Genomic DNA, 139,214 nt, shown 5'->3' with positions numbered 1-139,214 from the left:
TATTTGCGCCAAAAACAGAGCTATTTCATTGAGTCAAAACAGAGTATTTTTTTGGAGACGGCCAAATCAGAGCAGGAAATTTTGGCATCCTGCTTTTTTTTCCCCACGATCCAAGGTACAGCAGCCCAGTTAACGACCACACAAGCAGCTGGACAACGACAGGTTTTAATTTCGTCGTCGTGTTCACTGTATAAGCCTTGGCCCGATGTGGAATACCACACGACGACCACATATTATGCGTGGTCGCTAATTTCTGGTCGTTGTAGGTGGTTTCTCTTGTAGTGAGATACGAGGGCGGTGTGGTTGCGAGGACTGTCGCAACTGCCGCAGCGGCCGATACCTCTTGCGAGACGCCCGATGATTCGACCAGTAGGGGATAGGTAAGTCACTTTTGATGGTCAGCATTTATTTTTCAATTCATATGTTGAGAACGACAAGACACTAATACTTTATGTTATACACTTTTGCAGGTACTGGGTGCGTGTGCAGGAGTTTGACCACAATAGGAAGCCCAACGGCATCCTGGGAGCCCTATGCAGGGAGCTCTTTCCTGGGCTCGTGATGCATGCCGGGGTCTTGCAACCGGCATACACGTGGGATCACTACATCGCCGTCCCAGATGCAGAAGATCGGGAAGGGAGGTCATTCGGCAACAAGGCGAGGCGGGTGCTGGGATAATTCTGGGTAAGTCCTCACACTACATTGGTCAATAGTTACCATATATTTGAAACTCTTGGAATATTGACTGCAAATATCGAGTCTATATGCAGGATTACTACAGGTGCGAGCCAGGATATGAGGCCATGGCGGCTCAGGTGGCTGACACATCATGTCGCAAACTAGTGAAGGACATGCACTACGAGGCAAGTGTTCAGGACGTAATTACCTACTACGCCAATGTGAAAAAAAGGAAGGTCGGCAAAGACGTAGCAAGGAATATGTTCCTCACGAGGGAACAATACTTGAGGGTAATTGACAAAATCACTACTCATTTCTTTTGAATTTGATTTTTTGGAATGTCATCCACTTTGCTACCATTACGTGTAGGTGCCTCCGAACTGGTGCGCCGGCAAGGGCGCGTGCTGGGAGATGGTGGTGGACAAGTGGCTCAGCTAGGAGTGGATTCAGAGGCACAACTTATGCCGGGAGCGCCGCTTGTTGATGCAAGGTGCACCACACCATCAAGGCAGCCGAGGCCTTCCCGAGTACAAGGAGGTTTGGGTAAGTCATTACACTTTTTCATACTTTCAAACTCAATGTTCTGCATTTCTCACTAATCATTGTATTCTTTCACTTTGCTTGCAGTCGTCATCACATGAAGACCAGGAATGCAACGAGTTCATGGCATACTGCATGGCTCACAAGGGCAAGGCGACGTCCGACGTCTCCAACAACCCGGCAGATCCACCCGAGGCCTATAGCAACCCGAGCATCCACACGTGCATCACTGAGTACATGGAGATGGGAAAGGTGCTCCATGGGGACACATGAGATCCAGCCACCCAGCCCCTTTCTGGAGAAGCCATCATGAGGGCAGGAGGAGGGAAGAAGCACGGCCATTACTGGCTCGCCAACAGCCTAGTCGACACAGCCAGTACGCTGACTCTCTCCCAGCTTCGGGCAAGGACCACCGACTCGACCCCGCCAATACGCCCAAGGCCTGAGACTTCAGTGGCCAGCGTGCGTGCAATCCAGGTTATTTTTGCTCCATTTGCCATTCGTTGCTTTTAGTTATCTTTTGTTCGCTGACGGAGGTACATCCGGCTACCTCTCAGCCAAGTAGTTATCTCCCGACTGGGTACCTACTCGATTAGGACCACTCTGCACGACTACATGGCGGACAGGCACTCGGCTGGACGTCGGAAGGTTCCTCTGAGGACCAGGATCAAGGCGCGGATATATATTCTGGATATTTAGGGATCTCAACCGACCTGATTCCGTGTAACAACCCGAGTAGATATCTTCCCTTACTTGTAACCCACGGCACCTGGCCTATAAAGGCGCCGTGAGGGGACCCATAGAAGATATCTCTCATCTTCCATCATCAAGCTCATACAATACACACAACGCAGGACGTAGGATAGCCCGAATCTGTCTAAACCCTAGCGTCATCTCGCGACCATCTAGTTCTTGGCTCCGGAATGCCCCTTCACCTACAAATCTATCGCCGAGCATACCCCTGGTGGACTTGCCGGATAAGCAATCTGACATTCGCATTGTAACATTTGGGTGAAATCTTATAGGCCTGGATAGACGAAGAGGCGAAGAAGCGGGAGGAGATCGAGGCGAGGCTGGAGGAGGAGCGGATGCTAAGGTAGGAGCAAGAGCGCAGGTGGCAGGAAGAGTGGATGCAGGAGCGGCAGAGGATGGAGCAGGCGCTTCTCGCTGAGCGACAGACCGCGCAATAACAGATGCAGATGATGTTCTCCTACCTCCAAGGTCTTGGCGTGTCGATCAACTATCAACCGCCGCCAACAGTGCCCTGGCCTCCACCACCGCGGCCACAGATAGGCTTTCCTTCTATCTTTCCTCCACCTGGCGCTACAGGCACTCCTGTCAGTATGAATCTATTTACTTTGCTAGTGCATACATATTGACTTAGAAATGTAATCCTATGTCAATTTCTTTTTGCAGAATCAATCGATTGGGGGGGTCAAATGAGCCTTCGAACAAGCATTCACCGGCACCGGCGGCGTCGCAGTGGCCACCTACCTGATGTAGAGTTGTTTATGGTATTTGCTCTACAGACTTGTGCTTGTTGGACTAGGCTTATTTAATTTGTTGGACTTGTGCTTGTTGAACGTTGCACTTAGGGCATCGATGTTGGAATTGTGCTATTTGTGATATTCGTGCGATGTACCGTGAGTTATTTGTGCTATTATGCGATATTTGTGATGGATGTGCCTTATATATGCTATATAAACTGCCTGGAATGTATATATGCTATATTTGTGATGGATGTGGCTGTTACAAAAATAAGCAGAAAATAAAAAAATAGCAAGCTTTGCCGAGTGTTATTACCCAGACACTCGGCAAAGCGACCATTTTCCTATTTTCTGAAAAACGGCTTTGCCGAGTGCTATAACTTAGACACTCTGCCGAGTGCCAGTCGTGTGGCACTCGGCAAAGTTACCAATTTCGCAGAGTGCCGACCTGGCAGCACTCGGCAAAAGTGTGAAACTTCACCGAGTGCCAACCTGGCAGCACTCGGCAAACTTTGAATCTTTGCCGAGTGCCACGCGTCTGGCACTCGGCAAAGTCCCTGCCCCCGTCCCGTTCGGCCGTCCCGTTCGCCCATCCCGTTTCCACTTTTTTTGCCGAGTGCGATTTGGCACACGGCAAAAGTTTGCCGAGTGCTCGAGATAAGGCACTCGGCAAAGCCGGCTTCGCCAGGAGATGAAATGCCGTGTGCACTTCGCCGTGAGCTACACTAGGCAAAGTTGTTGCCGAGTGTTTTCCGGACTTTGCGGAGTGTCTGTGGCACTCGGCAAAGTAGCCGAGTCCGGTAGTGTGTGTTCCTCACATTTGAACCGTTGAACACCGATTAGGCGCTAATCAATGCCCGATTAATACCATAATCCTTAGTTTAATGAGCAGTAGTAATTAGATGATTATAATGCCATTATGTGGTGTTTTATAGCACAATTGGTCAGCTGAGAGCAGCCCTCTTGCCTATAAAAAGACTTGGAGACGTCCAGGTAAAACACACATGAAAACCATCCACATTCTCTTCTTTCTTTTTCTCTGTGCTCTGGCGTTGCGCTGCTGGATCTCGCCGGCTCTTCTCCTTGGCGTGCACCGAGGTGAAAGGTGAGCAGTGTATCTCCGAGCCATTGCTGTCGTGAAGCCTGCACGAGGAACGACAATAAGGTTTCTGGGCAGCGCAACTGCGTGACCGCTTGAGGCCGATCGACTACGTTCTACGCTGCCTCAACTATGATCTTCACTGCATCGATTCTTCACGGGGATGGAGCGCTGATTCGTAAGTAAAATGAAATTTTACTTGAGTTTGTTTCAGCTTGTTTTGCTGTGTCGTTTCTTCAGAGCAGTAGCATTGTTATTTGATTTTTGCCTCGAATTGAAATTTGGTTCTTTTAAACGCATATATTTCTAACATATAGCTCCGGCACATGCACACCGTACCCTCACACACTCATTCATCGCACGTGCTTTATTGTTTCCTTGACCTTCCTTCAGGCCCGTCCATGGCCTCGGGCGAGCTGGGCGACGGCACAGGCCCCCAAACGGAGGGCCCCCCAAGTAGTTAATGTTGTTATTATTGCATTATTGTATATAGAATTTTGTTAACCATTCTTGTTACTGTTGCATCTTCGGAAAGATATTTTTCTAAACTTAAGTTATTGAAATCCTATTTGCGTTCTACTATGACGCAAGAAAGTCTCAATGGATTGGTGACAATAGCAATTGAAAATGATGTCCTGGAGATCAACTATGAAGATATAATTGAAGATTTCATTTCTAAGAATACGAGAAGGATGCTGCTCTTTAGTAGAACACGAGGTTAGTTGTATTTTTATAGTTTTACAATTCTAGTTTGATATATTTCAAAATAGTGTTCGAAATAATACGTACTAAAGTTACATAATTGTATGAAAAAAAATATTAGTTATATTCGATATATTATTCTTATATATTTTAGGGCCCCACTTTACATTTCGTCCTAGGGCCTCGAATTCCTGGAGACGGCCCTGTCTTCCTTGTGATTACTTCCAATGCAATACCTCCATGCATTACACTGTCGAATCACAATCACACAGCGGTGTCTGCCTGTGTGTCTGTGATCGGAGTGAGAGTGCCGGATCCAAGTTGGACTGTGACAGTATTGTGCACATGGTTCATGCACGCGCATGCCATCGCCTCAGCTCATTCGAAAATGACATCATAGCCAAGCTAAGATTTTAGCTTGATACTTTAACCAGCCAGCTTGGCTCGCGAGCCGAAACAATAAAAGGCTAAAATCCAAGTCCAAGAGCTGCCCAACAACATTCGGGCCATGTTCTCAGCACACCCCTCAACTAAAATACACTACCCTCACAAAAAAAATACTTCTAAAATCTAAAAAAAATATTAGGAATAACATATGTGACTGACAGTCAAACTATCATATAAAATCCGGTGCTCTTTGCAAGGTACATTAGTGTTGCAATGATACTTGGGTAAGGGTATTCTGGACCCAGTATCTCTTTTTCTTCCTCCCGTGGTTGGAAAGCATCTTTCTCAAGTACAAGGACTGAACAACCATGGGGTTTTAGTTGGATATGATTTATCCATATTGATTTTTCTAATATCTTTTGTACATAGATAGATTGATGCACTAGCATTCTAGATGGAAGGTGCTCGATTTGCAAACCTACACAAAATTTGGTTTTACCTAAATCGTTCACCTCAAATTCCATCTTCTGATGACTGCAGGAATTATCAATATCTTGAGTGCTGCTAATCATATTTTTGTAGGAGATCTTTTGATGAAGATGCACGGACAATCATCATTGTTGGAATAACCTTTCTGTATAAGGTACTCACTCAGCTCATTGTACCACATTCTTCCCGACTATTTAAGATCGTATAATGATCTTTTAAGCTTTACACAATACATGTTGCTCTTTGCGATCGAATTCGGTATAGAGACTCCATGGGGAACCTTCATGTACATATCTGGATCAAGTGGCCAATAAAAGGTATGTAGTCACAACATCCATGAACTGCATAGAAAGATGGTTTTATATCAGAGATATTAAATATTGGAAAGTAATTTCACTCATTACTAGAGAATAAATTTCATTGAAATCAATGCCGAGCCTCTACGTGAACTCTTATGCTATGAGCCTGCTTTGTATCTCATCGCCTCAATATTCTCATTCCACTTCCAGGTAAAAACCAATTTGAAACACATATAAAAGGTTTTCGGATGTGTAGGTATTATTGATGAGAGAATACATCTCTTTTTGTGAGGGAGGCCAATTCCGCCTTGACTGCCTCCTTCCATTTGTTCTAGTTCAAGCGCTTCTTGCACTCTCTCATGGATTTAGGATCTGGATCATTTTAAAGGTTGTCGGCAATTGATGTCATGAAATATGCTTCTACAATTGTAGTCATTCTATTATATGATTCTCCAGAATCAATATAATTAGTGCAAATTCCTTATACCCCTTTTGACTATTCACTATTTTTCAATACAACACTGTTAAGGTGTTCCGATGTCTCATCATCAGGATTTGGGTGCATTGTTGTTGTGGGAGTAGGATTTGGGTGCACAATTGATGTGGGAGGTGAATTTAGTATGTCCACTTGGTGTCTCTCAACTTGAGGTTGAGCTGGATTTACCTATTCATAGGAGTTAGTTCCTCTGTTTCCTGGTGCGCTTACGAGAAGTCACAATTTTAGAAATAGTCGTACTTTTTTTTTGAGATGGTAGATGAATAATTTTATTTGGTACCTCTATTCTCTTTAGCACATTTATTGCGACAGGTAATGATTTTGTGACACCTTTGATGTTGGTAAATGCGTCTGGCAATTTGCATGCAATATTTTTAAATTCAATAATTTTTTGAACATGTTGTTCAGTTTCTTTGGCACGTGGATCCTCCTTTAGGATGTCAGTGGCAACCCAATTGATTTTCTAGCATTCAGTATAGTACTTCAATTCTCCCCCTAACGCTAGAAAATGATCTTCAGTGATGATACAATCTGTGTGCCGGGCAGTGAGCAGGTACCCTTTTCTTGTGAGGGCTCATAGAGGTACGCTTTGGTTGGAGGATCACTATTTGTATTTCTTAATATCATAGATAAATCTGCCAGCGCATGGGATACCACTGCAGCATTTTACTCATGTGTAATCTCGATGTCGTATTTATATTTCTGCAAGGAAGACGGCAGTTAAAGAATTGATAAGTTAATGATTCATTATTGCTTGGATATCCAATGTACAAACATGGGTATATAGATATGGAGGTAGTGTCACACACAAATTACTCAAACTGCACCCACATGTAGCGGCATGTCGTTTCGTTACTCATTTCCAGGCCAAAACCCTCCCCTTCCACTAGGATAAAATCAATTTTGGCGTTTGGGTAGTGGGATATGGATGATGGGAATGGGAAATGAGGTGGGATGGAAATCTTATCTATCATTTGTTAGTATTATTGTGCTTGTAAATATGGCTGGTTGACATCGGAGAGATTTTAATGATCTCCTTACACATTGCTTTCTTGCTCAGATTTAAATGAAAAAACAAACAATTTACCATGAACTTTATGTGAACTTTGTAAAAGTTCTTGTCTCTGAAATAAACAGGCTCCGCGGAGCAAAGAAAGCTTGCCGAAAACCAGCATGTAAAAACCTCTTTCATCCGTGGAGCTTCTCTCATTAGCTCCATCCATCAGTTGCTGTATAGTCTACCCTTTTGCAGGTAGGGTATCTTTCATTCTATGATCCCTTTCCAGATTTCAGAATGAAAAACAAACAAATACTTTAGAGTGGCTGTATTCTACTGCTACGCATGGTCGAAATTCTACAAGGTTTGGACCCTACGGCTATGTGAATCAACTTGCAAGTCGCCCACTTGGCTATGGATTGTGGGATGTTCATTGACAAAGTTTCCAACCTGGAGTAGCGCCTGAAATGCAGAATGGTTTCAGATTAGGGCAAAAATACATGAACTGTGACCACGTTGTAGTGTGTCAATTGAAGAATGATGGTACAATACCTCGATGGCGATATCAGTTGGTGTCAGCTTAGAAACATCACCATGGCCCTGCTTAGCTGCGATCTCTGCACAGGTATACATAGTGTGATGAGATACTTAGTATATGTCATAGAACAAGATCATGAAGGGGGCAAAAATTGATAGAACGAGAATAGTACCTTCAAGAGACACTCTTGCATCGGCGTTCGCATAAGCCTCACCTCTTTGCTCCGCAAGCATGCTCAGTTTCGTGAAAGCCTGAAGCAAACTTAGTTCAGCTCTTTGTGCACTTTAACCATTGTAGACAATAGGACACGTAGTAAGATACAAGTAAATGGAATGCTAAGGGTATTTTCATTGCAAGTCTTTGCAGGAAGCCTGAGTGCCTGACTAACCTTACAGTTGGGATCTGTCTTATGGAAAAACTAAAACATAATAGTTTTAAGGATGAAAATAAATACCGCTGTGTATGGATCGTCAGATGGTTGGTCTAGGAGAGGACGAGAAGCAGTCCCCACTTGAGCAATACGTTTTGCAAGTGCGTCCAAAGGTACATCCAACCAAACAGATAGACCTTTCTTCATGTAATTCCTGTTTTTTTTTAAAAAAAGGAAAGCAATCATAATTACTATTTTTCTGAGAACAAACAACAAGTTCAATTCACAAGACCAGAAAAACCTAAGTTATTCTAGTACCAGTTGATTGGCCTAATAACAGCACCACCTCCAGTTGCAACAACTAATTGCTGCATTGAGGACAAATCCCTCAAGACATTACTCTGCAACATGGGAAAGCAGAGGAACATGGAAGTGTCATTCCATAAGGCTTTCGGTTTTCATTAGTAAAAGGAGAATAACAGTTCAATGAATTACATAAGAAAATGTATAGAAACTCAGCGAGCATTTACCTCATTCTCTCTGAAAAACGCTTCACTATGAACCTTAAATATTTGAGCAACGGAAGGCATGCCAACTGCTTGTTCTACCAACTTATCACTGTCAAAGAATGAATAGCCCAGAACTTCAGCCAATATCTTTCCCACCGTGCTCTTTCCAGAGCCCATCATTCCTGCAGTAAGAACTCACTCATTAATTCCTGATGAGGCGAAGAGGACAGATCAATATATAAATTGGTCAAGACTCAATAGAGAAGTATCAGAAGTTCAGAACTAACCCACTAGGTAAATGCACCGCCCATTCAATTGGAACATAACTTCTTCGGATTTCCTCTGCAGTTACAGTGGAATATACATCACAATTCACAAACATGGCCTAAAAGCAAGGAAATTACGGTGGCACATTTGATTTAATTCATACTAGGACTTTGTTTACCTTTAACAAGAGGGCCTCGTCAACTGAGTTATGCAAGCTCTCACTGCCTACATGAGATGAGGAATAACGAAAGTCAATTTGAGTCTCCAGGTTGTGGATTTGACCCAGCCAAAGCCAACCATCACCAACCTACAACGTTTATTCCAACTGATGATCAACAACCCAAAATGACTCTTTTCTAAACGAAATCAAATGCCATACGCACGCCCACCACCTCCTAAATCGCACAAAACCAAACCCTGAACGGACATGGAACCATCGATCCAGTCCTTAAATTCACATCAATTCGACGGAAGAAATTAAAGCTCACCTCGAGATGCCCTGACGCAGCGCAGCGGGGCGACGGGGTTGGTCCCGCGAGCCCGCACAGCGACGGCCGCCGCTCCGGCACTTCCAGCTCCAACCCGCAGGCTCCCCACCCGGGCCTGCTTCTCGCGGCCGAGGAACGCGCTTCGGCGCCCGCCGGCGGCCCCGGCACCGACGCGAGGCGCGCGTGACTGCATCGCCATGCTAGCGCCCACCTCCATTGCTCTCGACTGGCTCTTGCGGCACGGGTGCAGGCAACCTGCGACGCTGGAAGGAGTCAGGGAGGAGGGGGCACGAGACGAGAGGGAGGATGATCGGGCGAGGAGCGAAGTGGTGGTGGTGGTGGCTGCCTCTTGAGTCTTGACGGCGAACACAGACAGGGGGCTTGCTTTAAATAGCGCGATGCGATGGGTCAAGGCGGCCAGCGAGGGGCGCTGACGTGGCGTACACTCGCTTCGGCGTCGGAAAAGGGTGCGCACTTTCATGTTGATCGGGATCGGGCCGGTGAGCATCCCTGCCACCGCCAGAGCGTGGCATGCAGCTCGGAATTTATCATTTGCCCCCGCATGAGAAACGAGATTCGCGGAGGGGTGACTGATGACTTCTGCTGACTGCTGCTCTGCACCGCGAGTGAGCGAGCTGCTGTTCCCTGTCAGCAGCAAACACACCTTTCACGTTTGCTTTGGGTTTTCATGTTATTATTATTTTCCCAGATGCATGCTTACGAGCTTTCATTTTACAATATGTGTATCCTTCTAATTGTTCCCTCGTTTTCAAAGCATGTTATTGATTATTGAATGAAAAATGATTATCAATTATCATATGTGGAGGAGGGAGGGAGATGGGAAGGGAAAAAACATAATTGACTCTTCTCTATTTCCCAATTCTTTAGTGGCCCATCATTTTATATTAAGAGAATTATTTCCTTGGCCCTAAAAATTGTTATGTTTTGTTTCTTTTTGACCTTTTTCTCATAAACTTAGCTATTTGGCTCCAAAATGAGTTTCATTTACTTTTTTGGCCCTTCCATCACCTGTAGTTAGGTCTAAAGTCTAATTATATTCAAAAGCATCAATTTAGGTTTTAACCAAGAAAGCGACAACATAAAGTAATTTTTCGTGAATTTTTGGTATTTTTCCGATTAGTAAAATAATTTCTAGACATTTACAAATTTATTTTCAGTTTTTAAATCATATAAAGTCACATAAAATCTTTTAGGTGAGAGATGCTCGTCAAATGAGCTTTTCGCCACGGGCCCTCAAGTCACTCCTCCAGAGGTGACACGGGCGGCTAAAAATCTAGCGCCACTACCCTTATCTCCCATTTCACCCAATCACGCCGCGCATAGGACCTGGCCACTGGAAGGTCGCGCCGCAGCGAGGATGGTGGCAGCGGGACTAAAGGAGTTTCACGGGTTTGTGCTACCAACCAGGACTAAAGGACCCTCCCTGATTTTTGTTACCAATCGGGACTAAAGGGGGTTCCACGGTTTTTTTTTAAACGGTAGCATCCTAACTAGTGTCGTAGAGCTATATAGGTGGGATGGTAAGGAACCTATACACGAGACAAGAGGTCACGAGTTTGACTCCTGGACGGGGAGTAAATATTTTTGTTTTACCGCCCAGACCCTTTGGTCCCAGTTGTGGGAATCGGGACTAAAGATTCGGGTCTTTAGTCCCGAATTCATTGTCTCGGGGAAAACAGGGATGCAAGGGGGGTTTGAAACCGGGACAAAAGGGCATTTGTGTACTAGTGCAACTCAATTAAAGTGTACTCGAACATCACTACGGGAGATGCCTTGTTTGCCGTGTGCCCACAGCACACGGCAAAGCCCGAGAAACCCATGGCAAAGGCTTTGCCGTGTGTCGCACACGGCAAAGGGCACATGGCAAACAGCCGTCGGCAAAGGCAGCCTTTGCCGTGTGCAATATTTCGAGCACACGGCAAAGCCTTTGCCGTATGCCAAACCTGACCCACGGCAAACTTTTGGGCACGACCGTTAGGATGACAGGGCAAGATCCTTTGCCGTGTGCTTTCCCAGCCCGGCACACGGCAAAGGCTGCCTCTTTGCCGTGTGCCCTTGGCACACGGCAAAGGCTGCCTCTTTGCCGTGTGCCCTTGGCACACGACAAAGAATGGTAACTTTGCCATGTGCCATGGTCACTGCACACGGCAAAGGGCCCAGATTCTACATATTTTTTTGGTGGATTACGTATATGGTACCCCAAACAATACAAGCATTTCATATATATCACAATTATCATCGCATGCAATTTCAAATAAGCATAGCAGGCATTTTATATTATCCAAAAATCCACAGATGCAAATAAACTCTAGTATCGTTTCGACAACCACAAGTAGTACGTATAAGTCCATACAAGTTCATATCCCTACTAATCAAGTCCATACAACTCACGGGGCCGACGGCGGCGGCGGGTGCTGCGGCCACATCGGCGGGGACGGCCATGTAGGCGTCTGCGACCAACCTTGCTGTGGTGGTGACGGCTGTTGCTGCTGCTGAATCCAAGCCACCCATTGAGGCGGTGGCCACACAAACTGCTGAGGCTGCTGCACTGGAGGCGAGAAGTCAGGATTTACTAGCCCATCATTGGATGCCGCCGACTGATTCTGCACATAAGCGAATATATATATTGCATGTGTTACATAAGAATTGAGTTACCGGCATTCAAACTTAGGCATAAGAATTGAGTTACATAAGAATGAAACTACAAGCATTAGTTTAAGTTATAAGTCATTGTACATGTATCATAAAGCATTATTTCTAAGTCATTCTAGATTACTGCTAAGTCACTAAGACGAATGAAACTCGATAGGAATCAAAGCCACTTACGGTAGGAGGAGTTTCTGCCCGATGAGCATGTGGGGCCGGAGGGAATTGTGGAGGCGAAACACCCATCGACGAGCCTAGGCTTTGCATAAATGTCAGAGCTTGATCCAATTTTTGCTGCATGTCGTCCCGCTCAGCCCACCACCTCTCCTCTGCCTCCTCCTACCGTGCTTGAAAGGCTGCTTCCATCTCAGCCTAAAGGATTTGATCCCAGGGTTAGAATTCAAAGCAAACGTATGTAAAAATGGAGGAACGATGAATGAAACATAAATAACCTTGACAGCCTCAATCTTAGCATGTTGGTCGTATGGCCGGGCTTGAGCTAGTACTCCTGGCTCGAATCTGTGAGAGAGTGGGAGTAGTCGCCGTGTCGACAAAGCTGTCGCCAAACCAGTACCGTCCATGCTTCTTGCCTCCTCCCGCCCTCATGACGACTTCTCCATCAATGGGCTCATTGATCGCATCAAACTCCGGCCCATGAACTTCTTGTGCCATCGAGGTGTACGCACTGAGGCAGCTGTGGATGCTTGCGTTGCTGTACGCTTCGGGAGGATCCTGCGGGTTGAAGGTGACATCGGACGTCGCCTTCTCTTTGTGGGCCAAACAGTATGCCTGGACTTGGGTGCAAGGCACACCACCATGTGCCGCTGACTGCGAAAAAAAGGAAAATGATTAGAAATTATGTAGGATTGAGCGTTAGAATAAAGAAATTAATTAACATACATATCTAGCTGCGTACGCCTTGAGGTTATGGTTGCCCTAATGGTGCGATGCACCTGGCATCAGCAAACGCTGCTGCCGGGCAGCCTCGTGCATCTCCAGCCATTCTTGCGAGCACCACCAGTCCACTATCGTTACCCAGCACGGATAATCATTGGCAATCCACCACGGAGGCACCTGCACATCATCAATATCTAATACATTTAAGAAGAACAAATGGAGCATAGTTGATAACTCCTTAAGATTGAGTATTTACCTGCAAGTATTGTTCCCGGGTGAGTCTGATGTCTCTCGCAGGTCCTTTGTAGATCCTCACTTTTTCGATCCTGGCCTTGTAGTCGATGACGGCCTGGATGCGCGCCTCGTAAAGCATATCTGCCACCAGCTTGTTACATGCTTTGCTAGCCATCTGCATCGCCCTGGGCATCATTCCCTCCTGCATCTGTAGAAATCCTGCACAAAAACGTGAACAAAGTCATTATTTCAAAACCCGGTGCAATGAATATGATGTATTCGTAAATGTAGTGCCATGAAGACTTACCCATAGTTCGCTCAACACCCGGTGCGCCTTGTTGTCGAATGCCCTGCCTTCCTCATCTGGTCCATCCGGTGCGGCGATGTAGTGCTCCCATGAAGACGCTGGCCACTACTAGATTTTAGGCCTATTGCAACGGTCTCAAAATAGTAGCAATAGGGCAAAAATAGATGCAATAGGTTGAACATACAACTAAATCAGTTTGGTTGCAAGCCGTTGCAAGTAGCTTTGTGGTAATAGGTGCTTTGCAACTACTTTTTGGTCATGTTGCAATACTAGTAAATGCCACCGAATAAACCACTGCTTTAGAGAGAAGTGGCAACGGCTGATGTCATGGCATTAGCATGTATTGCCACACCATTAAACGTTGCCATAACATATAGTTGCAATGCACTAACATTGTGGCATTTTTTTTTGGCCAGGACCAATATTGCGGCAATAGAGAATGTAGCCACAAAAATTGTTGGTGGCAACAATAAGTTGTGCAACGAAAATAATTTTGAAGCGAGAAATAATATTGCAACAAGTTATTGTTCGTGGTTAGTCAAGATTGTAGCATCAGCACCAAGTGGTTGCAAGAATAAGTGGTGCAACATAAAATTTGTAGAAGCAAGAAGCGAAATCGCATCAAGGTATGGTTCAAGGTTAGTAACTATTATAGCATCACTAAATAGTGGTGGCAAAAAGAAGTGTTGCAACAGAAAATAGTTGTGGGCAACAAATGATATTGCCGCAAGGTGTAGTTTGAGGCTATTAACTATTTTAGCAACAGTCATTATAGGTGGCAACAATATAGTTGTTGCAATCAATTATAGCATCGAAGAACCATTGCATTTTTGTTATTGCAACCAGCATATCCCTGTCGCTATGGATATTGCATTTTATTTTTTGGATCATAATTTATCGTAAACAATAAACGATAAATACCCAAAATCACGTTTCAAATCACCATGAAACTGAAAGGAATCCAACATTAACTCTGCAAATGAGTAGATAATAAAATGACAAGTGCCAAATTGCAGTACAATTTCATAATTGAGAATAGTTCATAGATAGCTAGCTAGCTACTGTTGGGTCAACAACACAACTACATCTGTCTTATGTAGGATCCAAGAAACATTGTTTGACATTGATGCAGACTATCTTTGTGTTGATCATGGAAGGCATCAGTGTGCGATTGATCCATTTAGCAAGTTCAAATATCCTGTTGAAGGAAAAAAGTAAATGCATGCATCACCAGACAGCATTGAAGCAAGCAACATGTGACTAAATTAGATTTACTATTTCTTCATTGAAGCAAAAGAATCGTGCTGCAGTACCACTAAACAAAGCTTTAGGAAAAGATTAAATTAGCACTTGCCATTAAGAGACATATGGATAAGGAGCAACACGACTAGCCACACATATCTCTACTCCTAAAAAGTTTGAATGGGTGACTCGTCCGTCGCCGACCCTCGCCCTCCCGCTTTGTCATTCTGCAAGTGCGAACCAGCAGCCGTTCGATGCACGGCATCCACCTAAATAACGGTGCCCCGTAACGCTGATCACGTCCCACCTCCCGCTATTCGTTATTCTGCCTGGTCTCAACGCAAGACGTCCATTTTAGTTGTCAAAGCAACCAACGATGCACATTAGCCGCCCATCCTTTACTCACGACCCATGACTTTGACCGCATCTTCTCCCATCCTCGATCCGCTGTTCCGCGTGCTCGGCGGATCGCGCCGCTGTCCGGTGCACTCGGAGACCTGACGGCTATGACGACCGGCCGTTGCCGTCCCGCTGCAGCAACGTCGACCCGCCCCATCCTGTCCCTCGCCGTCGATCCGCTCTATCTCTCGCCGAGCTCTGCCGTCGCCATCAGCGCTCCGGCCTTGCCCCAATTTCACCCACGCCAACCCACTCTCCTTAACCTACCCACGAACCTCCGTCAGCACGCCCGTTTCACCGTCCATGCCCACAACCTCCTCACCCTAGACGTCCCGCCTAGGCTCCAGCGACCAACGCAGCCGTGATGGCCCGCAACCCTCGTTGGCGCGCGAATGGAGCCGCGTCGGTCCCTCCGTGACCCGGCTCCTGGATCGTCGGCACTACCTTCCACGTGGCCCTCCATGTGTGGAACCTCCCATTCCTCCGCCAGGATCCTTCGTTGCGTTGAGCTGCCAATGCCATTGCCCCTCGCAGTGTGCGGGTTCTCGGAGCTGGGCACCTACGGCTACGGGTCCGCACCGACGTCCTCTCCCTTTGCGGGCACGAACCTAGTTACTTGTAAAATTAGAGTGCAGTTTTCATATAGCAAGGTTGCAGTAAAATGGACTCAATATTTGACAATGCAAATGCATTTACAATATATCGGAAACACTATAAATTCTTAGGGAAATGAACACTAGTAAACTATGAGTAAAGCTACATCTGGTAACATTTCAAAATCAGATTTGATGTTTCTTCATTCAGTGTTAGATAAAATGTTACAGCAAGTTTGAATTCAAGAGGACAGTAAGAACACAGGAACTCAGTAAGTGCATCAGAAAGAACACAAGGGTAGTATATGAATTATTTAGGTAGCCACAGTATGTGCTAGCAGCCTTTGATCTTGGAAAACTAAGTTATAATAGTTCCATTGTTATCAACTAGCTTGAGCAGCTAAAAATGTAAGAGAAGTTATAATTAGGAGCATGTTCATACCTGCTGGCTTCTAGTCCGTATACGTTTCATAGCAGCATTCATCAAGTTATGTGAACTAATATAATTCTTGTTGGTTTGAGAAAGACTTCTCTTGGCCTTAGAGGATGGTGTTTTCGTTGCATGTATCTCCACTTGCCTTGCTACCTCTGGGATGGATGCACTTTTTGGTGTAGTCTGCATAGGAAAAAATGGTGCAAGAAGCTAACTTAGGCCATGTGCTAATATTATCAATGGTGTGACAAATACGAAGAAAATTTTGTACCTGAACTGATGCAGCTTCAGTTGCATTAGAATCTGGAGTAGTGGCAGCTCTTTTGTCAATAGGTGGCGTAGCTTCCTGTTGGATGTTTGAATTATTTGGTGCAGGCTGCAAGGGTAACAAATCAGCCAAGTTGTTAATTGGTTCAGAACCTTACTTGATCTCTGCTGTTAGAAATAGATATTCAAATATCTTTTACCTGAGCTAATGTGGTTTGTGTATTTTCTTGAAGTGCTGCCATGAATTCATCCCTAAGTGCTTGGATTTTCCTACTCTCTTCCTCTTTGAACTGCTGCAACTTTTCTTCTAATTTCCTTTCACTCTCAGCTTCTTGGTTTTCAAGTTTGTCATTTAGCTTCTCAATATGTTCTTGTAGCTCTTGATTTTTCTGGTTGGCTGCAACTGTAGCACGGGCTTGTTCTTCGAGTTGAGCCTTCATTGATGCCCTCTCTGTTGGATGTGTAGACATGTACCCATGACCATGAACAGTGGATGTTTTGCATCCTGTGCTTTCCTTGTAGGTTGCTTGGAAAATAATATTTTCTTCTGAATTTGATATAATAGTGTCTTTTTCTTCACACTTTTCTGCAATTTTGACAACTGCATTCTCCTATTTGATACAACAACAATGGAGTTATTATTGAATTATGAAAATTAAAGCAATAATATTATGAATCATGATGTGAGAACTGAACTAACTGCATTACTAACATAGACAGCCTGAGAAGCTTCATCGGACCATACTCCATTCCTCACGTGTGTAATCCTCCAAAGGTCAACATCAGTTGGTTCTTCACCTGTTCCGGGATCTCTCTAGATGGCAGGAATGTATTGCATCAGTTGACACTTGTGGAAAACTAAATATACAGCATGCCATTTGGTAAGATATGAAAAAGTATGTCATAGCATACCTGCTCATCGCTAAGTTTGGAGAATGGTTTGGATCCCGTGCAATGATTGGTCCTTTTTTGCTCACGGTTGTTAGTGTTCCTGTTGCTTATCTTCTGCAAAAAGTTTGAATTAACAAAATGAATTAGTAGTGCAGTAAACAGATATAGTTGGCACGTGTATTTCAATAGAAAAGAAATACCTGGAAAGCTTCACTTCCAAAATACAGGATCAAATAATGCCACTCAACAAGGTCCAAGTTGTCAGGCTTGTTCTTCATTCTTTCATCATAACTGCCGTATGCCTTGTAAGTCGCACTGAAAATTGAGCGCCATCCTTTGTACCGCTCCTTGGCCACAGCCCATATTTTTTCTTTACCATCCTCAGTGTTTTCAACCTCCCACCGATTCTGTAAATTTCAAAATCATTAAGAATGTGAAGCATTTGCATGTATGACATGATATTGCTGTTAGCCAATAAAATTAATTTCTTGTGCATACCATTACATCGAGTGCTATAGAATTTTTCACATTTTCATCTATGTCTTTCCAAACTTTCACTCCAATAAGCGGAGCCCTTTTTCTCGTAAACATCACTACTTCATTCACAAATGCACGATAGTTAGGCCCTATGGGGCCTCCCAGGCTTGATGAAAAATCAATTTTTAGTTTCTGGGAGCCACTCTTTATTCTCTTTATGGCTGCTGATAAACCCTTGAGGGTACCACGCCCTTTTTTTTACAACCTTCATTTGCACCTATAAGGAAACAAATATGTTCATAATGGTCAGTCAATTTAAACATGGAGGATGTTGTAACAAATTGTTGGATGCAGTACACACCTGTCCCTTTTCTTGATCTACGCCTTGCATGAGATGGCCATTCTTTTTTTTGGTGACGGGCTATGTGTACGGTGTTCATCAGCAGCAACTCGAACTTTGTCATTGGCATCATCATCTTGTGCATATGCATCTACATATAATGGAATGGTCAGTTTGTCAAATTTATAGTTTGCACATGGTAGTTACAATATATTTATATATAAATAGGAGAGCAGGAGAGTAGATTTTACAGATGTCTCTAAGAGAGCCTTTACGCCTCAACCATTCTTTATATGCCTCGATGGTTTCGTCCCTGTAATCATCTCTAAATTCTGCATATCAACAAAGTGTTAGTAATGATATTAGCACTTATATCATACATTATCTTTGATGGGGGCGGGGGGAGAGAATTTAACTTACCCGTTTTAGGTTGCTCTTGTTGCAGGATTTCAAGCCATTCCTTGTATGCATCAATTGGTTCTTCTGCAGTAGGTACATCTATACGACTTTTTGTAGTTGTCCCCCTTGGTCGCTTCATGGGCGTTATAGACTTCATTAATTCGGATGGTTGCTTTGTTGATATCAATAGTCTGAGTTTCCTCTCAACCTCATTGGCAGCCATCATAGATTCTGTTTGGTGGTCATAATCAAGCAAGATGAGGCTTGCTGAGTCGTTGCCACATCGCTTCAGATAGTACATGAAGTCCCGCATACTGTACCCCAACTTTGTTTTTAGTAAAACTAAGTTGGCCAATGTGATATAGGACCTATCACAAATGAGCTCAACAAATTCTGTATCCGCTGTTGTTGCCCCATAGCGTTGCAAAATTATAGTCCACGTCTCACCAGTGAGACTGCATCAACATATTATATTTTTTGAGTACTCCATGAATGAACAATAAATCTTGAATAAATGAGTTCTAACAAAATATGTTGAGTGTATTCAACATAAACCAGTTAAAATTTTACCAAACTAGTACTCCATGAATGAACAAATAAATCTGGAATTCTGAGATATAAAAAATTAATTTCAGTGTATTGAACATAAACTAGAACTCCATGAACGAACAATAAATCTGGAATTATGAGATCTAACAAATTATGTTCAGTGTATTCAACATAAACCAGTTGAAATTTTACCAAACTAGTACTCCATGAATGAACAAATAAATCTGGAATTCTGAGATATAAAAAATTAAGTTAAGTGTATTGAACATAAACTAGAACTCCATGAACGAACAATAAATCTGGAATTATGAGATCTAACAAATTATGTTCAGTGTATTCAACATAAACTAGTTGAAATCTGACCAAACTAGTACTCCATGAATGAATAATAAATCTGGAATTCTGAGATATAAAAAATTATGTTAAGTGAATCAACATAATCAGATAGACTTCATTATCAGGGATGTAGCGCACCTGCTTGGTTCAATAGGTTGAAACGGTAGCTCGTTGTCATCAGTGAGCCCTTGGGGTACAGCAGGACGACGTAGGAGCTTCTTGATCCTTTGGTCGCCGTCGTTTCCATCAGTTGAGGCTCTGCAATGTTGAATTAAATATGTTCAGTGTAGTAGAAAATAACTAGGTGAAATCTAACAAAAATTTCCTCCCATGTAATTAAATATGTTCAGGAATTAAAGATTGCTTGGCCAGATAGATCTTCTGATGCACATTAGCATTCTCCTCCCATGTAATTCCCAGAGCAAACCACCGACTGACAGCGGAGGGACATTCAAAAAACTAGTGTTCCAAGGTTTCTCCTACCCCATCATGGCAAAGAACACAGTTATACCCTTCCTCCAGAAATTTGTTTCTTCTTCCTTTTAAGAGAATTCAGAATAACCCTATAGGTGATTTCTAAGACAAACCCTAGGCGTTCTCAGTCAAGATCGAAATTCTCAGTCATAGGAGTTTCCCTAAAAGAATTCAGTAGATTGAATTGGTAGATGTAAACTTCCAAGACATAGGGTACCTGCTGGTTTCAGTAGATTGAAACAGTAACTCGTGGTCATCAGTGAGACCTTGGGGATGAGCAGGGCGCCGGTGTGGTTTCTTGATCCCTTGGTTGCCGGCGTCTGCATTAGCAGGATCTCCGTGGTCGCCAACAGTGTTGGAGGCACGAGTCGCCATATGTGGATCACCAGGAAGGACCGACCTCTTCTTGCCCCCTTCTCACCAAGCGATGTACAGATGGGAGTGCGATGATTAGGCTTAGAGATGGGAGCAGGGGCGGCGGCCTGATGGTTTCATTTGGGAAGATGACGAGGGGATCTCGCGGGGTGGGCGGGGTTAGTGGGAAAATTGGGAGGGAAGTTGAAACAGGGGAGAGGGATTTGGCGGCCAGGGAGGATTGGCATGGGAAAATTGGCGGCCTGGGAGGATTAGCGTGGGATAATTGGCGGTCAGGGAGGATTAGCAGAAAAGTCAAGGGATTTCATCATTCTAGTAAAATATAAATGGTGAGTATTCAAAAGAACGTGAATAGCCTAATGGTTTGTTATCTTGGTGTTTGCCAAGAGGTCAGCAGTTCGATTCTGTGCCTCACATTTTTTTAGTCAACTTTTATCATTTTTTTTCTCGTACTTTAGATGATATATGGATACATGTTTTTTTCACCTATACATATGAGTCTTATAGTTTGAAAATTACTGTTTATTTTACAACACGTTTACAAATCTGCTCCAAAACATGTTCTTAGGTCCAACAAGATATGAATAAATACTTATTTTCCGCCATCGTTAACACATTTGTTCCAAGATGTGGTATTAGTTCCCACATGAATATGCATATGAGTCTTATAGTATGAAAAGAACTGTTCATTTTTCGCCCTCATTCACCCATTTACTCCAAATGTAATCTTAGCTCCCTAATGATATGATCACTATGTGTACAGATCATCATTGAATAAATCAACTTGGCTATTTAGTTTGATCCACAAACATTATTTTATTACCTCATAACATTTTCAGAACTGATAATACACCGATGGCTACCTATGTGATCATGTCTACATAAATACGCATGAGTCTTATAGTTCGAAATAGCTGTTCATTTTTGGCCCTCATTCACCCATTTGTTCCAAAATGTGGTCTTAGCTCCCAAATGATATGATCATATATGTGAAGAGATCAACTTGGCTAAATAATATACACAAGGCTACATGACATGATACACACATGGTTAGCTCCCAAGTGAAAGACACATCATCGTCGTCCAAATCAACTTGGTTAATTATGTTGGGTATATGTGACTATTGAAAATTTTGAGATTACAACATATATCGTACAAATCAAACATTGGAATGGTTATCAATTCATTCTATAGTTACTAAATAGTGGGCAAACTCCCAAAATTGTTTAGTACATGGGGTCCATTAAAAATATGAAAATGTTTCGAGTTCAAGAAATTTTTTTCCAAGAAAGTAGAAAAAAAACCACCGCATTTGAACAAAAATTCAGAAAGTTAAACATGTTTAAAGTTTTTTTTTGTTATGGATCAAAATATATCCTTGAGCTGAACACAAGGGATAAGAACTTAGTGCCTACATGCGGGACCGGGATGTCAGTGAGTAATCAATTTTTTTTAACCGATCATTGGGTCCCATGTGTAAGCGGCTTGGACTTATCCTCGGTGTCTCTTCTTCCCCCCGTTCATCTCCCCCTTTCCCGTCGCGTAGGGCGCAAAGGCGGCGTCTCCTCCCAGCCCCCACGATCTCCTCCCACAAATCGCCGGCGGATTGAAGATGGCGGGCCGCAAGAGCTGGAACCACAACTCAAGGACGCAGCCACGCGACAAGGAAGGTCTTCTTCCGCCCCTTTTCGCCATCGCCTTCGCCGTCGCCGTCGCCTTCGCCATCGCCGTCGTCATCCCGCTTCCCGTCGCCATCGCTGTCGCCATCCCGCGACCCCTACCCCCACCACGGTTCCTGGCGCCAGCCCTAGCAATTACAAAGGAAAGGGACCCACATTGTCCAAGGTCAAGAAGGTGAATTGATTCAATCTCCTCTTATTTCAATCCATTAGTTTTGCAGAGATTTTGACTAGATGAACGTTCCATATGAATTTGGGTTCTAATGGACAAAAATTCAGAGTTGAGGATGAATTAAGAATCTGCATTGCATATTTCTTAAGCAACAGTGCATGCAATTTATTCTTCTACAGATCTAACCACATGTTATGACAACTAACCACACTTAGTTACACTCCAGAGTTGAGGTTCTAACTACTGCCTAGATATTTATGGAACTAACCACATGTTGCTTAAGGGCCAATCATGAGCACACATATTTCAAACATGTAGGGCACCCAACTTTGATTTAACCAGAATTCAACAAGCCAACATGCATCATTTAAATCAGAATATGTCTCATAGGACCACAGTTTTCACCAAAGGTTTGAGAAGTATCCACTTATCATGATCCAAACTGAATATCCCATAACTCATTATCCAAACTGAATATCCCAGAACTCATGATCCAAACTCTAGAGGAACTGATGCAAACCCTAGGAAGATGCAAGACTGTGAGTTGGGTAATTTTCCCCCACTTACTTTCATTTCTGAAATAGCGCCTTTGTAAATTGGGTCAGTGCTGGTACTTACAAACATGATCAGTAACCTATTTTAATTTGTATTTCAGAAACAGCGATGTCCAGCGGGATTGCAAATAAATGAGCCAATCGAGGTGAACAAATTCGAGCACAAAAAGAAGGAGGTAATCTATGTGGACTTGTCCTCGTCTGATGAAGCAGGTCCATCCATCAGCAAAAAGAAGCAACAGAAGAATAAATGAAGTGTAGTTAGGATTATGATGCATTGTCACACCCGGTTCTTAAAAGAAAACCGAATGCATAACTATATGTATGCCAGGATCAAGTTTCATACATATAGAGACATCATAAGTGAATAATCAGTAACAGTATCACGTAAAAGAGAATTACAACAAATAAAAGATTATCAGAGTTATACAGCTTATCCTGGAAACGGAGACTCCAAACTTCACAGGCAATCGACTGGGGGTTGTGTACTCCTAGAACTCAGCAACATCTTCAAAAGACTTCACAACAACTTTTCCTTCTGAGCAGCAGTAAGCAAGGGTGAGTACACTTATGGTTGGTACTCAGCAAGGCCACAAAAAATAACCAAAAAATGATTTAAATCCATCTTTAAGTTTATTAATCATGTGAGGGTCCAAGCCGCTCTTGACCGTGAGCACGGCTAACCGGTTAGTTTTAACTCTGCAGAGGTTGTACACTTTCACCACAATCCGCATAAAAGTTCCGAAGAACTTTGAACCCAACCACGCAATGTGCTAGCTAGGCACAATACCACACTTCTGAGGTGTGATTGCATAGGGATGCTACGAGGCCTTTCCGAAGAATCCCTATATGTATGTGTTGGTCCCTGCCTTTGCGGTCCCTCAGAAGACACAGCTTCCTTCACCCGCTCCACAACACAAACTCATAACCACCAAGCAAAATAACCCCAACACAATATAGTTCTAATTACTTAGCCAAGACCAGAGCCATATAGTATTGTGGTTGTACGGTTTTCTTGGGTGGTTCTCCATGTTCCAATTAAATCAAGTACTCTTGTATATAAGCATAGATAGAAAGATGGTTAGTGTCACTTGCCTTTCTCCAATGAAAAAGGTACCTTACTGCTCTTCACTGCTGTTCAGCTTTTGCTCACTTGCAATTCTTGATTCTTCAATCTTCGAACAACGATTCTTCTATTCGAAGCAATCAACGAGCAACCATACAAAGCAAACAAAAAGATACAACTAAGAACATTACACCATAACAAAAAAAAGGCTTTAAAAGAACGTACTAAAGGATAGGGCTCACTGCTATGGTTACGAGAGCTCAAGAAACACGGAAAATGGAACTAAAACGACGAATCTATGGACTAAACGATGCTTCAGGGATCTAGTCGCGATTAACTAAAGGATTAAGGACTAACAAAAAAGATTTGTAAGACACAACAAAGTGTGCTCACAGAGGATAAGAGGGTGATAAAGCTATTGCACACATTGCAAGAATCACGTGAGCGCAAGAATCGCTGAAAACGGAGTTGAAACGTGAAAGATATGGCTAAAACAAGTTCGAAGGGCTAAAACTTAATTAAACCTTATACTCTGAGGTCAAAACATAAAAGCAGGGGCTGTTTTGTAAATACTTTTCAACTGCATAGGACGGCGGGTTGATTTTGGAAAAACAGAGGGGCTTATGTGCAAAAGAGGCTCTGTTGACCGGCACTTGACTGGTTTGACTTGGATGGAATCTATTCTGAGCCGTTGATTTCAGATCCGACGGCCAGAGCGGGTTGGGGCGAGCGGCGGCGGCACTGAGCGGCCGGTGGCGTGGCCAGCGGCGGCGCGCGGCGGTGGGATCACCAGAGTAGGCGTTCTAGGCGCCTCAGGCTCGATTTGGCTCGGGACCAGGACGGGGAGCATGAGTACGCCACGGCGAACTAAATTTGGGCAGCGGCGCGGGCTAGAACGGGCGGGGTGGATCTCGCGGTGGCGCATGGCGAAGCGACAGCGAGCGGTTCCAGGCGGAGCAGAGTGAGAAGGAGGGGGAGAACGAGCCTGTGGGCTCTACTACCTCGGCGCGAAGCTCCTGGGAGGCTTGAAGTTGACAGGGAGTGGCGGAAACGGCGGCGCGGCGGCGACTCCGAGCTCGAGCTCGTCAATGGCGGTGGTGCTAGGGTTTGCGAGGGCGGCTACGACGGCTGTGTCTCGGTAGGGTTCCTTAGGGGCGCGGCGTTGCTTATATAGGGGTGGGCGACGCCCCTTGGCGTGTGGGCCAAGAAGGCCGCAGCGGCGCGGGGTGCGGCCGGACACTGCGGAGTCCGTGCCCGACCCGGGGTAGGAGAAGGCTTTGACTGGCGGGCCCCGTGCGCCAGTAAGAGAAGGGGCGCTGGGCCGGACTGGGCTAGGAGATGGGAAACGGGCCGGCGATGTTGATTTTGGGCTGTGGGAAAAGCTTTGGGCCGCGGGGGGAAAAAGAGAGATAGAGAAAATGGAGATGGCGTACTGGGCCGAATCAAAGGAAATTGGGCTGGGCCAAAAGAAAGGAAGGAGAGAGAGAGAGAGATTTCTATTTTTTTTAAAGGACTCAAAAAATTCAATTCAAATTTAAATTCAAGAGAATTTAAACTCGAGTTGAACAACAAGCAATAAAACTATGCATTGCGGCATGAATGCAAAACAAACCAAACAACCTCAATTATTTTGGAAAACAACCAATGTATTTTCTCTTACACTAAATGCCCTGTGAAGAAAAATAAATGTTGGGAAATTTTTAAAATTATAAGAAAATTGTTGTTTTATTTTTAATTTCAATCACATCCTGAAATTTAAAAATTTCAGGGTGTGACATGCATCTATGTGTATATATGCTTCTATGGTCAGTTAGGGTCTGTATGAATGAACCCGTATAATACTAGAAATCAATGTGCACCTTTGATACTCCCTATTGCAGTAGTGGCTAGTCGTACCATATTTGATGCTCCCTATTGCAGTAGTGGCCAGTCGTGCCATATTTGTATGCTCAGTAAGGGTCTCCAGCTAGCTATTTATGACTGTGCATTGCTTCCATGCAATGTTGCTTATGAAATATGCAATGCAGGTCCTTAATTGTATCTTCCAATCTGGAACTTTGTTTCTTAATTGCAATGATTGCTGTGCATAACAATTCGGTGACAATGAAGTAAGATTATTTTATTACAAATGGGCACACTTTGGTGACAATGAAGTATGATTATTTTATTACAAATGGGCACACTTTGGTGACAATGAAGTATGATTATTTTATTACAAATGGGCGTGTGCAGCTTCTGATTTGTAGAATGTCGCAAAAAAAAAGCTTCACGATTTGTAAAATAGCTCCTGTTCCTCAAAAGCATTGATACTAAATTCCTCTTGTTCCTGACAAACTGCTCCTGATACACACAAATATTAAAATAAGCTTCATAAGAAGTACAGTAAGAGCAAACTGAAGATATTAAGAGAAAACTGAAGATATTTTCATAGGTGCTGCACAATCGTAAAATCTTATTACCAAAAATTATATGAAAAATGCTTCATCCGGTCCTTCAACTTTTGAATTCACAGGTGCTACATATCCATCGTCAATGTAGTTGTCGCATGTGTCATCTTCGTCATCGTCAGCCAAGAAGTCATTTGCTGGCGGTTCAGGAACATAATCGGCAAGTGCTTTTTTAATAACAGATGCATCACCAGTAACACCTTCGATCCCCGACCTAGTCCAATTTGTCAACTCCTCATCCCGGCATAAATATTCCATGTCTTCCACTCTGACGTCTAGTGAGTCAACATCAATTTGTCCCTCATTTTCTGTACGTGCTGACTCTGGCATGGCAAACAAATTCCTAGGCATCATTCTTATAACAGATAACAAATTTGATTTCTTGCTGCCTTGCACATAAAAGACCTGCTCCCCTTGCGTGCCCAAAATGTAAGGATCATTCACATATCGCTTTTGAGTTGGATCAATGTCGATTATCCCATACCGATCCCTTTTAATTCCTTTGCCTTTGCTCTTACTAGTAGCAGGTACGTCGTACTAGTCACATTCAAACAGGATGACTTCCTTCTCTCTTGGAAAATCAAGTGCGTAAATCTTTTTAATAACACCGTACCATGATACGTCGGCAGCACTATCATCACCTTTCACTACAACACCACTATTTTGCGTAGTCAGATTCTTTTCTATGTGAGCTGTTCGGAACAAAAAACTATTTATCAAGCATCTGTTGAAAACACGTGCACGATAGTCTGGCCCTTGAGAAAGTGCATGTATCTCAGCACTTGTTTTTCTGTCTGCATATAATTTGTTGATCTGCAAGCAATAATAAAAATATGCATCAACCAGCTAGTACACATGTGCACTCCAAAAGATATGAAAATAATTTAAGCTCACCGTACGCTCGAACCAGCCTACAAACTGTTCCTTGTGACGCTACTCAACATTTTTAGGTGACTGTTTCCTGAGAATATCCAAGTGCAGACTACAGTTTCATAAAAAAACAGTTTTAGGCAATCAGTTAATAGAAAAATCAAAAGATGGCACCAAAGCAACCAGTTAATTACAACTTACTTGACCCAGGGAATGGCCTCATCACAATTTGTTAATATCAAGTGCCTCATACACTGCATAACTACCTTAGAAATGCTCTCCAAGGTAAATCCTTTCTTAGTATAGTCAACTTTGCCAAATATGCTGAGACCACATGGTGGTTCATTTACAGCGGCACTTTCATGTCTCTCTGGACGGTTAATCTTAGTGTCAATGTCTTCCAAGAAGCGAGAGCAAAAGGTCATGCACTCCTCTGAGATATATCCCTCGGCTATTGAACCTTCAGGGTAAGCTTTGTTCCGCACATAGCCTTTAAGTGTACGCAAGTACCTCTCAATCGGGTACATCCATCTATAACATACAGATCCTCCTAGTTTAGCCTCTTCAGCAAGATGAACCGGCAAATGCATCATGATGTCAAAGAAAGCTGGTGCAAAGACCATTTCAAGACGACAAAGAGTTTCTCTAATCGAAACAGTCAATTTCTCTAACTCTTCAATGGTCAACTCTTTTGAACATATTGCATTGAAGAACCTACTAAGCTCAATCAATGGGATAATGACCTCTTCTGGCAAAATGTTACGGACTGCAATGGGTAATAGTTTTTGGAATATAATGTGACAATCATGAGTTTTAAGTCCAGAAATCTTACACCTCGACACGTCCACGCATCTCTTGATATTAGAGGCATAGCCATCTGGCATCTTCACACCGTGAAGAAATTTGCATAAATATGTCTTGTCCTCTAGATCCAAAGAGTACAATGCAGGAGGCAAAGTGTATTTGTCATTCTTGACCAAAGGATGCTGATCCTTTCTCATGCCCAATTCTTCCATGTCAAGCCGAGCATTTTCGCTGCCCTTTGATTTGCCAGCCAAGTCAAGCAAAGTCCCAAGTAAGCTCTCACAAATATTTTTTTCAATGTGCATGACATCCAAATTATGCCTTACAAGCAATGTTTCCCAGTAAGGCAGTTCAAAGAAAATACTTTTCTTCCTCCAGTTGTGCCATCTGGTTTCTTCGTCACGTTGCTTCCTTTTTCTTTGAGGCCTTCCCAAATGTCACTTGCTCAAAGCTTTCATACTGCTGCAACACCTGCTCACCAGTTAAGGGGACTGGAGGATCTCTGTTTTCGACTTTGTTGTTGAAGCTAACCTTGTTCCGGCGCCACTTGTGGCCCTTTGGCAAAAATCGGCGATGACCCATGTAACAGTGCTTCGACCCATATTTCAACCATAAATAATCTATATCCTTATTGCAGTATGGACATGCAAACTTGCCTTTTGCGCTCCAACCAGATAACATGCCATAAGCAGGAAAATCATTAATTGTCCAAAGCAGCACTACACGGAGAGTGAAATTCTTCTTCACCTTCGCATCCCATGTTTGTACACCTTTTAACCAAAGATCTTTTAGCTCATCAATTAGGGGCTGCAGATATACATCTATGTTATTGCCCGGAGATTTTGGCCCTGGGATCAACATTGACATCATCCAAAATGATTGTTTTAAGCACAACCAAGGAGGCAAATTGTAGGGTATTAGGATCACAGGCCATGTAGTGTATGTCACATTGAGCATCCCAAATGGATTAAAGCCATCAGATGCAAGACCTAGCCTTACATTACGTGGATCCAAAGCAAAATCCTCAAACTGTTGATCCACGTGCTTCCATGCCATTGAGTTTGCAGGGTGTCGGATTTTTCCATCTTCGACCAGTCCCTCCTTATGCCAGCGCATATATTCGGATGTGTTCGCTCTCATGTACAACCTTTGCAGACGAGGAGTAACCGGAAAATACCTCAAGATTTTCTGTGGGACTCGCCTCTTTGGTGCAGCATCATCACTACATGACCCCTCCTTCTCATCTGAATTAGATGTTTTCCATCTAGACTCACCACATGTTGGACATGTATCCGTGTCAGCATATTCCTTCTGAAATAAAACACAGTCATTGATGCATGCATGTATCTTTTCATAGTCCAGGCCAAGATCACGGACTACCTTTTGCACCTTCTCTAAAGTGTCAGGAACACAGTGACCTTCAGGGAGCAAAAGCGAGAACAACCCAATAATAGCCTCTAATGCACTCCTTCAGGGAGCAAAAGCGAGAACAACCCAATAATAGCCTCTAATGCACTGTTACTAAGACCATACATGCACTTAATCTGAAATAGCCTGACAATGAAAGATACCTTAGTAGCCTCCTTGCAACCTGGATAAAGTTCCCTCTTTGCCTCTGTTAATAATTTAAAGAATGTCTTGGCACTGCACTTTCATTCGGCTCCTCAGATTCAGTACCCATGATCTCTCCATGTATCGAACCACGGATTAGTGACTCCATCATATCCTTTACAGAATCACGGTCACCGGTTCCACCTTCATTGTCAACCCTTTCACTGATGCCCCCAAATGAATCTTTTTCTTCTCCTTCCCCTAGGATAAAACTTTCAGAAAAGCCTCTATGAAGCAAATGAGATCTAACTTCGTTAACTGTTTTGTAGGACATTGAACGACATCTCGTGCATGGACAGGGTGCCGTTTCTCCTCTCAGTGTTCCACCAAATTTATGATCTATAAATTTCTTGAAACCTTTTTGCCACTCTTCTGCTTGTTGTGGCAAGCGCATCCAAGACCTATCATTGCCAGAAGACATGCTCCCCAATATCTTCAATTAAAATCACACACTAATTAAAGCGATCAAGATGGCCTGCACAAATGACAATGAAAAAGGCATATACTGTAATTAATGATCTGCACAACAGATGATAAAATATATAGAGCTGTTCTCATAAATTCCCAATTGGATCTTTAATGCTGATTACATGTACAACATATATCTCAATTCAATTGGATAACAGTCACTTTATTTAACACACGCACACAAATTGGCTGCATGTTTATTTTATTTCCTATTTGATGCAGATTGCCTAGAATAACAATCGAACCTCCAAAATCATAGTCCAGATTTGCATTGAAGCCATGCCCGAGCCCCAACCCTATGATTATTAATTAGTCTTACTGCTAGCACAATTGCACAACTGTTTTGTACAAATCATCAGCCATGAGACATGCATTACTATGAAATAGAAACAAGATCATGAAGCCCCTCACTTCATCCCTGCTGGTGGCCGAGGTTGAGCTGCACGCCCACATGCAGAGACAGCCGCCGGCCGTGACGACGGTAGAGGAGTCTGCACGCAGCTTGTTCTTCAAGAGATCGAGGCAGGCCCCGGCGCTAGGAGGAAGACGATCTGCTGCCCGCCTGCCCGACCGCCGCCTGTTTTCGCCCGTCCTCCCTAGCTCGCGATCCTCCACGCCGATCACGTCCCTCCCGCACGCATCTTTTTTTTCCTTCTTCGGGCCCACTTGGTTAATTGGGTCGACCCAATTTGACCCACGGCAGTTAACATGACTTATAGTTTGTACATATAGATTGAAATTCGTAAATATATCACAATTGAGCTGTGATGTGGTTGTAAGACATGCTTCTTTGGAGGGAGAGGTGGTGGGATCAAATCCCCCTTTCCCCAGATTTTTAAACAATATTTTTATCTCTTGTCTAACATACTATGTACAAAAAATTAATGCCAAACATTAGCAAAAAAAATTCTTAGTTTGAACCTTGAGACCACGGTTCAAGCTCCATGTAGGTTTTTTTTCTTCTCATTTTCAGTTATTGTTCCACATCTATTGTGAAGCAATGTAGCCACATCTATTGCAACGACCCAAGCAACCATATAGCAACAAAAAAAGTTTAGTGGCAATATCATGTTCTTTCTTGCAACCACTTATGTCTTTAGTTGCAGTATACCCACTAGTTTTTGCAACACAGCACATTGGTGGCAATATTATTTATGAGTCGTGGCAATATCATGTTCTTTCTTGCAACCACTTATGTATTTAGTTGCAATATGGCCACTAGGTTTGCAACAAAACACATTGGTGGCAACATTATTTACCAATCGCAATGACTCTAAGTTTTGTGGCAAAAACACTTATATATTGCAATGAAAACAATCTTTATGACAACACCAACCTAATTGTGGCAAAAAACATCATCTTCTCACAACCAAGTTTCTGATGGTGGCAAGAGCATCAACGTTTTGCAACCAAATTATACAATGGATGCAATAGCACCTATCTAATGCAACTAAATCGGTGTAGTTGCAAAGATTTCTGTGGCAATAGGCCTAAAATCTAGTAGTGGGCTGACGTACCCCAGCAATATCCATGGCGTCTGGATAGTGTCGCTTGCAGAGGAGTCCCAGGATGCCATTGGCCATGCGGTTGTGAACAACACCTGGAACAACTATCACAAAGTTCCTGCGCAAGTTATTGATAGATAATATTAGTGTCAATTGTGATTTTGAATATATCAAAAGGAAACGTATTGAAATCTTGTAAACTTACTTACCTGTTCCCGTCAGGTCGGAGGACCGGTCGGTGCTCTAGAGGTATCGGACGATCCGGGAGCCTCGAGGGGCCTCGCTGCCAGACGGCAGGTACGCCCAAGTCCTCCTCCTCCTCCTCATCCGCCCCATCCTCCTCCTCCTCCTCCTCCTCCTACTCCTACTCCTGCTTGTCCTCCTCAGCACCGGCCTCCTCCTCCTCCTCCTCCTCTACCTCGTCCTCCACAAGAGGGGCCCCTCTCCTGCTCCTGCTCCTCCTCCTAGCCCTCCTGCCTACAGCCGTGCCGGAGCCCTCAGCGGCGCCGTGCGTCGACAGACCCGCTCCACTCCTCCAACTTCTACTGCCTGTCCGTCGAGTCCCCTGGGAGGACTCACCTGCCTTGGTAGATCTGTCTCCCAACAGGTCTGTGAGTGACCTCATCAGACCTCTGCCGTGCCCCGCCATCGCCTAACAATCTCCTGAAATTAAAATGAGTAAATCAATCAGTAGATGTCATTAAAAGTAGTACAATTAGTATATAAAGTAAGTATAATTACTAAGATGAACAAAAATAGTACAAAAAATTAATTAGTACAGTTCTTACATGTATTAAAAATAGTCATCATGATCCGGATTAGCCGGATCATATGTCTCATCATCGCTATCACGTGTGTCGATATAATCACCATCGATCTCCATAAGCGGAACACTGTCATCATCACTGTCATTGCCTAAGCATAATCGCTCTAGTAATTCTAAGTCCTTGAAATTGTGAACCTCATCCCCTGTATCGTCGTTATCAATTCTTTCATTGTCTAGTTCCATTCCCATCACTTCGGTTAAGTCTATCTGAAAAGTCTCATCTAGCCCATCTTCTTGAAAGAACTCACCGGCATATGTGTTTGGGTCTATGTTGTAATCTTCATTGTTTGGGATAGGTAATTTACCGTGTGGCGATACCTTGTACACAATATCCCAACCCTTGAGACGATTGTCGATTTGGCACAGGTATGAGAGATAATAAACTTGCATGGCTTGTTGAGCCACAATATAGACATCGTCTCCTGGATACACGGACGCTTGTTGAACTTCAACTATCCCAAGATTCGGAGTTCGTCTCATAGCATGAGGATCAAACCAATGGCATTTGAATATGACAGGTTTTAGAGGTTTCGACTCATGAAACATGAGTTCATATATTTCTTCGATTCTTCCATAGTACTCGAGCCCATCATCTCCTGGCGTAAACACTCCGGAATTTGTGATCCTTCTATTCGGCCGACTCTGCTCGTGACTTGTTGTGTGTAAGCGATATCCATTCACGTCATAAGCTCCAAATGACTTGACCCTATAGGCACAACCATTGGCAACTTGACGCAACTCGGCATTCACTGAGGCATCAGTTTGGGCCTGCAAGTTCAAGTAGGCCAAATTATGTACACGTACGAGCAACTTGTAAATTCATACTACGAAAGAGCCACGATGTAGACATTACCTTTTGTTTGAACCAAGAAATAAAATCAGGCCTTCCATTTCCCGCACCCTGTCTAAGAAGGGTCTCAGCTTCCTTGAGGGTAGGTGTCCTTGATCGATGCCAGAATTGCACATGAAATTCTCTGTTTGAAAGAGAAACGAACGGGTTGAATGCCGAAAAGGGAGTACTCGAGAACTAAATGAATGCAGAGAACTTACTGTATGTACGGCTGCACTTCGGATAAGTTGGTCAACACATATAGCATGATACTGTGCCACTCTTCAAAATTCAAGGTCTTGATGCTCGCAACACTTGCACTTTCGAGTTGCCCTTTGAAAAGGCTGAGGTTTGAGTCAGCTTCCCCAGCATTGTAACGTGTGGGTGGATTATGCACGCTAGGAAGATTCTTAGTATAATATTTCGATGTGAAGTTTGACACCTCCTCTAGAATGTATGTCGCTACGATGGAAGCTTCAATTTTGCATTTATTTTTACATTTAGTTCGAAGGACTTTTTGACATCTCTCAATTGAGTAGCACCAACAATCTTGCACTGGCCCCCCATTCGTGCCTCGTATGGTAGGTGCAAAATCATATGCTGCATCGGGTTGAAGAAGCTTGGTGGAAATATCTTCTCCAACTTATAGAGCAACACAGGCGTCATTCTTTCCATTTCTTCAATAACGGTCAGAGATAACTCCTTAGCACAAAGCTGGCGGAAGAAAAAACTCAACTCTGCCAGCACTTGCCAAACTTGAGGGAGGTATCCTCGAACCATCACCAGAAGAAGCCTCTCTAACCATATGTGGTAGTCATGACTCTTAAGCCCGTTGATTCGCATAGTAGACAAGTTGACTCCCTTCCTCAGATTTGCTGCATACCCATCAAGAAACATTAAGGTTTGAAACCATTCTAGCACTTTCCTCCTCTGGGACCTCGTCAGGACAAAATCGGCCTTAGGCTTTTTCCATGCCTTGCCTGACCCAGGAGGCCTCATGTCTAGCTTCGATCTATCACATAATGTTGCTTGATCTACTCTGGCCTTAACATTGTCCTTTGTCTTCTCTGCAATGTCCATGATAGTTTAGAACAGTGTCTCAGTGACATTCTTTTCAGAGTGCATCATATCAATGTTATGTGGAAGGAGGAGATCGTGCATGTAGGGAAGCCTCCACAATCCCGACTTCTGCGCCCAGGCATGTTGCTCACCATATCCCTCAAAACCACCTTCTGTATTGGCCACAAAACTATCTAACTGAGCACGAACACCAGCACCTGTCATAATATGAGGGGGAGGGTCCAGAACTTTGACACCTTTCGTGAAGTCCTTCTTATCGCGTATGAATGGATGGTCAAGAGGGAGGAATTGTCGATGTTTGTCGAACAAAGAATATTTCCCACCCTTCCGCAACCATATGAACATCAGAGCTGTCTTGTATACTGGGCAAGGGAACTTTCTGTGAACACACCAGACGCAGAATATCCCATACGCTGGCAAATTATGAAGGGAATAATGGTACCAAACATACATTCTAAAGTTTGTCTTTGTAGCTCGATCGTATGTCCAAACTCTTCCTCCCAAGTGCGGAGCAAATCATCAATCAAGGGCTCCATGTAGACACTCATATTATTTCCCGGATGTCTAGGAATTATCAGCAACAAGAATATGTTCTGTCATTGGAAGTCCACGCCTAGAGGGAGATTGAGGGGAATAACGAACACAGGCCAATAAGTGTAAGGTGCAGCCAACATTCCATATGGATTGAAACCATCAGTTGCTAGGGCAACACGCACATTATGAGCTTCATCTGCTTTGACTTGATGAATCCCGTCAAAGTAGGTCCATGATTCAGCATCGGATGGATGTACAAGCTTATCAGGATTGTATCGACTTCCCATTTTGTGCCATGTCATCTGTTTCCCGGACTCGTCAGTCATGAATAGCCGTTGGATCCTCGGTATGGGCGGAAGGTATCGTAGGACTTTCACGGAGACCGCGAGCTGTCTCTTCTGACCATCACTAGTCTCTACCTCTACAAACCTAGAGGATTCACACTTTGAACAGTACTTTGCTTCTACATGCTTTTTTCTAAACAAGATGCATCCCTTGGGACATGCATGTATCTGCTCATACGGCATCTTCAATGCACGAAGGAGTTTCTGGGCCTCATACATGCTCTTTGGAAGAATGTGACCTTCCGGAAGCAGAGTGCCAATAACTGTCAACATAACATCAAAAGCATCTTGACTCAGGGTAAACTGGGACTTCACGGCCATCAGGCGGGCAATGGCATCCAGTTGTGAAACCTTGGTATGCCCATGAAGGGGTTCTTGTGCTGCAGCCAACATGTCATAGTACGCCTTCGCGGTTGGCTCTGGCTCCTCCTCCCTACGTTCTCCCTCGAAGTGTGCTTCATGAAAGTCATCTACCATATCTCCTACCCCGGCATCAGTATCATGATCTTCAATGTGTTGCCTAACGACCTCGGTTCTCATACGATTGGCTTCACCATGGTAGGTCCACCGGTTATAGTCTCTCTTAAATCCATAATTGCAAAGATGTTGTGTCATGTCTTCCCGTGTCTGTCGACGCGTGTTTCCACATTTGGTGCAGGGACACCAAGTGCATGAGCCTCCTTTAACCTTTGAAAATACTCGATCCAAGAAAGCCTCGGTCTTCTGAATCCATTCCAAGGTCAAGTCCCCCCTTTGTTTCCAACCAGAGTACATCCACGCACAGTCGTCCATACTCTATCATATCAACGAGTAATATAATATACAAGATAATTTTTGCATGTACACGATGTCCAAACTTTCTACTAGGTTAAGATAGATCCTAATGCCACCCGAATATGCATAGCTAGAGTTGATTTCCATGATCTACTGCGATCCGGGACAGAATTTCGGCAGCATTTCCCCGCTATTCTCCAAATACACGTCCTGGAAGGGAGATTGTGTATCCGGAGAACAACGGGGAAATGATGCCGATACTCTATCTCGAATGGGAGTAGACCATGGAAACTAACCCCATCTACGCATCATCGGGCTATCCAAAAATATGGACAATTCAAAATAGATACGATCGTACATATGCAAAGTTCTGTATATTTCCATCCGTATCTATTTCGAACAGGAGACGCCTAACTAGGTTACGTGATATATGAACATGCGGTACAAAAAGCAGAGTCTTGTATGCCTCACCTTGCTATATGTTCTGCAAACTGAGGTGGGTGGCACAAGTGGTCCGGTGCCGAAATCCTACAAAAAAATGTGTGTGAAATTATAATCAATGATTTGTTACTATTGGTCATCTCAACGAAAAAGTATTGAACTAGTGTTTTGCCTCAGATATGTTTTGTTTCATTTGATTTTGAACTTGCAGCATAAGAAATCATGTCAAAAATAGAGGTTCATGATATACATGGAACCATGTGACACACCCAACCCATCCATCATATCAACACAAACGAGAGTTGCTTTGGGCATGAATGTGTCACATGGTTTGATGACAATCATGAGAAGCATAACTACACGACACTATTACTGCAGCCACAAGCTCAAGATCATCATATATTACCTAGAACAAATCTAGGTAACAAAATATATCATCATGGGCAACAGGATCATATAATCTACTACGACCAAGAGGAGCAAAGCCCTCTTTCACATGCTCACCTAGGGCTCGACGGCGACCGAGGCGGGGATGCGTGTGTCGGTGCAGGTGGCAAGCTCAACAAGATGGCGTATACGTACTGCGATGTTTAACCCAACAAAAATTATAATTTCATGTGAGGTCATCTTATTTATTACACTAGTGCATAACTATTTCCACAACTACCACTAGTGTGGCATCTAAGGTCAAATTCACTACATTTTTCCTTTAATTTCATGCAAATAGAAAAAATATAGCTATAATATCTATATACATTTGCATCAATTGCAATGAAATGTCAAAGAAATGGCCAAAAAAATTCACCAGCTTTGAGGCGGATGGAGGTCGGCCGGGGCTGTCGTGGTGGAGGGCGGCCGAGGATTGGCCTACGGCGGCACCAGGCCTCGGCGGTGCTACCCGGGCCCGGCCTGCGGCGGTGCCGAGGGCCGCCGGCGAGCCTCGGGCGGAGGAGACCACGAGCAGCAGCCTCGGCGCGGAGGCGGCCTCGGGCAGTCAGGGTGGCGGCCGGCGTCCCCTCGGGCGGCGCGGCGGCCTGGGCTGCTGGCGGTGGGGCGCGGCGAGCCGGGCGGTGGTGGTGGGGTGGGGTGGCGCGGCGCGGCGGGGTGGCAGGGCGGTGGCGCGGTGGGGTGAGCCGGAGCGCCCGCGGTGGGGCGGGGCGGCGCGGCCAGCCAAAGTTGTGGCGTGGCGGGACAGGGTGGCGTGTCGGGGCGGGCTGTCGGCGCTGTCGGGATGAGCGTGTGGCAGGGCGGGCACTGTCGGGGCGAGCTCGTTGCGGATAAGGGTGGGACGCCCTTTTTGCCGTGTGCTAGATCGGGGGCACACGGCAAAAAGGGAAGGTTTGCCGTGTGCCGCCGATCTAGCACATGACAACCTTGCCACGTCGGCCAGCGTGCTGTGTTGGCCGCTTTTCGTGTGCCTGCATAGTGGCACACGGCAAAGGGAAGGTTTGCCGTGTGCCTCCTCCAGGGCACACGGCAAATACTTTGCCCATTTTTATCTCAATTTTTTATAAAATTTCTATTCAAATTTTGTTTTCAAGCGCTTCGGTATTCTATTTCATCTTTTAAACTTTATCACATTTTATCATTACATTACTAAAGTGATTGAATAATTCATGTTTTACTTTGATACGGTTATTATTTCATGTGTTTCAAAGAAATATTTGATTGCAAATAATAATAATAAATATACCAGTCAGCCGAAAATTGATCAAAATTGGGCATTAAGGAACCTAAGCTGTTTTTTGCAAAAACAAAAAGTTTTAAAGTCAACCGCTACTTCGTTCGTAATGTTCTGTCCAAATGTAAACGATTCCTTCTCAACTCTACGGATCTTCTCTGAACATGTTCCGATTAAGCGTACATGCAAACTTTTGCAAAGTTCCCAAAATTTTACCACCATCTCCATGAATCAAAACATGATACCATGACAAAATTCAGGATTTTATAAATTAGTTTGCTGTTAATGGAATTTTAAAACGATTCGTTCTAACAGTTCAGAGCATGGTTTGCGAGCAAGATCTTCGAAATCTACTTCCGTTTCATGCTTACGTCATCAAATTGAACTCCTTAACATGAATATCATTTTTCTATCCATTATACTCCCCTATTCAAAACACTTCCAGTTCAACCCTAAAAAGTCTATAATTGAAATTAAATTACTAAATATAGCTAAAATAATGAGAAATATACTAGATTTTAACAAGGAGTACAATACACTGTATATGTATAGTAGAAAAAATTAGGAGTGTTGCATCAAATTTTTTTTGTACAACTTTGCCGTGTGCATTTTTTTAAGGCACACGGCAAATAGGGACTCTTTGCCGTGTGCTTACTGATTGCCGTGAGCCTCCATATGCAGCACACGGCAAAGCCGCACATTTGCCGTGTATTGGGCTTTTGCCGTGTGTGTTTTGACCTCACATACGGCAAAGTTTAGGTTTGCCGTGTGTTGTTTTTGCATGCACACGGCAAAGGGATGGTTTGCCGTGTGCCCGTGTTTGCGCACACTGGCAAAAATTTTAGCACACGGCAAACTAGGGGTTTCCCGTAGTGCATCTTTCCTCATTTCAAATTAATGTCATCGGCATGCATTGCATGTTCCTCATTTCTGACATGACTGGCTTAAGCTAGTTTGTGCTGGATTATTAAAACACAAGCAAAGACGACGATGTATTACTGCAGATTGCACAAGATGCCACCGACATGGTCTGCTTCATTTCGGCTGGCATGTGCCCGGATTCGCTAATTTATTTCTAAAATCAATATGTGACAAATCATTTCCCAGCCCCTAAGAATACAATTAATCCTCATGCATACCAAACGTTAGGCATGTGCCATATAGTGGTTTGATTATTCGACGAGTATTTGGGGTTTGTTCTCAACTCACCATGTAGTGAAATTCGTACATTTGCAAGATCGTGCATATTTAAGGCGTGCGGCGACACTTTAGATATGATTTAACAAATGAGCACCGTACCGTAGCATGCTTGTTACAGCAACCAATGCAGTGCTTATCACGAGAAGCTGCATTCTGTGTTCGTGGAGAAAGAATCATTAGCTATATTCTTGTTTTTGATGTGATGTTTGCTACATTCTTCAGTAAATGCTGATGGCGGTGCTCATTTTTCAGAAATTTTTTATTCTTTTCTTTATATGAGAACACACAAGTGTTCAGGCCCTGTTTGGGAGGGCTCCAAGAGCGGCTCCGTGAGCGGCTCGGGGCGAAGCCCTCCCAAATGGGCTGAGGGGAGGCGGCTCCATCAGAGGAGCCCCCGAAAACCCGCTCTTTGGAGCCCATCGACGGAGGTGGAGCCACGAAAACGTGGCTCCGCGCGGCTCCGCGCAGCTCCTCCCACCCGTTGGACCGCCTTGTCCTTGTGGAGGGGCCGCGAGGCGCGGGCCAAAGCTAGGCCGCGGGAGGAGGCGCGGGCGGCGCTCGAGAGGTGGCGGCGCTAGCCGGTGGGAGGATGAGCGGTGGGACGCCGCGGAGGAGGAGGAAGAGGCGCGGGCGAAGGCCAGCGGCAGCGGCGCGGGCGGAGCTGGGGAGGTGGCGGCGCCGGCCAGTGGGAGGAGGATGAGGGGCGGGCCGCCGCGGAGGAGGAGGAGGAGGCGGCGCGGGCGGAGCTCGGAGGTGGCGGCGCCGGCCAGTGGGAGGAGGCACGAGGCCACCGCGGAGGAGGAGGCGCGGGCGGCGGGGGGGCGCTCGGTGTGGCAGAACTAGTTTGAATTACACCAGTTCGAGTTCACTAAACATCTATTGCACCTCAACTGGTATAATCAATGGTATGTCGGGTAAAATCCCGATGGAACCACTTGATATTGGATCGTAACACAAGTATACATCCCGCACGAAGTCGAGTCAGAGATACAACAATTCCACAATATTTCACATCACATAGATAAGAGGTATAATTTACATCAGAGTTTTGAAGCTAGTGAGCCGAAGCTCTAACTTTTACAAGTCTTATTCCAAAAGAAACTAGAGAAGTTTCACAGAAACAAACTATAAGGAAGAAGTCTTGCAACAGAAGGTAAAACACAACTATGTACAACCGTCGTGGGATAGATGTCATGATAAGCCCGAACATGACATCATTCATCCGAACCATTGCTGGTGGATGGTGCCCATTCCATCGTCCAGCCAGCAGGTAAAGCACTAGGCCAAGTTATACTAGTGTTGGGGTCCTCTGAGTTCATTCCTGAAAACAAGGTTACAATCAAGTCTGAGTATACTAATAATCAGCAAGACTGACCCGTCTAAGGGTATAACTTAGCCCTTTAGCTAGACATGCAAGGCTTGTGAAGGCTCTGGAGTTTTTTTTCTGAAAAGCAACAAAGAGTAGGTCCTTAAGGTTAAATTTTAGCTTTCAGATTCTAGTTGTATTAACCATTCTAGGTAAGCACCTATCTACACAAATATGGTAGAGGATATTTGCATACAACAAAATTAAGTATCATCAAAATTTCACTTCTTACTCTATGTGGCAAAGGGATCAAGCAGTCACAATTTCCGCGAGAAACGGACGATTCTGAATCGAATTTCCAACCTTGCAAGGGTAAACCTAACACACACGCTTGGAGCACCGTCAAGTCACTCCCAAGCAACCATTGGCCTCTCATTCTGGTTCGTGGATCAGCGCCACTCTCCCCGACTACAGAGAACCGCCATTCTCTGCACCGTGGTTTGTTGTGCAACATAAAGTAAACTTTCAATGTAATTTAACTTCCTATCTCTAAGAGAGAGTGGAAGGTTTGTCCACTTGCCGGGCCGAGGAGTTACTAGGCTTACCGCGTACCATATTTACGACATGTGGCTAGTACTTTCAAACGCTTAACCACCGCTACCACACACTGCGGCCTTATCAAGTTCATCAACATAGACGGACTTCAACAAATCCGCCCATGATTCTTATAGTAATTGCAAGAAAGTAAACAATCAATTCCTATAAGCTCGCGAGTGACAGACAATCACTCGACTTTTACCGGTCCTATTAGCATAGCAGCTATTCGGACTCAGATTTAGTGTTCAATCAATGGGTACCTAGAATTATACATCTAAGATTTTCAATCAACTCCAATAACGTAAATGCACAAGGACATAATAACTATAAGTATGTAATTTAAAATACTAGGATTATGCACCGGGGCTTGCCTTTAGAGGTGTCTATGGAGTCAATAAACTGGAGTTCTTCCGAATCGAGGTTCGGAATTTCAGTTAATTCAGCAGAGTTGACTTGGGCTTCAGAAAAAAATCCTCGTCTGGCTCCTGAACAAGCTCGTACGTTCCGTCTGCTAGCGGGGTGACTTCTAGATGAAATGCAATATTTAGAAATAATTAGTGAAGTGCTTGAGTATAGCTTTCCTTCACTAAAAAGTTGGAAATCATTTAAACAATCCATAAAAAGGTTTTAAATAATTTGTAAAGGCATACACAAAATACAAGAGAATTTTCAAAAGTATGAGTTAAAGTTTGGAAAAGAGTTTTGAAAATTTTTATAAAGTTGGTCATGTGTTATAGAACACATGGTTCAAAGCTCCTTTATAACATAGCTTCAGAATAAAAGTTTAAATTAAAAAGAGCTATTATTAACTTTTATTTTTGGAATTTGCTACACAATAAAATATTTCAATTTCTTCACGCCAGAAGATAGAGCTAAATAAAAGGAACACAACAAAATTAATTACATATTTTTCTGATTTTTCTACATCTTTCTAGAAATTTTTGAAGTTCACTGCAAAAAAGAATAAAAAGATAAAGGTCTTTTTGCAGAAAGGACCCTGAAGGGTTTTGAATCCTTTGCAATGTGGTCCTTGGCCGTGGTCAGAGGGGAGGAGGAAGTTTGACCGGCCAAATCCGGCGAAGTTAGTCGCCGGCGGCGAGGTCCAAGGTGTCAGGGAGACTCAGTGAGTCGTGGCGTGGCTAGAGGTGGTCGGTAGAGGGGTCGTCGGCGAGGGAGCAGAGGCAGCGGCGCGGATGCACGGCGGCGGGGTTGCTCCGGCAAGGGAAAGGCAAAATGAAAGGGCGGGTGAGCTTCACCGGCTCGAGATGCAGCTCGCTAGGGGGTCGAGGGGGGTCGGGGAGTGTCTGGAGCGGCGGGTCCGCGGTGAAGTAGAGCTCGCCGGAGATGGGAAGGAGGGCGGCGATGTGAGTCGCCGAAATCAAGCCGGGTCAGGGCTATTTATAGGCCAGGAGGGGGAGGATGAGCACAAGGGGAGGACAAGGAACGAGTTCAGCAGGATAAAGAGCGAAATAAGCGACGGCGGCGTGCTCCTGTGGGCGGGCGGCGAGGTGGCGCAAGGAGGGATCCTCGGGGCGGTGTGGCGCGAGGACAGGGAGCCAGCCAGAGACGGTTCACGGGGCGGCCGTGCTTCGGCATCTGGCGCGTGGAGTCGGTGGAGAGAAAAACTGGGGTAGGGGACGGCTTCCCACGGCGGTGCGCTTGCCGACGAGGAGAAAACAGGGGGATGGCTCGGCGGCGCGACGTGGCGAGGGGAGCAGACGCGAGCAGAGGGATGGGGTGGGGCTAAGGAAGGCTGGGGAAGTCGGTTGTAAGCCTAACTAGCGGTGCGGGCGGCCGATGGGCGGAAAACCCGACGGCGGCGGCGCAGCAGAGCTCCGGTGGAGGTGGAGGTAGGAGAAGGTAGGTGGGGACCTATTTGTAATTAGTAAAAAGTGTAAGGGGCTGACTACAAACTAAAATTTCCCACTATTCTAGGGCTCAAATGAAAAAGTGCTCAAAATAAAAGTTGTGGAGTTTTTGAAGATCTACAACTTTCATGTTGTGCAAATTTTCACTAGATCAAGGGATTTTGAAATATTTTCAAACTTCCAAATGAACTTGATTTAAATAAGGAAAAATTACTTTTTGGTAGCAATTTCATTACAATTTTGGACTAAAATGCAATAAAGCTGCCAAAATCATGGTTGCTATCAACCTCAATCCAACAGGTGAAACTGTTTTGCCAAACGATTTATAAAATGGCTCAAGCTCTACCAAAGAAGCCGCTCCACTGCCGGAGCTGGAGCCGGAACCGGAGCCGGAGCTGTTTTTGGAGGAGCCGGAGCTCTGCCAAACAGGCCCTCAGATGTTGCAGCTCTCAGTATTCTTCAGCACTACCACAGATAGTGGCGATGGGCGCAGACTCCCATCTTACTACGACAATTTACGACAAACCGACAACATCTATACTATAAAAGATGAAACTTTGAGATACAATTTCTTTATAGATTTAGTCTTTCTTACCCCTCATAAATGCACGAGTCCACATATCAGGCTCAAAGTATGGACCTAAGAAAATGACTGAAGCAGAATAATTCAACCAAATGCCCCTGTTTTCATTGCACGTACCCGCAAGTGTACCGGGATCTGATAGCAGCCAGGCGCCATTGCAGGCAAGAGCATCGCAGAAGTGGCTATGGGCCTCGACTTCACTTTATTTCACGCTGGTTTATTGGCATATTTGGAAGAGATGCTCCTCAAATTGTTGATGCCCATGGTTTTCTATTATAGGTTGTGAACGATTTTACACGTTGTGAAAGATAAAACGAACTATTTCATGTCAAACCAGCTGAGTTTCCTATCGTGGCTCCAATGTCAAATCTGCGACATCACTTTGCATGTAGGTACATGTTTTAGTTTTTGTCGGTACCTCAGGACTGGGGTACCCCCTCTCTTACTATGACAAGACTCGTGTAGTTATCCGTAACTACGCCCTAAGGAGCTGAGCAGCCGGATCCCTGGGGTCCGGCTCCATCTCACCGGACCAACAGCCCCGGACCCGGTTCCCGCTTGGGACAGGTCCGGAGTCGCCATGTGTCCTAGAGAAGAAAGCGCTCAGGACCAAAACGGCCGGGGACCCCGGACCCCCCACGGGGTCCCGGACCCCCAAATGCTACCCGGACCCCTCAGTAGGAAGGGAACAGACACCCCACCAAAGAGTGGTCCGGAGTCGCCACGTGTCCGTAGGCGCAGGAACGTGCGCGGCTGCCAAGCTTCCTCTGGAAGACTTGCTCATCTACCGCATTCAATACGGGAGACGTTAAGTGCGCTCTACCGCAGTAGAGCCCAAGGAGACTTTTGCCAGGCTGTACTGTTGGTCGCGCGTTACTAAGGTACACAGTACAGCCGCTGGTGCCACTTACGCCACGCATGTCAATCTATTACGACAGTTAGACACGACAACTCGGCGACAAAGTATCACAACGGCTACGCGGTAGACCCAACAGTCTACGCCGCAACCTACAATGGGCGCCTCACCAATGGGAAAGGAGAAGACCCCCTCGGTCAGAGAGTCTACAGGACGGCGAAGCATATCCGACAAGAGATTCTCCATCACTGTAGCACCATTAGTGCCTATTTGAGTATAGAATACCTCCTTGTTGGGCCCACCTGTCGGGGTCCAACACCCGTGTACGCGCCCTCCTTGCACTATAAAAGGGGGATGCCCGCTAGAGAATAACTCAGGCCCCGGAGGGCAGAGGATAGAATCATTCATACAAGTGCAATACACCACGCAGTGGATGTAGGGTATTACGCTCCGGTGGCCCGAACCACTCTAAACTCGTGTGTTCTTGAGTTCTTGCCCCCGAGCTAGATCGGCCTAATAGCTTGGCATTTCCCCGAGAACTCCCCCTCAGGGAATAGGCGGGTGCCTTCCGCCACCCGGCTGTGGATACCCCAAAAAGCCCACGACATTTGGCGCCGTCCGTGGGGAGGTGCAAGTGTGGGCTAGATCTCCAGGCTTCTGAGGCTGAGCTCATCCTCTGCAATGGCGACGAGGAGATGAAGAGAGGCATGGCGGCACCTACGCCGCATGTCACAGCGCCGAGGCAGCAGCACCCTCGGTGCGGTGGCGCGCGGCAGCGACGCCTGCTGAGCGTCGCCACTGCGACACCTCAGAGCCGGCGCACTGGCGCGCAGCGGAGACGCCTGCTGCTCGCCACCCTACAACACCTCCGCGTCGGCTCAAAGTTTTCTCTCAAGCAACCACCAGGACTCCCCTGTGGCGGCATGGCGTCGGCTCAAGGCTTTCTCTCAATGAAGCCTGGAGCCGACCGCTGTGGCCCGGGGAAGTCTACCGTCGTTTCCTCCCTCGCCAGGACCAAGGCTCTCTTGGTGCTGCTGCAGACAGGATTCCGCCACCAGGCGCGGGGGCCTGACGCCAGCGCCAAGGTCAAGCCGGCGAACGACCGCCCTTCTCCGCGCTCCGTGCTCATCCAAATGAGCACCCAGCTCGTGACGAGCAGCCATCGGGCTGGTCTTCCGGCGGCAGACGGCGGCGGCTAGGCCACTCCCATTCAAAGCCAAAGAATTTGTTCTCATGCAAACTAAGCATGAAACAGTTCTTGTGCAAAGGAGGGCCCGGCAAGCTCCCGAGGTGATGCTGGATGATGCTGTGTTAGCATGTCCAGGGCACTTTCGCCTCTAACGACTGAGAAGAACCTCCAAGGTGGCAGTTCCACTCCAGCCGGGAACGTGCCTTCCTTATGAAGCGGCAGCTGTAGGTTACCACTAGATAGGTTTGAGTTAGTTTCTCCTTTGTAATGATTTGGTGCCTACGTGAGGTCCAGAGCGGTAAAGGTCCGCCCTTGTAAACCTGACCTCTGGCTTCATCAGGCAACACCAAGTGGTCCAGAGCGGTAGAGGTCCGCCCTCGTAATCCCGACCTCTGATGTACACCACAAATCAAGTAATGAAGGAGATTTGCTTCCTCAGTCCTATCTTTACTTTAACATAATAGCACTTGTTCGTTCAACCTGCATGTTTTCTTTCTCCAGCACGGAATTTTTTCTTTTGTTGCTAACAATCCAAATTGAGTTGCTGGCTTATGGTCAGGTTGGCACACCCCTTCTAGCTGGAAGGCAGTTCGGACCCCTATGGACCTACTCAGGAGAAGTGGTGCCCGTATCCTGGGGTAGAGAAGTTCTATGTAGCTTAGCCTGGTAATGTACCCTAAGCCTACATACTTCACCGCCCTGTTACAAGTCCCCTAGTATCCGAGTCTGCTGTCCCTAGAGGTCCCGGGCTCCTTTCTATTATAAGGCCTGGTTTCCTACACCTTGCTGCAAGGCCCGGTGACGTAATTCATGGGATCGTCAGCAACGCACCAAGACCACTCCGGTGGCCCGCTCCGGCGGAGACCGCTCGCCATGGTCGCTCCAAGTCCACTCCGGTGGCCCACTCCGGCGGAGACCGCTCGCCACGGTCGCTCCAAGTCCACTCCGGTGGCCCGCTCTGGCAGAGACCGCTCGCCACGGTCGCCTGAAGCCGGGTCCGGGGAAATAGTGCTTGCTCCTTGGGCAGTTTGAGGTCCGCTTAGCTCGACTCCGTACACTAAGCCTGCACCTTCGCCGTCCTATGGAAAGCACTCTAGTACCTGAACCTGGCGACAAGTACTACGGCCTTGAAGGGGTCCGGAGCACACGCTCTTGACATGGGCACGGCAACGCAATCAGCATCGCGTCATGATAATGGCCCCACCTGCGGGTTCGTACCTCTCCCGAGGTGGGCCCGGGGGCCACTGTCGGTACCTCAGGACTGGGGTACCCCCTCTCTTACTATGACAAGACTCGTGTAGTTATCCGTAACTACGCCCTAAGGAGCTGAGCAGCCGGATCCCTGGGGTCCGGCTCCATCTCACCGGACCAACAGCCCCGGACCCGCTTCCCACTTGGGACAGGTCCGGAGTCGCCACGTGTCCTAGAGAAGAAAGCGCTCAGGACCAAAACGGCCGGGGACCCCGGACCCCCCACGGGGTCCCGGACCCCCAAATGCTACCCGGACCCCTCAGTAGGAAGGGAACAGACACCCCACCAAAGAGTAGTCCGGAGCCGCCACGTGTCTGCAGGCGCAGGAACGTGCGCGGCTGCCAAGCTTCCTCTGGAAGACTTGCTCACCTACCACATTCAATATGGGAGATGTTAAGTGCGCTCTGCCGCAGCAGAGCCCGAGGAGACTTTTGCCAGGCTGTACTGTTGGTCGCGCGTTACTAAAGTACACAGTACAGCCGCTGGCACCACTTACGCCACGCATGTCAGGCTACTACGCCAGTTAGACACGACAACTCGGCGACAGAGTATCATAATGGCTACGCGGTAGACTCAACAGTCTACGCCGCAACCTACAACGGGCGCCTCACCGATGGGAATGGAGAAGACCCCCTCGGTCAGAGAGTCTACAGGACGGTGAAGCATATCTGGCAAGAGATTCTCCATCACTGTAGCACCATTAGTGCCTATTTGAGTATAGAATACCTCCTTGTTGGGCCCACCTGTCGGGGTCCAACACCCGTGTACGCGCCCTCCTTGCACTATAAAAGGGGGACGCCCGCTAGAGAATAACTCAGGCCCCGGAGGGCAGAGGATAGACTCATTCATACAAGTGCAATACACCACGCAGTGGATGTAGGGTATTACGCTCCGGCGGCCCGAACCACTCTAAACTCATGTGTTCATGCATTCTTGCCCCCGAGCTAGATCGGCCTAATAGCTTGGCATTTCCTCGAGTACTCCCCCTCAGGGAATAGGCGGGTGCCTTCCGCCACCCGGCTGTGGGTACCCCAATAAGCCCACGATAGTTTTGTTAAAAATATTTCAACAGTCCAATGTATATTTCTTGCCTAATTATTAATGTCTATCCAATGTGTATTTCTTAGATAATTACTAATGTGTTGGCTTGCACAACCTACCATGGAATCGGATGACATTATGCCCACAGGCTCCTGCAACTAGTAAACTATGTAACAATGTTGCACTGATGCATTGAATATGAATTTTAGAGTTCCTCTTCAAAACACATGATTTTGAGATTTCCCTCCATACAACAGGTCACGTCGAATTTATCTCTGATACCTACAAACATAAAACTTTTGTAGCAACCTGCACAACCTATCGGAACTAGATATAAATGGAAAGAATGGAATTGCCAAAATGAATTATGAGCTACTGAATCCTTATTTGTGCTGGCCGTTTCAGGAAATTGACATTTTTCTCATTCTAAGTGTTGGCGCTTATGTCAAAAACAACCATCCTGCTTATATTTCATCACAAATTTAACATAAGGTGATACAATTATGCATGGTGGTTCCTCAGCCAAATTAAAGCTGCAGAGAGGATGTTTTCGCAGTTGGTATGAGGTATTTGGTCAGCATTTTATTTACATGCTATGCTTTTTTCAAGCTTATAGACATGTTTTTAACCCTCCATGATTACTTAATGCAGTCTCCTAATCGAGTCAAGATTGGCATGATTAAGAGTTGGACACTGTTCTATTAGATATTCTTAGTTCATGAATTAAAATTTGCAGCATATTGTTGTCTACTACTATCTAAATTCTATAGTCATTGGATTCCTATGTCAGAATCACTTGTGCCTCTATCTTTGGGGTGCTATGTTTAAGAGTTCGTGGGCTTGCTTTGGTGCACCTCTAGAGGAAAATTATTAATCCGAGTGTATCCATAAAATTTGATGTTTTCATGTCGAATCTGCATTGTCCTTCTGTTCGTATAGATTTCCTAGGTTGTGCTATTCACCCCTCTCTTAGTGCACTGTTAATTATTAATGCTTGGCCTCTATGATTAGGCCTTATTAGATTTCCAAAACTTATGTTTCAATTACCGTTACGATCAGACATTTCCTTTAGTTATGTGGTTGCTGACCACATGACTTTGGGCTCCCGAAACAGCATGTGCATCTCTGAATTTTCTTCTCATTACTCCTAGGAGTATTATTTTCTCCCCTTTTTGGTATGTCATAAAATCATCATTTCTTATCAGGATGGAAGACAAACTGACGAGCATGTAAAGACATTTGTGTTCAGCACATGCAGAGGTTCCTTCTATTGCCGTATTTCATCTCCTCTTGCGTACCTCAAAATGCCCCTGTCAAATAGCCAGGATTCAGGGTGCATCATCGGTATTTGTAGCTAATTATGAACATCCACCACTCAGGTAAATTACTTTTGGATGTGTTCCATAGTTAAAAAAACAAACCAGTCCTACCATGACTATAATTTCATGGACTGTTATTCTACTGATACCTGCCATCTTACTTGGAGCACGATGTGACATCAGGATTTTCCCATCAAATAATTAAATTCAAATGTTAAGTGTTAACCCTTAAACTGCTCCCCGTTTTTCAGCCTTGAGGATGCGTACTTCCGGAAATATAGTGCTGTCCAAAATTTAGTTGTGGGCTTATTGCAACTTCAAATGCGTTTCTCCATTCTCATTTTATTCCGTTGCCCTCACACATCTGTGTTCTCTGTAAGCACTGCACATTTTAAAGGGTTGAACCTTAGTGACCGAACGTAATCTATGACACCTTAGTGACAGAATTCCGACAGTCACAGAAGGCCTGTCTTTGTGCACCTTCCATGACGAAACATATAAACAGTCATAAACTTTATGACTGTTTATTTACCGTCACAAATACTGATGACACTACATACCGTCATGAGAAGTGTCACAAGATAGTTCCCTGGTACTGCCATGTGGCTGATGACGTGGATGTGTGCTGACATGGCGATTGATGTGGCAGATGATGTGGAATGAATGCATGATGAATTTAATCGTCATAAACACATTTTGGGCTACTTTTATGTAGCCCGATTGTTTGGGCTGGGCCCTTTAAAAAAAAACTTTTATGGTTGCCATTCATCATACAAATTCAGCCCATTTATTTGGCCCATTCAAATCCAAATCATCACATTAAAACAGCACAAAAGAAATATTAACGATAAGAAATATTAACAATATGTAATCTTCAAATCTATCATTCATACCACCTTACTGTGAGACACACAGCCAAATACAAATCTCAAATACAGAAAAATTGGACGACACATGCTTTTGCACACATAAAGTTAAAAAATGTTATAAAATTCAAATGATCAAGTCCAGCTGTTCTTGAATCTCCCAAATTACTGCACAAAGAAAATAAGAGGAGTTAACTAACATTTAAAAAATCAGACACCAAATTTGAAAGCATAGCAAACTGAATCATTTCGCTTGCCCCTGACAAATAAATCATGTGAGTGTAAGAATGTAGTAGGGCACATCTATATAGCTCACCACTTCACCGGCACAATGACAAGTGCAATCCAAAATTATTTAAAGCATATTGCTGATGCTAGTTATTGGGTGCCCGTTAGAGATGTTACTCCTTGTAACAATGATAACATCACATATTAAAATTGGCTACTGTACGCATACAACCACATACCGAAATAGGATATTCACTGCATAACACATTATTAGGAAACTGCATTTTCATCAGCGTTTACCTCTGAACAAAAGGAGCCATCTTTCTAGCAACAGCAATTTTGTACTCCATTCCCTGAAAACACAGACACAGAGAAGCCTTAGCAAGTACCAAACCTAAGCAGGAAACAGATGATGTTTTGACTAATAAGGTGTAGATCATATCTTATATACCTAAGGTAAATAGGTAATCCATCTCATGATCTGGTCGATCAAGATCATGGTCCAATCTTCATTTCTAGCCTATAGGGGACATAAATGACAATCAGCACTGCATCTGTCACTGATAACTTATAGCTGATTATAGATGGAAAGCAGAGAAATAAAGGACGTGAAAGAACATACAAATCTAGCGCACCAAACAACATGACCATGCAGATGGGAGAAAGAATCACCTGGCAGAGGCTTATTGCAGAGTGACGAAGCAGGAGCAGGCCGGGCATCAGATGAGTCACGCCCTATATGCTGACAGGAGTACCTGAAATGGTAAAGCAAGGAGGAAACATGAGCTACCAAAGGAAGACCAACACACGGGGCAGGTTTCACCGTCGACGGCAACGGTGCGGCAAGAGGCAAGGGCGACTGACAGCGGCTCCGAAATGGCACTGCAGCCAACAGGCAGAGCCCGCAAGAAATGGATGGAAACGCATAGGCCCAGATCTACAGGGTGAACGGCAATGGAGGCTCCAGCGCAAATCATGCAGCAGCGTGGAAGCAGAAGGATCCGGACGGACTAATCCCAGACTAAGAATGAGGAAATCAAAAGAGGACTCACCGAGGAAGGAGGCCGACGAAGGGTCCAGGCGCGGCTGGGGGCAGAGGAGCGTGGGATCCTGGCACAGGAGGAGGAGGACACGCAGGAGGCAGCCGACCTCCGGCACGCGAGCAGGGAGCGCAGGGCCCTCTCCGGCGGAGTCGGGGGAATCCGCGGGAGGCACACAGGGCGAAACCTCGGAAGGCGTGGAGGAGAGGAGGCGGTGTGTCGCCGTGCGCGCGGCGGCCGCGATGGGGATAGGGGGCACAGGGCTGATGTCGCGACGTCAAGGGGCCGGGCCAGATGCCGCGTCGCATCTGGTGCTGCCGGGTGAAGGCAAGGGGAGATGGTCCGACGGGGTTCGGGGCGGTGCCTCTGTGCTCAACGCCAGCGGGGTGGAGCCGGGCGGCATCGTGCCCGCGTGCTGCCGGAGGAAGAAGACAGGAAGGAGGGGAAGGGGAGATGGGCCGGGGTCGGGACGGCCCAAGCGGGGTGCGGGGTTCGCGGCCCAGGTGGAGAGGGGGACGGGCGGAGCGGGCCGGCGCGGGGGGTGGGAGCGGTTTTTTTATTTTTATATTTTTTATTTTCGTTTTTTACAAAAATATATTTTCGATTTGGAAATTTACAGGAATATACCCCGGCCGTCCGGCAGCGGGGCGGCAGGGGCTTCCGTGCAAAAAAATTTTGCAAAAATAATTGCGCGCAGGTCCCTGGGGCCGGTCACCCGGCAGCGGGGCGGCCGGCCCCCCAGGCCGCCCGGCTGCTAGACGACTGGCTCTCTCACCCTTATATAAGGGTTGGCTGGTCCCCCCACCTCTCATTTGCATCACAAAAATTCCAGAAACCAAGAAGAAAGAGAGGGAGGGAGAGAGGCGAAGCCCTGCCAGATTTTCAAGCCGGCGACTGCAGGTAACCAAAATTCTTCTACGCTTTACAAATATCATGATTGTGTGTCCAGATATGTCGAGTAATTATTTTTGTTGAAACAGTAGATTAGAAATCAATTTAATATCATAATTGTGTGTCCAGATATGTCGAGCAAGTTTCGTTTTCAAGTTCATTATGGTGACGGATATATTTCTCATGATGCGTATGGAGTAGATCTATCAGCTTTTGAACGAAGAGAGTGCGGAATAGATAAACCCTTAGAGAGGAGTTTTGGTTCCATACGCAAATGGTTTCACGAGATATTCAATGTGAATCTAAAGACTCATTTCCTAACCGTTCAAACTGTGACAAATTGAGGAACTGAAGGGGATTTCTGGGAGTTGATGCTTATAGCAAACACCAAAGAATGACAGACTTACATGCAAGCAGCTCTTGACCGCGGGTGGCCTCTTGCAATGCTAATTCAGATTCACCAGAAGGCAGCCCATTTCGGTGAAGGGTCAACAAGTACATCATCTCATATGAACCAAGCAGTGGAACAAGAAAATGAAGATCAGAACATGGATGTTACAGAACCTGAGCCGCAAGGTATAGCTGATCAGGTAGGAGAAAAAGAAGATCAGAACGTGCATGTCATTCAACCTGAGCCGCAAGGTTTAGCTGATGAGGGAGAGCGGATACCTGGAATAGTGGAAGCTGTACAGAATGAAAACCAAGAGGCTCGAATGATGGAAGAATGTGGGGACTCATCAGACGATGAGGGCTACCCGTTGCTAGGTGAATGGCGAGGCAAGGGTTTTGGAAATCCAGTGATACAGGATATTAGGAGTAATGAGTACGAATACAGAGAGAATGAGGTTGTGCAGGGGGGCAAAGTATCCTAGCATTGAAGCTGTGAAAGATGTTGTGAAGCTTTGGGCTATATCGTTGAGGAAGGAATTCAGAGTTGTGAAGTCTAGCAGCGAAGAATATGAGGTGAAGTGTGTCAATGGCGACTGTACATGGCGAATACATGCCTACAAGGGCAAGTACAAGACACACTGGGAGTGTTCAATTGTTACACCACATACATGTAGATTAACTGATGTTGCTCAAACTCACTGTAACATCACATCCACTTTCGTTGCCAAGATGTATGTGGTGATTCTGGACAAAATTGATTATGAGCCAAAATTGATAATTAGGGACATCGACGACCGTTTTCAATACAAAATCAGCTATGCAAAGGCTTGGTGGGCAAACCAAAAGGTGTTTGAGATGAGATTTGGCACATATGAGGCATCATATGATAACCTGCCTCACATGCTGTCAGCAATTGTTCAGAGAAATCCTAGAAGCGCGGCTGATACCTACATTGTACCGAGTTTAGATGGGGGACCTAGGTTTCTGCTTCGTGCTTTCTTCTGCCTTGGTGCATGTGTGAGGGCATTTATATATTGTCTTCCTGTTATATGTATTGACGGCACATTCTTGACAGGAAGATATAAGGGGACAATACTGACAGCGATTGGAGTTGATTGCAACAAGCAGGTGGTTCCCATCGCCTTTGCTTTTGTTGAGAATGAGAACACAGAGAGCTGGTACTGGTTTCTTGAACGTGTGAAGATTCACGTTATTGCTGGAAGGCCTGATGTTTGCCTCATCAGCGACAGACATGCTGGTCTTCTAGCAGCAATAAGGCAACTACATGAAGAAAGTCGAGGACAGCCTCCTCTATGGCCAGATGTTGTGAGTAGGTGGTGCATAAAGCATATGGGTGCAAACTTTTATGAGCGCTTCAAGAATAAGGAACTTATGAATTTGTTCAAGAGATTGTGCACTCAGAATCAGCAGCGGAAGTTTGATGCATTGTGGCAGGTGCTAGATAACATGTGTGCCGAGCTGCTAAAGGAACAGGCCTCAACCTCCAGCCGGAGACGTTCCAGCGGCGGACCTTTCACACAGTGGATTAAGAATGCACCTAAGGAGAAGTGGTCAATTCTATACGACACTGGTGGTCGTCGATATGGGATCGAGACAACCAACCACGCAGAGTGTTACAATATGGTAATGCGTTATGTTCATGAATTTCCTCTTGTTGGCATAGTTGAATTCATCATGTACGGATGCACAAGGTACTTCAGAGAGCGGTACCAGGCAGCTGCTGTCTTACTTCAGAGAGCGTGCGATACAGTTTTGTAAACAATGCTACGATTACAAAGTAGAGGCCTAAGGCGTTCGTACTACTAGTTACTTAGGAAATGAAAAGCATGGCATGTGCAACACGATAATATCGTGTTGTGAGTAAACCTAACATGCCTTAGGAAATGTAAAATGCCGGGATTACATGGTGGTGCTTTACTGAGTGCACCGGGGATATTTTCCCTTCCTAATAGCTTCAGACCCTGCTTTCTTAGCACGGCGGGCCCTCTTTCGCTTCCTCTCCCTATCAGCTTCACGTTCCTCTGCCTTCTGACGTTCCACTTCTGCAATCCTCTTCTGAATCTCTTCCTGGTTTTTCTTGCGCTTCTCCTCCATCTGTTCTTCATGCAGCATTGGTTGCCACCTTTGTGCAGCCCACCTTGCTTGACGCTCCACGTGGTCCTTATCCTGCTGAGATTGCTCGGTGTCTAACCACTGCACGAAATCACATAGAGGCGGTGGAGTCTTTTCCCAAATCATGTTAGAAGTCATTACTAGATCTGAAAGTGACAAACTCTGATAGTGTTTTGTAGTACCTTTGCTCGGTCCTTGCCGTAATGCTTGGGCGGGTCGTACTCGTAATTCTCGCACATGAAGAACCTCTTGCCAAAGTTGTCCCCCAAAACCCTTGATTTCATTAGTTTGCACAAGGATCCGCAAAAACACATAGGCACCTGAACTCCTTGGGGGACTGTTTCCGTCACTTTACTCCATGGAATGTAGGTGGATCCTGAGGATGCTATGGTGTTGAGCCCTGGCAATCACAAGTGAGCAATCAGATTGCTAATATATTATATCAACGCTAATCATTATCAGTAACTACACCTAAATGTACCACTAATCACTCCTAATAATAATTAAACTGATTGCTAAACTACTGTTTCAACAAAATACTTTCTGCAATTTTCTAACATTTTCTAGTACTTTCTAATACTTTCTACAATTTTAAGACTTTCTAATACTTCTCTAATAATTTTTTAGTACTTTTTAATACTTAATCTAACACTAAATGTATTGTATCTACGCTAATCATTACAAGTAACTGCACCTAAATGTACCACTAATCACTCCTAACTATAATTAAATTGATTGCTAATCTACTGTTTCAACAAAAATAATTACAACATAATCTATTTGTAAAGCATAGAAGAATTTTGGTTACCTACAGTCGCCGGCTCGAAAATCCAGTAGGGCTTCACCTGTCTCCCTCTTTTTCCTTGATTTATGGATTTTTTGTGATGCAAATGAGGGGTGGGGGGACCAGCCAACCCTTATATAAGGGGGGGCCGGTTGCCCAGCAGCCGGGCGGCCAGGGCCGGCCGCCCAGCTGCCGGGCGGCCGGGGGGGGGGGGGGGGGGGGGGTTGGCCGCCCCGCTGCCGGGCGACCGGCCCCGGAGACCTGCGCGCAATTATTTTTGCAAAATTTTTTGCACAGAAGCCCCTGCCGCCTCGCTGCCGGGCGGCCAGGTCCCGGCCGCCCGGCAGCGGGGCGGCCGGGGTATATTCCTGTAAATTTCCAAATCGGAAATATATTTTTGTAAAAAACGAAAATAAAAAATAAAAAAATAAAAAAACCGCGGGGGAGGCCCAGGCGGGGCGGGGAAACGGGCCAGAGGGGTTGGGTGGGCCGAGGGGAGGGGTATTTCCTTTTTCTTTTCTTTCTCTTTGTTTTGTCATTTCACCTTTTTGTCTTAGGGATTTGAGGGGATGTAGTATTTCCCTCAAGTACATTGATGGGTGTTTTAGTTGCTATTTATTTTGTTGTTATGCTTGCGTTTAAAAGATTTTGGATGGATTGCTTTTGGTTTTAGGGGCTTTTAAACAAAAAATTTCAGGGGTGATTTTTGGGGCGTTACAGGTTGGGAGGGCATTTTTAAGGCCACGTACCTCTGCCTCTACTCCACTCTAGGACTCATAGAAATCACTATTTTTAGGAGCGGTGGCCGAGCTCACTGGAGGCGGTTCATAACGGGAACTGCTCCTGCTAATCGATTTTCCAACAACGGCTCATGCTATCCGCCACACCTGCAAATGGATTAAAATAAAAAAAACCTTCCATGTCCGTGAGACATCGAGGCAACCTTGCCGCGCCGCTGCATACTGCAAGGCACCGCAACAATGCGCAGCCTTGCCACGTCCACTGCATGCCACTTGCCACACCCATGCACCACCATGTTCGCCGCCCCCCCTCCCCCCTCCTAAATCCTGACCACACCATAGCCCACCCACTGGCGTGCAATGTCTACCGCGCCGCTGGGAGAGAGAAGAGAATTACTCCCTCTATCTCAAAATTCAAGTCATGTATATTTATTTCCATGCACACTAAATTGTTCGTCTTATTCAAAAAAATATTTATAAATATTATTTATTTTTTAGGACTACGTTTGTAATCATATTAGAAATGTAGTAATGAAAAAATAAATATAAATATTTTTGAATAAGACAAGCGATTTACCGTGAACGGAAATAAATGTACATGACTTGAATTTTAGGACAGAGAGAGTAAGAGAGAAGAGGCAAGGGAGGGACAAGGAGATGTGAGGCTGCGTCTCCACGGGAAGAAGATAAACACTTGTACAAATTGGGTGAGACAAGTCTCCAGAAATCGTCTCTAGAAACATGCCTCATGATTTGATTTCGGTGATTAATGATAACACTTATTGTTGTACTAATGAGCTCGTGAGATTGAAGGTATTTAGATATTTATGTCGTGTTCATTGGTGAAATGAATGGAGGCCCCTAATTCAAATGATTATTCTCGAGGGCATAAAGCATGAAGATCTTTTAGGCCATTAGAGTTCAAGTGCCGTAAAAGAAAACAAGAAGGGCACTTGAATATTGATTTTATAGTTTTTAGATGGCCGTACTGTTAAGAGGGGTGAAGGTGAGTACCTTGAAGTCCTTAGCTTGGTTAATTTCTCAATTATTTGAGGTATAAGGTCCTAGTGCTCACTCCAACTAAAACATGCTTAAAAGACATGCACAAGACGCTTAGAAACACCCTGCAAAGAAATAGAATTGAAACGATATCGACTCGATCCTTAACGACAAAAACCTGATTTTCATACACACGTCGGACCGTCCAACGTGTATAATCTTGTTGTCGTAATTCTGTCCAGCGCCTATTATGAGCGTTGGACAGTCCGACGCTACATCGGACCATAGTGACCGAGAGATATATTCAATATATTTAATATTGTCCTGAGACTCAACAAACGTCGGACCGTCCAACAATTATACGTCGGACCATCCGACGCATTGTTGGACAATACTGGCCGAACCATATATTAAAAATAATTCTTGTGCGTTAATGAACGTCGGACCGTCCGACTTACACTTTTCAGGAGAGAAATAGTTGGCGGAAAAATCATTTGCACACGTCGGACCGTCCGACGTGCACTCGCAGAGACAGCTTTTTCGCTCCGACGGCTCTATTTTGTCTCTCTTTTTAAAGACCCTTCAACACCTCATTTATAACCTTTGGCATCTCTGATCATGACACCCAGACAAGGGCAATTGAGCATCAATTCTACACACATCTAAGAGTGAGCTTAGGATTCTAGATCTTGAGTAGAGATCCTTCAAGAGAAAGCATTCGCTTGTTACTTTTGGTGATCACGATCACCTAGCCGGCCGGAAGGCAGATCCACTTGAGGAGCACCTTGGAGATTGTGGGAAGCCCCAAGTGAAGGCTCTTGAGAGAGAATTTGTGAGCGGTTTGGAGTCAACCACTTCAGAGTGAGGAAGGACATCCACTAGAGAGCACTTGGTCCTTACGCGAATCAATGGGGAAAAGTCCTTATGTGGATGCTTCACCTAGGACTGGAGGGAGTCGCGACTCCTCGATACCTCGGCAAAACATTGACTTGCACCCTTGCTCTCTTTCTCCTTACATTCCATTACATTCCATACTACTTGATTTTGCTACTTGTGCTTGTGCTTGATTAGTTTATCTCCTTTAGCTCCCGCAAGTTCATATTTGATATTGCCCTTGTTGTGCTACCTTTGCCATTGGCTGATTATCACTAGTGCTATTAGGATTATCACTCATATTGTGCACTAGGGTGAATTGGGACTTGGTCGTAGTTTAAATTATCAAGTTTCGTTTTTAGAAGTCCAATTCACCCTCCTCTTAGACATCTTAATCCTTTCACTACCGCTAGTACAGAAAAACACACGTTGGATACGATTGGGAGGCATTTTTAAGGCCATGTATCTCCACTGCCTCTGCTTCTACTCTAGGACCAGTAGAAACCACTATTTTAGGAGCGGTGGCCAAGCCGCTCATGTAAACTGGGTTGCTAGATGCGGTTCATAACGTGAACCGCTCCTGCTAATCAATTTTTCAAGAGCGGCTCATGCTATCCACCACACCTGGAAATGGATTAAAAAAATTTAAAAAACCACCATGTCTGCGAGACACCAATGGACGACCTTGCCGCGCCGCTGCATACAGCAAGCCACCGCTGGGCGTCTTTGCCGCGTCCACTGCTCCGCGTGCCGCTTGCCACACCCGTGCATGCCGGCCTCACTCTAAGACTGAGTCCAATATCTTATCTATCACATCTTATATTTTTCTCTCTTCCACTACTGATAGAGCGCAAATTTGTACTATGTAAGCCATATAAGCGATTCGCTAGACTTAGTCTAGCTAAGGCTAACCTCACCAATGCCCTGTAAATGGACTTGTAAAACACTGTTTCGTACTGTAGATGCACTGTTCACAGAGAGGGAGTGCGGGCCCGGGTGAAGATAGGAGGTGGGATACAAATGCTTGGTGAGGTTGGTCTAACAGGATGCTCCTTGCGCATGCATGGCACCATACATACTCAGATAGACGTACGTCCGTGAAGGACAACTGGGAGACAGGAATTACTCTCCCCAATAAAAGGTAAAGGCAAAGATCTCGAATCATTTTCTTTTCTTTAATAAAGAAAGACTAGGCAAAGAAGAAAAGATGGATGCAATCCTCCAGTAGGGGCAGCAGCCCCTCCTGTTCCCTCGAAAAAAAGAAGAAGATGGATGCAGCCTTACAACAGACGATTGGCAAGCGTTTAACTATAAAGAAGCACGAAATACAATTCCTAGCTACACGCAAACACGCATCCTTATTACTACGTAGCTTCGTGCTGCACCACTCCGACGATCCGGCCACTCACGTCTCGATTGGTTGCCGCCCGTAATAAACCAACCAAGAAAATAAAGAGAGATCGAGCGAGTGAATTAGTTCATCCATGGGCCTGTCAAGTGCCATGGATTGGTGGGACGAGTGGAAGCTGCGCATCCTCGTCTTGTGCAGCCTCTCTATGCAGTTGTTCCTCTGCTTCGCTCCATACGTGCGTCTTTTGTATAACCTTAGAAGGCTGAGGGTGATGGTGTGGATCGCCTACATAGGCGGCGACGCCCTGGCGATCTACGCGTTGGCCACCCTCTTCAACCGGCAGAAGCAGCATCAGGCCGGTGGCGGCGACAACGATCTGGAGGTGATATGGGCGCCTGTCCTCCTCATCCACCTTGGAGGACAGACGTCTATAACTGCCTACAGCCTCGAAGACAACGAGCTATGGAAGCGGCACACCATAACCCTAGTGTCTCAAGTCACCGTCGCCCTGTACGTCTTCTGCAAGTGGTGGTCCGGGCAGAAGAGGCTCTTGCAGGCTGCCGTCCTGCTCTTCATCGCTGGCATCCTCAGATTCAGCGAGAAGCCATGGGCACTCCGGAGGGCTAGCTTCCAGACCAAGGTCTCCACCATCGTGTCGCCGCCCATTTGCACCTATTTCCATGCCATGGCCACAAGACCACCGCTGGAACTGGAAGCAGGACAACGGGCAGGAGACGACAACGACGACGTCAGCTGCTCGTTAGATGAGTATGTGAAACAAGCACTGGAGCACGTAAACCAACAAGAGGCAGGTGGCCAAGCTCAACAAGATGAAGCAAAAGAGGAGGAGAACCGGCTTATGTTTCCCAGAGAGACAGACCACATCGTCTCAAAGGTGTTTGTCGACCAGCCTGTTCCATACTCCCTTCGGCTTCGCTGCCTGCAGTTTTTCCTCAAGCTTGACCTTGATCACGCTCACGCCGACCGGCATCTGGACACCATGCTGTTTGTACGGATTCAAGAGCAGTTCATAGACATGTACACCAAAGGAAGATCAAGAGACACTTGTCTTGGCCGCTGCTTGGAGTATTGTTTGGTCCCTGGTCTGGTCCTGGCTTCTATGGTCCTCTTCGCCAAGAGCGCCAAGGATGGTTACAATAGGATTGACATCACGCTGACATACATCATATTCTCCACCACTTTTGTGATCGAGCTTTTGCCCGTGTTAATCCCACTTCTATTGCTACCATTGATGGCACTAGGCCGTGATGGTATGTGTCATAGTTGGCACCAGATGGTTTCACAGCAAAACGTCATGTTGTTCTGTGCTCGGAGGAAGAAGAAGCCCGGCCTTCTGATGAAGCTTGCAGCAGCCTCCACCTCTCTCAGCGACTACGTCAACAAGCACTGGTACATCGGGCACGAACCTGCAGCCCGATGGATCTCCAGGCTGGTCCGTCAGCACGCACTGCATGGGTGGAAGACATACATACGTGACCCAGCCACGTACAGAAGATTCAGCAACCTCAGGGGAGAGATGGCTCTCAGCCTCAGCGGCCAGCAGCTACTGGAGCAACAGCAACTAGGGTGGAGCTTCAACCTGCCGTTCGATGAGCGTGTGCTCCTTTGGCACCTTGCCACGGACCTCTGCTGCTTCACCATTACCACCAGAACCCCGTCGTCGACGCCTCGAGACGACGTCGACAAACGTCGCTTGGACACTCGGATAATATCCAACTACATGATCTACCTGCTTTTCATCTGTCCTGACATGCTAATTCTTGGGGCAAGAGAGGATCTGTTCGTGCGTGCTTGCGACGAGATCGAGCTCATCATGACGAAGCAGGACGAGCCATCATCGTCGCCGTCGATGCACGACGACGAAAGCATTGCCCGGAGGATTCTTGGCATGGAACAAGGTGATGACCTTATGAAGAAAGCACCGATTATCTCCAGTGCACACAGACTGGCTAAAGCGCTCATCCACCACCTCAACGAGGAGCAGATGTGGAAGGTGATCCAAGGCGTGTGGGTGGAGATGCTTTGTTACTCTGCCAGCAGATGCCGAGGCTACGAGCATGCCAAGTACCTAGCTCATGGTGGGGAGTACTTCACAAGTGTCTGGCTCATTTGCTCCTTCATGGGGATGGAGACCTTACACGACAAGGTGCACACGCCAATCCCTCCTGAGCCGTTCCTGCTTCCTGATGAGGAAAAAACCATTGCTGCTGCTCCGGTTTGATATTATTACATGTATGTTGATTGCTTATTTTGCCTTTATTATTCCTGTGTTTTCTGCTGCTGCTGCCGCTGCTGCTCCTAAAGTGTGTGCCGCTCAGGTTTGCTGATTTCAATAAACTGCATGCTCCAGTCGACTGTGACTGTGATGAGCACCTGCCTAGATGTACGACGCCTGCTTGGGTCTTTGTATGCTTAAACCATATGTGTGTGTGTGTGCGCGCGCGCGCGCGCGCCAGTGTGTACTGAATTCTCAGTCAATATGGATGAGAGCAATATGATTTTCGTGGACTTCTTTATATATGTAGTCCTGGAGATATATCACTATGGTCACTTATTATCAACGGTTGCAGTGCTACTGGTTGTCATCTTTAATTAATTTCTGTTTTCTTTCTTATATGCCATCTCTGATTTGCGTGATAGTTGTATATATCTGTGCAAGTATATATATAGCCAACTGGCACAATCGGTTGATCGGTAAATATTACTAGTACTATAGAAATTCCAATTCAAAAATCATTTTCTGCGAAAAGATAGGTGTATATATGTAGAACAAGTTCTAGAATGTGTTCCTGCAGTGCTAGAATCCAACATTTTGTGATCTAAAACAAAAACAAGTTTGTATACGCAGATAACATATGTATCTTGTTTTTCTGTAAATTTGAAGTATTTTTCATATTTTTGCCTGAAATTCTTCAAGCTCCACACGTTATATGGTGTATGTTGTCCATCCATGCATATGCATTTTCTTTTCTTGCAGAAATTTCTATGCGTTTGAAGTGCATGTTGTCAACCAATTAATGTTATTGCACTGCACACAACAGCCAATGGTGCAAATTATGCTCCTGTATGACTGCCTCCATTTCAGATAAGGAAACGGTTGTGGTTTTGTTCTAGCTAAGCTTTCTCCTAGGCCAACCACTGGATGCATGCATGGTCATTCTTCCTGGAGCACATCAACTACGTAGCTTCCTGTAATGTATACAGCGAGAATGGAGAAAGTCCAGTCCTTTAAACTATTTTTAACCTTGCATTGAGCCATTATATTGAATGTCATACACTCATACTGTGTTAAACTCGACAGCAGAGACGATAATACATATGTTAAATTCAATATTTCCGTGGTTGAATTGACACATGTGAGATAGTTGTTCTACACCAGCATGTGTAGAGCTTCATTTTGATGCTTTCATGCCCTGCTTGTTCATGGTAATGCGTTCCGATCCACCAGCCAGCCACGATCATGATAGAATTATTGCTTCAGCTTCTTTACTTTAACCTTTTTAGGATTCTAACCCTTTTTTTCCTTTCTATTACGGAATCTTCACGTTGAGCTTCTTGTTCGCTGTCACATATGGTGCGTTTGGTTGGTGGCTACAGATTGCAACGCCAAATTTTGGTCATATTTGATCATGTTTGAATATAAAGAAATATTTGACCAAAAAATGATTTCTTTTTCATAGAGTTTATTTAGACGCCAAATAAGCCCTACAAATAATATAAGCTTTTTAGTTTTGCTTCACGTGTTTCCTATATTATTGGTGGATACGTATATTGTAGGGCATCTCATGTGCTTCTCGTGATGTTCTTCTTTGGTCTTTCATTTTTTTTGGGACGCATAACCCTTTCTTGGTTTTAGTGCAATTCTTGGCTTCCTCTTTACCTGTTCTGCAGGTCACGCCGAAGGTTGTGCATGGCATATACCACCTTCCTGAAGCACACTTAACGAGAGCTAAAGAAATAAAAGCAAGACTATGAGGAATGTTGAGTACTCTATCCTGCTTGTGATGAGTGAATTGTCAACCGTGCGGTGTGATCGTGCGCTTGGTCTTTGAATTGCAGGTACACAGGCGTCGAGTGTCGACGGGGAGCTGCCGTGGAGGTGCTGTGGCCGATGGACCGTGCGGTGGACGGCGGTGAAGGGCAGCCGGGACCGGAGCTCGGACCGGGCGGCAGCTGTGGCGTCCACTCCTGGATCGAGGGCGCAAGCGGCGACGGAAGGCGGGTTTCTTGGTTTGCGCCACAAAACCAAGGAGGCGGACGGCGGTTGAAGACACCGAGTCGTGGAGGCACGGGCGTCGGTCTCGGGACTGACGGAGGCGACGGGCGTCGACGGCGTCTAGGGCCTCGCTGCGGGCGAGGAGGTGACGGGCGTCGGGCGGCGTCTAGGGCCGTCAGGAAGCCGAGGCGGGAACGGCGTCTAGGGCCACGGCGTGGAGGCGGGAATCTTCCCGTGCGTGAGGTTTTGGCGGTTTTCTCAAAACCGGCCACCTACCCGGGTTTCGCGGACCCTCCAAAACCGCGGATTGGATCTCCATCAAGACGGCGGCATCGCGGAGAAGACTTCGTTTCGAAGAAAGAACCTCGGCCATCGGATGAGATCGTGTACAGGGGGTGCTGCAGGCCAACCGGTCTGACCGGTCCCTGGCACCGGTCTGACCGGTCTAACCAACCAGTCTGACCGGTCCAGCGTACCGGTCTGACCGGTCCCGCGGGTATAAATACCCCTTCACTTGTGTTAGGTTAATAGCGGCTTTTGTAACTCATCCGTGAATTCTCTGTTTCCCCAGGCCGCCGCCCCTGTGTTCCTCTTCCCTTGTTCCTCTCGTTTGAGTTGATTTTGTCCATGGATTGTTGAAACCTTGTAAGGGATTTGATTGGGAAAGGAGGCCCTATCCTCCTCGTGCCCTCTGGGCTTTTGATTTGATTCAATCCCCTGGTTTTGTGCCTTGTGCAATGGATTTTCGATTTCGTTTTTGGCACACTTGATTGAGAGGAGACCTCGAGTTCTTTGCTGTGATTCCCGTGCTCCCAACTCTGACCTAAACCCTCTGGAATCACTGGCGTGTTCGAATTCGAGTTCTTGAGTGTTTGAGAAAACCCCAATCCCTTTTGATTTCCCCCATAATTCTCACGATTCGTTGATCTTTGGGACGAGATCTTTTGGGGATATGCTCACGGGGTAGGGGCGAAGCAATCCCCCAAGTTTCATCGGTTTTCGTGGTCGTTTGCTCGGGATTCACCGTTTGAATCCAATTTCTCGGGGGTTTTCTGGGTGCTACCGGTCAGACCGGTAGGCACGACCGGTCAAACCGGTCCAGCGCACCGGTCAGACCGGTCCAGGCAGATCAGTTCTGCAGTTTTCTCGATTCGCTTCCGATTTGCTTCGTGGTTTCGCTCGCTCGTTCGAGGCCTTCTGTGTTGGTTTAACTTTTCTATAGCTATTCCAAACTTTGGCCAGAACGCTTAAGGGCTTGGGTGATTTTCGGGATATAGGCCGACGGTTTGAATTTCGGAAGAAATTTTGATCGGCTCCCATTCACCCCCCCTCTAGTCGCCGGCTTCGGTCCCACAATTGGTATCAGAGCTTGGTTGAGGTTTTCAGTACCTTAACCGGTTCGAAAACCACTCGGCGACCATGGCGAGTCTTGGTAAGATCTCGGTATTTTCCGGCGAGGACTATGCCTACTGGAAGGTTCGCATGAGAGCCTTCCTGCAGAGCATGGGAGCCGATGTCTGGGAGATTACCATGAATCAGCTCTACGAGGTGTTGGCTGTTCGGACCACGCCTCTTCAGGTGACCCAGCACGAGGCTAACGCCAAGGCCGTCAATGCCTTGTTCGCTGGCGTTTCTCGTGTGGAGTTCTCACGCGTCCAGGGTTTTCAGGAAGCCCACAAGATTTGGACGTGTCTTGAGAACTACCACGAGGGTACACCTCAGGTGAAGGCCAGACTGTTCGAGACTCACCGGCATGAGTACGAGAACTTCACACAGGAGCCGGGTGAGAGCATTGACCTGATGTTCAGTCGTTTTCAGTCGATTGTGAACAAGGTCAATGCGAACAGATCTGCTGGTGCCCTTGAGTACACAGAGCACGAGAAGGCCCTTAAGTTGCTCTACGCACTTGACCGCTCTGTGTGGGATCTCAAGGTGAACACCATCATTGAGTCTGCTGGCTATGAGACTCTGACGGTGAATGAGCTTTTCAGCAAGCTCAAGGCCACGGAGGTGGATAACCAGACACGAGCTAAGCTCAATGGTGCCCCTCCTTCCAAGAGCGTCGCTCTTGTGACTGGCCCAGGTGGATCGAGCTCTAACGCTAACTCTGCTCTTGGCTTTTCTCTTGCCTCTTTGCCTTCTGTTTCAGATGAGCAGCTGGAGACGCTGGGCGACGACGACTTGTGCCTTCTCATCAGCAAGTTCCAGCGCGTCTACCACAACAGGCAGAGGAAGAAGAACCCCGGGTGCTACAACTGCGGCGATCTGAACCACTTCGTCGCCGATTGCCCCAAGAAGTCCGGTGGTGGCCAGAACAACTCCTTCGACTACTACCGCCACCGCGACCGCGACGAGGGAGGCTCCAACAAGGAGCGTCGGCGCCACAAGCACCGCAGTCGTGACCGGGGAGGACGCTTCGACAAGGAGTCGCTCAAGAAGCACTTCCAGTACAAGGCCAAGAAGTGGGAGAAGGCCTTCCTGGCGCAGCTCAGCGACCTCGACAAGAGCTCCGACACCGACCGCTCTTCTTCACCGACCTCCGACGACGACGACAAGAAGAAGAAGAAGCAGGACAAGGAAGCCACCGGCTTCATCGGCCTTTGCTTGGCGGCCGGTCGGCGCAAGAGCTTCTGCACCATGGCGGGCGAAGCCGATGGTGCTCGTGCGTCTTCGGGTGGACATGCTACACCGACGCACTCCGGCTCTTCTCCTGGATCCGAGAGCGATTCAGAGGTAAACTCCACGATCGACCTGCTTGATACATAGGTTAGGGAATTGTACGCCGCTCTCGACAACCAGAAGAGGCTGCTTAAGGAAGCAGCTAGAGAGCGTAGAATGCTTAGGGCTGAGCTGGCTTGTGCTAGGGAGAAGTCTAGTGAGGATGAGTGCGCTGGCTGCATATCTCACATGAATGATCTTGTTGCTCTCCGTGCCAAGCATGATGAGAACGTCGCGAACTTAGATGTTGCTAAGACTTCGCTTTCTGACGTGTCTCACGAGCTAGCCAAGGCCAAGCATGAGCTTGAACTTGTCAAGGACGCTCCCATTGTTAGTGATGTGCTTGAATGCGATGAGTGTCCTATCTTCAAGTCAGATCTAGATTCTTTTCAGTCCAAGTTTGCTACTGTTGTTTGTGAACTAGAGGAGCTTAGATCTAGGCCTGCTTTGCTTGGCGCTTGTAAGCTTTGTCCCATGCTTAGGTTGGAGCTAGAGGAGAAGAACACTTTGATCAAGTCTTTTGGAAAGACTAAGGTCATAGAGTCTAGCCCACCTATTGACTGCTCTGTTTGCCCTGGTTTGATTGCTGATATGGATAGTCTTGCGGTAGAGAAAGCCAACTTGGAGAATGAGAATACCTATCTTAGGGCGATTCTTAGTTGGGTTTCTGCTAGTGAGCCACAGTTGGGCATGATGATCGAGCAGTTCAAGCATGGTGATGGGTTTGGGGTCGGTTACACATACACAAAGTCAGACTTTGACAGGTTGTATGGTAAGATCGGCAAGGCTGCTGGAAACACTGCTAGCACGAGCATGCAGCCTTCGCTTGTTGACCCCGCGGATGGTGTGCTTAAAGAACCACCGAAAGCACCTCCGCAGAAGCAGGTTTGGGTTCCAAAGCCCAATGCGCTGAGGAACCCCCTCGACACGCTCCATGCTGCCACAGCCCAGGTTGCCCAGAAGAAGAGGGCTGCTCCTCCCCGTCCGCAGGCTAGGCCTCTACCTCCCAAGCGTGAGGTGAGGTACCACTGCGAGTTCTGTGACAGGGAAGGTCACCTGGAGGAGTTTTGCTTCAGAAGGAAGTGTGCTGTGAGGCGTGAGCAGGAGAGACGGAATGCGGACATGTACTCTGCTCGGGTGCATGGTCCTCCTCGGTGTGGTGATAGGCGAGATGCTAGGGCGCGCCGTGTAGGTGGAGGTCAGGGAGACGGTGGTGGTTACCGTGCTCCAGCAGGTGGTCGCTTTGCCGGCAGTGCTCCTGGTCGTTTTCAGTACGGCTATGGACCACGAGACCGAGGCTTTGGAGGATGTTTTGAGGCTCCACACTTTCCTCGCGGTGGTGTTCGTCAGTCACGCGGTAGACGGGACGGGGGATACGCTTTGTCTGGTTTTGCTAACCCTTCTGTAGAGCAAATGGCTCGACACTGGTTTGCTTCTCACTTTGCTAACCCCAGTGTTGAGACATTTGCTCACCCTTTGTCTCACTACTGATGTGCACGTCGGAGGCTTGGAGAACAGGTGGATCATGGACTCCGGTTGTTCGCGCCACATGACCGGAAATGACAAATGGTTCTCCAGCCTCACCCCGATGCGCTCAAAGGAGTACATTGTGTTCGGGGATAATGGAAGAGGAAAGGTACGTGGACTTGGCGCTGTTCGAGTTTCTGATCGCTTTACCCTGAGAGGAGTTGCTTTGGTTTCGAATCTTGGTTTTAATTTGCTCTCTGTTTCGCAACTTCTTGATGAGGGGTTTGAGGTTCGCTTCAAGGAGGGCTGTTCGCGTGTTTTGGATTCCAGGGGAGATTTGGTTTGGCGGATTACACCTCGCGATCGAGTTTTCTTGGTTGACTTCTCTGGAACTCCTTTTGGCCCTTCTCATTGCTTGATGGCTGGTCCTTCTTCTGATTTGTGGAAGTGGCATAGGAGACTAGGACATTTGAGCCTTCGATTTGTTGTCGAGACTGAGCTCACTTGGCCTGATCCGAGGATTGCCCAAATTGAAGTTTGAGAAGAACCTTGTTTGCCATCCTTGTCGTCACGGTAAGATGATTGCCGCTTCACATCCGCTTGTTAATCAGGTGATGACCTCTCACCCTGGAGAGTTGCTACACATGGACACTGTCGGTCCTTCCAGGGTGATGTCTGTTGGTGGGAAGTGGTACGTGCTTGTGATTGTGGACGACTTTTCTTGCTATTCTTGGGTCTTTTTCATGAGAACCAAGGATGAGGCTTTCGAGTTTGTTCGAGACTTGATCTTGAGGTTGAAAAACGAGCTACCCTAGGCCATGCGAGCGATCCGCTCTGACAATGGCACAGAATTCAAAAATGCTCGTTTTGACGTCTTTTGCAGTGATCAAGGTCTTGAACACCAGTATTCTTCTCCCTACACTCCACAGCAGAATGGAGTTGTAGAGCGGAAGAATCGGACGCTGGTTGAGATGGCGAGGACGATGCTCGATGAGCATAGGACTCCTCGCAAATACTGGGCTGAGGCGGTTAACACCGCTTGTTACGTGTCCAACCGCATTTTCTTGCGTGCTTTCATGCACAGGACTTCTTATGAGTTGCGGTTTGGACGCCAGCCCCGTGTTGACCATCTCAGATTTTTCGGTTGCCGGTGCTTTGTGCTGAAAGATGGAAATCTTGATAAGTTTGAGTCTCGCTCGTCTGACGGTGTCTTTCTCGGTTATGCTTCTCACTCTAGAGCGTACCGTATGCTGATTATTGATACTAACATCGTCAGAGAGACTTGTGAAGTCACTTTCGACGAGACTGCACCGTGCAATTCTTCTGTCTTTGAAGTTGCAGGAGATGATGAGCTCGGCACCTCCATCTTTGAAGATGAGGAGGAAGAAGCTGCAGATGGCGAGGCTGAGGCTACCACGCGTGCTGTGGACCCGGCTATCTCTGCTACGAGCTCGGACGATGACGACGGCCCCGATCCGACTACGTCTACTTCACGGGGGCTGTTCGAGGAGGTGACTCAGGCTTCACCAGCTGCACCTGAGGAGGCACCAGCTTTGGTTGAGGAGGAGGCGACTTCGACACGGGAAGCACCGCGACACATTCAGCGCCGCCATCCACCTCAACAGATGCTAGGTGATCTCAACGAGCGAGTCACCAGGTCCAAGGTAACAAGTATCGCTGGCTTTGCTCATTCAGCGTTTGTTGCCTCTTTTGAGCCCAAAGATATTGGACACGCTCTTTCTGATTCTAATTGGGTCAATGTCATGCATGAGGAACTTGAAAATTTTGAAAGAAACCAAGTTTGGGTTTTCGTCGAGCCTCCACCTGCTTGTAATCCCATCGGAACGAAGTGGGTTTTCAAAAACAAGCAGGGTGAGGATGGTTTGGTTGTTCGAAACAAGGCTCGTCTTGTTGCCCAGGGGTTTTGCCAAAAAGAGGGTATTGATTTTGAGGAAACCTTTGCTCCTGTTGCTCGTTTGGAGGCTATTCGAATCTTTCTTGCATTTGCTGCTTCCAAGGGTTTTAAGGTTTTCCAAATGGATGTTAAATCTGCCTTCTTGAATGGTTTTATCGAAGAAGAGGTTTATGTGAAGCAACCCCCTGGTTTCGAAAATCCCAAGTTTCCAAACCGTGTTTATAAACTTCAGAAAGCTCTTTACGGTTTGAAACAGGCACCTAGAGCTTGGTATGATAGATTGAAAACCTTTTTGCTGGCTCAGGGTTTTAAAATGGGATGTGTGGATAAGACTTTGTTCCTCATGCGATCTGGCACTGATTTTCTTTTAGTTCAGATATACGTGGATGATATTATCTTTGGTGGCTCTTCTCACGCTCTTGTCTCCAAGTTTTCTGAGCAGATGTCCAGGGAGTTCGAGATGAGCATGATGGGTGAGCTGCAGTTCTTCCTCGGGCTGCAGATCAAGCAAACTCCTCAGGGCACTTTTGTCCATCAAGCCAAGTACACTAGAGACTTGCTGCGGAAGTTCGACATGAGTGACTTCTCTCCTCAGCCGACTCCGATCAGCACATCTACGGCGCTTGATGAGGACTTGGACGGCGAGGCGGTGGACCAGAAGGAGTACAGGAGCATGATCGGCTCTCTCCTGTACCTGACGGCGACGCGACCGGACATCCAATTCGGCGTCTGCCTCTGCGCGCGGTATCAGGCTTCGCCGCGCACCTCCCACAGGCAGGTGGTGAAACGCATCTTCAGGTATTTGAAATTCACCCCTGAATTTGGTCTTTGGTATTCTGCGGATTCTTCTCTAGTTTTGGTGGGCTTTTCTGATGCCGATTTCGGTGGGTGTCGGTGGGATCGCAAGTCGACATCCGGCACTTGTCAATTTCTCTGTACATCTTTGGTGTCTTGGTCCTCTCGCAAGCAGGCTAGCGTAGCGCTTTCTTCCACAGAAGCTGAGTATGTTGCCGCTGCTAGCTGCTGCTCCCAGATACTTTGGATGAAACAAACCTTGCAGGATTATGGCTTGAGTTTCGGTAGGGTTCCCATCTTTGTAGACAACATGTCAGCCATTAGCATTGCAAAGAACCCTGTCCTACACTCCAGAACCAAGCACATAGACATCCGATTCCATTTCCTGCGAGACAACCATGAGAGAGGACACATAGACTTGATCCATGTCCCTTCAGAGAGGCAAACTGCAGATATCCTCGCCAAACCGCTAGAGCAGGACACCTTTGCTCGCTTGCGAGGGGAGCTTGGGGTGTGTTACCCCTTTTGATCGCTGACTTTTGTTTTGGTTAGCTTGGTAGGTCTTTGTTTTGCTTCTCTTTGTTTTTCTAGGTTTGGTAGTTGTATTGTGCATATGCATTGTACATGTTTGCATTTTGCATTGTCTCACTTGCACTAGCATTCTTGAATACGTTGCTATGATCTTCTAGTGCCTGCTAGTGTGAGTTGATAAACTTGATCATGTATAGCTTGCTCCATTGTGTATATGACATCATCTGAGTTAAGCTATTTTGATTTAAAAATATGAAAACATGATCACCCTGTCTTGGCTACTAGCATGTTAGGGCGTGTTGATATGCTTTGCTATCTTATTCATGCTAGTGTGGCTTTTCGTTCAGCAATTCATACTTGAAATGATCTAAATCTGTTAAAATTGCTTGAACTGTTCTTGAATTGGATTGAAAAGATCCAGGTGGGATTGCTTGTCGCACTGATCGAGCTTTCGGGACGGCTCACTTTGCACTTGTGAGAACCCGGGCAAGGCTGTGCATGACTGAAACGAGTGCTTTAAGCTTCGGATTGTCTTTTGGCATAGGCTTGGCCTCGTTGCTAAGTAAAGCATGACAAGCTTTCAACCCCTGGCACTTAGAATTGCTTGATATAAAAATTTTGATTGAAAAAGGAATGTTGGCAACTTGTTTTGGCTGTTTTGGCTCACCTGTATGAGTATGAGTAGCACTGCTTTTCATTCCCTACTTGTTAGTGCTAGATCATGGGTGATGCTTTTATTTCTCCTAAACTGAACTTGCCTAGCTCTAGACTGATATGATATACCCTGTTGAGCTAGATGCAGGTCTTGTTTTTGGATGCACACGTGCTTGTGACTAGATGTTATTCATATCCTTGTATCCCTAAATGCTTTCACTTACACCTCCTGCATTGCATTCATTGCATAGCATCTGTTCAGGGGGAGTCTCAGCTTCAGGGGGAGCTTTAGGTCTTTTTAGACTTGATGTGTGCATGTGCCAATAAGGGGGAGAATTCTGAGAGAAGTGATCGAACAAGGGGGAGACTTGTTTGATTTTTGCAAAACTTGTTGTGCACAGGGCTTCGAGAGTGCATCATTTTGGGAGTGTTGCACTTGTGAGAGGGAAAAACTTTGCTTGGGGAGTTTCTGCCTTGGTTTTGGCTCCTGGTTTCCTTGTTTCCCTCTGCTTCTTGCATGACTGCGTCGAGCGTTACCTCTGTCTTTGAGGAGTCATGTTTTGGATTTTGATCGATTGTGTCGAGCTTTTGCCCTTGTCTTAGGGGATCGATCTCTGCTTGAGTAAGTGACTGTTCTTGCCCTTCTGAGCTTTTCGTCACTTGCTTGAGTTTTTCTCTTTCGTGCTTCTTTGTTCTTCTTTGGTTTCACTTCTCTTGGTTCGTTTGTGGTGTGTTGACAATGCACTCATCAAGGGGGAGATTGAGGAATGTTGAGTACTCTATCCTGCTTGTGATGAGTGAATTGTCAACCGTGCGGTGTGATCGTGCGCTTGGTCTTTGGATTGCAGGTACACGGGCGTCGAGTGTCGACAGGGAGCTGCCGTGGAGGTGCTGTGGCCGATGGACCGTGCGGTGGACAGTGGTGAAGGGCAGCCGGGACCGGAGCTCGGACCGGGCGGCAGCTGTGGCGTCCACTCCTGGATCGAGGGCGCAAGCGGCGACGGAAGGCGGGTTTCTTGGTTTGCGCCACAAAACCAAGGAGGCGGACGGCGGTTGAAGACGCCGAGTCGTGGAGGCACGGGCGTCGGTCTCGGGACTGACGGAGGCGACGGGCGTCGACGGCGTCTAGGGCCTCGCTGCGGGCGAGGAGGTGACGGGCGTCGGGCGGCGTCTAGGGCCGTCAGGAAGCCGAGGCGGGAACGGCATCTAGGGCCACGGCGTGGAGGCGAGAATCTTCCCGCGCGTGAGGTTTTGGCGGTTTTCTCAAAACCGGCCACCTACCCGGGTTTCGCGGACCCTCCAAAACCGCGGATTGGATCTCCATCAAGACGACGGCATCGCGGAGAAGACTTCGTTTCGAAGAAAGAACCTTGGCCGTCGGATGAGATCGTGTACAGGGGGTGCTGCAGGCCAACCGGTCTGACCGGTCCCTGGCACCGGTCTGACCGGTCTAACCAACCGGTCTGACCGGTCCAGCGTACCGGTCTGACCGGTCCCGCGGGTATAAATACCCCTTCACTTGTGTTAGGTTAATAGCGGCTTTTGTAACTCATCCGTGAATTCTCTGTTTCCCCAGGCCGCCGCCCCTGTGTTCCTCTTCCCTTGTTCCTCTCGTTTGAGTTGATTTTGTCCATGGATTGTTGAAACCTTGTAAGGGATTTGATTGGGAAAGGAGGCCCTATCCTCCTCGTGCCCTCTGGGCTTTTGATTTGATTCAATCCCCTGGTTTTGTGCCTTGTGCAATGGATTTTCGATTTCGTTTTTGGCACACTTGATTGAGAGGAGACCTCGAGTTCTTTGCTGTGATTCCCGTGCTCCCAACTCTGACCTAAACCCTCTGGAATCACTGGCGTGTTCGAATTCGAGTTCTTGAGTGTTTGAGAAAACCCCAATCCCTTTTGATTTCCCCCATAATTCTCACGATTCGTTGATCTTTGGGACGAGATCTTTTGGGGATATGCTCACGGGGTAGGGGCGAAGCAATCCCCCAAGTTTCATCGGTTTTCGTGGTCGTTTGCTCGGGATTCACCGTTTGAATCCAATTTCTCGGGGGTTTTCTGGGTGCTACCGGTCAGACCGGTAGGCACGACCGGTCAGACCGGTCCAGCGCACCGGTCAGACCGGTCCAGCGCACCGGTCAGACCGGTCCAGGCAGATCAGTTCTGCAGTTTTCTCGATTCGCTTCCGATTTGCTTCGCGGTTTCGCTCGCTCGTTCGAGGCCTTCTGTGTTGGTTTAGCTTTTCCATAGCTATTCCAAACTTTGGCCAGAAAGCTTAAGGGCTTGGGTGATTTTCGGGATATAGGCCGATGGTTTGAATTTCGGAAGAAATTTTGATCGGCTCCCATTCACCCCCCTCTGGTCGCCGGCTTCGGTCCCACAGACTAAACCTTTGATCACTGTTGTCCCATATATACTTTTCCCATTAAAAACAAGTTTGTGCCATATAAAATCTTTCACAAAAGCTACTGGCAATGGGTCACACTCTTCCTCCACCATACAACCCCTCCTCATTTTCCTTATTTGTCTCACTCGACAAGTCCTCATAATAGGGGTCCTTAAGGAGGCCCACATCATTCCCTCGTGACACCAGACCACATCACACCGTTCCCTGCCCCGAACTAGTTCCTCATAATATACTCCCTCCAATCCAAATGGTTAATCGCTCTAGCTCTTTTTTCGTTTATATACATCTGCATGTTGATGGATCTAGATATATATACTGTACATACCACCTGCCATAAAATAATAGGTGTATCTATTCTGTTCTATCGAAAGCCAAAACCACCTGCCATTAGGAACCGAGGGAGTAAGATCGCGCCGCCAACGTCGGCTCGTCTGGCTAGTGCCTGCGCTGCCGTGTCCCTTCTCCTCCGACTTGGTGGATGCCCCGCCTAGGCCCTTCTCTGTTGTGGTGGATGCGCATGCGCCACCCAGGTGTCCTGCTCCCCTTTTGCCTTGGTGGTCGGCCTTGCCACCAAAGTGCTAGCGCCGCCTAGGTTGGTGCCGCACCGGTGACCGCGCTGCTCCGTAGTGGTGGACGCGCGGGGCTGCCCTGTTGTGGTGGCCACGCCGCACCTCAGAGGTGTTCGACGAAATGTCAATTTGGAGAAGAATGTGTGCAGTAGCCTCGTGTCTCGTGTGAATATGATTTTGTGATTGTATAAAGTTGAATCAATATTTCTCTTATTGCTTGTAGCTTGTATGTACATATATGTTGTAATCAACATGCTTTGATGATGGTGGAATGATCAAATAAATTACAAGAATTGTGCCTATTGTCCCCGTCTCTCCCTGGACAGGATGCCGCGAGCCCGCTACATTGATGAACATCTTGGAATTTACATGAACTTGCTCCCTGTCTCTCCCTAATAAGCTGAATTTGCTATGCTCCCTGTATAATGCAATGGACATATTATGTCAGTTGAAAAAAAATCACCTAAATGAAGATACTGGTAGCATTAATAATACAAAGGAGACATCACAATGTTCTGTTATCCCTGTATAAGTATTCAGATCAGATAAAAAAATACTTGGGCATATTTTCCATGGGATTACAGGATTCATCTCTAACTGAACATGGGATCCATTCATTTGGGCAATTGTATGCATCATTTGCTCGACCTCAGCTGCACGTGATCGTCGACGTTTACCAGGGCGGCGGTGCACAGTTGCACTAGGACTAGGGAAGCGGCGTTCACCTCGGTTGCGACGGGCGCATGCCGACGACGGGAGCATCAGGCACTACGCAGCAGGCAGCGCGGAGGTATTTCCGCAGGGAAAACAACGGTGAAACGTCGCGAGTGCGGGCAAGTGAAACGTCGCGTGCAACGGGGTGGGATGTGGCCGATTCTATGGTGCGGGCGGTAATTTGCAAAGTGTTTGCCACCTCGCTTAGTAGCCGATGGATCAGATTTGGAAGGCTCCGATCCATAGATTGCATGGTTGCACCAGTTTAGTGCGGCATTCTTGTAGCTTACTTTTACATGAAATTTGTCTTTCAAGCCCAGTGTTGTCATGTCTATACTTTGTGCATCATATTCTTTCGCAAGTTCCATACTTTACCCTTACTTTGTCTTTGGGTAGATAACATGGTACACCCACCGTTTAAATTATAATCTATTTTAGATTTCAAATAGATTTATTTATTATTCTATGAATATGTTTTGTATATAATTAAACATCTTAGTGGCTTCAAAGTAAAAAAATACAAAGCTTAGGGTGCAGGAATTTCATAGAAAATATATAGAAAAACAAAGGATTCTAAAATATATATATCCAGCATTCCAAACGATGGCTGACTTAAGGCTTTGAATACTACTCCATGATACGTCCGTACTCTGTCCCTCATATTCTTTCACAAATAAACTAATGGTCCAAACCAAAACATTTGTTATGATCTATTCAGATAACAACAACAATTTGTCGTTGGGTAGATAATACATGCTAGTCTTTTACTACCTGCGTCCTAAAATATTATTCTAACTAAATTCATTTATTATTCTATAAATGTGGTTTATATGCATGTCTAGATTCATTAACATTCATCTGAACATAAACGATTAGAAACAGGACGAACATATACGGTTAGAAAGAGGGCTAAAGGAATAATAGTTTAGAACGGAGGGAGTAGAAGTTTCTTTGGAACGCAACTGAAATCATTGATTGTCAAAACCAGAGAAGCTGAATAGAGATCCTCGGCAGTCATTGGAATTGACTCTTCCCTGCAGTCACGCGATCCACGCCGTCCATCAAAATCCAACGGCCACCGGACCGCAGCAGGCTTCCAACACGCCTTTGACGCCGCCGAGCGCAGCTGGAGCCGCTGCCGCTGCCGCGCCGCGCCCGCGGGAGCGGCAAGTCCGACCGCGAGGGCTTCTACGCCGCCACGCTCTGGCTCCATGCGCACCACCCGCACACGCTGGCGCTCACCGCTGCCCCAGTCGCCGACTTCGGCTACGACCTCCCCGAGCTGCTCCACCGCATCGTGCACGGCGGGACGTCCACCAGGACCCCCGGCAAGAAGGCGTGCCTCGCCGCCGAGGGCGCATTCGACGCCGGCGGCCGCGGCCGGGGTCGTGGCCGCGGCTGTGGCCGTTTCCACTACCACATCCATAAGCCCCGCAGCCGTGTGGATCAGCCCGAGCGCGTCGGCTCAATGGAGGAGCGCGTCGTGGCTAGCCTGGAGCACGACCGGGGGCTAAAGGCCGAGACCGCGGGGGCGCGCCGGACCAGGAGAGCGGAGACCGCTGCGGGCTCCATATCCGGGCGGCCCTCGTCCTCTACCGAGCGCCGGCGGCGCGCTCGCCGTCGCCAACCCGCTCGGGCCTAGCCTTCGGCACCTTCTTTCTTCATCCCTTGAACCTAAATGTCTGCAAGTATGCATCTCAACAAACTCATTAGTCCAAATGTTGAGTTGTCAATCAATCACCAAAATACTTAATATACGAAACATGGCATGAGGCCATTTTCGCTACAATCTCCCCATTTTTGGTAATTGATGACAACACAAACAAAGCAAGCAATATAATTACAAGAATTGAAAGAATTGACACAAGTTTAAGTTAGAAACCACTTAGCTTGCTTGGATGACTTACACATGCCCAAAATTAAATGCCACCGGCATAAAATACCAATTTGTACATAATTGGATAATTTCTTCCGGCTTTTGAACCACTTGGGTTATTGAACCAAATTGGGCATGGTACTCCCCCTTTTTCTTCTTTTTCTTTACTCCCCCTATCTTTATGCCTTGCACTACTTCTTCTCTTCTCTTTTTCTTTCCTCCTTTGGCCATAACTCTCCCCCTTTGTCCACAATGGACTCCTTTGACCATGATGGAAGAAGTGTGTTTGTTTTATTATCTCCCTTTGCTTGTTTTGTTACATTCTCTCCCCCTTTGGCATCAAAATCACCTAACAAGGCCTACAAAGCGCAACTTGCCATGGGAAAGCATTAGTAGCAAGGGAATGGACTAGAGAGGGGGGTTTTACCACTTTTCTTGCTCTTCTCCATTTAATTTGGCTCCTTCTTCCTTTTCCACATAGTTGCTCACTTGATATCAATTTCTTTTTGTGGAAGATGGATATTAATTGTAAAGTTGAATTATTGGGAGTGATAGCTAGGTGACTACAACAAATAGCACTTGAAAGCATATTAGTCACACAAACACAAGCTATAGAGCTAGCTCCCCCTAAATGTGTGCAATAGTGTTTGAATCACTTAGACAAATATATGCACTTGTAATTCACATAATGGGGATCAAGACTCCATAACTTGGAAACATGGCACCAATTGAAGGCAACCTTAGCTTACCACTTGTAAGGTTAACTTTACCTTTGTGGATCATGTGCCATGCAAGAGATGGTGCATTTCACACCCAAGTTAAGCTCATGTGAAGTTGCTTCAAAATAGAATGTTAGTCCAAGCAACTCACCAAAAGTAAACTAGGAAACACAAGCTTAGGCAAAAACCAATTGAAGATGAGAATGAAAACATGCTTGTGCAAACCTAGAGAGACATTTGAGCTACAATGGTGCATGATTTGTTACCTTGCTCTTTACCTCATATGTAGGGAGGGGAATTTGGGCCAATACTCTTATGATCCCATACTTGGCTTCAATCCAATACCATGATGCATCCCTACTTATGCACCCTAAACTTAGCCAAGTCTCCAAATTCCCCGAAGGCCATTGATCTCCCTCTAAGTCTTGGGAACCCAAATCCTTTGGGGGCCATCTATATTGTGAATGACATCCTTGGGCACCCAAATGGACCGGTTCCATCCATAGTCTCTCCACCCTACGGCATGAGCCACCACCTTGCCTTTATTCTTCTTCTCAAGAATGTAGTGGTTGCTCTTTTGCTTGTTCTTGTAAGTGGGCTTGGTGTAGACTAGTGAGACCTTCAAATGTGGACTCTTCTTTTGTTCCTCCTTTGCCTTCTTGTCGCCCTTGCCCTTGTTGTTGCCCTTGTTGGAGCTCTTTTGTTGGGCCTTCTCCTCCTTGCATTGGTAGGACTTGTGGCCTTCCTTGTGGCACTTGAAACAAATCACGATGGACCCCTTCTCAAGCTTGTTCACGCCCTTAGCGGGGTTATTTTGAGAAGGTTGGGATTGCTCCATATGCACTTTTCCTTTGAGCCGGCGCAAGTCCTCCATTAACCTCTCTACCTCTTGCTTTAGCATTTCATTCTCTTGCTCGAATTTTTCATCAAGAATTTCTACAACATTTTCTTTGCAAGAGATTAGATCACAAGAGGTAGACACATCTACCTTGACAATGGGAATAGCACAAAGAATATCACAAGGTATAGATGCATCCGATGAACTTTGGAGATTTTCAAATTTTAATTTAGGCTCCTCATTTAGCTTCTTGAGCTCATCATGCTCCTTGTCTAACAAATTGAATTTGTTAAGCAAGTTCTCATATCTTGAGACAAAGGAAGCATTGAGCTCTTTATTAGCTTTGAGGGTCTTGATTTTCTCATCTTGTTTTAGCATGTATTCTTGTTGTTGATTAATCAAGTTCATCATCTCACAAATCTCATCGGATTCTATTTCGGAGGAGGAGGAGTCATCACTTATATCGTTGTTACCTTTGGCCATGAGGCACATTGGTGGTGGTGACAACTTGTGGATGGCGGAGCAAGCTAGATGTTTCTTGGTCTTGCTCTTCTTCTTCTTAGACGCCATTTTGAATACGCCCACCTCATCTCTCCTTATGCGGGTTTCATAACCAAGCTTGTAGAGTTTCCTCACATGCTTGGCTACCTTATCATGGTGGTAGCGTATGGCCCTTGAGACTTGCTCATCTTCACTTGAGCTCTCCTCATCATCACTTTCCTCCTCTTCATGTTCATCGCTTGAGCTCTCCTCTTGCCGCCGTGGTTGATGAAGCTTGCATGTGTGCTTGGCGGTGAGGCTCGTTGGGCTTGAAGAAGAGGCGCCCCCTTGCGGCTTGCTCATCCCCATGCTATACTCATGGGCAATGATTTGGTTGATCAATTCATTTGGCTTTTTGTTTTCCAAATCTTCCTTGAGCAAGAGGGTCTTGATGATGTCATAGTCGGGCTTGCGAAGGACTTGGAGGATCTTCCAGTTTATGTCTCCATCTTCAACGTTCTTCACTCCTAGGCCATTTATCTCATTCACAAGAATGTTCAAACGTGAGTACATGTCATGAGCATCTTTACTTTCAAGTTGCTTAAAGTTAGCAAACTTATCACCGAGAATATGGTATTTTTGGTTGGCAACATCCTTAGTGCCTTCTTCGTTCTCGACAATGAGTTTCCATAATTCATGAGCATTTGGACTATTAAAAACTCGATTGAACACACTATCACATAAGGAGGACAAGAGTGTGGATTTAGCAATGGCATCATGTTGTTTTTCACTTTTATTTTTATTTCTCTTGCCCTCATTAGTGACACGCCAAACATCAAGCCCCTTTGCTTGAAGATGTGCTTCCATAAGCACCTTCCACTGAGGGAAGCCCATACCATCAAAAAACGGAGCTCTATCGGTACTCATCCTCTCCCCTTGTCTCTAAAAACTCACTAGGCGGTGAAGCCTAAAGTCCCCAAATGAGCCGGTTCACAAAATTTGCCAATTGAATTGGCGTAACCGTGTGAGGGTGTGAGCCCTAGCTCTGATACCAATTGAAGGGAGACCCAAGAGGGGGAGAGGGTGAATTGGGTCACTAATCGTGCTCTAAAACCTAGGGCTTATAAAAACATCTAATGCAAGCAAATAAAAACTAACACGTCCTATGCATGCTAGTTAATGCTAAAGCTCAACAAGAGTAAATGCGGAAACATAAATGCAAGAGTAGAGAGAAGGAGATGCAAACTCCCGATGGAAGACACGCAATGTAACATGCTTCGGTCAAACACCAAGTCCTCCCTACATCCCACGGCGGCAAGCCACCAAGGCAAGCCTCTACAAAACTCTTTGTCTCTTCTGATCACCGTCTTACGCTCGCCACCAAGGCTCCCGGCAAGTAAAGGCCAAGCGCCACCAAGTCACCAAGACAAGGCTGCCGCCACCGTCTCTCTCGGTCACCACAGAGTGTTCTTCCCCTTCGTCGGAGCTTCTTCACCAAGAATGGGGTCTCCGGTCCCCGCACAAGTGCCGTGCCTCTCCACACCAAGTCGGAGGGTCCTCCGGCGATCACTAAGATGCTTGCCGCAGCAAGGCTTCAAGATACAAGGAAGTTCTCTCAAGAACTAACCTATACAAGGCTCTAACCTAGCCAATGTGTGTTCACTAAGCTCACAATGTGGTGGATGAAGTATCTCTACACTTGAGTAGCACCTCTATGCTTTCATGGACTCCAGCACACCCAGCCAAGGCCCTTGGGGGTATATGTAGGCCAAGGCCCTCAAGCTAGCCGTTGGGGAAAAGTACCCAAAAAGGTCGCTTATCATCGGATGGACTGATGATGCCTGTTTCCTTAGCGTCGGTTGATCCGATGACTCTGAGGATTTGAACTTCTGAACTAGCTGTTATATACACCGATGATTGTACCGACGTCAGCGTCGGTTCTTCCGATGAGTGTAGATTTCTACCTCCTCTTCTTCTCTGGTGGCATCGGTGTAAATCTCCAAGGCGTCTGTTGATCCTATGGGTTGAAATTCCATTTGCAAAGCTTCTGTGTAATTCGACCAACGTAATGCACCGATGACAGCGTCGGTCGATCCGGTGCTTGGTAAATGCCACCTTCTTCACAGCTGTTGGGCGAGATGTACCGACGGGTACAAATCTTGGGGCGTCGGTCGATCCGATGCTCCCTGTTTTCTTGTTTCTTGCCCATTGCTTCACTTGGTCTTCATGGTGACTTCGTCCATTGTCCGATGCTTCCGGAGGATGGTTTTTCTCCCTTGAAAATCTATGTGGTTTTTAGGGCGCTGCCCTGAGACCCGCGAGGGGCGGCTCCCCCTCAACTCCCGTCTGCTCACCGGGGAGCGGAACCCCCGTAAGGGCGGCCCTTCGGGCCTAGCCTTCGGCACCTTCTTTCTTCATCCCTTGAACCTAAATGTCTGCAAGTATGCATCTCAACAAACTCATTAGTCCAAGTGTTGAGTTGTCAATCAATCACCAAAATACTTAATATACGAAACATGGCATGAGGCCATTTTCGCTACAACGACAAGATGTACAATCCTGGCCCTATTCCTGAGTGGTTCTACTGCTGCTGCTTCGGTTTGATATTATTATATGTATGCTGATTCCTTACTTTTGCATTAATTAATTGGTGTGTTTTCTGTTGTTGTTGCTGCTGCTGTTAATAGCTGTTACTGCTACAGCCGTTTAATTTGGGACTGCTATTTCTTTTCCTTCTTTGTTTTGAAGGAAGTGTGTGTTCGGTTCGAATGTGATGTAACGTGAAACGAGAAATGGAAGAACATTTTTTTTGCATTGATCATTGTGTGAATTATATATATGGGGAAGGGATGCCATTAGCGAATGTGTTCCCAAAAAGACAGCCGTTCCTTCAACCATTGCCAAAAGCTAGAGACATCTTTTAATTATAAGATTAACCGGCTAGTCTGTCTAATCCTTCTCTTAAATGGGTGTCTTGTCTTGATGAGATCAATGTGAAGAAACATGACTCTGTGAGGAGACATATTGGGTTCACAACACTCCCTTTGATCGAATCCTACTCGACATTAGTACTCCATCCGCTCTTTTATATATGATCTTGGATAGTTCAAAAATGAACTAATCGGCGTCATATATAAAAGAACAGAGTAGTACTGTTATGTTTTTAAAAACATTTATAGAGATGGGTTAAAGATATATTGGCTATACAAATCGATTGTTGGGTCGTCTATCTTACAAACCGCCTCTGGAAACAGGCAGGCGGACCATCCCGCCAACAATCGCCGTAAACACTAATTTGCGGTGACATTAACCGCTGAGCTAGAAATTGTATTAGTACACACAAAAAACACTGTAAGCAACAGGCTGGGATGGATGCACCTTGCGCAGGTCACCATACCAAGATAGACATACACGAAGGGACAACTAGGAGAACAATGAAAGGTAAAAGCAAACATCTCGAATCCTTTTTCTTTTTTGCCCTAAAAAAAGAATCCTTTTTCTTTTTTAATAAAGAAAGGCTAGGTAAAGAAGAGAAGATCGATGCACCCACAACAGACCATTGGGAAGTGTTTAGTTAAGAAGCATGACTACTTCCTTAGCTACACATCCCAAGTGAACCATCTTGGTTGTCGTCAATAAACCAAGAAAACAAAAAAAAAAGAGATCGAACAAGTGAATCAATTCATCCATGGGTGTGTCAAGTGCCATGGATTGATGGGACGAGTGGAAGCTGTGCAGCCTCTCTGTCCAGATCTTCCTCTGCTTCGCTAGATATGTCCGTCGTTTCCACGCCCTACGATACCTGAGGGTGATGGTGTGGATCTTTCACAAAAGCTACCAAGCAGTGGGTCGTGCTCTTCCTCCGGACCTCCACCATACAACCCCTCCTACCGTCTTCCTTATTTGTCTCCGTTAATACTTGACGAGTCCTCGCAATGGGCCCCTTAAAAAGACCCACATCGTTCCCTCATGACTCCAGACCACATCGTACCGTTCCCCACCTCTAACTAGTCTCTCATATAGTTAGGCCTTGGTCACCAATAGGTATGTAAAGGGCCTTGTATACACTGTTCTGCACTGTTTCGCACTGTAGATTGTACTGTTCACCGAGTGGAGTTTGAAATGGCCGTGTTTAGTTGAAAATCAAAATTTTTAGCGACGGAATCTTGCTAATTTGAAGTACTAAATGAAGTCTATTTACAAAAATTTTTACACAGATGGGTTGTAAATCGCGAGACGAATCTAATGATGCTAATTAATCTATGATTAGTTGATGGTTACTATAGCATCACTGTTGCAAATCATGGATTAAGTAGACTCATTAGATTTGTCTCGCGATTTACAGCCTACCCATGCAAAAAGTTTTGTAAATAGACTTTATTTAGTACTCCATACATGTGTCGAAATATTTGATGTGATGTTTTTTTTTTACGAAATTTATGGAGTGGGAAGGCCAAAAGTTGGGATAGAAGTTGTTTGGTGAGTTTAGCCTTAACCTTACATCATATGGAGTTTTCCGCCCTCCTAGGCCCTCCGATCACTGTTCCTCGGCGGGCCCCGCCAGGCGCCGCGTGGCCCAATCCGTCCTTGCGTTTGTGCCCCGCGCCTTCGCCTGGCGCGTTCGCACGCGCGGCGGCTGGCCACTTGCCGGCTCCCCGCCACACTCCACTCCGCCACTGGCCCATCTCGCCCGCTCCGCCGCCGTCCTGCCCCCCGCCCCACTCCGCCCCCGCACCGCCCCACCTCCGCCACGGCCGCGTCCCGGCCCCGCCTCGCGCCGCTCCGCCCAAATCCCTTCCCGCCCCTCTCCCTCCGCCGCTGCCTAGCCCCTGCTCTTCCCTCCCAATCTCTCTCTCTCTCTCTCTCCACTCGCGCCTCCCGTTCTCCCGGCAGATCCACCGCCGGCTCTTCTTCTCCCAAACGGATGGATCCAAAGCCACTTCTCTCGGCCAGATCCGCCGCCGACGCCATCCTCATGCGCGGATCAGTGTGTTCTTCGCGCGTTGCTACGCCATCCCCGTCGCCGGCGGACCCTTCACCAGCCGGCTCTTCCTCTCCTGAACAGATCCATCGTCGTAACCCCCTTCTCTCAGCCACGTCTGCCGCCGGCGCCAACTCATGCGCGGATCCGTGCGCTCGCGGCACTTTGCTCCACTGCCGGGTGACCTTGGTGGCCTTCCTTCCTGCCGGTGCGCATGCCTCTCCAGCATGGCCTGCTGCTTCAAAAATTGTTATTCGTCAGTGCATGAAGTCATCTCTTCTGTACAGCTATGTGCTCAGCAATATCAGTTTTATTAGTGTTGTTCTCTACATGATCATTTCTGCTAATACAATGCTCTATGTAGGTGGAATGAGACTGGAATCATGCGCCCACTTCAATTATCACATTTTCACGGTCAGTGAGAATACGATTTTGAAATTATTAGGTCCACATTAGTAATCGAGGCTTCCCTATTTATTTATGTCTCCAACCATGACCTAAAGTTCACATTATTAGATACTCCTATATTGTAGAAAGGTTTTCATATCCAGAAAAGATTATGACTCTTTGCCTAATGAAACCTTCATGGATTCAGGTAAGCTCTGTCTGAATATTGGTGCCTTCCCAATATGCACAAGTTGCAGACCTGCAGTTACTTACCTTATGTCAATGTAAGTATACATCTTTGTAAGTCCATACCTTCATTTACTCTGCTTCCTGTGAAACTAAAAAACACAATATTAGCTACATGTGGGTCATATATGCCTTGACTGATTTCAAACAATAAAAAAGGAGCAACATGTTCCAAATCCTTTCGAAAAGAATACATGAGAAGAGCAAAATCGTTTTAACCCCTTTAATTGGTAGCACTGATGTGAATTACAAAATTGCCAGTCTTTCGTATTGCTTGCTTATGCCTGTTGTGTACAATTTTAATTAATGTTCCCCTTCAAGGTATATGTGTTCCTATCCTAACTCCAGGACTGCCTACAGGGAGGGAAAAGATGTCTTTCATTTTTGTCACCTCTATGTTTTTCTATTCTTATAGAACAATGGTACTCTATTTTTTTGTTCCTAAATGGCTATATCAGGTTCAGCGAGCAGGTGTAACGCAGCCTGATTACCTGGGGTGTTCGCTGCAGCTATACAGCCGACCTGGGCTGCGGCTTTCCCTGTTGGGGCGCTATATTTTACCGTAGAAATAGATACATCCTTGGTAAAAGCGCTGCAAAGTAGCACAAGCGAACACCCCCGTTCAATGCTACGTTTTTCATGACCATTAAAATTTGTGGTGTGTACGTACAATGATCTGTCCAATCCCACCTGACAACGATATCTTCAATTCTACATTGCTGATGACAATTAAAATTTTTGGTCTGTAGGTATAGACATCCACATGATGAAGATATCTAAATTTGGGTATTTGTGAGGATATTTTGGCCTGCAGTTTTATGAACATCCCCCTCATATACTTATGCTGCTGATAATTGCACTCCACTGGATGCTCACATTCCAGTTCACCGACCACGTGGTGTGGATGCTTAGCCAACCCAACGAGGCTGGAGAGCTCAGCATCACGGTGAGCCTGTAATCTCTGGTCAGTGACGGTTCATTATTCAGTTATTTGGTCCCCTTTCCGTCCCCGTTCATCTTTGCCTTTGTTTCCTACTGGTTATGTTCACACAAACCTATTTGCCGGCATGCAATAGATGATTCGTTGTGGCCTTGCCGTCAACGAAGTTGTGTGTGGTTTTCCTGTTTCAATATATTGTCCCATTAAATTTTTGGGCTGATCCCTCTACCCTTCAGCTTTACCTTTAGAAGAGATGCTCCTCAAATTGTTGATGCCCATGGTTTTCTATTACAGGTTGTGAACGATTTTACACGTTGTGAAAGATAAAACGAACTATTTCATGTCAAACCAGCTGAGTTTCCTATCGTGGCTCCTATGTCAAATCTGCGACATCACTTTGCATGTAGGTACAGGTTTTAGTTTTGTTCCAAATATTTGAACAGTCCAATGTATATTTCTTACCTAATTATTAATGTCTATCCAATGTGTATTTCTTAGATAATCACTAATGTGTTGACTTGCACAACCTACCATGGAAACGGATGACATTATGCCCACAGGCTCCTGCAACTAGTAAACTATGTAACAATGTTGCACTGATGCATTGAATATGAATTTTAGAGTTCCTCTTCCAAACACATGATTTTGAGATTTCCCTCCATACAACAGGTCACGTCGAATTTATCTCTGATACCTACAAACATAAAACTTTTGTAGCAACCTGCACAACCTATCGGAACTAGATATAAATGGAAAGAATGGAATTGCCAAAATGAATTATGAGCTACTGAATCCTTATTTGTGCTGGCCGTTTCAGGAAATTGACATTTTTCTCATTCCAAGTGTTGGCGCTTATGTCAAAAACAACCATCCTGCTTATATTCCATCACAAATTTAACATAAGGTGATACAATTATGCATGGTGGTTCCTCAGCCAAATTAAAGCTGCAGAGAGGATGTTTTTGCAGTTGGTATGAGGTATTTGGTCAGCATTTTATTTACATGCTACGCTTTTTTCAAGCTTATAGACATGTTTTTAACCCTCCATGATTACTTAATGCAGTCTCCTAATCGAGTCAAGATTGGCATGATTGCCTATGGTCATTCCATCACATGTATCGTGCTAGGGTTGGACACTGTTCTATTAGATATTCTTAGTTCATGAATTAAAATTTGCAGCATATTGTTGCCTACTACTATCTAAATTCTATAGTCATTGGATTCCTATGTCAGAATCACTTGTGCCTCTATCTTTGGGGTGCTATGTTTAAGAGTTCATGGGCTTGCTTTGGTGCACCTCTAGAGGAAAATTATTAATCTGAGTGTATCCATAAAATTTGATGTTTTCATGTCGAATCTGCATTGTCCTTCTGTTCGTATAGATTTCCTAGGTTGTGCTATTCACCCCTCTCTTAGTGCACTGTTAATTATTAATGCTTGGCCTCTATGATTAGGCCTTATTAGATTTCCAAAACTTATGTTTCAATTACCGTTACGATCAGACATTTCCTTTAGTTATGTGGTTGCTGACCACATGACTTTGGGCTCCCGAAACAGCATGTGCATCTCTGAATTTTCTTCTTATTACTCCTAGGAGTATTATTTTCTCCCCTTTTTGGTATGTCATAAAATCATTATTTCTTATCAGGATGGAAGACAAACTGACGAGCATGTAAAGACATTTGTGTTCAGCACATGCAGAGGTTCCTTCTATTGCCGTATTTCATCTCCTCTTGCGTACCTCAAAATGCCCCTGTCAAATAGCCAGGATTCAGGGTGCATCATCGGTATTCGTAGCTAATTATGAACATCCAACACAGGTAAATTACTTTTGGATGTGTTCCATAGTTAAAAAAACAAACCAGTCCTACCATGACTCTATAATTTCATGGACTCTTATTCTACTGATACCTGTCATCTTACTTGGAGCACGATGTGACATCAGGATTTCCCCATCAAATAATTAAATTCAAATGTTAAGTGTTAACACTTAAACTGCTCCCTGATTTTCAGCCTTGAGGATGTGTACTTCCCGAAATATAGTGCTGTCCAAAATTTAGTTGTGGGCTTAGTGCAACTTCAAATGCGATACTCCATTCTCATTTTATTCCGTTGCCCTCACACATCTGTGTTCTCTGTAAGCACTGCACATTTTAAAGGGTTGAACCTTGCTAAGATATGTTGCTCTTACTTACAAAATGTGATTTTGGGTTTCCCTTTTCGTCGTTAACTTTCATAGAAAATGTAATTTGGGTTTCCCTTTTCGCTGTTAGCCATCTAATTTGTGTATTCCTTTTCAGGTTACATAGTCTTCCTACATGAGCCCCTGCAGTCTTGCACCATCTGTGTCCAATGTTAGATGTAGCTGTGCATTGCATAGCTTCTTAATTTTGGTTCGTTTAATACATGTGAATCAAAATGTGAAGACACATGTGAAATTTCTATGTTTCCACGTTTATGTACGGTTAATCTGGTGATTTGCAATGTATACTGTATTTCATACAAAGATTGTAGTGCTTATTCCTATATAGAATAAAATGATTGAATTAATTCACTTTTTTCGTCAAGTTGAAACATATTGGAACTCTGTGTATGCGAATGCGAAATACAGGCACACACGACCTCTGCTCACCATTGACAACGGGCGCAGCGTTAGCGCGCTATCTTCTCTAGTAATATACGTTTGTGTCGCCAACGCCGTATCATCTAGCTAGGTCCGGCTAGGTAATCGTCGACGCGGTTGCACTAGGGAAGCGATGTTCGCCTCAGTGGCGACAGGTTGTATGTATTTGAAAATAAATATGGAATAATTATCATTTATTTTCAAAAAATATCATAATTATTATTTTGTTTGGCTTGAAGTTTTCTATATTTTCGTAAATTTTTTGAATAAAACGAGTTGGCAAAACTTGGTGTCAAAAAAAAAGTTAAAAGACTTATAATTTAAGACGGAGGAGTGTGGATGGTGCGAGTGGAAAGATGCAAAGTGTTTTCCACCTCGCTTAATAGCCGATGAATTAGATTTGGAAGAGGCTCAAATCCACAAATTGCATGGTTGCACTCAAACCTCCCGTTACGGTGTCTTTCTTGTCTGTCTCGGCATTCTTTTAGGCCGAGGGCTGTCATAGCTTAACTTTACATGAAATTTGTCAAATTTGTCTTTCAGGCCCAGTGTTGTCAGCTTAATTTTGTACGTATGAAATTTGTCTATGAAATTACTCTATGAATACGTTTTGTACATAATTAAACATCTTAGTGGCTTCGAAGAAAATACAAAGTTTAGAATGCAGGAATTTTGTAGAAATCATATATAAATTTCACAAAACATTTGAAAACCAAAGGATTCTAAAAGAATATATTTCCAGCATTCCAAACGATGGCTACAAGGCTTAAATACTACTACACGATACATCCGTACTTCGTCCCTGATACTTTCACAAATGAACTAATGGTTCAAACCGAAACATTTGTTATGATCTATTTAGACAACAATATATGCTGCTAGCCTTTTAAAATTTTCTTTGGAACGTAACTAAAATCATTGATTGTCAAAACCAGAGAAACTGAATATGCAAGGTAATTGATGCCAGAAAGCACGCTGGCCATCATACCAAATCTCGACTGACAACCGACATGCAAAACAACCAAAGACCCCAACTGTCTATGAACTAAGATCAGCACGAAGATAACCAACTTATGTTTCAAATACATGTCATGAACTACACCTCCAGAGACCAGACCACATCCTGTACTGTACATCCACCACTAATCAAGCTACGGCATGAGTTCAGTCAAAAGCCTCATTCCATTTTCCCAATTTTTCTGCAATCAATTCTTTGCATGGTACAATGGATTAGTCCCTAAGTATCCTCAAAATGGACGCTGCAAAGCAACCTCATTGGATGTTCTAACAAAAACAGCTTCAGTACATCATACCTGCACCATCCAAATAAACATAAAAAGTTGGCAGATTGCTTAAGACTGATTTATCATATCATATTTGTAAAAAATGATTACTATACTAGTGATTGACGTGTGTTTTTATATGATGCATGAAAAGTTCCGTTCAAGCAAATGTTTTCAGGAATATATTGGTATATTCCATGTGTTGTGGTCTAGCGAGAAGTCATTCAAAACAGCCTACATCAAAGACTATGACGCATGTCAGACCATACCAAAAGACATGTTAATGAGTTCATCAAGATTGATAAGCATAAAAGCAACATATAAGTGTCCGCATACAATCTCATAGCAGCTATGTATGGCATTGCACAATTGGATATTCCAGAGATGCAGATAAAAATCAAATGAGAATACCGTTAGGTTCATAGGGATGTCAAGCAAAAGGCAAGGCATGGACAAATAAAGTCGCAAGGGTTGAACTATTCATCAATTAAGCTCAATTAGTTAAATAAAACCTCTTAAATTTGGCTTAAAAGATGCAAGCTCTCTAAGGCTGACCTCACCAGGGCTTCTATCCCACCACCTATTTCAAACTCCATTCTGTGAACAGTGTAGTCTACAGTGTAAAACAGTGTATGCCTGCCCATTTGTAGGCCCACCGGTGACCTTAGCCTAACTGAAACGTTTACAAGTTTACATCTTCATGTTTTCACCAATAGACATAAAGCACCCTAAGACAGACAGATATGTAAGTCAGATATCTAACACAAAATAAAGCAAAGTTGCAGGAAAACAAACAGAACCCAACAGTGTTAGAGAGGTTTGTCTCTCAGTGGCTAGTGAGGGGCTGTTGTGGTGTAGTGTAGGACCAGGCTTCTGGACTCCAGGAGCTCCTCCAGAGGTCCTCCCCAGGGCCTTAATGTGTGGCCCTTGCCCATCGTGTGTGCTTGGGTGTGGTTTGTTGTTTGCCCTAAGAGGTTTTAAACCTCTTCAAGGCTTGTTTCAGTTTCTTCCTAATGAAATGACACGCAGCTCTCCTACGTGGTTCGAGAAAAAAAACAGCAAACTAAAGAAGCACATACCACTATTCGGCACCAGGTTTTGATGACAGAAACCATCGGAGTTCCCATTTAACAGCAAATTACAAGAACTGATAGCTAGAACTAGGAGGAAAATGCAGTTAGCTAAGTCCATTCCCCATCTCGTCATTTTTGGAACTCTTGTGCTGCCATAATTGAACAGCCATATTAACAAAATGACAAATTTAATCTATGATAGAAATATCATATCAGAGAGGAAAAATGGCAGTGTGCTACCTTACTCTTCTTGTGCTTATGCACATCCGCTGAATCCTCTGTTCCCTCGTGCTTCCTCTTCTGATACAAATAGTGAGCATGCCATCATTAGGAATATAGTTCGAAAGGATGGATAAGATTTGAAGCTACTGAACAGACAGAGTATGAACCAACCTTCTCATGATGTTTCTTTGAATCGCCACCAGAATCATGATGCCCACTTTTATCTTTTTTCCTATCCTTGTCCTTCTCTTTATCTTTGTCCTTACTCCGGTCTTTATGCCGATGTTTGTTCTTCTTATGCTCCTTATCTTTTTCCTGTCTTTGTCTTTGTGCTTTTTATGCTTCTTCTCTTTATCCTTGGACTCACTTTTAGGTTTACCCGAAATAGTCGGTATAACTTTTTCAGACTGTTGATATAATAAATTTTGTAAACAGTACATTGAGAAAAATGTAACGATGCCGTAAGAGAAGTGGGATGATAGAAATGATCTTATAGAGCGTGGTCTTAGAGGAATTTAGGCGCAAGAATCACCTAAATCGGAGTTCAAACGGAGGAGATATGGGCGTTGATTTGGGCAGGGAGTAGATTTAGATTTTGTGGAGAGTTCAGGGGGTAGAGATGAACTTTACTTGGGGGAAGTCTTTGGTTCCCAGCGCGCGGCGCTGGGAGCGCGGTGACGGTGCGGGGACGCCGTGGGGAGTGGGGCCCGTGAGGCAATGGTGGAGGGAGGGGACGGCGTTAAGCGGGATGGCGACGGCGACGGCGTGAGCTTGGGTCCACCAGGCAGCGACTGGGAGGAGGGGACGACGCTAACGGCCAGCTGGGTTCCCCGTCCGGTTGGACCGGAACGGATCCACCGAACCGCCGCCGACGGTCCGCGGTAGTTCTCCGCCGTCGGTCCGGTTCCCGGCATGGGGCCAGGCTTGCGAGCACCACACTGATGGGGCGAATTCAATGGTGGGGTCTATGCGTCCATCTAGAGGGGGTAGGGTAGCCTTTCACGGGTGGATGCGGCGGTGCTTGTGGCTGCAGTGGAAGAGATCGGCCTTGGCTGTGGCTAGGAGAGGAGGTAGGGTCGGCGCGTCACCAGTGGTCGGGTGGAACGGGACGGAGCTTGACCTTGATCCTATCGAGTGGGGGATGGGGGAATTTGGAGGGGGGTAATGGCCGGGGTGGTGTGCGGCGAGGCGGGGCGTCGGTGTCGCCTCTTTTATAGGCGGCCAAATGAACGGCAAATCATCGCCGTGACGCGCGACGTGGTGTAGTAGGGCACCGACGGTGGGGCAGAGCGAGGCTGGCGGGGCCGGGAGAGGTGCTGCGGGGAGTTGAGCGAGTTTGTCGTGTGCACGGCGCGCGTCATCTTCAGGCGCATGCGTGTGCTGAAGGAGAACGGGAACGGGGTCGAGGATGATGCTGCGGTGGAGCCGATCATCGGCAAGGACAGTCGTAACCGTGGCATCGTTGTGGGCCAAGGGGAGGTTGTCGCCGGCGGGGCTGGGGTTGGCCTGGCGCGGCTTCGCCGTGCGTGTGTCGTGATGCGGCGGCAGGGTCATGGTGGCGGGGCCGGATGGTGGGGCCGGGTGGTGGGGCCAGGGCCATGCGCGGTGTCGCCGTGCGTGCGGCGGCCGCGATGGGGATAGGGGGCACGGGGCTGATGTCGCGACGTCAAGGGGCCGGGCCAGATGCCGCGTCGCATCTGGTGCTTCCGGGTGAAGGCAAGGGGAGATGGTTTGCTCCACTCCCCTCCTAGGTTTTGCTCTCAAGGATTCAGCAGGAGCTTCATGTCCATGAGGTCCAAGGATTGAAGGTGTCTTCATCTCCCTCATTCCTTGTCTCGTGTAAAGCGGGTTGGATGTTCGGGTGGTAGCTGAGTTCTTAGGGTGTAAAAACCTTTTTGATTCAATGAAAAGCTAAGGTGACCTCGCTACTTGTTGTTCCCGTGTGCTGCGATTTGTGTTCGTGGTTGCTTCCTTCCCGTTCTTGTTCTTGGAACCGGCCTCTTTTGATTTTCTTAGGGTTCCATGCTTTTCCCGCGTTTTTGTGCTGTCTCAAGGTTGCTATGACGTGGGGTATGAACTTCATATACTTGGGTTAAGCCAAAACCCCGAGCATCTTGTGTTCCAGCTCGTGGTTCTTCTCCGGTGAAGTTCTTGATCGGTTCTTGGAGTTTGATAATCCGAGGATATCCTTTGATCTATGTAACGCCCTGAAAATCGTGTCCCGAAAATTTCGTTAAAAACCACCTTAATTAAGTCGCAAGAGATTAGATCATGCCCTAACCAACGACCCCACCCAAAATCTCCACACAGTCTCAATATTTTGTCCTCCAAATACCCTTCACATATCTACACCAAATTCTCACCAAATCATTCCAAAAAAAATCTAAAACAAAAATCAGAAAAAGAAAAAGAGGAAAAAACCCCTCCCCTCTCCTCTTTCCCCAGCTCGGCCCACTCCCCCGGCCCGCTTTCCCCTCCGACCTGGGCCGCCTCACCCCACTGGCCCGCTACCCCATCAACTCCCCCCGGCCCATCTTCTACGGCCCCTCCTCTTCCTCCCTCTCCCCGGTCTCCTTCTTCCCCGCCACGCACGCCACGCGCGCGGCGTCCAGCCGCCTCCTTGGCCGCGCCGGCGGAATCCCGCTCCGCCACCCGGACCCAACCCGCAGTGACACCGCCACCAGCCAGCGTGGCATGCACCCCACTTCCTCTCTGTCTTGCCAGGCTCGCACCGAGTGCCTGCACGCCGCCGCAGCATCTCGCGAGGACTGACCCCGCCACCAGGCCCCGCCGGCAGCCTCACGCCGACACCGGTCCATCTCCCCCGTTCCCCTTCGCTGCCACGACGCCGCTGCCTTGACCTACCACGCCAGCTTCGTCCCGCACGCCATGCGCATTGAACGCCATGGCGACGCACGCGACGACACGTGCCGCCATGGCATCTCCCTTCGCTCGACCCCGCAGCATCTTCTCCCTCCCGGCCCCGCCAACCGGCCCCGGCATCCAGCCTCACCACGCCATGCCACGCCGGCATCTCCCCCGGCCATACATCCCCGTGCCGTGCACGCCGCGCACCCGCGACGTCGTTCAACGCCGACCCCACCATCACCGATACCCCGTCCCGTTGACGTACAACTCTCCCTGTCCCATGGCCCCGCCGATGCCCGCCTCCGACTTCCTCACCACCAGTTGCCTATAAAAAGGGGAGCACGCCGGTGAGCTCTGTCCGCCCGTTCACCACCCCTGCCCGACGCCCGCTACCCAAATTCGCCGCCCCCTTTCGCTCCCCGCCCAATTCCGGTGAGCACAGCTCCGCCCCGCTGTCCGCCTTAACCCCAGCACCTCGTTGCTCCTCCTCCCTCCCTCCACCAAGCCACCACCATGCACGCACCACCCACCATCGATACCCACCCGCGCCCTCACCATGGAGACCCCCCTCCCGGCCACCCAAGCTCCTCCCCGACCCCTCGATCCTCTTTGTCACACTATTCTGGTGCTCGCGCCCGTGACCTCGTCGCCGGAACTGGCTCGACGGTGGAGAACCGCCTGCCGCCGGCGGTCCACCCGGTGTGAACCGGTCCGACCGGCGCCCCGCTGTCCGTCCCCTCCCGACCTGTGCCCCTGTCACCGCCACACGGGCCCTACCAGCAACGCCGTTCCCCCGCCATCACCGTCCCATGAACCCGACACCGTTTCTGCCTTCTGCCACTACCACGCGGGTCCCGTCCCGACGCCGTTAGCCACCGCCGTCCGCCATCTCGCGCGCCAGCCAGTGGGCCGCGCGTCCGCGCACCGCGCCAGCCAGGCTGCGCCGCGCCTCCGTCGTGGGCCGCTTCGGGCCGAAAGCCACCCGCAGCCCAGGTTGCATTTCCCTAGCGGGCTGAAACCGAAAGTTCACCAGAAAAGCCCCTTGCTACCCCCTGAACTATCCCAGAAATCCGAAACTACCCCCTGCCTTATTTAACACCCCATATCTCCTCTATCCGAACTCCGATTTAGGTGATTCTTGTGCCTAAATTCATCTAAAATCACGCTCATTCCACTCAAGTCTTACCAAAGTCTATTTCAAATACTTTTACATAGAGCCCCTCCTAATTTCCACCAATCTCCGTTATGCGACCCCCACCCCTCCGTCGGGTCCGACCCCGTTGTGCTCATGCACCACCCCTACCTTGGCGTCTTCGTAACTGTCGTTACCGAGCCCGCCAACTTGCCAAAAAAGCTCGCTGCACCACTTCATCCTCCGGAACCATCTCCGTCGGTAAGGACCACCAGGCACCATCTATTTCTGCGATGTAAACTCCAATTTGGAGTATTTCACCCCTCTCTTCAATATAAGCTTATCCGATCTTCTGAGACTCATTCTATACACCTTTGGTACGCGTAGACCATGCCCGAGGATCTTACCGTCTCCGTTTCTGAGGTGACAAGTGCGACGGTAGAACCGAGCAGTCCGTAACAATGCTAACCAGGCAAGTCCACTGGAACCCGCTTGATGCATAAATTCCTATGTTTGCAAATATCACCATTGGCCTGATAATCACACTAAAACTTGCATGTTTTGCTTGCTAAGGTAAACCAGCGAAATATACACATATAGACAACCCTAATCTTAGATGTAGCGCGCTTAGGTGGGATTGCTCATTAAATATACTTATCATGATCTTGATGATAAGTTGGAGATGTGGAGATAAAATATGACAAACATTGGGATGGGTCATTTTGAAACAAAATGGGGAAGAACCTCGGCAAACCGACAATGGTCGAGATAAGGCTTCGCGTCGTACACAGCAGAAAGGGCAGGGTGGGATGGGGGACTTAGCAGACCGCAGTTATCCCAAGACCCGGGACTCGTGGAGAGGACCGGGGAGGTTGAGGCTCGCGGAGTCGGGCATTGTGATTGTGTGGCTGGTCCTACCCGAACCCTCCGTAAGGACTTGATTGATTTTCTTCATGCCAAACTCTTTAGTACAACCACTCACTTTGTGTGGGGCGCATTGGTCGAGCCCGAACCTGAATGGATAGCCTAGTGGCAGCCGTGCTGGCGCACAAGGGGCTAGGGAAGTGGTGAAGTGTCACGGAGTTATCGCCGGATAAGGAGTGACGGCAGATGCCCGAAACCCCTAAAGCACCGCTAGATCATGAAGTAAGGGTGAGGGCTTGGCGTGGAATTCAGGCTGCTATGACGATAGAAGTGCCACTAAGTCCACCTTGTGGGAATTAGTACAACCTCTGATCAGAGTAAAATCTATTCGAATAGTCCGAGTCCACTGGTATGGATGGGTTATGGCTGATTCTTCAAATAGTTTTCATAAACATAAAAATGGATGGAATTGGTGATGAGCATGAATATGGATATGATTGTGGCATGATGATGGTTATTGTGGTGGTGGATGAAAGCCACATGGATCTGTGAGTCCAGTGGCACCCCTATGTTATGAAAACCTTGGTTTATAATTAAAAGTTGCAACTAAAATGAACCTTGCATTGTTTTCTGCAAAATCTACAGCTCCAGATATACCTTGTGAAATGAACATGGCACCATTTATGCCATTTCGAGTGATTTGGTGATCGAATGACAACGCAATCAATGGGACTAATATGATTGTTAAGATGACCATCTCAGGTTTTTAGGTTCAAGTGATGACAAAGAGAAAGAGAAGATAGGCGTAGCTAGGCCCGAAGAACCGATGCCATGGTACTTTGGTGCAGAAGGAAATCGAAGCCAAGTCAGCTTATAGGCACCAGATGAAACGATGGTTCAAAAAGGGGCATCGGTGCATTGGGCGTACTGTGTTCCAGAGATGATGCAAGTCGCGCAAGAGCCAAGTCTTCAGCACCGGTTGAACCGGTGAAGTATCGATGCATACCATCGGTGTAATGACGTCAGTGCCTAGGAGAAGATCCTTAAGCACCGGATGAACCGGTGATGCATCGGTACAAAGCATCGGTTCAACCGGTGATCACTGCGTCAGCTGTCAGGAGTTCAACGGCTACTTCGGGTTATGAGTGACCGGATGAACCGACGTTACCCCAGCCAGAGGCATCGGTTCATCCGGTGATACGCAGATTTTCTGCTGACCGTTGGAGCAATGGCTACAAGACTTGGTGGCCTATATATACGCCTCACCCCGGCCATTTGAAGATTGCTGGAGTTGCTGGACATCCCACACACACCCAAGAACATCTCCAAGCCATACAAAAGCATCAAGATCATATCCTTAGCCCTTAGCATACTTTGAGAGTGTTGTGTATAGGATTAGCTCTTAATGAGTGAGATTGCAAGGCTTTGAGCCTTTGTGCTGTGGTTCATTAGCGAACCAAAACAAGAGCTTGGTGCGCCGGCACCTTGGAGCGTGAAGCTCGCCGGCAACGTCATCGACCCTCCGACTTGGTGTGGAGCGGTGACGACATCTTTGTGCGGGGGACGTGGAGACCCCCATCCTTTGTAGAGAAGCTCCTTAGTGGAAGCCGGGGCCAAGGTGACCGTGATTGTGTTCACGGAAGAGACTTGGTGGCCGAGTAGCAATACTCTTAGTGAGTGCTACAACAACGTGGATGTAGGTGTGCCTTTGTGGCTAACCGAACCACGGGATAAACACCCGCGTCAAGAGTTTGCTATCTCCTATCCCGCTCTTTAAGCTTCCGCATTTCATACTAGTAATTTGTGTGTCTTTACTTTCATAGAATAGTTTCTTGATAGGAAAGGCCATAGGTTGCTAAACTCTTTTGGGATAGGGGTTTTTCACACTAGAACAACCTAGTTGCACATCTAGATAGCATGTTTTAGTTTAAGTTTTGTGCAAACTAGTTGGAGCCATAGGTCTAAGTTTTTAGAGTGCCTAATTCACCCCCTCCCCCTTTTAGGTTAGAGCACCCGATCACTTTCACCTTGCATATAAAGATAGGCTATTACCCCAAAAAGGGGAAAGGTGGACTTGCTGAGTACGTATGTACTCACCCTTGCTTTGTTGTTGGTTTACAGAGAAAGCCAGCAAGATCGTGAGTGTAAGGGATACGGGCCTGCTTCCCAACCAGGAGGCGTGGATTAAAATAAAGACTTCCGCTATAAAATGCACCTTCCGTTGTCGCTGTACTCTGTATTACTCTGAAATAAATGTGTGGCTAACTCTTTGATTAGCATTTGTATCAGATTTGAGTCCCTATGAGAACGGGGGCGCTTCAATCTACTAGCTAGGTCTTTGTTTGGATTACCTCACATATGGCTTAGATAAGCTGCTTGCAAAGTATCAGCTCCATAGAACTTGGTTTGGATCGAATCCGAGTTGAATCATTTTCCCGCGGAGGTTTTGCGTCTGGGTCTGATGTTTTTCTTAACGATGGACCGTCCGACGCTTTACGTCGGACCATCCGACGCGTGGATAGTGCTCAGCATGTGTTTGTACCGAGGCTCTGTCCTTACCATCCGACGGTCGACTCGGACCGTCCGACGTGTGGACTGTGCTCGGTTTCCATTTGTACCGAGGCTCTGTCCTTATCGTCCGGCGTGTTGTCGGACCGTCCGACGCCCTACGCCAGACTGTCCGACGCCCTACATCGGACCGTCCGACGTTGCTGTGGTTGTGCTCGCCGGTTGTTTTTCCTTTTGGCCTTTGTCATCCGGTGCAATGTCGGACCGTCCGACGTCAACCGTCGGACCGTCCGACGCTTATCACCGGACCGTCCGACGTGTTCTGCCAGGACAAGCTTAATCTCTACGAGCGTCTTTTCATGTGGGCATTTTCGTGGAGGCTCTCACGTGTTCGTTCCTAGCCATGTCCTAAGTCTAGTAGCTACCTCTTAGCTATGTGGGCTTGCACGTGTTGGAAGAGAGGGTTCGGGGTGATTTTTTTATTGGCTCCCTATTCACCCCCCTCTAGGTCGCCTTTTTGGTCCTTCAATACTCTTCTACCCAAGGGTGGTGATGCACAGGCTATCACCAGAGATGGTCAAAGGTTCCTTTCCTTTATCAAGCCTGATTCTACCATGATGATCAATGTGTTTGATATGATTTGGAATGAGATCTATGATGTGTCCTGTGACACAAGGAAGAGTTGTGTCTACCCCGCTTTCATCATGAAAATGATTGAGGTAGTTACACAAAAGATTTTTGAGAATGATTCAATTTGTGAGCCTTATACTCCTAAGGCCATTCCTCTTCTAGCATAGGCAGATGCTCCTGAGGACAGTGATCCAATCCCTGAGCCACCACATCATGCAGAGTCTTCAAGGGCCACCTCTGCAGCACGTCCGTTTGTTCCCACACGAGACCGTCAAAGTGGTAGACATCATGGTGGTACTATGAGTACTATGGTCAGAGGCCTTAGAGCCATCTTCAATATTTGCAGGGACAATTTAGTGGATCATGCTGCATATCAGGCCCGTCAAAATGCGCTGGAATAGAATTTTGAGCGCCATCATCGAGGAGAGGAGCTTCTTCTTGTGCCTCCACCTCCTGCACCCAGAAATATCACTGCCACCACCACAATGGATGATTACTACCATCAGTAGTTTGGACACCCATGGCTCCCTGCAGATGTCTATGAGGAAGTGAGAGCTGAAGAAGAAGAAGTCAATCAACCAGCTCATCATCCTCAATCAGGAGAGATTCATGAAGTGGTGCCTCCCTTCCGTTCTTATGAAGCTGGGGCGTCTCATACTCCTCCTCCACCACCTCCTCAGCCGCAAAAAGATTTGGCCTCAGCTGCAGCTCATGCTATCTTTGACACCTTGCCTGATCTTCATGGAGGTCCTTCTTACTATCAGTATCTGTGATGCTTCCCTTTTGGTACTTGATGACAAAATGGGGAGAAGGAAGAGCAAGTCAGCAAAGTGATATGGATTGGAGAAGGTAGAGCAAGTGTTGTGATCTATCTATCTATCGTTTTTAGTTTTAATCTTTGAGAGTGAGAGCAAAACTATGGGACTTGAACTTGTGTTGTAATAGTAACTAGGAAGTACTTCTATTTCCTATGCATGACTGTGTGATGTGATGTTGTTTAAGCCTTTCTAAATTTATTGTGTGTATATTATGTCATATGCATCACGGTTTGATATATGACACTTGTTTGTTGCACCCCTCGATTACATGCATATAATGTAGCTCAACACTTCTCTTGTATGTGCTCATTTGACATGTGAGGTCAAATTTTTCTTATTCCAAAGGATGCACATATCTAGGGGGAACTATGTCTATGTGCATGTATTCAAAAGCTTTGTTTATTGTCTTGTTTAAATCACTTTTGGGTGTTTGTCATCAATCACCAAAAAGGGGGAGATTGTAAGTGCAATCAACCTCGTGAGGGTTTTAGTGATTGGTAACAAACATTCAAAAGGTTACTAATGAGCTTTATTGAGAATATGCATGTATCAAGTGATGCAAGTGTGAAGTGAGATGTCAACTGCATATTGTATATCAATCATGTTAAGCAAATGAGGATGGTGACCCCCCCCCCCATTCCCTCTACTCAAGTTGATGGTGCTTCATCGACATATCAAGCATGAAAGGCCTTTTCTATTTATCCTTGAGTTAGGAAAAACCGCACTATCAAGGGGGATCCAAAGGGTAACTCTTCATTCGCCACATGCTCATGATTTCCTTGATATTCTTCAACTCCATACATTCACACAAAATCATCATTTACATCTCTTTACACTCCACAAAGTCAAAATGTCTCCTTGGAAGACTTGCTGTCTCTAGGTCCGGCGGCCACCGGTCCATCCGGTGGCCCTGTTGCTAGCTCCGGCCGCAGCTCCCTGTGTAGCCGGGTCCCTGGCCGCCGGCGCCGCCGGTCCATCCGGCGGCCCAGGCCCAAGGTTCGCCCGCTGCTCTCTGGTGGGCTGCGCCCAGAGCCGGCGCGGCCGCCGGTTCATCAGGCGGCGCCTCACCGTGCTCCGGCGGCAAGCCCCTGTGTAACCCTCTCTGCGCCGGTCCTCTGGCCGTCGATTGGTCCGGCGGCCACCGGTCCATCCGGCGGCCAGGTGTCTCCTCTGTAATGGTTGGATTTCGAGGGTCCGGGTATATATACTCCCTCCCCTCTTCCTCCTCTACTGTTCAAGCACTCAAAACGCAAACCCTAAGCTGAGACTCTTGCTCATACTCCCTCACCCTCTCTTGTGCTCAAATCCACTCCCTTGCTTAAGAGATTGTGTGAGACATCAAGAGAAGCTTCGATCTTCATCGTCCCTCTCTTGATTCTTGAGCTCCGTGGCTTGTGAAGCACCCCGGCGGATTTTTTACTCTTGGAGCTTCGTGCTCCTAGGCGGCTAGGTTGCCGCGTGCCTCTCCCCCTCTTGTGTGGAGAGGCCCCCGGAATTTTGTACTCACCATTGCTCTTTGTGGGCTTCCTTAGTGGATTCGTCTTTTCGATCTTTGTGGTCGAAGAGAAGGGTGGTGCTCTTAGTGGGCAAGCCACAACAACGAGGACGTAGGGACTCCTTTGTGGGGTGACGGAACCTCGGGTTAAATCTTGTGTCTCGTGTGCTTGGTGCTTGTTCCTCTTGTTCATATTGTTCTTACTTACTCTTGTTGTAGTTTTGTATCTTGTTGCTTGTGACCTAGGTTGCTAGTGAAGCCCCTTTTAGATCTACTACTACATTGCATTCTTAGAAGATCTCAAGTTTCGGTAACTCTCATACTTGTATAGATTTAGAGATTAATTCATTTGAATTCTCTGTCCACCGGTTGGTCCGCCGGCCACTGGTCCATCCACCGGCCGAAGCGCCAGCGGGTCTTTGTGCTCTAATCTTGGATTAAGTGTCTTTGGTCGCAGTTTTAGCCTATTCACCCCCCTCTAGGCAACTTACAGAGGGACGAGGGAGCAAGGGTTTCGTACGTCGGGCGGGGGTTTCGTACGTCGGGCAGGTCTACCTTTGGTTCTTAATAGGAGTAGAGATATCCCCTCAATTTGCGGTTGTTTGATGTCGTTGCATGCCATACAAGTTAGATTTTATCGTGCTTGTGACCAAGGTTTTTCCCATGCCGATGTGATTCGAAATCTTGATGGTATCCGAGAATCGAAAACCAGCCAGGAATTGGATTTTCCTATCGGTTTCTTGGTATTTGTCGTTGGTTTCCTGGATTCGTCGGCTTTGATATTTTGGTTTTCACTCGGTTTTCGTCGGAAACCAACCGGTTTGCTGAAACCTTGGCTGAGTTTAATGCCTACCAAACCATGATTCCATAGAATCAAGGTTCATCTGTTGCCGCGGGAAACCGACGGACGCGGCGTTCCGGCGAGTAGCACAATCAGTGGGCAATCCTTTTCGTTCCATGTGGTTCCATTAAGAATATTTGACTCATTCGTCAAATAATAAAGAGAATGTTTGGCTCATCCTAACATTTGAATTTTGAATTGAACGACAACTTCTAAAATTTTCAGTGTAGCCTGAAGCAGAGTAATTTATTGGATGATTACTATGGCCTGGATTAGAAAAGGAAGTATTAGTGTGTGTACATAAGATAGTGCGATTGGTTGCTTTAATTCAGTTCAAAATTCTCGTGGTTCTACATAGGGATGTATGAGGCGTGGTTTTCTCTACGAATTCATGTACCCACCAATAACCAGCATTTATGGGTGATGTTGTCTAGTTGGAATTGGTTTGGACAGTTTGAACGACTTCGGATTTGCTCATTCACCCTCTCTAGGCTAAATTTTCACGTGATTGTGCTTTTCGCCAGAGACCAAAACTACATCCCTTTTCTAAGAAAAAGGTGACACGACCCTATAGGTTAACAACTCGCTATTGGGGCCTAGACTGGTTGTCGCCTCTGGGGTGGGGGTGGGGGCCGAGCTAGGGAGTCGTGACCCCTCGCCGGCTCCTAGGGCTGCGTCCGCTCGCCGGCGGGCTGAGCTTCGCCCCCCCCCAGTTGCTCCCTTGCCGAGCCAGAGTTTCGAGGGTCAAAAAGAGAAGGGGTAGTTTTATCGGTATCAAATAAGAAATTTTCACTATTTTTAATGTTTAATTCAATTCTAAAAAAGTCTAAGATCAATAGTTAAACAATGAAAAATAGTCCGAGAGTCTCAAAAATTCTAGAAAAACCCAAGAATTAGCTATGGACCTCAGACTCAAAAAAATATATTTGAAACCCATGAAAGGATTTATATGAACCTCTAAAATTGAAGTTTGCTCTAGAAAATTGGAAAAGACATTTAGAAAATTCTCAGAAAGGTTTTCTCGGCATCTAAATGCATTTAGAAAACTTTTCACACTCAAAAACACCATAAACATCCAGTATGAATGTAACACACATTAACACAACCTATGTCATATTGGTTGCTTTATAAATTAATTGTTGCCTATACTAAATTTCCTAGTAATTATATAATTGTTCGAAAAAAATAAAGTTTCACAAATTTTATTGTATTAATTTAAGCTAAATCAGACACATCTCAAAATGGAAATTGTTAGATGTGTTAGTAACCTAATTTAGGGCTTGGGCCTGCTTCTAGCGCCTGTAATCCTTCCCAGCGATGATGGCCTGATGCCTGGTGGCGAGGCGATAGCAAGGTTCGTTCTTGCTTTCTCCTACCGTGTTTCTGGGAAGTGGGATTAGGTTCTAATAAAAGGTGCAATAAGAAATGGGAATAAAGCTGAAAAGGTACCTTCTGGGTCGAGTCAAGTCAATTTAGCACCATTCTTTGCTTCGGTCCCATCATTCCCTGGTCATTTCTCAGCCCAGGGACTCTCCTTCTTGACTGCTTTCACGGCTGCTTGTCCATCTATCTCGAAGCCTCAAGTTCTTATCCAGGTTAGCCTTATAAACTCTTAAGATCTTTTACTCCGCTAAGCTTTCTGGCTGCTTTAGCATGTTGGTTGAAAAAAAGATTTTGGGCCTTGAAGCAGTATTTTCATCTCTGTACTTATACTGTTATACATGCTCTGAAATTTGTCTGTTGCTTTTAGATCCAGAATTACTTTGCTTGTACTCTAAAAAAGTTTGCTCGACTCCGCTTGTATTGGGCAGTTAGTTTCTTTCAAAATCATGTTTCGAAGCGCTAAATCATATATAAACATATATTTCAGATTCACACCAAAAGTTTAGTGCTGCGCACCTCAGAGGAGCACCAGTAGAGAGTGCTGCACCTCAATCCCCCCCCCCTCCCAATTATAAGGGGCTCTACCTTTTGAATAGATCTATACAATTGTTTGGGTGAAATCATTCATACAGATAACAAAAGTTTCAGCAACATGACTCGCTGAATGCACCCTGCAGTCCTGGACGCTGGGGAAAACAAACAGATGTTTGCAATCATGTGAATTTGTGAAAGGCATTTTGCAGTCAGGATATTGCTTAAAAGGATATGGACAGTGAGTCTAACAAATATGAGAATCTGGAGGGCATGTTACAAGATGGAATTTCAGAACCACTCAATCTACCCTTACAATATTTGAGAAGCATCACAAACAACTTCTCTGATGAACGGCTACTTGGTGAAGGCGGTTTTGGCATGGTATATAAGGTAAGATTAAATCACATTTTCCCGCCCTGTCAAACAGGCTGCAGATAATCATGCCTGTATCAATAAGAGGTTTCTAAACAGGGAGTGCTACCAAATGGGGAAACGGTTGCTGTGAAGAAACTCAATTCGTCAATGCCAGGAATCAAGGATAGGCATTTTGATAATGAAGCCAAACATCTTATGAAGTTTAAACACCCAAATGTAGTATTACTTGTAGGCTGGTGCTCTGAAACAGAAAATATATATACACAGTACTATGGCAAATACATCTGCGCTGAGAAGTCAGAAAGACTGCTTTGCTTGGAGTACATGCCTAACGGAAACCTTCGCAAGTATCTTTCAGGTATAACAAACAAATCAATACATATGGTCGTTTGTTCCTTTTCTTTTATTTCAGACTGTAGTCCATATGGTTAGAAAATTTCATATAGCAGTAGCATGCTTTCTTACAAATGTAGATGAAGCTTCTGGACTTGGTTGGGACATACGTTACCGAATAATCAAGGGTATTTGTCATGGTTTACATTATCTTCATGTGGAATGGCAACATAATGCCCCTATTATTCATATGGATCTGAAACCTGCAAACATATTGCTTGATAACAATATGGTGCCGAAAATTGCGGACTTTGGCTTAACGAGGCTCTTCAGTAAGACGAAAACTTGGACTCAAACAATAAGTCGTGATGGAACATTGTAAGTCAAATAACTCTTGATTGCTCGTTCTTTTGGCGATCCTTCGAATGAATTTTCTTTACATCGGTTTCAAAGTTGACGCTCCCGTGTTGCAATGCAGAGGTTACATGGCGCCAGAATACATAAACAAAGGTCTAATCTCAACAAAGTCAGACATATTCAGTTTGGGTGTAATAATAATAGAGATAGTGACAGGACACAGGGACTATCCAGATGGGACTGGAATATCTTCTGAGGAATTTATTGAGCTTGTATGAAAATTAATTTGAACTTTCAAGGAGGACCCAATTTGTGTTAGAGATACAATGTTATTCATTTTCCTCTGTAGTAATTCTAGTTTTTCATCATTATGCAGGTAGTAAAGAATTGGAGAAATAGGCTGCGAAATTCACACTGTTATACAACACAAGAAATCGATTGCCAACAAATAAGAGAATGCATTGAGATAGGTCTGGTCTGTGTGACACTTGATCGGTCAAAAAGACCAACTACAAGACAAATTATCAAGATGCTTCACGGAAGGACGAATTTCACGGACTGGAAAGAGGTAAGGTGACCGACTCCAGGTGTGAGGATTGAGAATTTATGGGGATTAACCATTGATTTCACCGGAGGAATTACCGAACAAACTCGACAAACAAACTATACATTTATTTTCCTTTGTTTAGATACAAATGTGATTTTTTATTTTTTTTAAAAAGTGTTTTTGGTGCACGGTTAAAGTAATGCTATGCTAAATAAAAAAAGTTCAGCCTCTCAGAAAACAATTTATATCATCATGCCTTCATAAGTTTATGTTTCTGCATCTCTACTTTGTCCTATTTTCATACGTGTGCCAAGCTCAAAATATGTACATAGAAAAAAAAAGTTAACAAAACGCCTACTCCTAGGTGACAGGCAACACAGCTGCATCCTACCGCAGCGCCGCCTCTTTTAAGGGTTTCGGATTTATATTCGTTTTTTGCATGCCCTTTAATACTAGTAGGAAGGTTTTTTTTTTCTAGTTGTAATCTCAACCACCTCACGTATGTTATCTTCTTCAGATACAAACATCATCTCTCCTGCCAGTCCAACAGACTCATAATCTGAATGGTGGATTAAATCCTCTGTATGAAAATCCTATTCTAAAGCTGATGCAGCCCCAATCTCAGCAGTCACCGCAGCAAGGTTATGGTCAGAACACAGGCAACTCTGGGTTCCTTCAAAGTCAGTTGCAGCAGAAAAAGCAGGAAGAACCACCACCACAGCAGCAGCATACACAACAAGTTCTGCAACAACAATCTCATCAGGAGATGCAACAGCACCTCCCGTCTAGTTGCTATGATATTTCTAATGTAGCTTCTAGTATGTCCAGGTCTGGATCTGCTTCTCAATTGCAATCTTCTTTGCTTCCTGGGTCCTCGGTGTACCAGCAGAGCATCTTTGAAGGAAATGATGGTGGTCCAGGCCTGCTTCTGCACCACAGTTTACATAATTTCTCAAGCCAAGAGGCCTCAAACCTTCTTAACTGTCTCTAGGTAGCCAATTAATGGCATCAGAGGGATGGCCTTCAAAGAGGCTGGCTGTGGAATCCCTTTCTAGTCTTGAGCTCCAATCTATGCAGCAGCCCAAGCTTAAGAAAGTAAATCACCAGAGTAATGTATCTCACATTTCTGGTACCTTGCCGCCACTGTCATCAAGAGATGGTTCTGGTGGCCATGCTTGCGGTACAAATGATCAGGGTCACCTGCTTTCATTATCATTATCATTACCATTTGCAGGACATGATGGCATGACAACAGTCAAGAGTGTTGGTGTTGCCAGTAGTGGAACTGATACGATAACCATAGCTTCATTGAGATATAGCGATGTGAATTTGCTACCTGAAAACTCCATAGCAGGTTGTTTGGGTGAATCAGGAACCTTCAACTCTCTTGACGATGTTTGTGGTGTGAGAACCTTCGTGAAGGTACGTTTTTCCTACTTATGCTGTATATTCCTTTAAAGGCATCAAACAAAGAGCATGCGAAGTTAGTAGCTGCAATAGCACTCTATTTTGTGGATGCACAAATGTCCATTTTTGTTGGGTTGATGGTTAGCTAAGCAGTCGATTACATCTTAAGAGTTGTGTATTTGAGAATGACCAGAAACTTTTGGATTAGCAATCACACCTGCTGACGATTTCTGTTCCCTTTCTATTTCCAATATAATGCTAGGTTTGCAAATCAGGTTCCTGCATGAGATCGCTCGATATCACCAGATTCAGAAGCTACTTCGAGTTACGTGACGAGCTCGAGCGTTTATTTGGTCTTGAAGGCCAACTTGGGGACCCTCTAAGATCAGGCTGGCAGCTTGTATTCATCGACCGGGAAAATGATATTCTTCTCGTCGGCGATGACCCGTGGCAGTACGTGCATTGTGAACTATCTTCCTGTTTTCATTGGCACATTTATTCGGTCTGAATTTTCATTAATGCAAGCATGATCATCGTTGGATCCCATGATTATTTGCCAGGGAGTTTGTGAATAGCATATGGAGCATAAAGATCCTCTCGCCACAAGACGTGCAGCAGATGGCTTGTGACAGAGACGCACCTCTAGCGACGATGCTGTGTGACGACTACTCTGCAAGCCACGGCATGCAGAACCTCACCGGCAGCATTGCACCAGTTAATATGGGATGGCAACAGGCACCCGATCCCTGATCCCCGAGGGGGATTTCCTCAATTAGCCACATATGGGGAGATTTTACTCCGCCGGGGACTTAACGGCACAAATATCATCCCCATCGGGTGAAGCGCATTGGCTCAAAGAAGCCCAGCAGCGGCTAATCAATGGCCGGTGAAGCCCTTTCTCTTCAGCTGCTCTCCTTGCAAGCTACAGCACCCCTGTGACCCCATCCGACTAATCAATCTCAAGCGCCAAACGTGAAGAAGAAAGCGCTGGCTTAATTTGTGTATGTACGACATGTTTGGTGATTAATTAAATGTTTGATTAGTGAAGTGTAACACCCTGATTTTTGTACCATAAAGTTTTTTTGACAAAATTTGCTAAGTTGATTAAGGTTGTACCGTTGTAGTGATTTAGTGTACATGAAACATGGTTTACGAAATTTTCTTAATTAGTTCACTAAAATCAATCATAAGACAACTTGTATTGTTGCATTCATGCCGTGATGCATAGTGTTCTGTCCGGTGAAAATGAACTTGAACAAATTCTGAAAGAAATACAAGTTAGCCTTTTATGTGCTCAAAATCTACTTTCTAAATATAAAATTTCCTTAGCCTTCGCCAAAATCCATCCGACCACATGTTCTGTCCGGATTCTTTATCCATCTAATGTTGTTACACATTAAGCCTGTTGATCATCTATTCGCTACAAATCATTTAGCTCCGTTTCCTTGCTTTATTTTTGACGCAATTCTTACACGTGAATTATTCCGAACCTATTGTTATCTATTCAAGGATCATATGAACCCCATCCTATTTAATTCCTCTCTTCTGGTTTTATATCCTGCTTATACTGAAGTCTAATTTTTGCTCATGAACAAAACCTCCAAATATGCCTTCACGTTCGACTTATATCAAGCAAATACAACACTCTCTTAATTTCTTTATATTATCCATTCTACCATCTCAACGTGAACTAGCAGCCGAAAGATTTCACGTCATCAACTTGGTGCTATAACATTGTTCTATTTCTCGCGAGGTCTTTGGCTAATTCGGCCCAGTCGTGCTCTCATCCTCCTTTCAATGACCAGTAGACCCCACCTGTCATTCCTCTTTCTCTCAATCTCAAGCACGCAGCAACCGTCTCTGCGGAACCACCGCTCATCTGCCCCGCTCCCTCTCCGCACTCGCAGCAACCGAACACGACTCCTCTTAAACTCGCGATCGCCGAAGGACCAGTTTCCCTTTCGTTCTCGCAATCCAGTTCCTCAAACTGCAGCCGTCGTTCTTCCTCCCCTCCGGTCGGTAAGCATCGCCGCGGTTGCTTTTCGTCGCTCCTGAGACTACTCCAGACTAGAACTAGCCTGATCGCATCTTCTATTCCATAGGAGTGCAAGGAGTCCTCGCCGCCGCCGTGCGTTCTCCCCAGCTAGCGCCGGCGATCGTTCCTTGTCGACAACATCGGTGAGTTGCGTTGTCATTGTTTTCATCAGCAGTTCTCTCCACCCTAACCTCTGATCTATCACTCGTTTTCTCCCATGCCTGCGTACGTCACAAGATCACCAAGAACTCGAACATACAGCTGTGCCTACAGCATCCTGTTCAACGGCAAGCCGATCACCGTGCCAGGATCAACCATCGTCGCAGCTCAAACCAAGGCCTAAGGTGAGCTCGCGGAAGCTTGGGCTCTCTGTTTCTATAATTCCCATCTAAATCCATGAACCACAGCATGATCTAGGATGCCTCTGTACGAACTCTCAATGCACTGCCATGGCGCCTCCTTTGCATGCATCTGGTCCATGACGTGAGAAAGTAGAAGATGCATGTGAGCCCTTGGATGCACAACTTATGGCTGAGATTAAATCTTGAAATTCCCTTTCATTTATGCTTTGATCTGGCCTGAACCGCATACACTTTATTTGTCTATGCCTAAGTTCACAAACAGTATTCGATCTGCACATCCTCCACGCAAATGCTTTAATGTGATTTTCTGTTTACAATTCATATCTGTCAAGCCCTTGTAATTCACAGAGCTAATCCATCGTGTCAACCCCTCTGTTATCAAATGTTTTCGGTTACTACTCACTGATCCCTATCCCCTACCTATCATTAAAATGTTACAAATTAACCTATGCTTGTTTTAATTCATTGTTTTATTAACTCTGTTTTTAATCTATTCTTATCGTGTTAGAATAGTAGCAATATAAAATACACTTTTATAAATGACGAATTCCATGTTAGGTGTTTCTAAATTTCAATAATAATGTTAACTTGCCTAACCTTATTTTAACGGGTCTGTCTCCACAGGTGACTGAGTTTATGCTTATACGTAAGTCACCTGATTATTGGGTAGAGTGACTTATATATTGATTTGGCATAAGTCACCCACCTTTCCTGTAGAGTGTCTGTTTGGTTTTGTGGGCTGTAGTTTGGCTGTTCAGTTTGCTGGGCCAAACCTTCTGGGCCCACCATCTATTACTGTAGCGCGCCAGCTGTTGGGCTTCTATGAACTGTGTTGGGTTTCTTAAGAGCAGCTGTTGGGTTTCAATATGTTTGTTGGGCTTCTTTGGAGCTGTATGGCTTATAAATGTTGGGCTTCTAAAGGCTTAGACTATAATACACTAAGAATACACTGAAACGAGTAAAAAAGGGCAAATCGAATTTGAAATGGATCAATTGAATGAAACAAAGAAATTTTGCCTCAACATAAATTACCAGAAACCACACTAAACAGTAAGTGGTTCTGGTTAGATAAAGGCTTGCAGAAACACTTAGAATAACCACACTTAATACAAGCACAGATATTAATACAAACTTACAAATCCATCACTTAAATATTATAGATAATGTTGTTTGCTGGTAATAACTAAGGCATAATTCAAACATTAACATTCAAACCTTAATGCACATAAGATAACTAAAGGATAACTAAAGGTATTCAGATCTTCATGTTTTCAGATGCAAATTCAGTTCATCTTCTTGACTAGGGCTTGCTGGTTCACGTCTTCACTGAAACACAAATAACCAGCATAGCAAACAACATCAAAGAAGATCTTCTCTTCACCAACTTTGACATAACGCCCTCGAAGCTCCTCAGTCTTGACCTCATTGGGGCAGAGAATGAATGCATAGTTGCGTGAAGGATCAGCAGCAATACGGTAATCTGGGACATCCTTTGACCCAACAAGTTCAGCCAATGCTCGAATAGTAACCATATGGCGATCTAACCCGGTACTCTGAAATGACCAAGCCAAAACAAGAAAAGTCTGTCTACCCTCTTCAATGCCTAGATATGTGAAACTTGAACGAGGCAAGTTCACCCTTGCCCTACTAAAACCTTTCAGCTTCTGAAAATAAACGTAAATAACAAATATAAAATACAAATTTAGAGGAGCAGTACATATATATGATAGTAAAGATAAGGGCTGTAAATACAGTACATATATATGATGAGCTAACACACTAAAGAAGTCAAAACAGCAAGTTCAATAAACTAAAAGAAAAGAAGAAAGTTAAAATTCCAACTAGACTATTGTGCCAGAATTGTACTTCTTTCAAATTAATTTGCATATACAAACAATTTAAGAAAGCTGACACTTTAAACTAGACTGACATACCAGAAAACACAACCATCGAGGAAAATAATTAACAAACAACAAAACTACAGGCCTTCTGAGTAAACCAAAGGCTAATTCATCCAAGAAACCAAGTCGACTATTTGACAACATAACTAAGAATGGAGATGGTTTCTAAATGCAAACATCACTTCAAACTACAATACAGTAAGGGGAAAGGCAAAGATCACATAACAAGACAAAGTGCATGCACGACTCAGACAAATCACAGTACAAGATTTGATGATAGTACATATAAGATGTCATATGTATGAACATTAAAATAAGATGTCATATAAAAAAACAAATTACAAAAATCAGGACAATTTACAGTAACAAATTACAGTACCATTGAACACTAAAATCAGGACGATTTAACTAAACAACAGTAAAGGACATACCTCTTCTGCCCACAGAATCATCTTGCAAAACCCCTTTTGATCTGCACATAGTGTTCTCCCTCGTTAGAAAATTTCTAACAAAACAAATATTCAGTAGGCATGGACAAAATTAAATCCTAAGTTTTGTATCAATGAAATACAACCCAAAAAGAAGCTAATTTAACACACTAGAAGTAAAAGCCAATGGTCAAAGACCAAATCTGACAGTTTACTGAATACTTTAACTGCTAGAGTTGAAACACATCAATAACAGCCTACATAAAATTCAGAGGAACAAATGGCATTTCATCCTAGAGTTAAATAAGATCAGGGACCAAATCTTACTACACTTAAAGAAGAAAACGAACATACAACAAACATGCAACACTGAACCGAGACAAAGAAAAATGAACAAGAACAGGACCTACTGATGAACAAGAACAACATGGCGTGATGAACAACATATGAAATAAAACAAAAATACAGACAGAAGAGGAACAGGAGAATGAATGCAAAATGAACAGTGAGAAAGAACTAAAAAATTGTACACACCTGCTACTCAAATCTGGTGATGCCTTCTTCAGAGTTTTGCCGTCCTCCTAGAGTTCTCAGACCTTTCCCCTTCTCGTGGAGTCCTCAGAACAAAAGAACGAAATGAGTCAGAGGAATAGGCGGGCTGTTAGTAAATAAAGACTTGCGTGGAGTGAGAGGAGAAGGCTCGAGGATCAAGAGGCCAAAGTAGAGCATTAACTGCTCTCCAGTGATTTGACAACCATTGCCGAGCGTGAGACCCAAAGCAGAAGGCCAAGAGTCGTCAAAACCGCTTCGTGATCAACTTTGCAACTAGAAATGAAAGAAAAAAATTTAAAAACGAAAACTAGAAATGAATTCATCAGGAACAAAACTAAGTAACTAGAAGTAGGTGAAGAAAGAAAAGGTTTTGTTTACAACATTGACAAATAATTAATTTTGCCTCAAAGGAATTGACCAATAAACCACATTTCGTAGGAATGGTTTTGGACAATTAAGGGGCTTTAAAAATCATGAAAAATCGGGAAAGGAAAAAAACATTGCAACACTGCATATATAAATACAACAGTTTTTCACATATAAAAAAGAAATTTTAAAAAGCAATCAGAAGTGCAATTATAAAGATCATGTAATGTTAATTATGAAGCCACAGATAAACCTAGAAAACACATACTTATAGATACATTTTTGTTCATACCACATACTACATTAAAGAAATGTCATTACAGATTGAACAGAGATTCTTCTTCATAGAACATACTACATTAAAAAGTTGTCTTTACATATCCAACTTAAGACAAGGGACCAACCAAAAGGAATAGCCAAACCACCAAGATCTCAAACGAACCAGTAGACCCTTGGGTGGTGGTTCAATTCATCATGGAAAGACATGTAGCGAACACTTCTGACCAAGTCGAAGAAGAACTTGATGTCACCAACAGAGCCATATCTAGCCCTCAAACGCTCAGCAGCAGCTTCATCAGGGCATAGAATAAATGCAAAGCTATGATCTGGGTCAACAGCAAGACGATAGTCTGGAACATTGCGAGACCCCACTATCCTATCCAACATACGAACAGCCAGCATCCATAAATTGGGTAAATCAGCAGTAGGAGACCATGCCAGAACAAGTCTAGTCTGAGCTCCTTCTTCAATGCCAAGATAAGTGAAATTCGCGAGACACGTACAAAAGCATTCGGTTGAAAATGCCGAGGCGGCATCTCTAAAACAAAAAAATGAGAAAAATAAAGATAAGATAACAAATCTATTTAAAACACAAATTTAATCAATGACATTCAGATAACAATGACAAAAGTATAAGATTCTCAAAATTAACATAAAGTACAGACACTATAAAAAATGAATGGCACATTTTCCAGTTTCCAATTATAAAGTCCTCAATACAGTATACAGTGAAAAAAAAAATTACAGCCCACCATCTTACAAGTAAGAAAATACTACTGACAAATTACTATCAGGTCGATTGCTTTATTCTGCAACTGAGAAATTATTACTAACAAATTACTAAGAAATCATAGCTTCTCCAGCACAAATCGATTCGAAATATGCCATGAAACAAAACACTAATACAAATGCACCTAACACTCATGCACAGATCAAAACACTAATACAAACAAAATATTAACATGTACTAACAGAATTACACCATAAACAAAAATAAATATTACAGTAAACTACACAAGCAACTCAGATATTACACTACACTAAACTACCGATAAGCATACTAAAAAAAGAGCAAATTCTTTACCTGACTTTTCCTTCCTGAAGTGATCAGTCTACTGCTGCAAATAATAAAAAGTTAACGTGTCAGGAAAGATGAAACAATAGTAAATTAGATCAAAAAACCCCAACAAGTGTAGACTAAATCTAGTGAACAAACAATAGTAAAAGCTTTTGCAAAAGATGAGAATACATGCAGAAATGTAATCTACAGATTATATTTACAAAACAAAAAAGGAACACGAACATACTACATAAAAATCAAAGCTTTTTCAGGGAGAAGAGAGAGAGAGAGAGAGAGAGAGAGAGAGAGAGAGAGAGAGAGAGAGAGGCAAAAGGATTGCAGAAATGTAGTCTATAGATTATACTCGAAAACGAAAAGGGACATGAACAAAAATCAAACCTTTTTGCAAGAAGGATAGAAGGGGAGAAGGAATTCATAAAGAACAAGAACAGGAGAGGAAACACAAGAGAGACGAGAACGAATGCAAGAAGAGAGAGGAAAAGAACAACAATCTTTTACATACCTCCTACTCGAATACGCTAATGGCTTCTTTAGAGCTTTTACCTCCTCCTCGAGTCCTCAGAACTTTGCCCTCCTCCTCGAGTATTCAGAACGATGTGTGTCAGAGGAAGTGGAAAAGACGCAGACGGCAAAATAAAGACTTCAGTGGAGGAAGAGGAGAAGGCTCGAAAATCAAGAAGCAAAATTAGAGAATTTACCTCGATCGAGTATCAAAGCAGAAGTCAAAGAGGTGTCAAAAAGTCCATTGCCAGAAACGTTGGTAGAAAAAAACAGCGCACAGAAAATCATAAAGTGAGTAAAAGCCCAGAGAAAATAATAGGGCAGAGTTAATGGGCCAAGTTAACTAAAAATTAAAAAAATAACAACACCTGGGCCATCAAAGTAAAGGACAAAATCAACCCATGAAAAGAAAATAAAAAGAACCAGCACATAAAAGGAACTGGGTTCAAACTGTAATATATGTCTAAAAAAGCAGACAAAAGCAAAACAAAACAAAAACAATTTCGCCTCACCATATATGACCATGAACCACACTTAACTAAAAGTGGATCAGGACATATTAAAAGGCTTCCAAAAAATTTTGATGATTAAGCAAAACAAAGACATTCCAACAATGAAAATAACCAAAATAAATATCCATATGGTTCACTAAAGACTAAAGTAGCACAGAGTTCATTACATCTTTACAACAGTAGAACTTAAACATTACACATGGTTGTCTGACAACATATTTTTATACAAGAACATTTTAGTGCTACACTTGAAATAATATAAGACTACACATCTAGTCCAGCAATCCTGACTTTCTGTGAGCTTCTTCTGCAGTGGTGAAATCTTTGTAACTTTCCAGAAGCATGATTAATACTTCTTCACAACTTTAGGATGTTGGTTGACATCTTCACCAAAGGGCAGATACCCAGCATTGGCGATAAGATCAAAGAAGATACTCACGTCTCCAACTTTGACAAAACGCCCTTGAAGATTCTCAGCCTTGATGTCATCAGGGCACAAAATGAAAGCAAAGTTCCGTGAAGCATCAGCAGAAATGCGGTAATCTGCAACCTCCTTTGAACCAACAAGACACTCCAAAGCCCGAACAGTGAGCATCTGCCAATCAGACACCTCACTTTTGAATGACCAAGCCAAAGCAAGGCAAGTCTGCGGCCCCTCTTGAATTCCTAGATAGGTAAAGTTGTCACGACGCAAGAGCACAAGTTCCCTTATGCAAGGGGGTCGTTTAGGTGTTGTCTACAAACATAAGTGCAGTCATATCAACAAAATAATATTCACAGTAAGAAATACAAGTACATGAAAATAAAATAAATAATAAAATATTAATTATATAATTACTAGATAAATACAAAGAATTTACAGTATGCAAAAGAGGTGTCAATACAGTGTACTATGGCCATAAAAATATTTGCCCACAAAGAATTTAGAGATGGGCTAAAACCAAATTGAAATAGAAACATGAAACTATGATGAAGAATATTATTTGCAACAAGTAAAAACAAATGTCAAGTGTAGTAGCAAAATATACTAGTGGACAGACTAACTGATATGACTGCAGGCAGTGAATTGAAATTAGAAATATAAAAGAAATTCTTAAAAAGATAATGAATAATAGAGAATACATTAATTCAGTTCATCATCTTTGAACCACCCTTTTGATTTGCTCACAGCTTCCAGTCTCCTTGAGAGTTTCTATCAAAACATGTAATAGTAAAAAGCAGTTTAGTACAAATGACTATTCCAACTAAGCAACAAAGAGTACCAAATGATCTGTCACAATAGCAAAAAGCAGTTTAGTACAAACAGTAACCCAAAAAAATTTCGTACAGAATAACTAGTAGAAACAGTAACTCTCATATGCCTCGATCAAAAGACAATGCAAGAAGAACATATTCAACAGAAATGATCCTTGAACAAAAATGATGCAGCAGAAATATAGAGCAGAAGGGATGGAGAAATAACAAGAGCAGGAGAAAACCGCGTGAGGATGACAAAGCAGGAGTGCAGGAAGAAGAAGAACAGGCACCGGAAAAGATAAACAAGAGAACAAAAGTACAAAAACTTTTCTTCGAGTACTCAGAAGAAAGAACTAGAAAAGTGTACACTGGATATTATAAAAGAAACACATCAATAACAAAAGAAGCATTGAGAAGTAGAGCAAAGAACAAAAATTTGTTGCAGACCTCTTACTCGAATACTTAACCACGAGTGCTCAGGCCTTTCAACTTCTCTTCGAGTACTCACAAGACAATAAAGAAAAGAGACAGAGGAAGCGAAAGGAGGTTGGGTAAATAAAGTTGACAAGACGGTTCCTGAAAGTTGAGAAGTGTCCAAAACTAACAGGCCAAAATAGAGCAGTTACAGTGCGCGAGACAGAGAATCAAAAGGCCGACAGGAATGGAAACCGCCTGGCCAGGCAGTTTCCTGCGACAAGTTTTTTGGGCTGTAACAGCAAAAAAGAAAAAGGCCCACACAAAACTGAAAAGGCCCAGAGTAACATGGGTCTCAAAAATGGGCCAGGGAAATGCAATGAAAACATAAAGACCCATCGAAAGGGAGAAAAAATCAGCCCATGATAGACAAAGAGAACCAGCCCATGAAAACCAAATAGAAGCAAAGGAAGGTCCATTAACCGTAGCCGGCAACAAAAAGCAAGACTTGTATCTCAAGAAAAGAAAGAATTGGATCTCCCTGCGATGGAGGATCCTATGCCGAAAAGCAAGAGGAGACAGAGGATAGAGAAGAAATTGGAAGATTCAGAAAAACAGGAGCAGCACTGCAAAGGACAAGTCGGTGGAATAGTACCTTAGGTAAGATCCAACACCTCAATTCTTCTTCTCCATTGCATCTGGTATGATCTTTAAGTACTACTTGTACTCCAAGTGCTTAGTTTCCAATCTGAGTTGTTGTGGTCAACAAATATGACAGATTGGACACAGGAAATCCATATCTTGTTCTCTGATCTTGAAGATTTGTTCTCTGTTAACTGCATCAATAGAAAAGAATGACAACTAGATATGTTACTTCGAATTGGATAGATCTGTGTTAATAATGTACATTCTGCATTTGTACAGGCCAGTATTTTAGAAAATCCATTTAGCTTGAGCATTAGTTATGATAACTGTACTATGGACAATTGGAAAAGATGCAGACTGTACAACACATTCATAGTCATCAGCAAGTAGAGATGGTGCACAATTTATCAACAAGTTCAAGTCACAATGAAGAAGCAGAATTCAGGAAATCAGCTGCTCAAATCATGCAAGTATGATTACATTGCTATGTAAATATCAATGATTATGCATGTGAAAAAAATACAAATATGTAATTGAAAACAGCATTCTTACTTTTTACAGCAACAATTACTAACACAAAATTCACATGCTGGCCAAACTGGACGAAATGAAACATGTTATACAGTCTTGACAGAAAAAGAAAGTGACGGACATGAAAGTGAGGTAATATTCTTTTTTAGATTGCCAGTTTTTAAATTTTCATTCAATTTTACAGTTGCTTCAGGTACAAATTATATCATTGGAATAAGGTATAATAGATTTAACACTGGGTATAATTTTGCTTGGAATGCATGTTAACCCAACTGTTATACAGAGACAAAGAACTATGCGGACAGATGAAAACAATGCAGTGAAGGGGCATGTGGCACAGACAAGGAACAAGCAGAAGACAAATAAGATAAATGTATCTGGTATACCATTCAACAAATCATTTATGGAAGATTGGAATAAGAATCAGTTATCACAGGTGACAATTTTATAAAAGAACATGACATGATACAATATAATATGTCCTTAACATATTATAAATTGTTGACACGTCAAAAAATTGACTGACTCAGATAATAGCGAATGACAAAAAGGCATGGGAAGAAAAACTTTCTCAAGAGATACCTGGACAATCATACATGCTGAACACTTCATCAACTACCTGGACCATTGAAGATGGAGTGCTTATTCAGTCACAAGAGGAGAGCAACACTAACATTGTAGATACAAGAGTATCATATGAGGTATATTCTTAACCTCCATAAAACTTTCATGTATGCCATGTGAAAATTTGAGAATACATGTTGCCATGAACATATTTTATTTGAAACAGGCTCCAATGGGTTACTTCACTAATATGCTAAATGCTCCAGATTATTTTGATGACATGCTAGACACTGCATTCGAGGTAAACGACACTGCATTCTATCTGCATTTTGATGACATGCTCCAGATTATTTTGATGACACTTCACTAATGCTTGCACTACAGTTGAAAACCAATAAAAAGTATTTTTTCTGCAATTAAACTAAAACTGTTTTGGTCATAATTTATTTTGCAGCACCAAATGCACGTCTCAACTAGTAGATTAGAAGACAATTGTGTGCCAGCAAATGTGGAATGTGAAGAACTTACAGTGCAATAGAATCAGCAAGCTAGTTCAGGGGCCTCATTTGAGAATCCAGGTAATTCAGAGAATGAAGATCCTAGCAATGAAACAATGGCAGTGGTAAATGATTTGCACCAAGAACCTTGCATATCAATTGAAGGAGAAAATTTACAAGATTATGAAAACAATGCAACTGCAGATACAAATACAAATGGATTTGGAAACATTGAAATTACGGCTACAGATACTTATGCCCATGAAACCAATGCACCAACAACACAAATTGAACATGAACTCGCAGACAATGCTATTACAGAGGAAGATATTGAAATATTCAGGCAGAATCAAAACTTGGAGGAGGCAATATCTTTAAGCCAGGAGGGCGAAACTCAGCATGTTCCAACTATAGACATGCAATTCAAATCAGATGATGAGGCTTACCAGTTCTACAATCAGTATGCCTTGATTGTGGGTTTTTTTATTGTCAGATGTGAAAATTATCACTCAAGAGACAAACAGAAAATGGGCATGGTTACAAGAATTACTTTCAAGTGCAACAAGAAAGGCAAATGTTTGGAGGAATGTCCTGAAGCAGAGAAGGAAAATCTTTCTGGTGTACAAGTAAGCAAGTTAGCTAGGAGAAGAAAGAAGTTCCCAGACATTACAGATGAAGGTGCTCCAGTTCCAGCAACTAGAAAGAGGAAAACTAAAGTCATAAACAAAACAAATTGCCAAGCTGAGATGGTCATAACCTTAGTCAAAGATGTTTGGACAGTTACCAGATTGAATCTTGACCACAACCACAAGCTGCTAAGCCCAGACCTATCAAAGTTGCTGCGATCACATCGGTTCTTCTCGAAACATGAAAAGGCAATTATAAGGACTTTCATAAATATCAATGTTCCAAACAGGAAGATACTGGCTTTCTTATCATTCCTAAGAGGAGGCATGGAATTCACAAACATTGTCAAAACAGATATAAACAATTACAGAACAAGAGTAATGAGGGAAGCTGGGCAAAATGACATCACACAAGTCATTCAGTTCCTAAAGAAAAAGCAAACTGAAGACCCACTATTCTTCTTTAGTTTTGATGCAGATGAAGAAAACAAAGTCAGAAATATTTTTTGGTCATATGGGAAAAGTAGGATTGCATATGAACACTATGGCGATGTTATCAGCTTTGATACAACATATGAAACAAACAGATACAATCTCAAGTTTGCACCGTTTGTGGGGATAAATGGGCATGGAGACAACTTACTATTCGCTGGAGCTGTGCTCAGTGATGAAACAACTGACACCTTCAGATGGTTGTTTAACACTTTTCGCATCTGCATGGGAGGCAAAGCACCAAAAGCAATTATAACAGATCAAGATGCAGCCATGAAAGCAGCAATAGAACTGGAGTATCCAGAAACTATACACAGAAATTGTCTGTTCCATATTGTTTCAAAGGCAGAAATCTATTGTGGGCCAGCATTCAACAAAATCAAAGGATTTGCAATGGATTTCTATGACATAGTTTATAATTCATTGACAATAGAGGAGTTTGAGTCTTTGTGGAAGTACATGACCGAGAAACATAAGGTTGAAAGGCTGAGGTATTTGCAAATCATGTATGAAAACAGACATAGGTTTGTGCCTGTATATTTCAAGGAAAATTTCTTCCCATTCAAATGCTTGACATCAAGAAGTGAGGGGACAAATGCAATTTTCAAAGACAATGTTGGTCCTACAACAAGCCTTATATTGTTTGTGCAAGAATTTGATAGGCAAATGAAGAACATAGATGAGAAGGGAAACCTCAGGGACAAAAACAAGGCACAAGATGTTGCTTTGCTGCATTCTAGATACAATTTTGAAAGACAAGCAAGAGATTTGTATAATACACAGATATTTTATAGATTTCAGCAGATTGTTAAAGCAACAGGAATGCATATGGTTGACGAGATTGACAAGAACAAGGTATATATTGTCTACAAATCAGAAACCTATACTGAGAAGGAAATTAGACCAAGGAAATACCTAGTGCTTGTTGATCTGGAGCAAGAAAACTACACCTGTATATGTGCGCGCTTCCAAAAGGACGGGATCCTTTGCTCACACATTCTGAGGACCCTCATACAAATCAGCCGATACACATTGCCTGAGAAATATTTCATTGATAGATGGAGACCAATTGAGAAAAAGCAGATCAGAAATGCAGCAACAAATATACCAACTGAATTGAGAGCGGGATCTACAAATACACTGAGATACAACTTAATTTCAAGAAAATTTGTTGAGGTTGTTTCTGATGGTTGCATGAGCTTGGAGAGGTGTAACCAAATGTTGCAAGGGATTGAAAAAATACATGATGAGATTAAGAAGATTCCTATCAGAAATCAGATGACAAGTGCTGATAATGGAGATGAACAACTATTTTTGAACAATGGCAGCAACAACAATGAACAGAATGATTCAAACCAACATAATAGTGAGGCAAACACTATGAATACAAATGAATCAACAAAGGAAGTTGCACAGAGCTCAAACACTACGAATACAAATGAATCAGCAAGGCAAGTTCCACAGGGGTCAGCAAGACAAATTACAGAACAAAGAAGCGTTGCAGAGCAATCTTTGGAAAGTCTGAAAAATCTAGATGTTGTGCCACGCAAAGGAAGACCAAAGAAGAATATTCCAAAAAGCAAAAGATGGATACCAACTTCAAAACTGGTTAGAACAAAACAAAAGATCACTTGCAGTCACTGTGGTTCAAATACACACAACAGAGCAACTTGCACTGCTGATGTAGATGATGCAGCACTGTCAGCAAAGAAAACTGCAGCATCAAAAAAGAGAACAGGTACAAATTTGAAAAATACTTAAGAAACTACAATTTTCATTTTGTAAAGATTGCAAAAAAAAGTTGTGATTATTTTTTTGTGAAACTGCAGGCCAGGAAACAAAGAAGAGTCAAACAAAGAAGCAGAAAAGAAGTCAACAAAATACAAATGAAGATCAAGTTATCATGAGCAATGCAATCTGATTATTATTCCAATTAGTTGAATGTAATAGAATGTCATCATTCATAAATTTGTAATTTAATTAGACTTATATTCATCAGTGGACTATGTATATGCACTATAATACATAATTAGACTTATGTTGATCAGTGGAGTATGTATATGCACTATAATACATAATTACACTTATACATTACAATACCTGCTACATATATGCAAGTATATCACTATATCATTATTATACTAGCGAATATTACAGACCATTAAAAAACGACAAAAAATACCTGCTACATATAAATGATTGGGCCATAAGAAATGAATAAATGATTGGGCCATCAGAATTAGATCCATCAGAACATGAAACACAACGAACAATAATTAAAATTGGCTCATTTTACAATCCATAAATAAATGATTGGGCCACCTTAAAAGGCCCATGAAAACTTCCAGAACAATAAAACCTAAACCTTGAGAAAAACTAAAGCAGCATGGTGAAGGCCCAATTAAAACGCAAAATAGCACATAATTCAGGTGAAATGTAGATTATAGAACCTAACGAACTAGCAGAAAAGCAGGAACCACAATATCAGTTATAGAGATGATGCCACCATATGTAAAACTAAACTTAGTACACAAAGCTGTCATGTCACCATATCATACTACAATACCATAACATTCACTACTGGTATTTACAGAAGCAGTAATCATGACTGCACGACATCCTACACAGAACTAAAAGTTGAGGGAGCTTGCAGGCTGAAAGTTGGCGGACATCCTGATGTTATTCTGTACAAAATATAAAACAAATAAAATATATATTAGCACAAACAAAATAGATACAGTTTTAAAAACAAACTATTGGATGCTTGCACTAACCATAGCTTCAAAGTTTGAAATTAGCTCCTTTGCAGAATTCATCTCATCGTGCTTGCTGAAGATCATTTCAGAAACATACTTAACTCTTATATCATTAATACTGGACGGCTGGAATTGAACCATCATATTCATATAAGGATCCCACAATTCAAGGTATTTCATTACAAAAATACCATCATCATGTTTCGACCAATATTCTATATCTTGTTTTGGCACTGGCGCATAGTGAATAATAAAATCTTCAAACTCATAATTATAACCGATGAATTCATCCCAAGCCTTGACAAAATTTGGTATCTACATAAATGAATGACAACAGATCAACAAAGTCACACATGCAGTTCATAAATAAGGATGATGTTTTGTTTATCACTCACAATGACTGATCTTGCTTTCTCCTGAAAGTAATGATTCTCCCCAAAGCAGGAATCCAAGAATACAAAATAACCATCTCGAATTGCAACGATGAAAACAAACCAATGGTTCTCATGACATATAGGAAAAAACAACTGTAAAGAAAAATGGTCTCACGACAAGAAACTGAAACACTGGTCTGAGTACAGTAAATATTAAGAAATTTTAAAATACATACATACCAGGTCTGAGGACATGAAACTGAAACACTGGTTCGCAAACCTGAAGCACCTCTCACAGTTGTTTTTGTGGTAGTTTAAATTTCCTTCATTTCGGATCAAATAGTCCTAGAAAAAAATAAGTAATTTATTATCATCAACACTAAATTAATTAAACAAGAGTAGAGAAGGCACAGAGCAACAGTATAATTGAATCTTACTCCAGCAGTAGAGAAGAAGTAATGCCGGCGTGAAACACTAGGATGTCTATCTTTGAAAAGCTTACGACACAGAGCATTAATCACATGACTGTGAACAGGAACCTTGTCAGTGCGACTTAACGATGACCCGAGCTCATGAAATGTCACACAGACTTTCCCATAATTAATTACAACCTCTCTAGGAAAAAAGTGAAAGTACAAACAGTTAGAAACAACATCAATGTAATGCACAAAAAACAAAACTTCATCAATTACAAAATAATTAAACATGATCATATACTCACTTGGAGTGCTGGGGAGACACAGAGTAGAACATCAAACACTCATATGCTAACTTCTCGTTAACAGAAAAGTGTATCCTAGCAGTGCATTTATTCACCTCAAAATCCCTAAAATACGAATTAGGTACCAGTATACGTCTCTTCCGACGTGGAACATCTCCTTTAGAAGAAGATCCAAGCTTGAAACCTATGACCTCCAATATCTTTAAACATGAAACCTGGTCATCATTGTACATTTGATTAGCCTTTTTCGCCTGCGCTTCACAACTTGCCTTGAAAATGTAGTTTTGGTAACAAAAACATCTGGAGACTTTGGAGTCCAGTGTGGGTATCCATATCTTTGACCAGTGACAACAACATCTGGAGACTTCGGAGAGCTCTGAGAACAAAAACAGTACACTTTACAAATTACGCAGGACCAAAAATCAAATGGCTTAGGTAAAAACTTTGTGACAGCAAAAAAAGGAAATTACAAAACAACAAAACCTAACTTATGGTAATTACATTAGCTATAAAATGAAGAACAACATGTTATAAATGAAATTACCTGTGAATCATCAACATCAATGGGGGTGGGCTCAATGGGACCTGGGAAACAGGGCAAGGCCATTGAGGAGCACTCCGGTTCAGAGATGCCTTGCTTAACTTGATGTGCTCCTGAATCTTCGGAGCTAACGAAGGGAACTGTACTACTCCCAGATTGGTTGCTTTGCCCTAATTTGGATTCCTCCAAATACATGAAACTCTACAAAAGAAACAACAACAAAATAAGATGCCTCAATAATTGAGAATGAAAAATAAAGAAGACATTGAAATATTGTAACAAACACAAATAATATAATACAAGCACAACCTTAACTGAAGAAGACTTGTATCCAGAAGATGAAGAACGATTACCAGCACATCCTGTCGCATTAGTTTGCTAGATTACAAAAATGAAAAAAAAACATCAGTTCAATAATGGTACGGGACTGAGTATATACAATATTCAGTAACAAAAAAACTAACCCCTTGTCTGTTTGAATGCTTGCTACGATCTCTGCCATGAGTATTACCATTTACCAACATCACATTGGGCATCAGCAGGTGCATTCTCAGCTTGCTTGGACTCACCATTGCCGCTTGGATCAAACTCATCACCGAGACAAAAAGAAGGTACACCGACATCCCATAATGCAATTTTGTCTGCTATACTAATTTTGCTGTGGTACTTTGCAGCAACATCCTACACATATAAAGAATACAAAATAAATAAACAAATTTAATCCTTTTAATATACTTTGGAGAGCTGCATGATTACTCCATAGCTTAACAAAAATTATAGTAGTAAACTGACTTAATAAATTACATAGCCACGACACTAAAGTTACACAGCATAAGTACAATGTGACTTCAAAATTTGGAAGTTGTAACTTCATCAGATGTCTTAGTTATGGTCATACTTGTATCCTATATTAGCATTATCAGAAAAAATGAAGCAGCAACATTAATTGATATCAGGTGTCAACGAAAATAGAAATATATTTGCTTACAGATTGTTGTTGTACATCTCTGGAGCTATGAGCAGAAATATCTTTGCTTAGAAGATGATCAAAACTTGCACTTTTAAGGGGACTTGATGCAGAACGCAAATCAGCATCAACTTTAACATAACTCTATACGAAGGAGAAACATAACAAATTCAAAATAAAGAGCATAAATACATTTAATAACAAATGAATACAAAATGAAAATTTTTCCTAACATTGCCAGCAGCTTCTGATAATACATCCCCTACTTTGGTACCAAAGCTATCACTGGATTTTCCGGATGAACCTTTCAGACCACTAGCATGAGTAACAGGTGCATGAACCTAATACAAAAAATATGAATTAACAAAGAAAATAAAACAAGCTTAAACAAGAAAAAAGAAAGAAACAAATTTTGAAATAATAAAATCATACATCATCAGTCCTTGAAGCTGACTCAACAGTATTCTTAGGTGGCACATCCTTAAGTTTATTGTTGACAACATCCTGTCTCATAAAATATAAATATTACAAAAATGAAACGAACAATGAATATTCATACTAACTTAGAAATACTTGTGAAAAAACAGTTTCCACCTTAGCTAAGTGTGTCCTGTCATCTAATCCTGATGCTTGTACTCCATGATTAGGCTGAGTACTATCGCTTGTAGGAACTGAACAACTACTAGTATCATTTTCAATTCTCCGGCCTAATGGTGACTTCTGACCTCGTATTGCCAATCTTTTGACCCTCTGCTTCCTAATTATAGATTCAGGATTATATGTGATGCCAACTGCTGGCATTGCAACATTTGGTGAAAGGGAATTCCGACGTGAACGAGTACGGGTGGCAACTTTATCACCAGAGGCATCGGGCGAAGAATTACATGCACTCCTCTTCTTTCTTTTGCTACAACCTGTATACATACAACAAACTCACTTTTAAAATGGAACGAAATACACATGAACAAAACATAAATCAGATAAATTTTCTAACAGAAATACACTAACAATTTAATTTTACCATGGGACACTTTAGATTGGTTTGAGACATCTGGGGAGCTTGTTGCAACTTTAACGGTGTCACCAGTATACACTTGATCAGATTGAGTCTGACCACCAGAACATGGTACAATAACTATCTCGCCACTCATACAATGAGCAATATCAACTGATGGTGTACAAACATGCACATCAGATAAATTTTGTTGAGCTACTTGCACAGGAGAATGACCAACCACATTATCAGTCTGCTCATCAAAATGTTCACCATTGTCATCTGCTCCTTGATCAGGAAAATTCCCAACCACAATATCATCATGGTCATCAGAATGCTGCACATTAACATCTGCTACTTCAACAGGACGATCGCCCACCACATTATCATGATGATCATCAGTATGATGCCCTTTGTCTTCTGGTGTTTGCATAGGAGAATCCCCTGCCACATTGTCATAATGGTAATCAAAATGGAGGCCATTATCATCTCCAGTATTATTACCAGCAGCAAAAATATTTGAACAAGGAGTAGAACAGGTAGGTTCCGCACTGTTCGTTGACCGTCTATTGTCATTGGACTTGTCTTTTTGCGCTCGCTGATAAAAGTTGTCAATGATATCAACAATAATACTTTGAGCATACACAGGTGACACCTCATTTGGAGCAGCAGCAACATGCTTCTTATACAAATCGGTGATATCTTCCAAGGACTGCATGGGGAACAATTAATAATTGAAAGGAAAAAATATAATCCATTAACAAACAAGACATGGAAAAATAACAATACCTGTGGAGCGAAAGTTCCTGGAACTCTTTGCAGTAGCTCATTCTTGAAGTTCATAACGCTGGCATCACAAACAGGAGAAGGAGTTCTAACTCCAGGGCGGCGAGCATAACAAGTAGATTTGAAAGACAAAATCTGCACATAAATAAATAACAAATAAGAACACGACAAACAAATTTCAGAAAATAAGAATTACAAAAACAAACAATACTTACAGGATATCTGCCAAAAGTATGGCCGCGAACACAGTCCAACTCAGAAAATTCTTTAATCATGCCTTGCTTCCAAACACATATCCGAGGTAGCATAGCTGGCAATAGATCTTGGGGGCCAAAAACCAAGTGGTCCAGATAAAGAACCTAATTCAATCAACAACAATAGATCACATAAAGTACAAGCAGGATGAAGAAATAAAAAAATCAACCAAAAAAACTATGACAGGAACACTCACACAAAGCACGTACAAGCAGCCGCCAAGAGTGATAGAATCGTGAGTTGATGACATCATGTTACGCTGATACTTCCGAATATCTTCCATGAGCCAGAAGTGCACATACTTTGACCAATCCCAGCCCTTAGCATTCTTAATATCAACCAAGGGTAGGAGGTGCTTGGTGCTCGGATAAGTGTTGGAGTTAGGACAAAGAAATGTAGCCAAGGCAACAATCAAAAAACTACGGACAAGATCATCAACAGAAATATCTTTTTCCTTCAATTTATCACCAAAATACTTGAAATTTGGCAGTCTACTCAACCTCAAAACCGCAAGAAATTCTTTCTTCCCTCTCTCTGCATCACATTTTCTAACTGAAGATCCTCCAAATGGAATACCAAGAATATCATGGACAGCTCTAACAGTAATGGGTATTGACTTATTACTGACAACAATGTCACTACTCCTAACTTGAACTTGGTCAGCAATCCAACGAGAGAAAGCCAAAGGGATGGCACACTTGTCAAAGTGCAGCAATGATCCAAATCCGTAAGTCTCAATAACTTTACGTTTCGGCCCATCCAAAGCTTCAAGAATTTCAGAAAAGTAGGTCACATTTAATCTTGTGACTACCTTTCGAACACGAGCATCACTAACACCACAGCCACTATTACGTCTTCTGTTTCTTGCAATATTGGAGGGTCCAGGTTGAGAACCATTTCCAGATCTCATCATTTGCCTCAGTGAGTTGCAGAACTAGTGACATAAAAAAATAAAAAAAGTGAACCAAAATAATTCAGTTGTACCATCAACAATTCAGTCGTACCATCAACTATTTGTCTAGAGAAAAAATTAAACAACTAACAATAGATAGAACAAGTTCATGATTATCCAAACTTGGAAAACCATTTGAACAGTTCATTCTCACACTCCAGCAACAAAAAAAGCAAACATGGTCTGAGCCGTATCTAAACAGGGGCTATCACAACAGCATGGGTATACAACATTTAAATCCCAATCAAATAATAAAAAGAAATTAATCTAACTTAGCAACTGTACCTACAGGATATTCAGCTGGACAAATGCAAGCAACTTTGGTATCATAATTATACCAAATATATTATAAAAGGCTTAAATATTTGATTTCAGTACATACTAAAAGAAATAATCAGTGTCCAAAATGGATATCATATCCATTACACATTTAACGCCGAAGAAAAAGGAGCTTGGAAGACCATAAAATTGAAGACACTTGGAACAAATGGCACAAGGATTGTGTGCTTATATGCGACACATGGTATGAAACCAAAATATAAAGCACCTTACGAGTAGGTACAATAGCATTATATATTACAGAATCAGGAATTCAATACTCATATAGAATAAGGCAGAACTCATTAGACAGAAAGAATTGGGGGCACATACATGCTTTTTAAACAGTCCAAAAACAGCATCATCATCAACCATTTCCTCATCCCTTTGACTTCCTGGTTCATCTTCAGCAAATTCTTCAGCATCTTCATCATCAGACATATTATCGGCATCATCTTCAAATTCGTCGTACTCTCCATCAACCTCAACGTGACGCTTCAAAATAACATATAAGATGAACCAAAAAAAATTATTAGTAAGCCTAAAATTACAGCTCAAACTGTCAAAGACTATACTAATACTGAAATTATGCAGCATGAAACATGGCTTGCATCATGTATAATGACCAGCACATTAATGCAGCAATGAATAATTAATTTGACATATAATCAGCTGTAGTCATTACTTATTGTAACATGAAAATGACATTTCACATACCCTGTGAGCAAAGAACACACTACTATTGTATTGCATACTTACATGAAGCCAAAAAAAGAAGAACATGAACCATACGAGGAAACATAATAACAGAATAAATTGCTTTGGGGCCAACAGTGAGAAATCTAAGCAATGGGTAATTTATTAAGCAATGGGTTGTTCAACATCTATCCGCAACCCAATGACACACCTATTCTCGCTGCAGAGGAAGACCAAAATCTCATAGCAACACTAACAGATGAAAACCAAATCTCTTAGCAACAACAACACAAACAACCATTTCGAGCATCCCGTATGACGAACACCACTATACTCGCCGATCAAACACAACGCGTGCTCTGGCGAAACCCTAACAAGCCAGATCGAAACCCTAACAAGTTGCACGCAGAATAGAAGTGAAAAAAAGAAGAGCAAATCCAATGAACTCAACGGTCTTCATGTGCTCTGACGAAGCCCCCACGAGAAGGGCGGCCCCTCGTCGCCGATCTCGCAGCCCCGACGAGCCGCCGCGCCCTAGTCGCTGGAATCTCCGCCACGATGAGGAGTGCGCCCTGGTCGCCGCTCTCTACAACTCGTGTTCACCCAACAGGCAAAAAATCAAGGGAACAGAGCAGTTGAGACTCGAGACACACCTGAAAGCGGACAACATAAATACCAAACGGGTTTCAGTCCAACACAGTCTTAAACCCAATAACATGTACAAACGGGTCAACAATAACAGAAGCGGGCCCGTTAAGCAAAATGACGGGTCACAGCAACACAACAGGCGGGCCCGACAACACAATTCCACATGAACCGATCTTAGCCATAGATGCCACATCCAACGGTCCACGTGGGTGACTTACACCAAAACAAGAAATCAATCACCTTAAAAGGAGTAAATCTGTATTTTAACTAGTTTTTTTTATTAGAAGCAAATCAGTTTTAAGCTTTAGTCATTTATAAATGCATGCTAATCTAATTAAAATGATTCAATTAGTTTTCCAATTAAAAGTTACTCCGATCGAATGTGATCATAGTCGCTTTAATAATTTGCACTTAAACTTTTTCCTTGATTGATGTATTGTTCCTTATACATGTGTGTTTGTCTACTTGTATGTTTGTTTGCGTTGGATGCTTGTCGCGTTCAGCGAGAGTGTTATTCGTGACCTTTGAAGCTCAAAGAGAAGATCAAGCTTTCCAAGGTCTACAGTTGAAGCTTATCTGAGCACCTATCTACTTGGGAATGCAGGCAAGTGTTCTTAAATGTAGTTTTTTATATGTTTAATTTACATACCTAGTTTTAATTTGAGCTTGGAGCGACCACTCGAGAAAACAGGGCAACCATAAGACTGGAATGGGACGGGCTTGGCTAATTAATTAGGGAATTCTTGCGTGGACATTAATTCATGGTGGCTGGGACGGAAGAATGCTTCTATGACACTTCTACTCTTGGCTAGGAATTGGGGTACGGAAGTTAGCTTCTAGGCTTTCCTAGTGCGAGAGTAGAAGGGGGTACGGGAGATGGCTTCTATGACGTGTGGCTATGACTAATACACATGGGAGGACTCTTTGTAAAGTCTCGTAGTGAAACCCTGCCGACTCACAATTTGAAGTGTTTAAGTGAGGAGTCATGATCCTCTGGCATATGGGGATCACGACTTGTGGTGAAAGTGTGCGACCTTTACAAAGTGTAAAATTGATATATCAGCCGTGCTCACGGTTAAGAGTGACTCGGACCCTCCTTGAGTATGATAATTAGAGTTGGGTGTGGGATTAAACAGTGGTACTCAATTATGTTTATGAATTCTTGCTGAGTACACTATGTGCTCACCCTTGCTATTCCCAACAGTATAGTTATGCTCAGATCAAGTGGTTGATGCTTAAAATGAAGATGCTACAAAGTAACTCGAAGGTGACGAGCAATGCTAGGCGTACGTGCCACCAGTCAACCTTCCCTATGGAGATGGAGTTCCACTATGAAATATAGAAGCCCGCTAAGCTATACTCTGATTAAGACCTCCTGTCTATGGTAAGTTTTATTCGTTTTGTTTTAACACAGCTTACTGTTATTCACTATGAAGTCGACTGTATGTGTGGAAAGTAATTGTCGTGGTGTGCAAACCCACAGGCGGGTGGCGTAGTGCACCCGCATAAACCCAGAGGGTGAGTACTCGGGGGTTAGCTAGGACTAGTTCGATCTCGCTGGAAGAACACGATGAACACAGCAGGTTTAGAGTGGTTCGGGCCGCCGGAGCGTAATACCCTACGTCCACTGTGTGTTGTATTGCTTGTGTTGTGAAGCTGAGTCTAGCGAGTCTCCAGAGAGTCTGTGTGTGCTTGTAGTGTGCAGCGAGCGTCTCCCTTTTATATCTCAAGGGAGGCGCGTACATGACCGTTGGGTCCCCGACAGGTGGGCCCAATCGATGTAGTATAAAATAACATAATGTTCATATATTATGGCGTTGCAGGCGAAGGAGATCTCATTCCTGAATTTCCTTGCTTTGCTTCTGGGAATCCTCCATCCAGCATACCCATGCCCTGTCTTGTCGAAACGGCGACAGGGTGTAGCTTGCGGCGTTGCCTGCAGCGTAGCTGAACGGGCCGTGTAGCTTGCGGCGTAGGCGGCATGATGGAAAAGTGTCGTGCCGTCGTATCCATTTAATGCGGCAGACGGGCTCTGCGCGGATGCGGCGCATGCGGCTGCACTGTGTACCTCGGTAATATGCGGTCTACAGTGAGGACTGACAAATGCTGCCCCGCGTGTCGCGGCGGCAGAGCACACCTCAACCACCCGGATTGAATGCGATAGGTGGGCGAGTCTTCCAGCGTAAGACTCGCGCCCGCGTCTGCGTGACACGTGGCGGCCCCGGACCCCTCCCGAGCAGCTAGCTGAGCCGAGAGCTCACGGGGGTCCGGATAGGCACGTGGAGGTCCCGGACCCACCTGCAGGGGTCCGGGTCCGCGGCCACAGGTGCTGAGCATTTCCACCTCTGGGACACGTGGTGACACCGGACCCGTCCCCGAGCGGGAAGCGGGTCCGGGACCGTTGGTCTGGTGAGATGGAGTCGGACCCCAGGGGTCCGGCTGTTCAGCTCCTTAGGGCGTAGTTACGGATAACTACGCGAGTCTTGTCACAGTAGGAGTGGGTACCCCAGCTGCAGGGTACCGACAGTAATCCTGGGCACACATTCGGTGTACATCTGGTTTCTTATTATAACCAGGTGTGACATGAAGCCGCAAATGTGTCTATGTGCTCATTTTGTTTATTTCTTTGCGGTGAACCGGCGATAGGCAGATCTGTCTTTAAAAATTGCGAAATTCATGATATATGTCCTCCTATTTGAATGTTGTTCATGTTCTGTTTTTTTTCGGGGACGGGGACACCATCGGGGATGTGATCCCCGTGCGGCGACGGGGACGGGGGAGAATTGCTCCCCACGAGCGGGGACGGGGACGGGGACCGGGCAGTTTAAGAGACTCGGGGGGGGGGGGGGGGGGCAGAACGTTTTGTCAAAACCCGGCGGGGATGGCCCCGTTGCCATCCCTAGTTATGCCTCTGGACTCCTGACATGATAGGATGCAAGGCGGGTTAAACCCGTAATTAAACATTTTTTTTCACAGGGTGAAAGGCGGGTGAGATGAAGACCGTGATCAGGGATCGCACCAGCGATTCAGCACCGCAGGATTGTCATCCCTGAGACATTGTATTGCCTTTGATCTTCTCTCTAGTCTCGTTCGTCGGGAATAACATAATCGTTCGGTTGTATCACTATGGTAATGGTCTAATGGACATGTGGTACGACAGCTACTGCGGCTGTGTGATAACCATGGCCTAAGCTCTTAGATATGGCATGCATGAATTGCTCTATGAAAATATGAATGCTGCACTCGCTGTAGAAGTGACCTAGAAAACCTGATGGTTCCCAAGTGGAGCAAGAACCATTGATTGAAACCCGTCACCTTGACCTTCCTCAATTTGCGGTTGTTTGATGACGTTGCATGCCATACGAGTTACATTTTGTCCTGCTAGTGACTCAGTGCCCTGTACCATATAGGAGTAGGCTTTGACCTGTTAATCTGCCGAGTTTCATGCTTACCAAATCATGATCCCATAGAAACAGGCGGTGCCATTAAGAATGTTTGACTCATCCGTACATTTGAATGACAATTTTCTGAAATTTTCGGTGCAGCCTGAAGCAGAGCAGTAATTTATTGGGTGACTAAGGATTAGGAAAAAAGAAAAGTATCAGTACTTAGGTTTATGTAAATGGTGACCGCTGAGGTTGGCTGCCATTGCTCAGTTTGAGTCACAAATTCTTCTGGTTCCACTTAGGTTTGTAGGCAGTGTGGTTTTCTCTACAAAGTACAAACCCACTTACCTTACCCGCCGCACAAACAGCATCTGTGGCCTATAGCTGGAATTGGTTTAATTTAGCCGGTTCGATAGAGTGTTGGAAGCTGTAGTAGGATTTACCTATTCAGTATGGTGGCGCGGCCCGTGGGCTGCAGCCCGCTGTTGGCCTACCATTACATTCGGCCCCGAAGAGCAGCACCGCCGGTAGGCCACCGGTGGTCTTCCTCTCTCGTGTGGGAGATTCCGGAATTTTTTTATTTTTATTTTTATTTTTTTCGATTTATCAAAAATATATGTCTTGTTTTTTTTTCAAAAATGTCACCCAGCCGCCGGTTCATCCGGCGGAAGGTTGTTACCGCCGGATGAACCGGCGGTAGGATGGGTCCGCGCTGGGCCGTGGTGGGCCGAGCCTTACCGCCGGTTCAACCGGCCTCCACCAACCGCCGGATCATCCGGCGGTAAGCACCTACCGCCGGTTCAACCGGCGGTAAGGTCCGTCCCTTAAAACCACGCGCGCCCCGCTCCCCCAGCGCCGCCGCCCGCGCCCTCCGCCCGCCCGCCACGCCGCCGCAGCGCTCCGCCCGCGACGCCGCCGCCCGCTCCAGCCGCGCCGCCGCCCGCCCGCCCCCCGCGCGGCTCCCGCACGCGCGCCAGCGCTCGCAGCGCTCCGCCCGCGACGCCGCCGCCCGCTCCAGGTACAATTTTAATTTTATTAATAATAGTTTTTAGATTAGAATTAGTAATATTAGTGTTTTTGAATATAGTTTTATGTGTAGAAATAGTTTTTAGCGTGTAATTATTTGAGTATAGTTTGATGTGTAGAAATTATTTTTTTATATGTAGAAATATTAGTTTATATGTAGGAATTATTACGATATAAAATCGTAGAACATGTAATTAAAAATATTAGTTTACATACGAATACAATTGAAAATATTAATGAATTCAAACAGACATATTTGTCGCATAAAAAATAATATTAATTAATATTATATTACAGAAAAATAGAAATTGTTGTCAGTACTAAAAATTGTAAAGAAATAATTAAGATATATGCAAGAATAGCAGAATTATTTTTTAGCGTTGATTAAATTCTAAGGATGAGTAATTATTGTCGTAAATATTGACAGGCATGTCAGATGATTTGTATTTTCAAGTGTTCTATGGGTCTGGAGAAGTTAGATATGGTCCTGAAGGGGTAGATTTGTCAGAGTTTAGCTCGATCACAAAAAAAATACCCCGAACTAGAGAGAGGACTTGGATTTCAATATCCAATTGGCTATTTAAAGCTTTCGGCCTTAGTCGAGATGAACATGAGATCTCTGTCATGGCAGTGGTTAGTCGAAGGGAACCAGTATTTTGGGAGCTATTGCCGCTTGAAGGGACGCAAAACTGGAGGAACTATGTCAATATAAGTAGTAGCCGAGGCTTACCGCTTGTGTTGTTTGTTCAAGCATTCGAGAAGATTAGTTTTAGAACTCAAGCGGGCGGGGATCATGAAGGCCAGGGAGATATAGTTTCCGAAGAAACTGAGACGATGCATGAATCTCATGAAGAAGATGGTGAACTTGAGATTTTAGAAGATGATACACATGCTGCACACGAACCTCGTCAAGCAACTGGTCAGGCTGATGAAGGGGAAAACATTCCAGAGATAGTTGAAGAGTTTCAGAGGGAGAGTGAAGAACAGCACAATGCAATGAATGATGACTCCTCGGATGATGATGATGATGACGACGAAGATTATCATGTCCCACACAATTGGTCCGGTTATGAATTTTCAAAATTAAGTGTAAATGAAGGTGAAGCGGTGTCTTGGGAGTACATGCAAAATGAGGTATGCATCGGTTCGATGTATGCTAACAGTGACAACATGAAGGAAGCTATAAAATGTTGGTCGACTCTCTCTTTGCAAAGATAGTTCAAAGTTCTCAAGAGCAGTCCGAGAACATATGACGTGCGTTGTGTGAGAAGCGAATGTCCTTTCAGGGTGTATGCTTCTATGGGCAAGTGGCAGGATTTCTGGGAGGTTAAAAAAATTGTGGAGCACACATGCCTGCTTGAGCAATTAGAACCACAGCACTGCAACCTCAGTGCAGGTTTCATAGCTAACTACATGTACCCTTTGATCGTGGACAATCCTAGTTATGAACCTAAGTCAATCATTTGTGCTGTTGAGGAGGAGTTTAAATATAAAATTAGCTACAACAAAGCTTACAGAGCGAAACAGAAAGCGCTGCAGATGAGGTGGGGGACGTATGAAGCTTCGTATCACAATATATCGGCATTGCTGCACACAATATGTCTTAGAAATCCTGGTAGCTACTACGACTTGAAAACGTATCCATGTGCCCAGAAGCCTGGAAAGCAGGTACTCCAATGGTCGTTCTTGGCCTTGGGCGCTTGCATTGAGGCGTTTCCGCACTGCCGGCCAGTCATTTGTATAGATGGGACATTTTTGACAGGAAGGTATAAAGGCACAATCCTCACAGCTGTTGCAGCTGATGGTAACAGACAATTGTTGCCTTTGGCAATTGCCTTTGTTGAGAAAGAATCAGGGGATACTTGGTATTGGTTTTTGCAGAGGGTGAAGCAGATGATTGTTAAAGATGTAGAGAACGTGTGTTTGATTCATGATCGGCACAATGGTATATTACAAGCAATTGATGACATACAAAATGGTTCTACTGAGCGTAGTAGGACTGCACTTTGGCCGGACCTAAAGAGTAGGTGGTGCATGAGGCATATGGGGGCAAACTTTCATACCCAGTTCAAGAACAAAATCCTTATGAAGCTATTCAAGCGGTTATGCAGCCAGAATCAGGAAAGGAAATTCAACTTCTTATGGAAAAAATTGGATGAGCTAGCAAAAAAGCAAACGGCGGAGCTAACGAAGAGATCTGTCAATACAGAGGACGACGACCAGGTCTCGCTTGAAGATGTGGGCTTGGACGGTCCGAATGTCAGGCGCAAAAGGAGAAAGGCAATTAAGACATTCTCTGAGTGGATTGAGCACGAACCAAAAGAGAAATGGGCTTTACTGTTTGATGAAGGAGGTGCTAGGTACGGTTTAATGACTACGAACCTAGCCGAGGTATACAATTGGGTGCTGCGTGGTGTAAGATCATTGCCACTTGTTGGAATCGTGGAGTTCTTCTTGTATCGCACTTGCGAGTACTTCAGGGACCGTTACGCTGTGGCACAGAAAGATATGCTCGATAATCGCAAAGTTTACGGATACAAGGTTACGGAGCATATGGAGGAAGCTTTCAAAAAGGCCCGTTTACATCGGGTGACTCCAGTTGGCTCTATGGAACGTCGGTACGAGGTGAAGTGTAGGGACAAAGGCTGAATGGGGGGCCGGCGTGAGAAGCATGTGCAGGAGTGTGTTCTCCGTCCTGATGCTTGTATTTGCTCATGTCATAAGCCAAAGCTGCTGCACCTGCCGTGCACACATGTCATTGCTGCCTGTTTTGAAGCTGGTGGACTATAGGCTCGTATGTATGTCTCAAATTACTTCATGAAGGAAACTATTTGGATGACTTGGAGGCACGAGATATATGGGTTTCGCATCCTTGGAGACTTCATAACTGATCCTGGACACAATGCAACTTACATTCCAGATCCAGATCCAGAAATGTTTCAAGGGGTGGGCCGACGCAAGAAGAAACGCATTAGAAATAACATGGATCGCTCGGAGGCTGGTCGAGATGTCCGCCTCTGCTCGAAGTGCCATGAGACGGGTCATACGTACAAGTATTGCACGGCATTGAGTTATGGTGGCCGCACAGATGGAGAGGGCCCATCTGAAGCTGCTCCAAATCCGGCACCGCAGGCAACGGGTCGTCGTGGCCGCCGTCCTAACAACGATGGCCTTATTTGATCGAGTACGATTGTCATTTGTGTCATTCGCTATTCAATCATGTTCGATGTTAAATTATGTAATATTAAGAACTAATATGTCGTAAACTGATTTCGTCTTGGCGTACGAATATTTGTTGTAATATGTGCCCCAAATATATGTTCAACTTTATTGCTGTAATTGGAATTTGAAGTTATATAATATGTAATTTGTTGTGCATCATTTATAAGTTTATTACGTTATGTTTTATTTAGTATTTTATTAAAAATTTGTTGTATTACTTAATTTATGTTCTGAAATTTTATTTAGTATTTTTTTACATTAATGTTATTATGCTTAATATTGTTATTTATGTTCTGAAATTATTTGTAATAAATCTCATTATACAGGTATGGCGCACGAGGAAGGAGCTACCCCTGAGTTGCTAGATGCTCTCGTCGACAAGCGCCACCGGTCGTACATGTCTGCGGTCCGTGGCATCAGCTTAGGGACGTTTCGGGCTCGTGTGCCCATGTCGACGATGCCGATACACCGTCGCTGGGTTTCTAGGTACGGAATACATTTGTCACATATTTTAGTTGTTTCCTTAACCGTTTGTTCTAACTTGATTTTCATTTTCGCGATGCAGGTTACGCGCTTCAGGTCTTCTCCCGATTACGCGACTTGTGGAGGGAGATATGGCCGACCCTGCACGTCGACCTAGGGACAGGGCTCCACGGTTCCAGTTCGACATGTCCCTCCTCGCGGCACTTCTCGACCGTTGGCGTCCGGAGACGCACACGTTCCACCTCCCGGTTGGTGAGATGACCCCTACTCTTCAGGACGTGGCGATGCTTCTAGGCTTGCCGTGTGCTGGACGAGCTGTGGGTGCAGAGGACGTGGGACTCTCGTGGCGCGACGACCTTTTGGCTCGGTTCGCCGGGGTTCAGCGCAACGAGCTAGCGTTGCCGTACCGGCCCTTGCCTGCGAACCACGCACACGGACCGACAAAGAGGTGGCTTCTACAGTTCAGTGTGAGTACATAAATATTGATTCTTTCCGTACTTATATTGATACGTATGTGCATTGACGACTCGTACCATTTTGAAGGCGGACTACATGAGGGCAGACGCAGACGACTTTACGGTTGCCAGGCACTTCGAGGCGTACTTACTGTGGCTGTTCGGCTGGGTCATGTTCTGCAGCTCGCAGGGTGACTCGTGCCCCAAACAGCTCATTCCTTTGGCGAGGTCGATAGCTGACGCTCCACTTCACGAGATGCCACAGTTCAGCTGGGGTTCTGCTGTTTTGGCTGCGAGTTACAGGGGTCTTTGTACGGGCGTGACGAAGGTCTCAGCAGAGGAGCCCATTTTTGTTGGGTGTCCTCTACTGTTACAGCTCTGGTCTTACGAGCGCTTTCCCGTCGGTAGGCCAGAGATGAACTTCGAGCCG

General features: G+C 44.8%; 6 protein-coding genes, 3 long non-coding RNA genes and 1 pseudogene across 37 annotated transcripts; 3 read left to right on the top strand and 7 right to left on the bottom strand.

Moving 5' to 3' along the window:
• Positions 1 to 7,259: 7,259 nt before the first annotated feature.
• Positions 7,260 to 9,687, bottom strand: LOC120705056 (shikimate kinase 2, chloroplastic-like). Its single transcript, XM_039989589.1, has 9 exons — positions 9,347 to 9,687; positions 9,037 to 9,083; positions 8,879 to 8,933; positions 8,613 to 8,773; positions 8,401 to 8,483; positions 8,167 to 8,296; positions 7,885 to 7,963; positions 7,727 to 7,791; positions 7,260 to 7,636 (listed from the first exon to the last, which is right to left on the bottom strand). Exons 1-9 carry the CDS (start codon positions 9,561 to 9,563, stop codon positions 7,532 to 7,534), a joined length of 942 nt encoding a protein of 313 aa, XP_039845523.1. The 5' UTR covers positions 9,564 to 9,687; the 3' UTR covers positions 7,260 to 7,531.
• A 4,797-nt stretch (positions 9,688 to 14,484) lies between these two features.
• Positions 14,485 to 16,945, bottom strand: LOC120705055. The gene is made up of 4 exons (XM_039989588.1): positions 16,586 to 16,945; positions 16,390 to 16,494; positions 16,128 to 16,301; positions 14,485 to 14,649 (listed from the first exon to the last, which is right to left on the bottom strand). The coding sequence occupies exons 1-4, from the start codon at positions 16,853 to 16,855 to the stop codon at positions 14,641 to 14,643; spliced, it is 558 nt and encodes a 185-aa protein (XP_039845522.1). The 5' UTR covers positions 16,856 to 16,945; the 3' UTR covers positions 14,485 to 14,640.
• A 116-nt stretch (positions 16,946 to 17,061) lies between these two features.
• LOC120701884 lies at positions 17,062 to 19,607 on the bottom strand. Its single transcript, XM_039985690.1, has 7 exons — positions 19,516 to 19,607; positions 18,514 to 18,947; positions 18,115 to 18,418; positions 17,775 to 18,030; positions 17,477 to 17,683; positions 17,298 to 17,390; positions 17,062 to 17,199 (listed from the first exon to the last, which is right to left on the bottom strand). Exons 4-7 carry the CDS (start codon positions 17,865 to 17,867, stop codon positions 17,062 to 17,064), a joined length of 531 nt encoding a protein of 176 aa, XP_039841624.1. The 5' UTR covers positions 17,868 to 18,030; positions 18,115 to 18,418; positions 18,514 to 18,947; positions 19,516 to 19,607.
• A 28,268-nt stretch (positions 19,608 to 47,875) lies between these two features.
• Positions 47,876 to 49,346, top strand: LOC120703118. Its single transcript, XR_005686804.1, has 2 exons — positions 47,876 to 48,368; positions 49,008 to 49,346. It is a non-coding gene; the product is annotated as an uncharacterized LOC120703118 (long non-coding RNA).
• Positions 49,347 to 49,940: 594 nt separating this feature from the next.
• On the bottom strand, positions 49,941 to 51,682 carry LOC120703117. Its single transcript, XR_005686803.1, has 5 exons — positions 51,268 to 51,682; positions 50,888 to 50,970; positions 50,667 to 50,735; positions 50,516 to 50,568; positions 49,941 to 50,155 (listed from the first exon to the last, which is right to left on the bottom strand). It is a non-coding gene; the product is annotated as an uncharacterized LOC120703117 (long non-coding RNA).
• A 25,807-nt stretch (positions 51,683 to 77,489) lies between these two features.
• LOC120701882 (histone-lysine N-methyltransferase, H3 lysine-4 specific-like) lies at positions 77,490 to 80,229 on the bottom strand. Its single transcript, XM_039985689.1, has 3 exons — positions 79,329 to 80,229; positions 78,637 to 79,127; positions 77,490 to 77,657 (listed from the first exon to the last, which is right to left on the bottom strand). The coding sequence occupies exons 1-3, from the start codon at positions 80,227 to 80,229 to the stop codon at positions 77,490 to 77,492; spliced, it is 1,560 nt and encodes a 519-aa protein (XP_039841623.1).
• A 3,702-nt stretch (positions 80,230 to 83,931) lies between these two features.
• LOC120703115 lies at positions 83,932 to 88,447 on the top strand. Of its 29 annotated transcripts, none has more exons than XR_005686778.1 (8): positions 84,072 to 84,730; positions 84,912 to 84,987; positions 85,699 to 85,913; positions 86,184 to 86,292; positions 86,707 to 86,867; positions 86,953 to 87,017; positions 87,538 to 87,709; positions 88,190 to 88,447. XR_005686778.1 is itself a non-coding variant. In XM_039987128.1 (3 exons), the coding sequence occupies exons 1-3, from the start codon at positions 84,260 to 84,262 to the stop codon at positions 86,188 to 86,190; spliced, it is 585 nt and encodes a 194-aa protein (XP_039843062.1). In that variant the 5' UTR covers positions 84,043 to 84,259; the 3' UTR covers positions 86,191 to 86,700. The 29 variants fall into 29 exon arrangements, 3 of the variants coding, with proteins under 3 accessions (XP_039843062.1, XP_039843063.1, XP_039843061.1); XR_005686788.1 differs by lacking the exon at positions 86,953 to 87,017 and having other exon boundaries at positions 84,078 to 84,524; positions 84,681 to 84,761; XR_005686781.1 differs by lacking the exon at positions 86,953 to 87,017 and having other exon boundaries at positions 84,082 to 84,572; positions 84,681 to 84,730.
• A 1,091-nt stretch (positions 88,448 to 89,538) lies between these two features.
• LOC120703116 lies at positions 89,539 to 91,789 on the bottom strand. The gene is made up of 2 exons (XR_005686802.1): positions 91,262 to 91,789; positions 89,539 to 91,168 (listed from the first exon to the last, which is right to left on the bottom strand). It is a non-coding gene; the product is annotated as an uncharacterized LOC120703116 (long non-coding RNA).
• Positions 91,790 to 103,697: 11,908 nt separating this feature from the next.
• LOC120703114 lies at positions 103,698 to 108,313 on the top strand (annotated as a pseudogene).
• Positions 108,314 to 122,678: 14,365 nt separating this feature from the next.
• LOC120703113 lies at positions 122,679 to 124,976 on the bottom strand. The gene is made up of 7 exons (XM_039987125.1): positions 124,906 to 124,976; positions 124,600 to 124,797; positions 123,772 to 124,431; positions 123,575 to 123,679; positions 123,356 to 123,487; positions 122,979 to 123,275; positions 122,679 to 122,888 (listed from the first exon to the last, which is right to left on the bottom strand). Exons 3-7 carry the CDS (start codon positions 124,045 to 124,047, stop codon positions 122,835 to 122,837), a joined length of 864 nt encoding a protein of 287 aa, XP_039843059.1. The 5' UTR covers positions 124,048 to 124,431; positions 124,600 to 124,797; positions 124,906 to 124,976; the 3' UTR covers positions 122,679 to 122,834.
• Between the last annotated feature and the right edge of the window lie 14,238 nt (positions 124,977 to 139,214).

Source organism: Panicum virgatum, chromosome 4K (assembly GCF_016808335.1).
Source record: "Panicum virgatum strain AP13 chromosome 4K, P.virgatum_v5, whole genome shotgun sequence".
NCBI lineage: Eukaryota > Viridiplantae > Streptophyta > Magnoliopsida > Poales > Poaceae > Panicum > Panicum virgatum.
This window is presented reverse-complemented; position numbering and strand designations above follow the sequence as displayed.

Coding starts and splice junctions, on each gene's coding strand:
- LOC120705056 (XM_039989589.1), bottom strand. CDS start 9,563: ATGGAGGTGGGCGCTAGCATGGCGATGCAGTCACGCGCGCCTCGCGTC. Junction 8,297..8,400: donor GTTATTAGGCCAATCAACTG/GTACTAGAATAA, acceptor AAAAAAAAACAG/GAATTACATGAAGAAAGGTC. Junction 7,964..8,166: donor CTGACGATCCATACACAGCG/GTATTTATTTTC, acceptor AGTTTGCTTCAG/GCTTTCACGAAACTGAGCAT.
- LOC120705055 (XM_039989588.1), bottom strand. CDS start 16,855: ATGTCTACACATCCAACAGAGAGGGCATCAATGAAGGCTCAACTCGAA. Junction 16,495..16,585: donor CACAAACCACATTAGCTCAG/GTAAAAGATATT, acceptor TTACCCTTGCAG/CCTGCACCAAATAATTCAAA. Junction 16,302..16,389: donor CTGAAGCTGCATCAGTTCAG/GTACAAAATTTT, acceptor TTTCCTATGCAG/ACTACACCAAAAAGTGCATC.
- LOC120701884 (XM_039985690.1), bottom strand. CDS start 17,867: ATGTTTACGAGAAAAAGGGCTCCGCTTATTGGAGTGAAAGTTTGGAAA. Junction 17,684..17,774: donor CTATAGCACTCGATGTAATG/GTATGCACAAGA, acceptor TGAAATTTACAG/AATCGGTGGGAGGTTGAAAA. Junction 17,391..17,476: donor TTGGAAGTGAAGCTTTCCAG/GTATTTCTTTTC, acceptor AACTTTTTGCAG/AAGATAAGCAACAGGAACAC.
- LOC120701882 (XM_039985689.1), bottom strand. CDS start 80,229: ATGGGCTTCCCTCAGTGGAAGGTGCTTATGGAAGCACATCTTCAAGCA. Junction 79,128..79,328: donor AATGTGCCTCATGGCCAAAG/GTAACAACGATA, acceptor TCAATTTGTTAG/ACAAGGAGCATGATGAGCTC. Junction 77,658..78,636: donor AGAAGAGTCCACATTTGAAG/GTCTCACTAGTC, acceptor TGCGCTTTGTAG/GCCTTGTTAGGTGATTTTGA.
- LOC120703115 (XM_039987127.1), top strand. CDS start 84,260: ATGGATCCAAAGCCACTTCTCTCGGCCAGATCCGCCGCCGACGCCATC. Junction 84,762..84,911: donor TACGATTTTGAAATTATTAG/GTCCACATTAGT, acceptor TCATGGATTCAG/GTAAGCTCTGTCTGAATATT. Junction 84,988..85,698: donor GTTACTTACCTTATGTCAAT/GTAAGTATACAT, acceptor TTTGGTCTGTAG/GTATAGACATCCACATGATG.
- LOC120703113 (XM_039987125.1), bottom strand. CDS start 124,047: ATGATCATGTTTAATTATTTTGTAATTGATGAAGTTTTGTTTTTTGTG. Junction 123,488..123,574: donor GTTTCATGTCCTCAGACCTG/GTATGTATGTAT, acceptor TTTTCTTTACAG/TTGTTTTTTCCTATATGTCA. Junction 122,889..122,978: donor TTTCAAACTTTGAAGCTATG/GTTAGTGCAAGC, acceptor TATTTTGTACAG/AATAACATCAGGATGTCCGC.